Raw genomic sequence first — 129428 nt, 5'->3', positions numbered from 1 at the left:
TCCCAGTTCTTGGATGCTAGTCCTTCAGTCTCCATTCTGAAAAGTGCAATCAGGCTGAGACATTCAGCTAGATCAGCCGATAACTGATACGTTTATTGATTTAGCTGCCAAAGACTTTGACATTCTTTTGTAGCTCCTCTTGTGATTTGCACTTCTTCTCTACATACAGTGTATCCAGAAAGTATTGACAGCGCTTTCTCCACATTTTGTTACGTTACAGCCTTATTCCATAATGGATTATTTTCCTCAAAATTCTACAAATATTCCATAATGACGTGAAATCTTTGCAAATTTATTAAAATTAAAAAACAAAAAAAAATGCCATGTACATAAATAGTCACAGCATTTGCTCAATACTTTGGTGAAGCTCCTTTGGCACCAATTACAGCCTCAAGTCTTTTTGAGTATAATGCTACAAGCTTGGCACACCTACTTTTGGGCAGTTTCTCCAATTCTTCTTTGCAGGACCTCTCAAGCTCCATCAGGTTGGATGGGGAGCGTCGGTGCACAGCCATTTCCATCGGGTGCCTTTTGGCAAACTCCAGGCGGGCTGTCATGTGCTTTTTACTGAGGAGTGGCTTCTGTCTGGCCACTCTACCATACAGGCCTGATTGGTGGAGTGCTGCAGAGATGGTTGTCCTTCTGGAAGGTTCTCCTCTCTCCACAGAGGAACACTGCAGTTCTGTCAGAGTGACCATCGGGTTCTGGGTCACCTCTCTGACTTAAGGCCCTTCTCCCCCAATTGCTCAGTTGGGCCAGGTGGCCTGCTCTGGGAAGAGTCCTGGTGGTTCCAAACCTTTTCCATTTACGGATGATGGAGGTTACTGTCCTCAGTGGGACCTTCAACGCTGCAGAAATTTTTCTGTACCGTACCCTTCCCCAGATCTGTGCCTCCATACAATCCTGTTTCAGAGGTCTACAAACAATTCCTTGGACTTCATGGCTTGGTTTGTACTCTGACATGGACTGTTAACTGTGGGACCTTCTATAGACAGGTGTGTGCCTTTCCAAATCCACTGGTTATCCTTGAGATGTTTCTACAACTTGATTGGAGTCCAGCTGTGGTAAATTCAGTTGATTGGACATGATTTGGAAAGCCACACACCTGTCTATATAAGGTCCTACAGTTAACAGTCCATGTCAGAGCACAAACCAAGCCATGAAGTCCAAGGAATTGTTTGTAGACCTCTGAAACAGGATTGTATGGAGGCACAGATCTGGGGAAGGGTACAGAAACATTTCTGCAGCATTGAAAATTCAAATGAGCACAGTGGCCTCCATCATCCGTCAATGGAAAACGTTTGGAACCACCGGGACTCTTCCCAGAGCGGGCCACCTGGCCCAACTGAGCGATCAGGGGAGAAGGGCCTTAGTCAAGGAGGTGACCAAGAACCCGATGGTCACTCTGACAGAACTGCAGTGTTTCTCTGTGGAGAGAGGAGAACATTCCAGAAGAACAACCCTCTCTGGAGCACTCCACCAATCAGGCCTGTATGATAGAGTGACCAGACAGCGAAATAAATGTTTTTTGTGTTATCATTCATATTCTCTGAAAAATGGCCAATTCAATTTGTTGAATTTTAAGGAAAATAATTAATTTAATCGTTTTTGGAATAAAGCTCTAACATAACAAAATGTGGAAAAAGTTAGCGCTGTGAATACTTTCCGGATGCACTGCAGTGAGGTAGACAGGAGACAAACTCCCCCTATATACCATTGGCTGCCCAGTCTGAAATCTGCAGCTTCCATTAACCTCCCTGGCGGTATGATTCTTTCGGATTTTAGGTGCTGAAAGCGGTACAATTATTTTGCATGGAAATTTGGCGTTTTATATTGTAGGTCTGTAAATCTTAACAATAACACACTTAAATCTGTCCAAACCAGAGTCTAGTAGATATCCCGGGTATGATAAAGTTTGAAACACAAAAACATAAATTATAATATAATAAATAAAAATAAATAATTAAAAAAAATTAAAAAAAATAGTAATAAAATAAATTTCCCCACGATTCACTATCGCTCAATTCTGCAAGTGTTCTAATTTACTATCGCTGTTTTCTAGCTGGTCTAAAGCCACTTTTGACGTAAAGGGACACTTTTTGGTTGCTATGGACAATCTCCAGTTTCCAGGCAGAAAGAACAGTGTATATCATGTAAAACTGCATGCAGGGCATGGGCCAGAGCACTGGGGACAAAAGGGATGTGAAATCATTTCATACAGTACTGTAATCTGTAAGATTACAGTACTGCATGTGTTATGATTTTGACATTTTTTTGAATTTGCCGCCAGGCTCCGCCCCCGTGCGTCGCGCCGCTCGCAGGGAACGGAGCCTGGCACGGAGAGGCTTCCAAGGAGGACGGAGCCCTCGGACACTGCGGGGGACATCGCAGGATCCCGGGGACAAGGTAAGTAAAGCCGCCCCAGGATCCTGCAATGCGATCCCGAGTGTGGCTCGGGGTTACCGCTAATGGTACTGAATTTTAACCCCGAGCCACACTCGGGAATACCGCCAGGGAGGTTAAGACCATCACCAGTCATCCTACCATGAAGGTCGGTGTTCAGGCACTTCCTGTTACAGGGAGACAACACGGTGTCCCAATGAAGAGTACGAGTGGCCATTTCAGCACAAGTTACGCAGGCATGGTCCACTGTCAGTTACTCCGTCCCCTGGGAAATGCCATGCAACTGACTGGAGAGCATCTAGACAGGAAATGGCTGCAAAGAGGGTGCACGAGATCAGCAGAAACAAGATATACCATCTTTATTAGGACAGGTGAGGATTTTTTTTCATGCAGGACTTGTAATGTTGCTAAGAGGTTCAATTAAATTACTTTGACTTTTTTTATTTGGCAATTGTGGACTCCGGTTAATTCAGGACGAAGTGCCAATGTCAGTGTAAAGCTGCCCACCGATACCTCAACACAAAATACCTCCAGGTATGGGGGAGCATGTGTCCACCTCCCATGATATAGTATGAGGGGGAACGACAACTTTGCTTACTCCAGGTGCTCACTCTGGGTAAAGGTCTAGCTGGAATGGTTCATACTGAGCACAGCAGGTGTAAAGCACTGGGAACTCAGCACAGGGATGGTGAGAACCCCTCAAAATGGGCACAGCAGATATACAGACCCCAGAACTCAGCATAGGGATGGTGGGAACCCCTCATGATGGGCACAGCAGATGTACAGACCTGGGAACCCAGCTCAGGGATGGTGAGAACCCCTTATAATGGGCATAACAGTTCTACAGACCCAAGAACTCAGCCCAGGGATGGTGAGAACCCCTCATAATGGGCACAGCAGATATACAGACCCCAGAACTCAGCACAGGGATGGTGGGAACCCCTCATAATGGGCACAACAGGTGGACAGACCCAGGAACTCAGCTCAAGGATGGTGGGAACCGCTCATGATGGGCACAGCAGATGTACAGACCTGGGAACCCAGCTCAGGGATGGTGTGAACCCCTTATAATGGGCACAAATATACAGACCCCAGAACACAGCACAGGGATGGTGGGAACCCCTCATAATGGGCACAACAGGTGGACAGACCCAGGAACTCAGCTCAAGGATGGTGGGAACCGCTCATAATGGGCACAGCAGATGTACAGACCTGGGAACCCAGCTCAGGGATGGTGTGAACCCCTTATAATGGGCACAACAAATATACAGACCCCAGAACTCAGCACAGGGATGGTGGGAACCCCTCATGATGGGCACAGCAGATGTACAGACCCGGGAACTCAGCACAAGGATGGTGGGGATCCCTTATAATGGGGACAGCAGGTGGACAGACCCGGGAACTCAGCACAAGGATGGTGGGAACCCCTCATGATGGGCACAGCAGATGTACAGACCCGGGAACTCAGCACAAGGATGGTGGGGATCCCTTATAATGGGGACAGCAGGTGGACAGACCCGGGAACTCAGCACAAGGATGGTGGGAACCCCTCATGATGGGCACAGCAGATGTACAGACCTGGGAACTCAGCAAAAGGATGGTGGGAATCCCTCATAATGGGCACAGCAGGTGTATAGACCCAGATACTCAGCTCTGGGATGGTGGGAACTCCTCATATTAGGGAGAGCATATGTACAGACCTGGGCACCCAGCTCAGGGATGGTAGGGACCCCCTCACAATGGCCATAGCAAGTCACCAATAGGGGCTCTCTGAGGTGGTGGGGGGGGGGGGGGTAGCAGGCCTTTTTCCACAATGGCAAGCAGTGACAATCACTAATTTTTACTGTTTAACTAAAAGAAAAAAAAACGTAGCTACAAAAACAACACACCGGAAAACAGCAGATGTGGATTGCAACAGAATTAGACAAGGGACACCTCTAAAAATGCTCTTTTCTTTTATTATCAATAATAATAATAATAATAACAAGAGGATTCGGCCTTAAGACAAAGCTAAGCTTTACAGATACAGCAGACGGATTGTCCTCCCTGCTTTATATTGTCCCCACTGACGGTGTACAAAAAAAAAAAAAAAAACAAGTTAATTCCTGCTGAATAAATAAAAATAAAATGGACAGAATCCTGTGTGACAAAGTTTTGTCCTGAACCTCACAAGAATGAATGAATGATGAGCCGGTTGGCGGATGCGATCTAGGTCAGTGATGATGCAGCTCTATGGAGAAGTATCTTCTATTGTAATTGGTCAGGAAACATGCGTACATAGAGGGTTCTCTTATTAAAGGGCACCTTCCATGGCAGGAATGCTGTGTTTTTTTATTTTTTGTTTGTTTCCCATTAGCCCCCTGCATCCCTCCCAACACAAAAGGCTTTAAAAAGCTACCTAAATAAAAATAAATGAAAAAAAAGCAAAAAATAAAAAGCAAAAAAAAAAAATTCCCCCTCTGCCACTAGGTAGGGGTGCATTTAAGCAGAGCTGCAACCACGAAACCCCACAACAATGCACTCTTGCAACGGCTGAAGTGCATTCTTGCAGGATTTGAGCTCCCAGCTCAAAAAAACAAAACAAAAAAAAAAACCCTTCAGTTTGCCATGGAAGGTCCACCCTAAAGTAGAATTCCTGCCTAACAATTACTAGTCTTAAAAGGTCCCATGCTGCCTATGCTGACTAACCTGTGTGGGAAAAAATACAAGTACATACTTACCTATTTCAGCCCACCCCGGTCCCGTCAAGTGATCAAGCTCCCCACCGTGGCAGCTGCAGGGAAGAGGGTGAGCTTCCAGATTTCCCAGCCGATGTTGAATGCTTTCTCCTCTCCCCTGCAGCAGCCACTTACTGACATGGGAACACATGACCAGGCTAAAAAATAGGCAAGTATACACTTTTTTTTTTGGTAGCACAAGTAGCATGGAGGGGACATTTTTAAGCACAGTTAGTGTTAGGCGGGAATTCCACTTTAAAGTGTTGGGATTCACGGTGATGAGGCTCTGTCCCAATTGATGAGCTGAGGATTGTAAATCACCCAACAGCACCCTCTGTAAAGATAGCAATACACAGACCAATTGTTGCCTATTATTTAATATAACACTATTTTATTGACTTCAGCTAAGGGTATTTGCCTAAAGGCGATCAAATCCCAAGATCAAAAATGACATATTGCATTCTTTCGATATGGTGGCTGTATTCATTTTTTTTGCACACTAAGAACATTTTTAGCAAGTACAGAACACACCCACCAATCCTGCCAGAAATGTTACATTCCTGTCATTTCCTGTGCACAATCTTATCTTCCATCTTATAGTGTGTAAACTACAAGACACCCCCCCCAATGTAATAGAGAAGGAGACACGATGATGTGTTTATAATCCAAATTAGAAAAGCAGCCTAGGTGCCAATCACAGATCCCTCCATAAATACATTGTAATCCTATTTGAGGCTCGGTTCACACTGGAACCGGCTGCGGATCGCATAGGAGCGCTGTGGGTCCTTTTTTCCAGTTTCAGGGCAAAATCTTTGCCCTAATTCGGCCCTGAAACAGAGCCAAAGATGCACAGCGTTTCTGTGCAGTGCGCTCCGCAGCCGCAGCGGAGATATGCGAACCGGCTCCATAGAGCAGTGTTTCTCAACTCCAGTCCTCAGGGCGCCCCAACGGGTCATGTTTTCAGACTTACCATTATTTTGCACAGGTGATTTGATCAGTTTCCCTGCCTTAGTAATTATCACAGCTGTTTCATCTGAGGGAAATCCTGAAAACATGACCTGTTGGTGCGCCTTGAGGACTGGAGTTGAGAAACCCTGCCATAGAGAACCAGTCACATTCTCCTGCTATGCGAACTGGATGCGGGGCAACCTGGCCTAAAGGATACCAGGTGAAAAAAAGTGTTGGGAAAAAAAAAAAAAAAACCCACAAACTTAATACAGCCAGCACTAGGGAAGATGTATATTATACAGTTTTTGGTTTTGGGTGTGGATACATTTTAAGACTGGCCTGTATTGGTTGGTAACTTTTTGGGGAACTGATCCAATTTTTATTTAGGTTTAGGATACAGTGGGGAAGGATTAAAACTCCTGCAAGAGTGTGACTGCCCTCTGGGGCTCCATTAAAGGAGCAGTAGGGCCAAAGCTCTTTTGACCATACTTCCCCTGTAGGCCACAGGAGTGCACTTAGTTTTGTATTACTGTGGCCTGTATTCAGCCAACAGCGGGCTAAAGACCGCCGCCGGCCAACGTCACTCAGCCGGTTGAATCTGGAGGGATCCCGACTAAGTATCTCCCCTCACCTCCTGTCCTGCTGAAAACCATTTCACCAAACAGGAAGCGAAAAGGTGTGTGTGTGTCATGGGGGGGGATCTGCGACAAACAGAAGCGGTTCGCAAAGACTAAGACCCCTTTTATACTGCAGCGCAGCTAAAACAGCGCTAAAGTGACGTTTTTTGCTGTGCTTTTTTGGGACTTTTTTTTTTTTTTAAAAGGTCACATAACAACATGACCTTAAGGAAAAAAAAGTCCTGTTTTGCGGCGCTTTCAAACCGATTTTATGGTGCTGCCTATTCATTTCATTGGGCAGAGGTGTTTTGGGAACACTACAGCTCCCAAGCTGACCCAAAGATGCCGCTTGCAGAACTTTTTCTAATGTCCCACAAGCGCATCTCCCCCAGTGTGACAGCACTCATTGCAATGAGTGGGAGGCAGTTTTCAGGTGCTTTTTAGAGGCTATTTCTAGGGCTAAAATGCCTAAAAGGGCCTCAGTGTGAAAGGGGTCTTACAGGAGTTCTAGCTCTCCCTTACTACTGAAAAGATCACATCTTATTGCTGTGCCCCTCGCACAGGTTATCCCTTAATTCCAGTGTGGCAAAGTTATTAACAAGATCGGAAGTGGGGACGAGTCTCTCCATCTGTGCCCTGGATAGCAGCAAAACCTGATACGGGTTATAGTTATTGCCACTCTTCCCAAAACTTAAAAAAAAGGCTTGCTTGGACATACAATAAAGTGTATGGTTATAGTAAACCAGGCTCATACAAGAACCTAAATATCTGGCCTTCAATTATAACCATGCAGGATTATTTATGAAAGATTCATATTTGACAAGATGTTAGCTTGGGTGTCAAGGGTCACCTAAAGTCTGGCAGCTGTGTGTCTCTCCCCCAGCTTCATACAAGGCCTGTCCACATTCCTTTGTTGCTCGATCCAGATATGCGCACTAAGTAGCTGGGAGACAGTGTGCATCCTCCGTTAGCTGCAAAGAAATTCAAAGTAAGGGAAACTAAATAAGGAGGGGGCCAGGAAAAGCTTCCACTCAAAGTCCGCCCGCGGCCGTGGGCACAGGTGCTCGTCCGCCCCTCATTCCACAGAGGTCAGCTACACTTTGATGGCATTGGCAAAACTTTATTGTTCTGGACAATATCACAGAGGGTCTGCCCAAAACCTCCTCACTCTGAAAGCAGAACTAAACCTTTTCAGCCAAGGAAGCTGCCATCTTAGCTTCTGTTTGATCTTCAACTGGTATGATGCTGCACATGTGATCAGTTAGGACTCCAGCCATTGGGTGGTTTGACAGTTTAGTTGAAAGCACAAGTAAATGTGACTGGCAGCATCCCGGGAATGTAACTGTTTTTGAAACCAATAAAGCAGAACTAAACCCTCCTATCGGTTTCCGCCAAGGAAGCCGCCATCTTGGCCTACGCTTGATCTTCAACTACCATGATGCTGCGCATGTGATCAGTTAGGACTGCAGCCATTTGACAGTTTGGTTGATAGCACAAGCAAATGTGATTGGTAGCATCCCAGGAATGAAACTGTTTTTTTTAAACCAATAAGGCAGAACTAAACCCTCCTATAGTTTTCCGCCAAGGAAGCCGCCATCTTGGCCTATGCTTGATCTTCAACTGCCATGATGCTGCACATGTGATCAGTTATGAAACCAGCCATTTGATGGTTTGAGAGTGTGGTTAACAACACAACCAAATATGACAGTGAGCATGCCAGTGTTCTGTCAAAATAGCCAATTCATCGAGATCTCCAATCACGTCACTTCCGGTTACTGTAAACCATCAGTTATTGGAGATTGACGAGTTGCTGTTTTAAACACACCGACAAGCAAGTAAACTTTGGTACACGAAGACTTTGCTGTTTTGACACAACAGCGGCTAACGAGGAAAAAGTTGTTGCCGCCTCGGTGGCGGCCATTTTGTTGGTTAATACCCGAGCGGACTAACAATGGCCGCTCATAATATCGCGTATTGGAGTGTACACGGTTGCCAGTGTTGTGTCAAAACACCAACTTGTTGAAATCTCCAATTGCTGATTATTTACAGTAACAGGAAGTGACGTAAGTGGAGAAGTCAATGAATTGGCCATTTTGACAGAACACCGGACATGCAACTGTTTTTTTTTTTTTTTTTAAACCGATAAGGTGGAGCTAAACCCTGCTATCGTTTTCCGCCAATGAAACTGCCATCTTGACCTGTGTTTGACCTTCAGATACCATGATGCTGCACGAGACCAGTTTTGGACACCAGCCATTTGATGGTTTGACAGTTTGGTCGATAGTACAAGCAAATGTGACCGTTATATTCTCGACACGTGCCGGGAACGTAACTTTTTTAAAAATTTGATGGGTTTGGATCCACTTGAAGTGTTTCAACCAGAAAGGGATTAGTCCATCTCTAAGACGAAACTCTTTTCCAGGTGAACCATGTCCGAGTGAGAAGGGTTGGGGGGGGGGGGGGGACCTTTTGTGTTATTGTACAGAATAGAGCTGCACGATTCTGAATAAAATGAGAATCACGATTTTTTTTTGCTTAGAAGATAGATCACGATTCTCTCACGATTCTCGCTGGGCAAATACAGTGTGACATAGTATTGCAGCAATTGACATTGTATTCCCTAGGGTCCCTGCAAATATATATATATATACACATACACACATACTATATATATATATATATATATATATATATATATATATATATATATATATATATATATATATATATATACACACATACATATACACATACATACACACACACACACACATACTATATATATATAAAAAATCGTTGGGGGTTCCAAGTAATTCTCTAGCAAAAAATATTGATTGTAACTAAACAAATGTCAGAAAAAGTTTTAGACTTTAAGTAGTTAAACTTCCTGCATTTACACGTTGTTAAAAACTTGGCAGACTGTTTGGATTATTTTTTTCACACAGAAGTTTCTCCCTTTGATCTAAGAAGGAAGAGTTAGTGCCGGTTCACACTGGGACGACTTTTCAGGCGACCTAGCCGCCTGACAAGTAGCGTCCCGTTCTGTGCAATGGAACTGTTCTAATCGGAGCGACGCAAGTCGCTCCGACTTAGAAAAAGGTTCCTGTACAACTTTGGGGGGCGACTTGCATTGACTTCTATACAGAAGTTGTTTTGCAAGTCGCCGCTGAGTCGTGTCCAGGTCGCCTGAGGCAGTCGCGCTGTAAGTCATGCTGCCTCAGTGTGAACTGACCCTGAGTTACAATGTTTCATGTTAAAAACTTGGCAGACTGCCCGGATGTTTTCTTTTGACAGCTGAGTGAGCAGATAAGTCTCTCCACTTGTTATATGAAAGAATCAGCAAACTCTGCAATAGAGGTCATCAGGGGGGTTGAATTGATATTGTAATTTTTTTTAACGAATAATTGTGCAGCTCTAGTACAGAACAATAAAGTTTACCAATGCTGTTGTCATCAGAGTGTGGTCAGTATGGTTGCCTGTGAGGCATGCAGGGGGGGCAGGGGGTAATTAAATCTTCCATAAGTAAACCTGTATTATAACTAAAGACAAAATATCCACACAGTCTGTAACAGGCTGCAAGAACTGACTTTGTAACAACATGGCTGAAATAAATGACAGCTTCTCTTATCCTGCAAAGAAGACTATTACACGGACTCACATTTACGTCCCTATAGAATCCATTCTGAAAAGCAGCAGTTCCCGTTAAATTGGATGGAAACAAAACAAAAACAGAAAAAGCAAATCTCCCTGATTCGCAGAGCAGAGGATTGTGGGAGTGGCGGTATTAGCGGAGTAAGGTGGGCTCAGGTAAGCAGGGCCGGCCTATTCTGACAGCGAAGTGCATTTCAGAGTCAACGGCCGTTCTTTATCCACGTGGCTGAGACAAAAACCGTCCATATAACCCCGCGGTAACCAATCGCATTTAAATGTCATCTAGAAAAAGGGGGAGGTGAAGCTTTTTGAATTTGTTTGGTAGGTTTAGGGGTGTTACTGACTGACCAGACATGTGGATAAAACGTGGCTCATTTACTAAGAACTCTTCTAGTCTTATCTACAAAAAAGGGAGAGAGACTCAAGGAATGTGGAGACCCCCAGAATCCTCTGGAGATCTGGTGTGATGAATGTATTGTGTCGGCTGCAATATCAATGGGATGAATAGAGAAAGCTGCAGCCGTAAAAGAATTTAGAACAGAACCTTGTCATAGGCCCGAGGGCCAATCAGAAAGGGGCCTATGCCACGGTCTATGGCAGCTTTGCTAGCGAAATGGCGAAATGTGTGGCTTTACAGAACCCCAAGCCAGGGGGAGGGAAGGGTAAACATTCTTTTTTTTTTTTTCTAATATACCGCTCCTGCATTATCCCTTATAAGCATAACTCGACAGACAGGCCCTCCCCCCCACTGTTCTCTCTTTACTTCGTTTTCTTCTCCGCAGCCAAACTGTCATGAAGTTTGGAGACATCGGGTTCAAACAAGTCCATGACTAATGTGCCGTTGTCATCGAAGAATTTGGCTATCGACTTGGTGAACTCGGCATCGCGCTGCTGCTTGCTCTTGCTACTGATGAAGGTGACTTTCAGGGTGTACTTGTCGTCAAACCTGAAGGGGGGAAAACAAGGATTAAAAGAGATGTGCCAGGGAAGCCTTATGGCTCATTTACACTTGTTTCAAATGTGGCATTGGACATTTGGCTTTTTTTTTTTTTTTTTAAGTGCTCTGAATGCCAATCAAAGTCCCTGTCACTAAATAAAATGGTTACCTTAGAGTCCTGTTCACACATTGTGTTTGCTTTGTTTAGAAGATTATACCCCATGTCGCTTTCTTGGTGGTTCAAAGCATATCCAAAGCCTCCATAGAAGTCTATGACAATGGCGGCTAACAGCAACCAACCAGCGAACCAGAAAGATGTCATAAGCAGTCACTTCCAGTTCATGTATATATTCTGGGAGTGTCTGATGCAGACGTCACATCTGGTGTGCAGCAGGAAGGTGAGTGGGGTCCAGGTTAGAGCGAGGGTCACCAATGAGCCGGGGGGGGGGAATCTGCCGAGCGAGGGTCACCAATGAGCCGGGGAGGGGGGAATCTGCCGAACGAGGGTCACCAATGAGCCGGGGAGGGGGGAATCTGCCGAACGAGGGTCACCAATGAGCTGGGGGAAGGCCAAGTTTTTTGTTTTTTTTTTTTAAATGCACATATACAGTATATTTGCAGAAAAAAAAGTGCATTTTTTTTGCAAGTAATCCAGCAAAGCACTGCAACTGCAAATCAGTGGATGGTGGGTGTAATGCCAGGCTCCTGCAGATTCTTCCTCCAGCTCTGTATGTGTACCAGGGTACAGACTTTCAGCTAGAGAGCTAGAGGAAGTGTCAATAGTCGACAATCTCAGTAGTCAGGACAGGACTTGTGGTCTATTTAGTCAGATTCCTGAGAAGCCTGTGCGATCAGAGCCACGTACAACCGCACCAATTTCAAATCTGATGGCTGCTGCGGATCTGCTTGGCATCATGTTATACTCCAACATAGTGGAAAGGTGAAGTTCGCCTTTAACCACTTCATGTCCATAGGACATGCCCATACGTCCTTTGATGGGAGGGGCGATATCGCTGAGATACCATTTTTTTTAGGGCAAGCGATTCCATTTAATGTAAAAGTAATCCTAGTCTCTATAAAGCCGCAGGATTACTATTACAGGTGGCGGAAAGAGGTAAAGATGCAAAGGGCATCATCCACTTCCCAGGACTTACGTTGTTCCTCCCACTGTGTGAGGTTGGAAGATAAAAGTTTTGATAATACATAAAATGTGGCAACCGCTTACTGAACAGAGCAAAAGACTTCTGTGCAATTAGCGGAGGAGCTTCTGAAGAAACATTATACAGCATGCAAAAACACAGCTCTGTAATGGGATATGGGCAACAGGGTCATTCAGGAACAAGTCAGGCCAAGCAGCTAAAAAAAATCTGGGCACCCTCTATGTTTTCCAATCACTGGTGACCTGGCATGTGTCCAACCCTAATGGAGGAGCTGCATTGCTAATGTTCTCTGTTCCAATGGATATACAGTGCCTTGAAAAAAGTATTCATACCCCTTGAAATTTTCCACATTTTGTCATGTTACAACCAAAAATATTAATTTATTTTATTGGGATTTTATGTGATAGACCAGGGGTCCTCAAACAATGGCCCGCCAAGGTCTTTTACCCGGCCCTCCCTGCCTTTTGGGCACTGGAGCCCCCACAACGGTCCGCCCGGAGATATGCTTTCCCTGCGGACCCCGCTTCATAGGGGGAAACGGTATTAATTTCAGGCACTGTCCAGAGTGGGGGCCGAGACACAGAGCCCGCTCCAGCGCGGGAAAGCTTCACAAAGATTCTCCTCGCGGCTGCCTGTTCATAGCGGTAAGTCCCGCGGCGCTCCTCTCACTAATCCCTGTGCACTGGACAGGCTGGCTGCATTGCTGGGCACAGATCACTCTGCCTTGCTGGGCACTGGAGAGGCTGGCTGCGCTGCTGGCCACTGGTCAGGCTGGCTGCGCTGCTGGCCACTGGTCAGGCTGGCTGCGCTGCTGGCCACTGGTCAGGCTGGCTGCGCTGCTGGCCACTGGTCAGGCTGGCTGCGCTGCTGGCCACTGGTCAGGCTGGCTGCGCTGCTGGCCACTGGTCAGGCTGGCTGCGCTGCTGGCCACTGGTCAGGCTGGCTGCGCTGCTGGCCACTGGTCAGGCTGCATTGTTGGGTACTGGTCAGGCTGCATTGTTGGGTACTGGTCAGGCTGCATTGTTGGGTACTGGTCAGGCTGCATTGATTCGGCCCCCCAACAATCTGAGGGACAGTGGACTGGCCCCCTATTTAAAAAGTTTGAGGACCCCTGTGATAGACCAACACAAAGTGGCACATAATTGTGAAGTGGAAGGAAAATGATAAATGGTTTCCAATATTTTTTTTTACAAATAAATATGTGAAAAGTGTGGGGAAGTCACCTAATTAGTAAATAGAGTCCACCTGTGTGTAATTTATTCTCAGTATAAAAACAGCTGTTCTGTGAAGCCCTCAGAGGTTTGTTGGAGAACCTTAGTGATCAAACAGCATCATGAAGGCCAAGGAACACACCAGACAGGTCAGGGATAAAGTTGGAGAAGTTTAAAGCAGGGTTAGGTTATAAAAAAAAAAAAAAAAATATCCCTAGCTTTGAACATCTCACAGAGCTCTGTTCAATCTATCATCCGAAAATGGAAAGAGTATGGCACAACCGCAAACCTACCAAGACATGGCCGTCCACCTAAACTGACCGGCCGGGCAAGGAGAGCATTAATCAGAGAAGAGCCAAGAGGCCCATGGTAACTCTGGAGGAGCTGCAGAGATCCACAGCTCAGGTGGGAGAATCTGTCTACAGGACAACTATTAGACGTGTTCTCCACAAATCTGACCTTTATGGAAGAGTGACAAGAAGAAAACCATTGGTGAAATAAAGCCATAAGAAGTCCTGTTTGCAGTTTGTGAGAAGCCATGTGGGGGACACAGCAAACATGTGGAAGAAGGTGCTCTGGTCAGATGAGACCAAAATTTAACTTTTTGGCCTAAAAGCAAAATGCTATGTGTGGCAGAAAACTAATACACCATCACCATGAACACACCATCCCCACCGTGAAACATGGTCGTGGCAACATCATGTTGTGGGAATGCTTTTCTTCAGCAGGGACAGGGAAGCTGGTCAGAGTTGATGGGAAGATGGATGGAGCCAAATACAGGGCAATCTTAGAAGAAAACCTGTTAGAGTCTGCAAAAGACTTGAGATCGGGGTGGAGGTTCATCTTCCAGCAGGACAACCACCCTAAACATACAGCCAGAGCTACAATGGAATGGTTTACCTCAAAGCATATCCATGTGTTAGAATGGCCCAGTCACAGTCAAGACCTAAATCCAATTGAAAAATCTGTGGCAAGACTTGAAAATTGCTGTTCACAGACACTCTCCATCCAATCTGACAGAGCTTGAGATATTTTGCACAGAAGAATGGGGAAAAAAAAGTCACTCTCAGGGACAAAACTAATAGAGACATCCCCAAAAAGACTTGCAGCTGTAATTGCATCAAAAGGAGGTTCTACAAAGTATTGATTCAGGGGGGCGCCATACAAATGTACCCCACACTTTTCACATATTTGTAAAAAAAATGTGATTATTATCATCATTTTCCTTCCACTTCACAATTATGTGTCACTTTGTGTTGGCCTATCATATAAAATCCCAAAAAAATACATTTAAGTTTTTGGTTGTAACATGACAAAATGTGGAAAATATCAAGGGGTATGAATACTTTTTCAAGGCACTGTATATGAGCTCCCTGGCTGCTCTTCCATAGTGCACAGATGCCGTATAAATGTGACATGTTACCGTTTGAGACTGGACGAGAGGTGCCAAATGTCATCGGGGTCCATCCCAGTGGGATCCTTTCTGTGGGCCACAAGGAAAATGCTCTTCTCTTTGTATGAGGTATAAACGGTGAGGACCCCCATCATCAGGAAATAAGTGAACATAAGTTAAGGTAAAAACCTAAAAAGGGTAACCCCCGAACATCTGATTGGGTAACTTGTGACCTGTCAAAAGTATATATAAAAAGGCAAAACCTTTTTGAGGCAGAGGTGCGAGTATGTGGGAACTAATGGATGCCGCACACTGCTAAACAGTTGATGTGTGATGTAAACAGCCTTAGCTGCCTCCTATGCCACTTTTAACGCGTTTCGCCTCGCCCCCAATCATAGAGGTTTTCTTTTGCATTTCATGAAAGGGATGCATAAATTCCAGCATCTCGCTCCACTTTTTCGCCTTTACATTTAAGCCCCAGGGGCGGGACGGAGTTAGGAGCCCGAGGCCATTTGAAAAAAAAAAAAACAAAAAAAAAAAAAAACACACATCACCTGTTGAGCTGGCGGTGTGCAGCATTCATTCCCACAAACTCACATCGCTGTCTGGATTAAGCAGACAAGGAAGCTTGCATCCACATTGCTCTGTGAATCATTAGACTTATCGTCAAGCTTCAGTACCTGGAGCAGCACTAAAAGGACCTTTTTTTTTTTTTTTTTTTTTTTAATTCGTTTTGGATGGGTTAGACCCAATGTAAAGTTTTTATTGCTGTCTGTGTCCCCAATATGGGGATTGACCCCTTTTATTTGTTCCGGGGGCACTATAACCAAAACAGAAAGTGGAAATTGTACATTTTAGAGTTATGAGAGGAAGAGGTAAGGGGGGTGGGGGGAATCTTCCAACCATCTAAGATGGAAATCTACCTAATTTTGGGGAGATTTAATCAACTTCCTGTTGAATCTCCAAGACAGGAAGTAAAGGGAAGCCTCCCTGGCAGCCAGGACACAGACAGCAAAATATAACCTCTATAGGGGCTTCAACCTTTCCCTTCTCAATCCAAAACGAATATATTTTGACCATACATAAACTTTATGCATACAATTGAAAGCATTACATCTGTTCAGAAACTGCAAAAAAATAAAGAATACCTGCTGATCCTGCCCAAAAAATACTTCCTGTGCTGCACTACAGGTATACAGTTACCAGTTATCTCTATGGACAACAGAACACCTTCCGCTCTGTTATGAGGATAAGGAGATGGGAGGTGTTCTTTAGTTCTTTCCTAGGGTGACAACCCTGCTCCTCCATAGATACAGTATAGCAGGTGTTGTCACCTTAGACAGGAAGTGGGCTACTGGCAGGATCATCAGATGAAAATAAAGGATAGAAAGCCTGAAAAGAAGAAAAACTGATGCAGCCACCACATTGAAGGCCTGTTAAGTAATGGAATACAGTTTTGTTTAGGTTTAGTTGTACCTTTAGATCGTCATTATTAGGCACATTAGCAAAACTGTCACCGGCGACATCATGTCAGAAACAGAATAGAGGAGTCCACACACTTGGTGATGGAGATTCTACAGCTTTATGACCAACCAGGGAATGACGTCTATTAGGTAAAATGGCGGTTTCACTGTCGGAATTGCAGGCGTGACGTGATCATTACTGCTGTCGGCAGCTAAGGTGGCTATTCACCGGCATTCAGATGTGGTGGGACATACATATACACGATTTTCTATGAACCTGCCCCCCCAACATCTATCCCTGAGGTGGACAAATATTTCCCCCATCCATCGCATATGAAGCTGGGCCCGCCGGCTACTGAAGCTCTGCAGGGGCGGGGCTTAGCTCTAAATTGCTGCCCACTCTATAAACACACCCAGGACTAAGGAAATTCTAAAAAATGCTCAGATTGATCTCTTTGCCCCAATGACTATGCATTCTCAGCACCACATAGAGGCTTCTATATATTATATGCACTGAGACTGCAGGGCCATTAGTGCAGAGATCAATTGGAGCATTATTGGGATTTCCTTGCCCCTGCAGAGCCTCAGTTGCCAGCAGAGACATTTTAACATGGACAGGTAAAAATCGGGCTTATCACCACATAGAGTCTCTGTGTAGTATATGCACCAAGCCCCATTTTACCAGTCCATGAAAAGGTCTCTACTGGCAACTGAAGCTCTGCGGGGGGGGGGCAAGTCTTAGTCCTGGGCACGTGTTATAAAGCTGTCAGCAATTTGGAGCCAACACTTGCCCCTGTAGAGCTTCAGTTGCCAGTAGACAAATTTCACAATGAATTGGGAATAAGGACTTGGTACCGTATAGAGGCTCTGTATAGTTTATGCGCTGAGACTGCAGGGTCATTAGTACAAAGAGATCTGTTGGAAGGCAACATGGTCTAATGTCATATTTCTGGAGTTTCTACATATATGTTGCCTATTCCCAAAGATCAGCCTTGCTGATGCTTGCAGTTCCATGGCTTTAAAGGGTAAAGGTCTGAGTTTCTTTCTGGTTGATACAACCAAGCATTCGCTTTCCTGGGGGCGGTCTGGAATGTCTTTGAACAGCTCTTGGCTCCGGACCGTCTGTTGCTATAACACAAACTTGAAAGGGACCATAGCTGACAAGATGATTGATGAATGTCCTGCTACAGAAGATCAAAGGGCCAGCTAAGATTAAAGATTGACCTAGGATACAGAGACATGGACAATGCTGCCCCTAGAGGCCAATACAGCAGGACGGACAGCAATATAAGATATTAAAAAGGACTACCTCTTGGCAGTAGCTCATTGGACAGGAGGCTAGTGGGGGTGATTACAAATGGGTTTGGATGAATGTGTAAAAAAGGGCACACAGGAGGAAATTCGTCCCTTTTCGCTGGTGGCCCTCTGAGCCTCATGGCTCTCTGTCTCTACTCTTATCACTCCTGGCTTGTGCCTGGGCCGCATGGCTCTCCTCACCATTTTGAGCCTCATGGTGATCTCTCTTTGCCATCTGAGCCCAGCCTGATGATACAAAGCTTTGAGGAAAGCATTGCGATAGGTATCTTTGATATTCTGGTATCATGTGTTCTGTTGATATATGTTTGTAATATCTTTCCTTAGTATTTTATGTTAGCGTTTTCCTATTTTCTTGGGAAATAAATAAGACTTTGTTTTATTAAGCCGTGTGCTTGGTCTCATAGCTAACCTTGTATTATTGTGATATCAACAGTAACATGTGATCAGAGTTTTAATAGACTAGCTAACTAGGGGATTAGACAAGTTAATACATAGGTGCAATAGAATCCGTAACCACCCTCGAATAATATTTATTGTACCCAATTACTTCAAGATCAATCAGAGCATTATTAGGATTTCCTTAGTCCTGGGCCTGTGTTATAAAGGCGGTCAGCAATTTGGAGCAAAGGAAATCCTAATAATGCTCCGATTGATCCCTTTGTACTAATGACCCTTCAGTCTCAGTGCATATACTATACAGAGCCTCTATATGGCACCAAGTCCTTATTACCAGTTCATTGTAAAATGTCTCTACTGGCAAATGAAGCTCTGCAGGGGCGGGGATGAACTTCATATGGATGCCCGCTCTAAAAGCACAAGTCCTATACTGGGGAATCCCTGGGCATAAAAAAAAAAAAAAAAAATCAATTCTAGACCTCTAAAGATTTATGGATACTTCAATGTGGCTGGCAGAAGACCGCCATAGTGTTGGTTGTGGTCAATGAAAAGGATATGATATGACGCAAAAGGCCAGAACAGGTTTTGACTCGGGGAACGGGTGCAAGTAATCCCACACCAAGGCCACAATGGCGAAGAGGCAAGAGATGGTGCAGATGATGAGGCGGCCATCGATGAGGGAGAAGTTTTCAACATACTTGTATTTCTCCAGCAGGACCTGAAAAACAAAACCAACCAACACATCATTAATGACTGTCCACATCTTTAAACGATCCTTTGAGCCTGAAAATTCTACTTTTTTTTAACCGCTTGCCGACCATGTATGGCAAAATGGCTCTGCTGCGCTGGATCATGTACTAGGTACGTGACCCGGCATTGCTGGGTAGGGGGGCACACGTGCTGCTGGCGACCCGGCTGCGATGTGATTAGACACAGCTGCTGGCCAATGGATGACCGCCGGCACACGCAGATCGTCAGGAAGACACAAAGGACAGACCTCTGCACATGTACACCTAAAGCTTACTCGCGTCCACCGTACACAGATCCTATTGGCTGCCGCCACGGCTCAGGGCACAAATGTCCACAGTGCGGATTTAGTTGCTCTTGCGCTGTTGATCACACACTAGTTATGTTTACAGGTCTGCCCCGAATTAGTCTTTTATACAGCGGTGGCACATGTGCGCAATGACCAGCCTTCCGTTATTTGTGAATGACTGCCCACGTCATTCTATGTATGGGCAGCTGCATGAGGACTCATTCCAAACAGATGTATCAACGCCAATACGGTGTAAACAGCAGCACAGGCACATTGCTGACATGTCAGCCCTGATCAGCGGCAGCCAATAGCGTTCAATTAATGCTGTACACACAATGTGGCACAAATGATATCCTACAGCGCAGAGACACTTTTTTAACCACTTGCCAACCAGACGCTGTCATTATACTGCAGCAGGTCGGCGCGATCCATCATAGCTATACAGAGACTCCTTTAAGCGGCGGCGGTGCCGATGCTCGCGGCCGACGGTTGCGACGACCGCCGGCCACGAGCGATCGCAGGCACAAGAGGCAGAACAGGGACGTGTGCGTGTAAACACATAAATCCCTGTTCTGTGAGGAGAGACAGATCGTGAGTTCCTAATAGCCAAGAACCAGGATCTGTCATTTCCTCTAGTCAGTCCCCTCCCCCTACAGTTAGAACACACACAGGGAACACATTTAACCCCTTGATCGGCCCCTAATGTTAACCTCTTCCCTGCCAGTGACATTTACACAGTAATCAGTGCATTTTTATAGCACTGATCGCTGTATAATTGTCAATCGTCCCAAAAATGTGTCATAAAGTGTCTGCCATAATATCGCAGTCACGAGAAAAAAATAAATAAAAATGCCATAAATCTATCCCCTATTTTGTAGACGCTATAACTTTTGCGCAAACCAATCAATATACGTTTATTACGTTTTTTTTCAATCCAAAAATATGTAGAAGAATACATATCGGCCTAAACTGAGAAAAAAATTGGGGATATTTATTATAGAAAAAAGTACAAATTGCGTCTTTTTCAAAATTGTCGCTCTTTTTTTGTTTATAGTGCAAAAAATAAAAACCTGCAGCAGTGATCAAATACCACCAAAAGAAATCTCTATTTGTGGGAAGAAAAAAAAAAAAAAAAAAAAGGGCTTCAATATTATTTGGGTACAGTGTGGCACGACCGCGCAATTGTCAGTTAAAGCGACGCAGTGCCGTATCACAAAAAATGACCTGGTCATTGGGCAGCCAAATCTTCCGGGGCTGAAGTGGCTGGCAGCAGGATCCTGTGCATTTGTCATACGCCTGTCTGAAAGAGCCCTTACTGTAAAGAACCCCTCCCTATAGAGAAAAGGTACAAAAAGCCTTTCATTTGTTGCCTCGTCCTTCGTACAGCCCCCGGGAATAAAATATTCCTTTGCTGAATCTTTCTAAAAGCTGGATTACCTTTTTGGCTGCATCATCCAAGGAGTTTTTAACTGCAGATCCGTCCCATTTGTCAATTTTTACCGGCTTGTCGTCAATTTTCCACTGGAAGGACATAAGAGGTAACAAAAATCAATCAATAAAAAAAATGTACTACTTCTATTACACTACTTAAAATTTTCATCATTCGAATGCACAATTGGGACTTGTAGTTCTAATAAAAAACTAGTGAGCCGCATGTGCTGTGAAATACACCGAGGCAACCCTCAACGCAAGCACAAAACGAAGGCTCCATTCACACTAGTGAGGCTCCAAACTCGCACTATTTCCAGTGCGACTTTACACTCTATAGACCAAAGTCGCATCAAAAGTTGCACCAAAGCAGTGCGATAAAAACCTGCTTACACACACACGTCCCCCTCCATGTATCCCGGGCTCTGCTTGTCCATCTGTGGGCCTGGGACTGACATAGTGGGTGCCCCCCCCCCCGGGTAGAGGGGAAGGAGCAGAGCAGGCTCACATTCTCCCTCCCTCCCCTACTTGTTGCTGACCTGAAAAGCGGTGTGTATGACATCACTTCCAGGTCCGCCCGCCAGTGTCCACGGACAGCGTACCCGGGAAGGAATGTAATCTAATGCGATGTGCATCGCATTACAATCAGTGGAGCACAGGGGGAGACATGCAGGGTCTTTTAGACTCTGTCCCTATTGTGATTGCAAAAAAAAAAAAAATTATTAAAAATATATTTTATAATATATATTTTATTGGCGTACAAAATTTTGTGCTTGGGTGTAAATAATTTTTTAGAATGTAAAATAATTATAATAAAATATATATATTTTAATATTATATTATTATAATAATTTTACATTCTAAAAAAATTATTTACACCCAAGCACAAAATTTTGTACGCCAATAAAAAAAAACAAAACAAAAAAAAAAAAAAAAAAACAAAAAAAAAACAAAACTTTTGAAGCCCCACAGCCACATATACAAAAGGTAAACGCACGCATCTGGGCGAATATGCATGAAAACACCAATAGCGATACACATTACACATCGCCAGGGTGAGAGCAATAATTTTAGCACCAGACCTCCTCCATAAATACTAAACTGATGACCTATAGGGGGCTTTTAAGGCCTCGCCTATAGAAAATATAGGGCACTGAAGTTTATTGTCATTTCACGGGCGCACGCAAATGTAACGTCTGACATGTTGGGTATCTAATGTTTACTCGGTACAACCTCGCCAATTAAATCCTACCAAAAAAAAAATACAGCAGTTTATTGCGATTGTTTGCCTTAAAATTAAGTTGACATAAAAAAAACAAAACAAAACTACCACCATTTTATTCTCTAGAGCAGGGATATGTTTTGCAACAGCTGGGAGGTCCGCTAATTGCATACCCCTGCTCTAGGGTGTCTGATTCCAGAAAATATATAATGTTTTGGGGGTTTATGTAAAATGATTTTTTTTTTTAAGCAGGTGTGCAAAAAATGCAAAAACCGCTCTGACAGCAAAAGGGTTGAATGAGACAAATTATACAGTGAATAATGTATACATATATGTATACATGAATTTAAAAAAATTAAATAAAAAAGCTTCTCAATTTTTTTTCCTTTAGAAAATAAGTTTTGCAATATTATATTGCCGAAAAAAAAAGTCTAGCTTTCACTAAAAAAAAAAAAACAAAAAAAAAAAAAAAAAAAAACATTCATTGGTTATCCGACAAAGTTATCACCAAACAGGCCCACAGAATAGTAATTGCTCCGGCCTATAAGGGGTGTACAGATACCAGAGCAGACGTGGTTAAAAAATCTATACTTCGAGAACGGTATAAATGATATTTTATATAAATATATAAAATGAGATCTCTATCTCCAGCAAGGTGAAACTGCCCTTGATAGAGATGAAAGTGACCCTGGAGCTCGGCAGAGCTTTGTGTCGGTATTATTGACTTCCCATGTAAATGAAATGTGATCTCTATGCCATCATTCCTCCTGGTTTCTATAAATACTGGCACTTATTGGAGAACCGGCTCCCTGCAATCACTTCTCTGTCCTCCGTTGGAAAGCAGAACGTTTAATTGGTGTGTGAATATTTGCAGAACTTGTCTGGAAGAAAATCAGCGAGGTGAAAGGATGGATTCCTGCAATCCTCATCCACATTTAGGAGGAACCCGAAAGGGACTCCGCATTTTGCGCTACAGGAACGGCTCCTCCGGCTAACAGGCAAATTACGACGACATCAAAAGATCTGCAAAGTAGTAGAATCTCAACATTGCCTGATACTTCCTAAATAAAAGGCTGGAGAAGACCCTTCTGTTCTGAGGGTTGAACGGCTTGGTGGACCTTTATCTGAGCAGCGTCTAGATAAAGATTGGAGAACTTCATTTCCAGCAAACTTTGGAAATTACCAATTCTCTTGTGGGAATGAGGAAAATTTTTATTACATCTAAATGTCATAACAGCTTCATGAATCAAGGCAAGGCAAGGCAAAAAGGCAAGGCAAAAAAGGCAAGGCAAGGCAAAAAAGGCAAGGCAAGGCAAGGCAAAAAAGGCAAGGCAAGGCAAGGCAAAAAAGGCAAGGCAAGGCAAGGCAAAAAAGGCAAGGCAAGGCAAAAAAGGCAAGGCAAAAAAGGCAAGGCAAAAAAGGAAAGGCAAGGCAAGGCAAAAAAGGAAAGGCAAGGCAAGGCAAAAAAGGAAAGGAAAGGCAAGGCAAAAAAGGAAAGGAAAGGCAAGGCAAAAAAGGAAAGGCAAGGCAAGGCAAAAAAGGAAAGGCAAGGCAAGGCAAAAAAGGAAAGGCAAGGCAAGGCAAAAAAGGAAAGGAAAGGCAAGGCAAAAAAGGAAAGGAAAGGCAAGGCAAAAAAGGAAAGGAAAGGCAAGGCAAGGCAGGAAAGGAAAGGCAAGGCAAGGCAGGAAAGGAAAGGCAAGGCAAGGCAGGAAAGGAAAGGCAAGGCAAGGCAGGAAAGGAAAGGCAAGGCAAGGCAGGAAAGGAAAGGAAAGGCAAGGCAGGAAAGGAAAGGCAAGGCAAGGCAGGAAAGGAAAGGCAAGGCAAGGCAGGAAAGGAAAGGCAAGGCAAAAAAGGAAAGGAAAGGCAAGGCAAAAAAGGAAAGGAAAGGCAAGGCAAAAAAGGAAAGGAAAGGCAAGGCAAAAAAGGAAAGGCAAGGCAAGGCAAAAAAGGAAAGGAAAGGCAAGGCAAGGCAAAAAAGGAAAGGAAAGGCAAGGCAAAAAAGGAAAGGAAAGGCAAGGCAAAAAAGGAAAGGAAAGGCAAGGCAAAAAAGGAAAGGAAAGGCAAGGCAAGGCAAAAAAGGAAAGGAAAGGCAAGGCAAAAAAGGAAAGGAAAGGCAAGGCAAAAAAGGAAAGGAAAGGCAAGGCAAAAAAGGAAAGGAAAGGCAAGGCAAAAAGGCAAGGCAAGGCAAGGCAAAAAAGGAAAGGAAAGGCAAGGCAAAAAAGGAAAGGAAAAGCAAGGCAAAAAAGGAAAGGAAAGGCAAGGCAAAAAAAGGAAAGGAAAGGCAAGGCAAAAAAAGGAAAGGAAAGGCAAGGCAAAAAAAGGAAAGGAAAGGCAAGGCAAAAAAAGGAAAGGAAAGGCAAGGCAAAAAAAGGAAAGGAAAGGCAAGGCAAAAAAAGGAAAGGCAAGGCAAAAAAAGGAAAGGAAAGGCAAGGCAAAAAAAGGAAAGGAAAGGCAAGGCAAAAAAAGGAAAGGAAAGGCAAGGCAAAAAAAGGAAAGGAAAGGCAAGGCAAAAAAAGGAAAAGGAAAGGCAAGGCAAAAAAAGGAAAGGAAAGGCAAGGCAAAAAAAGGAAAGGAAAGGTAAGGCAAAAAAAGGAAAGGAAAGGTAAGGCAAAAAGGGAAAGGAAAGGCAAGGCAAAAAGGAAAGGAAAGGAAAGGCAAGGCAAAAAGGAAAGGAAAGGAAAGGCAAGGCAAAAAGGAAAGGAAAGGAAAGGAAAGGAAAGGCAAGGCAAAAAGCAAAGGAAAGGAAAGGCAAGGCAAGGGCAAAGGAAAAGGAAGACAAAAAGGAAGGGCAAAAAGGAAAAGGCAAAAAGCAAAAGGAAAAGGCAAAAAGCAAAAGGAAAAGGCAAAAAGCAAAAGGAAAAAGGCAAAAAGCAAAAGGAAAAAGGCAAAAAGCAAAAGGAAAAGGCAAAAAGCAAAAGGAAAAGACAAAAAGCAAAAGGAAAAGGCAAAAAGCAAAAGGAAAAGGCAAAAAGCAAAAGGAAAAGGCAAAAAGCAAAAGGAAAAGGCAAAAAGCAAAAGGAAAAAGGAAAGGAAAAAGTTCTGTGTATGTCATGACTTGAAGCTTACACTGGGCTGAGTATTCACTCTTATCTCTGGCCCCCAAATGACAGCATTGGGTACCCGAGCGGCCAAGTACCACAGCTGTCGCAGGGCTTAAGACCCCCTCCTTATCTCCACATGATAATTCCGGGGTACCTAAACCACCAAGCAACACTGCTGATGAAGGGCCGAGGAATCTCTTTGCTCCCAGGATATAATACGAGGTACCTAAGCAGCAAAGCATCACAGGGCTGAGAACTCTCCCCCTACCCCCATGTGACAATATAGGGTACCTGAATGGCCAATCACCAAGGGTCACTGCTAACACAGGACTCTCTGCCACACATGACAATGCTGGGGACCTTAAGCAGAAAAGCATCTCTCCTACAACCATGTGACAATATGGGGTACCTGAATATACAGGAATGAGGACGCTCTCCCTACCCCCATGTGACAAAACCCACTACTTTTTAGAGCACAAGTGAACCCCCAGGCTAGTTACTAGACATATGGGTGTTACTCTTCACCTTTCACCCCTACTTCTCGTCTCTGTACCATGGTAAACACGCATTTATATTTATTTTTGTAACCAATCTAATTTTCTGAGAAAATTACCATGGTGATCCCTGTGACATCACGCTTCTATTCATATACACGTCCGGGCACCGGGAGGCGGTAGAAGGGAAGCTGCTATAAGACTACAATTGCCATCAAGTAATGGGAATTGTAGAAGCAATGGGTGTGAATGTGAGGGAAATGAGAGGGACAGACCAGGAGTCTCCTGGAAATTACGTGAAAGAATTGCTAAAAAGTAAGAAATGGCCTCTAAATACGGTGAAGACCTTTTTGCTTGGAGTCGAGCTTTAACATTTCTAAAAGCTTCATCTATGACAGTGGTTCTCAACTCCTGTCCTCAGGACCCACTAACAGGCCAGGTTTGCAAGATAACTGAAATACATAACAGGTGATATCATTTGCTGCTCAGTGATTGCAGTATTCTAGTCTGCATCTCCCCAAGGTAATACTTAAAATCTGGCCTGTTAGTGGTAGTGAGTTGAGAACCACTGATCTATGAGGACTTTAACATCCCAGCCACCTCTCAAGTTCTCAAAATACTCTCATCTTTTGGCCTAAGCTAGTGGGACTCCAAACTGCAGCCCTTTGCTTGCCTTTATCCGACACATGGGGCACTACTCTGTCCTCTGATGAATAGCAATAGTCCTCTCTATATCAATAATAGGGAACCCCCCCCAACAACGGTGTCTTTGGGATGAATGGTTCCTCGATGATGGGGAACCATTCCTCCCAAATTTCCATTGCAATATTCCCAACGCACACATTCCTGTAGAAATGGCTGTATTCATAATTGGGTGCTGAAGCAACCACAGGCTGGAACCGTATATAGTCATAGAGAGAAATATCGCCAGCACACCAGGATCTCCAAAAATGGGGCCAAACTTTAATCAGTGATCACATATTTACAGCAGAAGGCGACGTTTCGGAGCCACGCACAACCCCTTCATCAGGCATGTGACCTTCTGCCTGAAGGAGGGGTCCTGCGTAGCTCCGAAATGTCCCCTTCTGCCGTAAATATGTGTTTGCCGATTAAAGTTTGGACCCATTTTTGGAGAACCTGGTGTGCTGGCATTTCTCTCCAATCCTCCCAAGGACACCAACGATGGGTCACCATTCCTCCCAATGACACCAACGATGGGTCACCATTCCTCCCAATGACACCAACGATGGGTCACCATTCCTCCCAATGACACCAACGATGGGTCACCATTCCTCCCAATGACACCAACGATGGGTCACCATTCCTCCCAATGACACCAACGATGGGTCACCATTCCTCCCAATGACACCAGCGATGGGTCACCATTCCTCCCAATGACACCAGCGATGGGTCACCATTCCTCCCAATGACACCAGCGATGGGTCACCATTCCTCCCAATGACACCAGCGATGGGTCACCATTCCTCCCAATGACACCAGCGATGGGTCACCATTCCTCCCAATGACACCAACGATGGGTCATCATTCCTCCCAATGACACCAACGATGGGTCACCATTCCTCCCCCTATTACCAACAATGTGGCACTGTTTACTCCCAATGATGTCAGGGTATTTTCTACCCCAACTGGCCACAATTTGGCCCCCCTAAAAGGCTGAAGGCCAGTAAATTGGCCCCTTGTTATAAGTTTGGAGACCCCTGTCCCACGGTTGGCCACACAGAATACAAATTGTCTTATTCAAATTTCCTTTAGATTTACCCTCAACTATGTAGTGTGGGGCCTGCCTGACTGCATGCAAATGAAAAGTGTTTAGGTTTGACCTCAAATTATATGGTTTTGGTAAATGTACAAAAAAAAAAACTGTATAACGTATGGCCAGCCAGAGTCAATGGACACTTCTACACACCCTGTTGACAATACCCTTCGCCTTGTTGCTTTGCAACACCCCCTTTCCTCACTCTGATCATAACCTTATCAGTTTCTCACTTTCCCCATCGTTAGCCCCCTATCCCTCCAACCGGCAGTTACCCATAGAAACCATCGTCACTTCACTTCTCTATGACAAAACACCAAAAGACAATGGTAGTGGTCTTGAGAATGCAGCACAAGACTAAATTCCTGCAAGACCTCACCATATATAAATCTGCCCTCCAAAAATACAATTCCTGTCTATACTGCAAACCAGACCTACTTCATCACTCTTATTAAAGCGGAGCTCCAGCCCCCCAATCCATTTTTTTTTTCCCTCAAAGCTTCCTTGTAATGGTTACTACTATCACTGCAACAGGATAATGTCAGCCATGTGGTCCTTTTTGACTTTATTAAAAATGATAAACTAACCAGATCTCAGAAGCAGGCAGGGTCCATGGCTGTTGTGGGCATCTGAAGCCCGCTGGTCATTTCTGGGATACGTTGCAGCTTGGCTACCCAGCATGCACAGTAATGCCACTGCGCGGCCATGTTAATGCCGGACAGGTTGCCATTAGCAATGGCACCGAACACCTACCTTTCCGGTCTGTAAAATACGCAAGATTTTGGTTTAAGGCAACTCCAATGGACTCCTGGGATAGAAGATGTTGGTATCTCAGGAGTTTATGGGAATCGCCTTGCGACGTAATGGCCTAGGGGGCCAAAGCTGGAAGTGCTGCACGTAAAAAAAAAAAAAACGTATTTAGAAAAAACAATTGTTTTGCCAATTAGAATAGCAGTGAGGACGGCCATGGGAATGACTGCAAGTAAAGAAAAAATGGGTGGAACTCTGCTTTAACACCCTCTCATCCCGGCTCGCCAAGTCTTTTCTACCTTCAACTCTCTACTTCATCCCCCCGCCTCTCATCTACCCAACAAACTCACTGCCCAGGAGATGGACAGTCAGACAGGACCATTTTGATTTGATGCTTTTACACAATTCCTCACTTTTTTTATTATACAATATATGTAAAGCAATGTGTAAATTGACGGCGCTATATAAACACCTACAATATGTTAACCCTCTCAACACCGTCGCCTCCCGGCCCTTTAAGAGTTTTATGAAGCCGGGAGGCAGAGCGGGGCTTAAGAGCATGGGACCGCCGTGATTGCCTGTCACTCGATCCGAAAAACTCCCGATTGGAAGGATCGACCAGGAGCTTTTCAGTTATGTGCCAGTATCTATGCAATCACATGCCTGATGAAGGGGTCCTGCGTGGCTCCGAAGCGTTGCTTCTATTTATTTTTTTTAATACTAGGCGATTCAAATTTTGGACCCAATTTTGGAGATCCTGGGTGTGCTGGTGACACTTCCTTCTCGTGATTGCAGTCAGTTCCAGCCGTTGGTCATTTCAGCACCCAATTTAAGATACAGCCGTCTGTGCAGGTACGTGTGCGTTGGGAGTATTGCATTGGAGGTAACTGTGCAGGGCGCGCGCTCTCAGCACAGCAATCCACGTAAATACGGGGCTCCTAGGCGCCAAGGACCAGGTGCCAAGAGGCCGCATATTTGCTTCCGGCCGACGTCAAGGGGTTAAATTAATAAAAATTATAAAAAAAATATATAAAAAAAAACTTTGGATAGGGCTGGGAGATTTTCTTTAAAAAAAAAATCTTCGATTTTCTTAAAAAAAACTCGATTCACGATTCGAGTTTTTTTTTTTTTTGGACACCGCGCCGGTCCTGAGGCGCTGCGGGCATGAGTTTTTAGGCAAGGCCGCGGCTTCGGCCTAGTCCGCAGCGTCCAGCCTCGCTGACTAGGCCGAAGCAGCGGCCTCACCTAAAGGCTCCTGCCCGCAGCTCCTCAGGACCGGCGCGGTGTCAGCTGCCGGCAGGAGTTTTTAGGCGAGGCCGAGGCCTAGTCCGCGGCATCCGGCCGAAGCCGGGGACTAGGCCGAAGCCGCGGCCTCGCGTAAAAACTCATGCCCGCAGCGCCTCAGGACCGGTGCGGTGAAAAAAAAAAATCTAAAAAAATCGATTTGCTTAAATTTTGAATCGATTTGACCTCTCAACTCGATTCAAGATTTAAATCGATTTTTTCCCCAGCCCTAACTTTGGATGAGCTCTACGTTAATCCACACTGCAGCTGCAGAGATCACTCAGGGATTGTGTAAAAAAAAAAAAAAAAAAAAAGGAAGAAGACGACCTTGGAAAACCATGTGACCACACTGTCCCTCCTCCAAGCTTTTTGCCCCGCCCCGATTCATTTATTTGAATGTGGCATCTACGCACGCGCCCCCATTACACGGCTGACTCATTGTAGGCTAACATCAGAGTGTACTGAGTGGTGCCGGCCCTGCCGATTACACATTGCTGATTTTGGCCCCGGGCGCCGACAGAGTACAATTTGCACTGTGCGGCGTATGTAAACGTTGCACAAATGTTACTTGTATACACAGTACAGGCAGCTTAAAGGCAGATTTCACCTTTATTGTATAAATGCACCCATACTGCAAAAAGAAAAAGAAAAAAAAAAAACCTATAACATATATTAATTTTTTGCATTGCTGACACTACAAGCTCTCTTCCAGCTCCCAAGTGATCATCACAGTACAAAACACACAGTCTGTACATTCCTTCTAAAGCCCAACCCTAGGCTGCCCCTAGTGGTAGAATAATGACATTGCACTGCAATGATTGCCCTCAGCATCTCTCCCATCCGTGAAGATAATCACATGACAGTTCATTCGAAATAAAGGAGACGCTGGTACGCTGGCAGATAACGCAGAGGAGCTGTGAGCGGGTTCTAGAGCCGACGTGTGACAACTTTTTCCAGATGTGCGGTTTGTGAGGGTAAAGCTGGTTACATCGATTTCCTTCCTGTACACAAGATTGTAAGAAGAACATAACACTGTGGGTGGGATTTACTAAAACTGGAGAGTGCAGAATCTGGTGCAGCTCTACATGGGAGCCAATCAGCTTCTAACTTCAGCTTGTTCAATAAAACCTGGAAGCTGATTGGTTTCTATTTGGGTTGCACCGATAGCACTTTTTTTTGTTAAGACCGAGTACAAAGTACCGATCCTTTTTTTTATTGTCATGTGACAGTTTTCAAAGCACTTTTTGTACAGAAGTCATTTTTCTCCTTCACTGATGTGCGCTGATTGGCTGCACTGTAACAACTAACAAGCCATTGCTGCGGGCGAGTGCTGGGTGTACCAAGATGGCCGGTGTTCTGGCGTCTCCAACTCCTTCCGTCTTCTCCGCCCACAGACTTCGGGGAAAGAGCGCGTGACGCCTCCAACATCCTCGACGCCCCTTGGTGCAGTGCTGCTGGAGTCTGGAGGTATCGGATTAGGCATCCGAGCATTTGCACGAGAAAAAAATCACTCATACTTCACTGCGGCGAGGAGAGGCAGAACGGGGAGATGTAAACGAGGCATTTCCCTGTTCTGCCTAGCAACATGACAGATCACTGCACCCTGTCATCGGAGCAGTGATCTGTCATGTTGTAATGAGCCAACCCCCCCTCCCCACAGTTAGAACACATCCAGGGAACACAGTTAACCCCTTGATCGCCCCCTAGTGTTAACCCCTTCCCTGCCAGTGACATTTATACAGTAATCAGTAGCTATTTGTAGCACTGATCGCTGTATAAAATGTGAATGGTCCCAAAATAGTGTCAAAAGTGTCCGATGTGTCAGCCATAATGTCCCGATAAAAATCGCAGATCACCACCATTACTAGTAAAAAAAAAAAAAAAATAATAATAAAATTGCCATAAATCTATCCCCTATTTTGAAGATGCTATAACTTTTACGCAAACCAATATACGCTTATTGCAATTTTTTTTTATTACCAAAAATATGTAGAAGAATACATATCGGCCTAAACTGTGGAAGAAATTTGTTTTTTTTATATATTTTTGGGGATATTATAGCAAAAAGTAAAAAAAATATTGCTTTTTTTTCAAAATTGTCAGACTTTTGTTTATAGCGCAAAAAATAAAAACCGCAGAGGTGATCAAATACCACCAAGAGAAAGCTCTATTTGTGGGGAAAAAAGGACATCAATTTTGTTTGGGTACAACGTCGCACGACCGCGCAATTGTCAGTTAAAGCGACGCAGTGCCGAATCGCAAAAAGTGCTCTGGTCAGGAAGAGGGTAAAACATTCTGGGGCTGAAGTGGTTAATGCATTCTATGCATGAAGATAAAAAGCCTTCTGTGTGCAGCAGCCCTCCTCAGCCTTTCCTGGGGTCCATCTATATCCAGCGACGTCCATGAATGTCTTAGTCGTCCGAGATTCTCCTTCCTGATTGGCTGAGACACAGCAGCGACGCCATTGGCTCTCGCTGCTGTCAATCAAAGCCAGCTAGGGGTGGGGCTCCGTGTCTGAATGGACACACACAGGGAGCTGTGACTTGGCTGCCCCCATGGCAAGCTGCTTTCTGTGGGGGGCACTGAACAAGAGGGAGGGGCCAGGAGCATCAAAGAGGGACCTGAGAAGAGGAGGATCTGAGCTGCTCTGTGCAAATCCACTGCATGGATCAGGTAAGTAGAACATGTTTGTTATTTTTATAGGAAACAAAACGGAGACTTTACAATCACTTTAAAGAGGAGGTCCGCCCCCCGTCACGAAAAATTAAAAAAGTCAGCAGCTACAAATAGTACAGCTGCTGACTTAATATATGGGCACTTACCTGTCCAGGGAGCCCGCGATGTCCTCACCCCAGCCGATCTTCGGATTGGCTGTCAGGTGCTGCCGTCGCCATTCCTAGTAAGGGAACCCGGCAGTGAAGCTGGTTCCCTACTGCGCATGCGAAGTGCGCTGCGCTTTCTAATTGGCCCGGCAACAGAGGGAATCGAACTTCCGAGAGACGGTGCCGTCTCCAGACGTGGGGAAGGGGACCTGTCAGAAACAGCCCCCTCCCCCCAAAAGGGGCCAAACGTGGCACCAGAGAGGGGGAGGAAATGAATAAGTGGAAATGCCACTTTTGGGTGGAACTCCGCTTTAAGCTTTCGCAATAAAACCTGGAAGCGGATTGGCTACCGTGCAGAGCTGTGCCAGATTTTTCACTCTCCAGGTTTGGTGAATCCACCCCCCACTGTTCTAAGAACACTTAAACCCAAGCACATGGTGTCAGCCCTGCACACTTCATTTCCGATAAAAAAAAAAAAAAAAAAAAAAAAAAAAAAAAGGAGACCTCTCTCCATCTCCTGCCATTTCCATGGTGGATGGGACACAATGAAATCATCATCTGAGAAAGTCAGTGGAGCACAGCATGTGATTGTGCTGAGGATGACGCAACACATAGGAAGGATTTTGTAAAAGGAATAGAGAGAGAGGAGACCCTTTAGCTCAGGGATCTGCAATCAGCGGACCTCCAGCTGTTGTGAAACTACAAGTCCCATCATGCCTCTGCCTCTGGGTGTCATGCTTTTGGCTGTCAGAGTTTTGCTATGCCTCATGGGACTTGTAGTTCTGCAACAGCTGGAGGTCCGCTAATTGCATATCCCCGCTTTAGGGCATGGGGTGCTCAACCTGGGGCCCTCCAGCTGTTGCGGAACTACAAGTCCCAGGAGGCATTGCAAGGCTGACAGGTAAAAGCACGACTCCCACAGGCAGAGGCATGATGGGACTTGTAGTCCTGCAAAAACTGGAGGGCCACAGGTTGAGCACCCATGCCCTAAAACCAAGCATAGTTGCTCAACCTGTGGCCCTCCAGTTGTTGTGGAACTACAAGTCCCATCATGTCCCTGCCTTCGGAAGTCGTGTTTGTAGCAGTCAGTGGCTTGCAATGCTTCATGTGACTTGTAGTTCTGCAACAGTTAGAGGGTCACAGGTTGAGCACCCATGATCTAGGGCCAGGGGGTCTCAAACTGGTGGCCCTCCAGCTGTTGCCAAACTACAAGTCCCAGGAGGCATTGCAAGGCTGACAGTTACAAGCATGACTTCCACAGGCAGAGGCATGATGGGATTTGTAGTTTCACAACAGCTGGAGGGCCACAGATTGAGCACCCATGATAGGGGCTCTTCACATGGGCAGCCAGGGGGCAGTATAAGCAGTTGGTTGAGTGGTAGTTTTACTGCCCCCCCCCCCCACACACACACGCTGCCCACCTAAGCACAGAAAATGCCGTTGCTCGAGGGCTGTACGCATGCAGTGGCAAAAATGACCATTTAAAGTGAATGGGCCACAAATGCCTGCAATGCAAGCAGCAGGTCAACATTTTGAGGGTTAAAACAGGCGGGGACAAATCGCCTCCTCACTGCCTGTCAAACACCCCCCCCCCCCCCCCAAAAAAAAAGCAATTCACCGTAGATCACTTTTCAGAGGGACGGCAATAATATCTGCATGTGCAAAAGTCCCTAAGCCTGCAGGGGGTCTCAAACTGGCGGCCCTCTAGCTGTGGCAAAACTACAAGTCCCAGGAGGCATTGCAAGGCTGACAGTTACAAGCATGACTCCAACAGGCAGAGGCATGATGGGATTTGTAGTTTCGCAACAGCTGGAGGGCTGCCAGTTTGAGACCCCCTGCCCTAAGGGCTCAATCACATGGGAGCCCCATACAGCATGAAGACCCAGAGCTTGTCCTTTATATTTCTGTCTTAACGCTGATCTGCATGCAGGCAGCCCATATTAGTGAATGGGGACCACGGCAGCTGTCCGGACTCCCCCACACAGCCCAATTCGGATGCATTCATGGACCCCCCCCCAATGCAGAGCCTGTGCCATACTAGGCCACATACCCGTCTGCCTGCTTTGGCACTGATCTGCATGCAGGCAGCCCATATAAAAGTGAATAAAACCCATCGACTGTATGGACTGTATGGACTGTATGGACTCACTCAGCTGAGTTTGGGACACATTGCACAGACCCCCCGAGGCACAGCCTGTACCATCCAGGACCACTGGACTGTCCTCATTTACTTTTCTGTCTTAGTCCTGATCTGCATGCAGGCAGCCCATATTAGTGAATGGGGACAGGGCAGCTGTCCGGACTCCCCCACACACCACCCAATCTAGCTGCATTCAAAAACCCCCTGAAGCAGAGCCTGTGCATCCGTGACCGTGTACTTGTTCTTGCTGAAATCGGCTGTGCCGGGACTCCATCCGGGGGAAGCATTTCCATTAATTTATATGGGCTGCCTGCATGCAGCTCGGTGCTAAAATAGAAAAGCAAGAGTGGGTGTGAATGAATCCAGATTGGGTGGTGTGTGGGGGAGTCCGGACAGCTGCCGTGTCCTCATTCACGAATATGGGCTGCCTGCATGCAGATCAGAGCTAGAACAGAAAAGTAAATGAGGACTGATGCATGGTCATAGGTGTACAGGCTCTACGTTGGGGCCCACGCATGCGTGTGTTGAAAATCATCTGTGTGTTGGGGGTCTGTACAGTCGCTATGTTGGGGGTCTGCGCACACGTCCCGGACAAACTCTGTGTGTGTGTGTGTGTGTGTGTGTGTGTGTGTGTGTGGCGGGGTCCGTACAGCTGATGCACTTCCATTCACTACTATAAGCTGCCTGCATGCAGATCAGGCCGAGGACAGAGAAGTACATTGTGTGAGGACTGAGCATCTGAATGAAGGAGCCCTGAAGAAGCCATGTGAGGAAAACGTCCCCCTGAGAAGAGTGGTGACCGATCACTATACAGAGGGAACGTCCCCCTGAGAAGAGTGGTGACCGATCACTATACAGAGGGAACGTCCCCCTGAGAAGAGTGGTGACCGATCACTATACAGAGGGAACGTCCCCCTGAGAAGAGTGGTGACCGATCACTATACAGAGGGAACGTCCCCCTGAGAAGAGTGGTGACCGATCACTATACAGAGGGAACGTCCCCCTGAGAAGAGTGGTGACCGATCACTATACAGAGGGAACGTCCCCCTGAGAAGAGTGGTGACCGATCACTATACAGAGGGAACGTCCCCCTGAGAAGAGTGGTGACCGATCACTATACAGAGGGAACGTCCCCCTGAGAAGAGTGGTGACCGATCACTATACAGAGGGAACGTCCCCCTGAGAAGAGTGGTGACCGATCACTATACAGAGGGAACGTCCCCCTGAGAAGAGTGGTGACCGATCACTATACAGAGGGAACGTCCCCCTGAGAAGAGTGGTGACCGATCACTATACAGAGGGAACGTCCCCCTGAGAAGAGTGGTGACCGATCACTATACAGAGGGAACGTCCCCCTGAGAAGAGTCGTGACCGATCACTATACAGAGGGAACGTCCCCCTGAGAAGAGTGGTGACCGATCACTATACAGAGTTCACCTCTCTAATAATCTCATCACCACTAGTGAGCAACATCCAGATCCGAACCCCTGTGAGCGGCCCGCCACGGTACTAATCACAAGTGGCCCCTTGTATAAGTGTGCCTGTGGGGGGCGGGGAATGCCTTGGCCACAGATGATTGGCCCTTTACCAGTGACTCAGACCACATGGCTCCATATGGTAGAATCGCATGGGATCACACATGATAACGGGGGGGGGGGGGGGGGGCTCCTGAAGAGGGATCACACGGGATAACGGGGGGCTCCTGAAGAGGGATCACACGGGATAACGGGGGGCTCCTGAAGAGGGATCACACGGGATAACGGGGGGCTCCTGAAGAGGGATCACACGGGATAACGGGGGGCTCCTGAAGAGGGATCACACGGGATAACGGGGGGGCTCCTGAAGAGGGATCACACGGGATAACGGGGGGCTCCTGAAGAGGGATCACACGGGATAACGGGGGGTTCCTGAAGAGGGATCACACGAGATAACGGGGGGCTCCTGAAGAGGGATCACACGAGATAACGGGGGGCTCCTGAAGAGGGATCACACGAGATAACGGGGGGTTCCTGAAGAGGGATCACATGGGATAACGGGGGGTTCCTGAAGAGGGATCACACGAGATAACGGGGGGTTCCTGAAGAGGGATCACATGGGATAACGGGGGGCTCCTGAAGAGGGATCACACGGGATAACGGGGGGTTCCTGAAGAGGGATCACACGAGATAACGGGGGGTTCCTGAAGAGGGATCACACGAGATAACGGGGGGCTCCTGAAGAGGGATCACACGGGATAACGGGGGGCTCCTGAAGAGGGATCACACGGGATAACGGGGGGCTCCTGAAGAGGGATCACATGTGATAACGGGGGGCTCCTGAAGAGGGATCACACGGGATAACGGGGGGCTCCTGAAGAGGGATCACACGGGATAACGGGGGGTTCCTGAAGAGGGATCACACGAGATAACGGGGGGCTCCTGAAGAGGGATCACACGAGATAACGGGGGGCTCCTGAAGAGGGATCACACGAGATAACGGGGGGTTCCTGAAGAGGGATCACACGAGATAACGGGGGGCTCCTGAAGAGGGATCACACGAGATAACGGGGGGCTCCTGAAGAGGGATCACACGAGATAACGGGGGGTTCCTGAAGAGGGATCACACGAGATAACGGGGGGCTCCTGAAGAGGGATCACACGGGATAACGGGGGGTTCCTGAAGAGGGATCACACGAGATAACGGGGGGTTCCTGAAGAGGGATCACACGAGATAACGGGGGGCTCCTGAAGAGGGATCACACGGGATAACGGGGGGCTCCTGAAGAGGGATCACACGGGATAACGGGGGGCTCCTGAAGAGGGATCACATGTGATAACGGGGGGCTCCTGAAGAGGGATCACACGGGATAACGGGGGGCTCCTGAAGAGGGATCACACGGGATAACGGGGGGCTCCTGAAGAGGGATCACACGGGATAACGGGGGGCTCCTAATCTCCAGTGATTGGCTCAGCGCAGCCAATCACACGCGGCGTACAGCGATGAGCTGTCCCTTTAAGACCAGTCACCCCCACACAGGTTAGGCTGAAGAGCTGACAATCATTTCCCAGCTGTGGTATCCCCTTCCCCTCCCCCAGTCAGGGCCTCTCTTCTCACAATCCGGGGGTCTCCAGTCACCCATAGCAACCAGCCAACTGTTCCCCCTCCGCCAGGAACACAATGGTTACCACGGGCAACAGTCACCCTTTCCCATCCCCCCTCCTCTCACCCCTTGCACCCTCCCCTCCCCCCACTCCCCGGACCCCCATTACTTTCTCCAGAATCCCGTTCCTGCCGCCTCTCGTCGCCATCTTGTCTCATCCCCGCTGTCTCCTGACCTGGCGCCCGCTGATTGGTGAAAACGCGGCCCCCGGCCCCGCCCACTCCTCTGCTCGCCGCGCGCACGGCCCGAGGAGCACACCGAGTCCGGGCACGCGAGGAAGAGGGGCGGGGGGAGGAGGGGAAGGGCGGGGTTTTGGAGGGGGTGAGAGGAGAGCGTCCGTGGTTGCTAGGAGACGATGGCGCGGCAATGATGATGGCGGGGTAAGCGGTGAGGGGGCCCTAAAGAGGGACACCTCATCACCAACAGGGGCCCCAAAGAGGGACACCTCATCATCAACAGGGGCCCCAAAGAGGGACACCTCATCATCAACAGGGGCCCCAAAGAGGGACACCTCATCACCAACAGGGGCCCCTAAAGAGGAACACCTCATCACCAACAGGGGCCCCAAAGAGGGACACCTCATCACCAACAGGGGCCCCAAAGAGGGACACCTCATCACTAACAGGGGCCCTAATGGGACTGAGATGGCCCCATAGAAGTCCATGGGGTCAAGATGGCCCCATCGAAGTCCATGGGGTCTAGATGTCCCCATAGAAGTCCATGGGGTCGAGCTGGCCCCATAAAAGTTCTCAGGGTCGAGATGGCCCCATAGAAGTCCATTGGGTCGAGAAGGTCCCATAGAAGTCCATGGGGTCGAGATGGCCCCATAGAAGTCCATGGGGTCGAGATGGCCCCATAGAAGTCCATGGGGTCGAGATGGCCCCATAGAAGTCCATGGGGTCGAGATGGCCCCATAGAAGTCCATTGGGTCGAGAAGGTCCCATAGAAGTCCATGGGGTCGATATGGCCCCATAGAAGTCCATGGGGTTGAGATGGCCCCATAGAAGTCCATGGGGTCGAGATGGCACCAAGGAAGTCCATGGGGTCGAGATGGCCCCATAAAAGTTCTTGGGGCCGAGATGGCCCCATAAAAGTTCTCAGGGCCGAGATGGTCCCATAGAAGTTCTCGGGGCCGAGATGGTCTCATAGAAGTTCTCGGGGTCGAGATGGTCCCAAAGAAGTTCTCGGGGCCGAGATGGTCCCATAGAAGTTCTCGGGGCCGAGATGGTCCCATAGAAGTTCTCGGGGCCGAGATGGTGCCATAGAAGTTCTCGGGGCCGAGATGGTGCCATAGAAGTTCTCGGGGCCGAGATGGTGCCATAGAAGTTCTCGGGGCCGAGATGGTGCCATAGAAGTTCTCGGGGCTGAGGTGATCCTCTAGAAGTCTATGGGGCTGAGATGGCCCTTTAAAGGTATATGGAGCTGAGATGGTCCTACAGAAGTTCATGGGGCTGAGATGGTCCTATAGAAGTCCATGGGGCTGTAATGTGCAGGTGCAGCTAGGACTGGATGTAAACCAGAACGGCCCCTGTCAGTTCTATGTATGCATTTATAGAGGGGGGGGGGGTAGGTCAGGTGAAGGGAGCAAATAGGATAATTGTACTTTGTTTTACAGATCACTTACCCTTTAAATACAACAGATGGAAAGTAATCACCTGTAAATGTTTTATTTTACAGCTATGGAGACAACACTGTATAGGATGGACACAGGCGGTGTATACACGAGCAACTGTTTTCCTGCTAGAAACCTTTTCCGGACAAGTCATGGAGGTACGCTGTGATCTCCTCACTTTGTGAAAAGTGCTGACCGGACATATCAGTGTATAGATGGACAGACTGATGTGACTGGCTCAGTGTTCTCTGTACAGCACTGCAGTATATGTCAGGGCTATATAAATGTAGAATAATAATAATAGTGTGTGACTGTGGGGGGACATTAGAGTGTAAGCTTCTTTGGTGCAGATTGTCTGCAGTCTTATTTGTACTTCACTACAGTATATGTCAGAGCTAAATAACTGCAATATATAATTACAGTATATAATAATAAGGGACATTAGAGTGTAAGCTCTTCTGGTACAGAGACTGATGTGACTTGCTCAGTGTTCTCTGTACAGTATTGTGGTATATGTCAGAGCTATAGAAATGTATAATAGTGTGTGACTGTGGGGTAACATTAGAGTGTAAGCTCCTCAGGTGCAGAGTCTGATGTGATTTGTGTGTCCTTAGGGGCTGGACATTGGCTGGTTTCCCAGAAGACCCCGCAGGAGAATAACTTCCGGACAGTTGTCTGTTCTTCCTCCTCAAATCAGAAGAGAAGGTCGGAGATCCCAGACATTCCACACCGGAGCAGGAGCTGCCCCTCGGACAGGACGGGGCGAACACCCAAATATGTATTGGATGCAGCATTTCTGGTATGAGGTGACGACTGTGTGTGACGACTGTGTGTGACGACTGTGTGTGACGACTGTGTGTGACGACTGTGTGTGACGACTGTGTGTGACGACTGTGTGTGACGACTATGTGCTCCTTCACCACTGTGCTGAGAACAGATTCCAACTGGGATCAGAAGACCAAATATAACTAACTTGCTGGCTTTGTATGGTAGTTGATGTTTTGACTTGGCAATCTTTTCCAATGGCGCACCTTCCCCCTCAGATCAGCCCAATTCCTGCACCTTCCCCCTCAGATCAGCCCCAATTCCTGCACCTTCCCCCTCAGATCAGCCCCAATTCCTGCACCTTCCCCCTCAGATCAGCCCAATTCCTGCACCTTCCCCCTCAGATCAGCCCCAATTCCTGCACCTTCCCCCTCATCACCCCAATTCCTGCACCTTCACACCTCAGATCACCCCAATTCCTGCACCTTCACACCTCAGATCACCCCAATTCCTGCACCTTCACACCCCAGATCACCCCAATTCCTGCACCTTCACACCTCAGATCACCCCAATTCCTGCACCTTCACACCTCAGATCACCCCAATTCCTGCACCTTCACACCTCAGATCACCCCAATTCCTGCACCTTCACACCTCAGATCACCCCAATTCCTGCACCTTCACACCTCAGATCACCCCAATTCCTGCACCTTCACACCTCAGATCACCCCAATTCCTGCACCTTCACACCTCAGATCACCCCAATTCCTGCACCTTCACACCTCAGATCACCCCAATTCCTGCACCTTCACACCTCAGATCAGCCCCAATTCCTGCACCTTCACACCTCAGATCACCCCAATTCCTGCACCTTCACACCTCAGATCACCCCAATTCCTGCACCTTCACACCTCAGATCACCCCAATTCCTGCACCTTCACACCTCAGATCACCCCAATTCCTGCACCTTCACACCTCAGATCAGCCCCAATTCCTGCACCTTCACACTACAGATCACCCCAATTCCCGCACCTTCACACCACAGATCACCCCAATTCCTGCACCTTCGCACCTCAGATCACCCCAATTCCTGCACCTTCACACCGCAGATCACCCTGATTCCTGCACCTTCACACCTCAGATCACCCCAATTCCTGCACCTTCACACCTCAGATCACTCCAATTCCTGCACCTTCACACCTTAGATCACCCCAATTCCTGCACCTTCACACCTCAGATCACCCCAATTCCTGCACCTTCACACCTCAGATCACCCCAATTCCTGCACCTTCACACCTCAGATCACTCCAATTCCTGCACCTTCACACCTCAGATCACCCCAATTCCTGCACCTTCACACCTCAGATCACTCCAATTCCTGCACCTTCACACCTCAGATCACTCCAATTCCTGCACCTTCACACCTCAGATCACTCCAATTCCTGCACCTTCACACCTCAGATCAGCCCCAATTCCTGCACCTTCACACCTCAGATCAGCCCCAATTCCTGCACCTTCACACCTCAGATCAGCCCCAATCCCTGCACCTTCACACTACAGATCACTCCAATTCCTGCACCTTCACACCTCAGATCACCCCAATTCCTGCACCTTCACACCTCAGATCACCCCAATTCCTGCACCTTCCCCCTCAGATCAGCCCCAATTCCTGCACCTTCCCCCTCAGATCACCCCAATTCCTGAACCTTCACACCTCAGATCACCCCAATTCCTGCACCTTCACAATACAGATCAGTCCCAATTCCTGCACCTTCCCCCTCAGATCACCCCAATTCCTGCACCTTCACAATACAGATCAGTCCCAATTCCTGCACCTTCCCCCTCAGATCACCCCAATTCCTGCACCTTCACACCTCAGATCACCCCAATTCCTGCACCTTCACACCTCAGATCACCCCAATTCCTGCACCTTCACACCTCAGATCACCCCAATTCCTGCACCTTCACACCTCAGATCACCCCAATTCCTGCACCTTCACACCTCAGATCAGCCCCAATTCCTGCACCTTCACACCTCAGATCGCCCCAATTCCTGCACCTTCACACCTCAGATCAGCCCCAATTCCTGCACCTTCACACCTCAGATCACCCCAATTCCTGCACCTTTACACCTCAGATCACCCCAATTCCTGCACCTTCACACCTCAGATCACCCCAATTCCTGCACCTTCACACCTCAGATCACCCCAATTCCTGCACCTTCACACCTCAGATCACCCCAATTCCTGCACCTTCACACCTCAGATCAGGCCCAATTCCTGCACCTTCACACCTCAGATCACCCGAATTCCTGCACCTTCACACCTCAGATCAGCCCCAATTCCTGCACCTTCACCCCTCAGATCACCCCAATTCCTGCACCTTCACACCTCAGATCAGCCCCAATTCCTGCACCTTCACACCTCAGATCACCCCAATTCCTGCACCTTCACACCTCAGATCAGTCCCAATTCCTGCACCTTCACAATACAGATCAGTCCCAATTCCTGCACCTTCCCCCTCAGATCACCCCAATTCCTGCACCTTCACACCTCAGATCAGTCCCAATTCCTGCACCTTCCCCCTCAGATCACCCCAATTCCTGAACCTTCACACCTCATATCACCCCAATTCCTGCACCTTCACCCCTCAGATCACGCCAATTCCTGCACCTTCACACCTCATATCACCCCAATTCCTGCACCTTCACACCTCAGATCACCCCAATTCCTGCACCTTCACACCTCAGATCACCCCAATTCCTGCACCTTCACACCTCAGATCACCCCAATTCCTGCACCTTCACACCTCAGATCACCCCAATTCCTGCACCTTCACACCTCAGATCACCCCAATTCCTGCACCTTCACACCTCAGATCAGCCCCAATTCCTGCACCTTCACACCTCAGATCACTCCAATTCCTGCACCTTCACACCTCAGATCACCCCAATTCCTGCACCTTTACACCTCAGATCACCCCAATTCCTGCACCTTCACACCTCAGATCACCCCAATTCCTGCACCTTCACACCTCAGATCACCCCAATTCCTGCACCTTCACACCTCAGATCACCCCAATTCCTGCACCTTCACACCTCAGATCAGGCCCAATTCCTGCACCTTCACACCTCAGATCACCCGAATTCCTGCACCTTCACACCTCAGATCAGCCCCAATTCCTGCACCTTCACCCCTCAGATCACCCCAATTCCTGCACCTTCACACCTCAGATCAGCCCCAATTCCTGCACCTTCACACCTCAGATCACCCCAATTCCTGCACCTTCACACCTCAGATCAGTCCCAATTCCTGCACCTTCACAATACAGATCAGTCCCAATTCCTGCACCTTCCCCCTCAGATCACCCCAATTCCTGCACCTTCACACCTCAGATCAGTCCCAATTCCTGCACCTTCCCCCTCAGATCACCCCAATTCCTGAACCTTCACACCTCATATCACCCCAATTCCTGCACCTTCACCCCTCAGATCACGCCAATTCCTGCACCTTCACACCTCATATCACCCCAATTCCTGCACCTTCACACCTCAGATCACCCCAATTCCTGCACCTTCACACCTCAGATCACCCCAACTCCTGCACCTTCACAATACAGATCAGTCCCAATTCCTGCACCTTCACACCTCAGATCACCCCAATTCCTGCACCTTCCCCCTCAGATCACCCCAATTCCTGCACCTTCACACCTCAGATCACCCCAATTCCTGCACCTTCACACCTCAGATCACCCCAATTCCTGCACCTTCACAATACAGATCAGTCCCAATTCCTGCACCTTCCCCCTCAGATCACCCCAATTCCTGCACCTTCACACCTCAGATCACCCCAATTCCTGCACCTTCACACCTCAGATCACCCCAATTCCTGCACCTTCACACCTCAGATCACCCCAATTCCTGCACCTTCACACCTCAGATCACCCCAATTCCTGAACCTTCACACCTCAGATCACCCCAATTCCTGCACCTTCACACCTCAGATCACCCCAATTCCTGCACCTTCACACCTCAGATCACCCCAATTCCTGCACCTTCACACCTCAGATCACCCCAATTCCTGAACCTTCACACCTCAGATCACCCCAATTCCTGCACCTTCACACCTCAGATCACCCCAATTCCTGCACCTTCACACCTCAGATCACCCCAATTCCTGCACCTTCACACCTCAGATCACCCCAATTCCTGCACCTTCACACCTCAGATCACCCCAATTCCTGCACCTTCACACCTCAGATCACCCCAATTCCTGCACCTTCACACCTCAGATCAGCCCCAATTCCTGCACCTTCACACCTCAGATCACCCCAATTCCTGCACCTTCACAATACAGATCAGTCCCAATTCCTGCACCTTCACAATACAGATCAGTCCCAATTCCTGCACCTTCACACCTCAGATCAGCCCCAATTCCTGCACTTTCCCCCTCAGATCACCCCAATTCCTGCACCTTCACACCTCAGATCAGCCCCAATTCCTGCACCTTCCCCCTCAGATCACCCCAATTCCTGCACCTTCACACCTCAGATCAGCCCCAATTCCTGCACCTTCCCCCTCAGATCACCCCAATTCCTGCACCTTCACACCTCAGATCAGCCCCAATTCCTGCACCTTCACACCTCAGATCACCCCAATTCCTGCACCTTCACACCTCAGATCAGTCCCAATTCCTGCACCTTCACAATACAGATCAGTCCCAATTCCTGCACCTTCCCCCTCAGATCACCCCAATTCCTGCACCTTCACACCTCAGATCACCCGAATTCCTGCACCTTCACACTACAGATCACCCCAATTCCTGCACCTTCACACCTCAGATCACCCCAATTCCTGCACCTTCACACCTCAGATCAGTCCCAATTCCTGCACCTTCACAATACAGATCAGTCCCAATTCCTGCACCTTCCCCCTCAGATCACCCCAATTCCTGCACCTTCACACCTCAGATCAGTCCCAATTCCTGCACCTTCCCCCTCAGATCACCCCAATTCCTGAACCTTCACACCTCATATCACCCCAATTCCTGCACCTTCACACCTCAGATCACCCCAATTCCTGAACCTTCACACCTCAGATCACCCCAATTCCTGCACCTTCACACCTCAGATCACCCCAACTCCTGCACCTTCACAATACAGATCAGTCCCAATTCCTGCACCTTCACACCTCAGATCACCCCAATTCCTGCACCTTCCCCCTCAGATCACCCCAATTCCTGCACCTTCACACCTCAGATCACCCCAATTCCTGCACCTTCACACCTCAGATCACCCCAATTCCTGCACCTTCACAATACAGATCAGTCCCAATTCCTGCACCTTCCCCCTCAGATCACCCCAATTCCTGCACCTTCACACCTCAGATCACCCCAATTCCTGCACCTTCACACCTCAGATCACCCCAATTCCTGCACCTTCACACCTCAGATCAGCCCCAATTCCTGCACCTTCACACCTCAGATCAGCCCCAATTCCTGCACCTTCACACCTCAGATCACCCCAATTCCTGCACCTTCACACCTCAGATCACCCCAATTCCTGCACCTTCACACCTCAGATCACCCCAATTCCTGCACCTTCACAATACAGATCAGTCCCAATTCCTGCACCTTCCCCCTCAGATCACCCCAATTCCTGCACCTTCACACCTCAGATCACCCCAATTCCTGCACCTTCACACCTCAGATCAGGCCCAATTCCTGCACCTTCACACCTCAGATCACCCGAATTCCTGCACCTTCACACCTCAGATCAGCCCCAATTCCTGCACCTTCACCCCTCAGATCACCCCAATTCCTGCACCTTCACCCCTCAGATCACCCCAATTCCTGCACCTTCACACCTCAGATCAGCCCCAATTCCTGCACCTTCACACTAGAGCTGCACGATTCTGGCTAAAATGAGAATCACGATTTTTTTGCTTAGAGGATAGATCACGATTCTCTCACGATTCTCGCGGCGTAACATCATCTTTCACATTAAAACAAAAAAAATTGCGCTAACTTTACTGTTTCTTTTTTTTTATTTATTGAAGTGTATTTTTTCCCAAAAAATTGCATTTGAAAGACTGCTGGGCAAATACAGTGTGACATAAAATATTGCAGCAATTGCCATTTTATTCCATATTATAAAATATTATTATATATATATATATATATATATATATATATATATATATATATATATATATATATATATATATATATATATATATATATATATATATATATATTATATATATTATCTCTAATGTTTGGGGGTTCCAAGTAATTTTTTTTAGCAAAAAATATTGATTTTAACTTAAGAAAGAAGTGTCAGAAAAAGATTTAGACTTTAAGTGGTTAAACTTCCTGCATTTACACGTTGTTTAAAGCTTGGCAGATTGCCCAGGTTATTTGTTTACACAGAGAAGTTCTATCCCTTTGATCTAAGAAGGAAGTTAGATACAATGTTTCAAGTTCTAAACTTGGCAGAATGCCTGGATGTTTTCTTTTGACAGCTGAGTGAGCAGATAATCTCTCCACTTCTTTATATGAAAGAATCGTCAAACTCAGCAGGAGAGATCGTCAGGGGAGGTGAATCGAGATCACGATTTTTTAACGATTAATTGTGCAGCTCTACTTCACACCTCAGATCACCCCAATTCCTGCACCTTCACAATACAGATCAGTCCCAATTCCTGCACCTTCCCCCTCAGATCACCCCAATTCCTGCACCTTCACACCTCAGATCAGCCCCAATTCCTGCACCTTCCCCCTCAGATCACCCCAATTCCTGCACCTTCACACCTCAGATCAGCCCCAATTCCTGCACCTTCCCCCTCAGATCACCCCAATTCCTGCACCTTCACACCTCAGATCACCCCAATTCCTGCACCTTCACACCTCAGATCAGGCCCAATTCCTGCACCTTCACACCTCAGATCACCCGAATTCCTGCACCTTCACACCTCAGATCAGCCCCAATTCCTGCACCTTCACCCCTCAGATCACCCCAATTCCTGCACCTTCACACCTCAGATCAGCCCCAATTCCTGCACCTTCACACCTCAGATCACCCCAATTCCTGCACCTTCACACCTCAGATCAGTCCCAATTCCTGCACCTTCACAATACAGATCAGTCCCAATTCCTGCACCTTCCCCCTCAGATCACCCCAATTCCTGCACCTTCACACCTCAGATCAGTCCCAATTCCTGCACCTTCCCCCTCAGATCACCCCAATTCCTGAACCTTCACACCTCATATCACCCCAATTCCTGCACCTTCACCCCTCAGATCACGCCAATTCCTGCACCTTCACACCTCATATCACCCCAATTCCTGCACCTTCACACCTCAGATCACCCCAATTCCTGCACCTTCACACCTCAGATCACCCCAATTCCTGCACCTTCACACCTCAGATCACCCCAATTCCTGCACCTTCACACCTCAGACCACCCCAATTCCTGCACCTTCACACCTCAGGTCACCCCAATTCCTGCACCTTCACACCTCAGATCACCCCAATTCCTGCACCTTCACACCTCAGATCACCCCAATTCCTGAACCTTCACACCTCAGATCACCCCAATTCCTGCACCTTCACACCTCAGATCACCCCAATTCCTGCACCTTCCCCCTCAGATCACCCCAATTCCTGCACCTTCACACCTCAGATCACCCCAATTCCTGCACCTTCACACCTCAGATCACCCCAATTCCTGCACCTTCATACCTCAGATCACCCCAATTCCTGCACCTTCACACCTCAGATCAGGCCCAATTCCTGCACCTTCACACCTCAGATCACCCCAATTCCTGCACCTTCATACCTCAGATCACCCCAATTCCTGCACCTTCACACCTCAGATCACCCCAATTCCTGCACCTTCACACCTCAGATCACCCCAATTCCTGCACCTTCACACCTGAGATCACCCCAATTCCTGCACCTTCATACCTCAGATCACCCCAATTCCTGCACCTTCACACCTCAGATCACCCCAATTCCTGCACCTTCACACCTCAGATCACCCCAATTCCTGCACCTTCACACCTCAGATCACCCCAATTCCTGCACCTTCACACCTCAGATCACCCCAATTCCTGCACCTTCACACCTGAGATCACCCCAATTCCTGCACCTTCATACCTCAGATCACCCCAATTCCTGCACCTTCATACCTCAGATCACCCCAATTCCTGCACCTTCATACCTCAGATCACCCCAATTCCTGCACCTTCACACCTGAGATCAGGCCCAATTCCTGCACACATGTGAGATATCACCACAAACGTCAGAACAAGAGCAATAATTCTATCACTAGACCTCCTCTAACTGGTAACCTGTAAAGGCATTTAAAGCGTCGCCTATGGAGATTTTTAGGTACTGTAGTTTGGCGCCATTCCACGGGTGCATGCAATTTTAAAGCGCAACATGCTGGGTATCTATTCACTTGGCGTATCATCTTTTATATTTTACCAGAAAACTATGTATTATATTGTGTTTTTGCACATTAAAATTTATTAGTCTATTTTTTCCAAAAACATTTTCGGTGGAGAAATCGCTGTGCAAATATCGTGGGACATAAAAAAAAAATAAAAAATCGCAACACCCACCACTTTATTCTTTTGGGCCTCTGCTGCTTAAAAAAATATAATGGTTGGGGGTTTTAAAGCAGTTGTATACCCCACTTTGTTATTTTACCTGTAGGTAAGCCTATAATAAGCTATACCTGTAGGTAAAATAAATATCTCCTAAACGTGCACCATTTAGGAGATATTCACCCTGCATGCAGCCGCTGACGTCAGCAGCGCATGCGCTCTGAAGGTCCGGCATTCCATGCTGGAACCAGATCGGCTTCGGTTGAAGACATCGCAGGCTCCCTGCACAGGTAAAAGTCAGCCGCTGCAGTATTTGTAGCTGCTGACTTTAAAAAAAAAAAATCACCAGCTGAAAATCTCCCCCCCCCCAAAAAAAAAAAGAAGAAATGAATGCAGCCACGGCATCCAATGACTGGTAAGCAGCAATATACCGGATCCGATTTTTGTTTTTGGGTTTAGAAACACTTGAAGCCCCGTTCACATCTAGCGACTTGGAAGCATTTTATATACAGCAAGAATTCTTGCTGTATTTCCAAATCGCTCTGAAGTTGCGGCAAAAAGTGGCATTCATTTTTTTGCGGGGTGAAAGATTGCGCCTGGCTCTGGGCCAAAATTTGGTCCATGAGATTTTTTTGCCATGACAAACGCACATAGGGCCGTCCATTCAAGTGAAGCGCGTAGAAATCATGGCAGAAAGAAACGGAAATGTTAATGTGGATTCCCGCTAGGTGGGATGAGAACGACGGGGCCGGAGGTCCTCTGGGTGATGTAAATCCCAGGCTGATCCCGTGTTGTGTGTAGATTGGATGTTATGTGTCCTGATCCTCATTTTCTGCTTTCTTTGGACTCTCCCTCCAGATGAAAGTTCATCGGATAAAGGATCCCTCCGACCTGTGCTCTGTGGATGTCAGCGACAAACACCTGACTGCGGTACGTAGGAGACCTGCTGCTTTTTTGTACCCAACTAACTTTATATCTGTCAATACAGTATCTCACAAAAGTAAGTACACCCCTCACATTTTTGTAAATATTTTATTCTATCTTTTCATGTGACAACACTGAAGAAATGACACTTTGCTACAATGTAAAGTAGTGAGTGTACAGCTTGTATAACAGTGTAAATTAAAAATACAGCCTGCCTAAGAATGCTCACTTCTCTAGGCCGACATCCACCATCACAACATAACTCCTCCCAAAAGTCAGCAATGCACCTCCACGCCTGCTATGATGCGTGTTTATGATGCGCTGCATCATGCTTTGTGCAAAACTACAGTGCATTTGGGTGATATTCACAATAAATTACACCAAACACACCACACAGAGCAGGTGCATTGCCACGTATGACAAGACACATTACCAGAACACACAAGTGTGAATGAGCCCCAGGATTAATGTACAAGGTTGTAGAAAATGCTGCGTTCAGATCCTTACAGCATATAGTGTTTTTGTAGATCTAAACGCAGAAGCATTGTATATTATGAACCCGTGTATACAGCAGCATTGTATATTATGGGCCCCTGTATACAGCAGCATTGTATATTATCGACCTATGTATACAGCATCATTGTATATTATGGACCCATGTATACAGCAGCATTGTATATTATGGGCCCCTGTATACAGCAGCATTGTATATTATCGACCTATGTATACAGCATCATTGTATATTATCGACCTATGTATACAGCAGCATTGTATATTATGGACCCATGTATACAGCAGCATTGTATATTATGGTCCCCTGTATACAGCAGCATTGTATATTATGGACCCGTGTATACAGCAGCATTGTATATTATGGACCCCTGTATACAGCAGCATTGTATATTATGGGCCCCTGTATACAGAAGCATTGTATATTATGGGCCCCTGTATACAGCAGCATTGTATATTATGGGCCCCTGTATTCAGCAGCATTGTATATTATGGACCCCTGTATACAGCAGCATTGTATATTATGGGCCCCTGTATACAGAAGCATTGTATATTATGGACCCGTGTATACAGCAGCATTGTATATTATGGGCCCCTGTATACAGCAGCATTGTATATTATGGACCCCTGTATACAGCAGCATTGTATATTATGGACCTCTGTATACCACAGCATTGTATATTATCGACCCGTGTATACGGCATCATTGTATATTATGGGCCCCTGTATACAGCAGCATTGTATATTATGGGCCCCTGTATACAGCAGCATTGTATATTATGGGCCCCTGTATACAGCAGCATTGTATATTATGGGCCCCTGTATACAGCAGCATTGTATATTATGGACCCGTGTATACCACAGCATTGTATATTATGGACCCGTGTATACCACAGCATTGTATATTATCGACCCATGTATACAGCAGCATTGTATATTATAGACTCATGTATACAGCAGCATTGTATATTATGGACCCGTGTATACAGCAGCATTGTATATTATAGACTCATGTATACAGCAGCATTGTATATTATGGACCCGTGTATACCACAGCATTGTATATTATGGACCCGTGTATACAGCATCATTGTATATTATGGACCCATGTATACAGCATCATTGTATATTATGGACCCATGTATACAGCAGCATTGTATATTATAGACTCATGTATACAGCAGCATTGTATATTATGGACCCGTGTGTACAGTTTTATTGTGCTTAGTAATTTTCAGTGCATTCAGCTGCAAAAAAAAAAAAAAAAACAAATAGAAAATTCTGCATCTGGTCAGCATTTCTGCATAATGTACACATGCAATCTCTGTTTTATAGATATTGATTGCTTATTATTTTCCTTTGTGCTTTTCTTATGTATTATGTACTTGTTTGTATATTATAACAATGTGGTGCTCCTCCTTTGCAGGCCAGGCCAGAGGAGTTTGTGCTGTTTCATAGCGTCGCCTACATCAACGCAGCCGAGAACGCACTCGCTTTAGGTAAGAATTCCCATTTCTCACCTTCTGATAACTCAGCCACCAAACCTTTCCACACATGTCCAGGGACACTCTGCTGGGAATCTCACCCATTCACTGATTATCGCTGAGACTTTGTTCTACAAATGTACCACATACAGCTGGTTGGATCATTTTGCAGGATGGCCCCACTCACTTGAATGGTGGCAGTACTGGCCACCCAACACAATGGGGCAGTCAGGGGACGATAAAACCACAGCTCAACCACCTGTTTTTGCTGTCTTACTACTGTTCCCCATTGCATAGGTGTGAATAGGCCCAATATTGGTCCCTGTTGCATAGGTGTGAATGGGCCCCTGACTGATTGCCGTTGCATAGGTGTGAATGGGCCCGACTGGTTACATTGGTGTGAATGGGCCCCTGACTGGTTGCATAGGTGTGAATGAGCCCCTGACTCGTTGCATAGATGTGAATGGGCCCCTGACTCGTTGCATAGGTGTGAATGGGCCCCTGACTCGTTGCATAGGTGTGAATGGGCCCCTGACTCGTTGCATAGGTGTAAATGGGCCCCTGACTTATTGCATTGGTGTGAATGGGCCCCCGACTGGTTGCATAGGTGTAAATGGGCCCCTGACTCGTTGCATAGGTGTAAATGGGCCCCTGACTGGTTGCATAGGTATAAATGGGCCCCTGACTCGTTGCATAGGTGTGAATGGGCCCCTGACTGGTTGCTGTTGCATAGGTGTGAATGGGCCCCATATTGGTGCCCATTGCATAAGTGTGAGTGAGCAGAAATGCACATTTGTGCTGCCTTTTTGCCACCCCCCCCCCCCCACACACTTAGGCTGCAGTAGGTAGCGGGTGGGGGTGTTTACATGCCACGGTCACGATGCTTTGCTTCACACCTGTGGCAAAGTTTGCCCGACATGTAACGATTGGTGGGTTACAAGCCCACCGAACGCTACACATTCAAGCAAACAAACTCCCTGCAATTTTGTCACTTTTGTTGGCAAGGATTGGGTTAAAAGAAGTGGTGGAGGCATCACGTCGCTTCCTTACCGCCTGTCAGTAGCCTGCGAAGAGCAAGTCAAACACGGATCAGGCTTCAGAGGAAAAGAAGATTTAGACACACATCTAAATCTACCAATACAATTCATAGCTTGGCAATCTAAATCAGTCTCTCCACAGTCTGCAGGTGTTATCAGGGTTGCTCAGTGACACACAAGTCACTGCTGTCATGAGCCTGCATCGTATGCCAAAGGAGAGAAGCTTCTCCTTCGTAGTCGGCCAGAAATAACCTGATTCTGGACGACAAATCAACATGCCATCAGAGGGTGGAATATTCTCAATATCGGAGTTGGCATGTTCTCAGTCCCTTTTCAAACACAGACTGGGACCCTTCTGCCCCTGGGGCCCCAAACTAGCGGTATGGCCTGCTATGTCTGTTGCACCCTTGCTGAGACACATGCAACCCCAGTAGCTGGTTGTAAACCCTTCAATATATCCAGTGAAGTGACTGGCTTCAGGTGATACGCAGGGATTAAACAAAATGTTGTACCTGTTTATTTGCAGCCATCTCTCCTCTACAGCCTTCTAAAACACACATGTTAAAGGCCTTTTTCAGCTCCAGAAGACAGTGGGTGGGGATATGGCATCACACACTGCTGAGCATAGTGTCAGGACCTGGATCACCTGCTGGTGGCACTGTGGTTCCTTGGATGGTGGGTTGTAATTCCAGTGTCCACCAGCAGATGTCCCCCAGTAGCCAGCAGACCCCAATATTCAGTTTCCATCTGATGCTGGCTGCTGGGAGGGTATATAGGTCCTCCCGTACTAGTCAATAATCTTTAAAATTACTGCGCTGTCCTTAACCTCCCCCGGCCGAATGATTATGTCAGATTTTTGCGTCTCAAAGCGGTACAATTATTTTGCATAGAAATTTGGCGTTTTATATTGTAGGCCTGTAGATCTTAGCAATAACACACTAAAATCTGTCCACCAAGAGTCTAGTAGATATCCCGGGTATGATGAAGTTTGAAACACAAAATCATAAATTATAATATAATAAAAAATATAAATAATTATAAAAAATAATAATATAATAATAAAATAAATTTCCCCACGAGTCACTATCGCTCAATTCTGCAAGTGTTCTAATTTACTATCGCTGTTTCTAAAACCACTTTTGACGTAAAGGGACACTTTTTGGTTGCTTTGGACAATCTCCAGTTTCCAGGCAGAAAGAACAGTATATATAATATAAAACTGCATGCAGGGCATTGGACAAAGCACTGGGGACAAAAGGGAGGTGAAATGATGATTTCATACAGTACTGTAATCTGTAAGATTACAGTGTACTGTATGTATTATGAATTTTCACTTTTTTGAATTTGCCGCCAGGCTCCGCCCCCGTTCATCGCAACGCTCGCAGGGAACGGAGCCCGGCACACAGAGCATGGGAGCAGAGGACAGAGCCCGCAGACACAGCGGGGGGACATCACAGAATCCTAGGGAACAAGGTAAGTATACCGCACCAGGATCCTGAGATGTAATCCCGAGTGTCGGGAAAACCGCCAGGGAGGCTACTGGTATGTGACACAAAATATGTGATTGATAACAAATTAGTGAATATAAACAGCGGCGACTTCTCTGCAAGATACACACATCAATCAACAATTCCCAATATTAAGTTGCGCTATAAAGTGAGTCCGTGCTGAAAATGAAAAATAAAGTGCTTCCACCTTATTTGAATGAGACGATAGAATAAAACTAATCAAATTGTACAAAATTTAGAGTCTATTCAAATTGATAGTTGATCTCCACTGTGCAGATATCACACAATACACCTGATACACCAGTAGCCAGCAGACCCCAATAATCAGTTTCCATCTGATGCTGGCTGCTGGGAGGGTATTTAGGTCCTCCCGTACTAGTGCCTCTTGCTCCAGTGTTTTGTCTAGTGGCTGTCAATCACCTTCTATGTGCTAGGGGGGATTGGGTCCATCTCCCAGCATTGCTTGGTGTCCAGTTAGACTGTCAGAAGTGACTAATGCAGATAGAGGGAGGAGCGATCAGATAGGAACCACGCTAGGTGCTTTGGATTGAGGCTAGTACACACCATTAAGGGATATGCTTTGTTCGTTTCAGAGGTTTACAAACCCTTTAACCATCCTACTGGTGCCCACCATAAAATGAAAGATCAGCTTTGGTTGGAGTTGGCCTTTTAAATAAATTCTCGTGTAGAGGTATTTCTTTTTTTTTTTTTTCTTGCAACGATGGCTGCCTGCCCATTCGTTTTTCAACGTCTGCAGTGACTCGGGGTGACCGATGTTTATAATGCGGATGGGAAGCAAATGTTCCGTGCCTGACATGACCGGTCCAGGGAATTTATATTACAATGGCAGGCTGCCAGACAGCGCCGGAGAGTCCCTCGGTCACCTCACCCTTGACAATGACTCAGTAAAAATAATGCATCTGCACAGCAGTCTTTAGCCTATTCTTCCCCTACTTCTCCCGCGTATATAAATAAACATCATGGTATAATATGAATGGCTGCACTCCATCACTTAAGGTGTCAAAAGCCAAAATTTATTTTTTCACTAGAGACCCCTCTAAAAAAACGTCTGTGCTCTTTTGGCCTCATTCACATGGCGCATAATGCTGTACAGCGTAAATTGTGGGCGTATTTCCCTCAGGAGGGGAGCGTGGTCATATGATCTGTCAAAGTCACATGACCAGCTCTCTTCCTGTCATGTGCTCTGATAAGCGGAGAGAACTTCGGGGGACACCACAGGTTCCGCGCCATTTGACAGATAGCGATGTCCACTCTCCTTTATAAATGGGCCCACCAGTGCAATTTTTTTTTTTTTTTTTGTATTCAAGTGGACCTTCACTTCTCAAAAGGGACTTTAACCAGTTGACCTCCCCCTTCCTGACCAGGCCATTTTTCGTGATACGGCACTGCGTTATTTTAACTGACAATTGCGCGGTCGTGCAACATTGTACCCAAATAAATTTGTATGTCATTTTTATCCCACAAATAGAGCTTTCTTTTGGTGGTATTTGATCACCTCTGCGGTTTTTTGCGCTATAAACAAAAAAAAGAGCGACAATTTTTGAAAACAAAAATATTTTTTTACGTCCTGCTATAAAACATATCCAATAAAAAAAATAATATTTATTATCTATCTATCTATCTATCTATCTATCTATCTATCTATCTATCTATCTATAAGTAAATTTAAAAAAAATCTAATTTCTTCATTAACTTCGGCCAATATGTATTCCGCTACATATTTTTGGTAAAAAAAATCCCAATAAGCGTATATAGATTGGTTGCCACAAAAGTTATAGCGTCTACAAACTATGGGATATTTGTTTTTTTTACTAGTAATAGTGGCAATCAGCGACTTATAGCAGGACTACGATACTGCGATGGACAATTTGGACACTGACACATTGAGGACCAGTGACACTTATATAGTAACAGTTACATAGTCAGGTTGAAAAAAGACACAAGTCCATCTAATTCAACCATAAATATAAATAAAATATCATACGATCCCATATACACAATCCTACACCCACAGTTAATCCAGAGGAAGGCGAAAAACCATGTGAATAAAGCATGATCCAATTTGCTAAAGCAGGGGAAAAATTCCTTCCTGATCCCCCGAGAGGCAATCAGATTTTCCCTGGATCAACTTTACCTATAAATGTTAGTACCCAGTTAAATTATGTACATTTAGGAAAGAATCCAGACCTCTCTTAAAGCAATCTACTGAGCTGGCCAGAACCACCTCTGGAGGGAGCCTATTCCTCATTTTCACAGCTCTTATTGTGAAGAAACCTTTCCATATTTAGAGATTAAATCTCTTCCTCTAGATGCATTGAGTGCCCCCTTGTCCTGGGTGATGACTGTAAAGTAGATAACTGCTAAAAAAAACCAAACTTTTGCGCAAACCAATAAATATACGCTTATTGACATTTTTTTTACCAAAGACATGTGGCCGAATACATTTTGGCCTAAATGTATGACTAAAATTGTGTTTATTGGATTTTTTTTATAACAAAAAGTAGAAAATATCATTTTTTTTCAAAATTTTCGGTCTTTTTCCGTTTATAGCGCAAAAAATAAAAACCGCAGAGGTGATCAAATACTATCAAAAGAAAGCTCTATTTGTGGGAAGAAAAGGACGCAAATTTCGTTTGGGTACATCATTGCATGACCGCGCAATTAGCAGTTAAAGCGACGCAGTGCCAAATTGTAAAAAGTGCTCTGGTCTTTAGGCAGCCAAATGGTCCGGGGCTGAAGTGGTTAAAAAAATTTTTTTTTCTTATTTTACCTTTTATTTTTACACTGTTTTTTTAAAAAAAAAATAAATCTGAGTTTCCATTGATTCCTATGGGGAAACTCGCTTTGATATACGAGTGCTTTGGATTACAAGCATGCTTCTGGAACGAATTATGCTTGTAATCAAAGGTACTACTGTATACATACAGTGGTCAGCAAGTTGTGTAGGGACTGCCTCAGACCCCCCCCCGATAGAAAAAGGTTAAGGGAAATCTCCCCAATGGGACACAGATGGCAAAAATAAACTGACAGGGGTTATAACCCTCCTTTACTCAATCCATAATGAAAAAATGCGTTTTGCATATAGTTCTACTTTTAAGAGGAGGTCCAGCCTGGGTGAAATTTTTTTTTTTAAATCAGCAGCTACAAATACTGTATCTTCTGACTTTTAATATTAGGACACTTTCCTGTCCAGGGAGCCTGCGATGTCGGCACCCCAGCCGATCTTTGGATGGACTCCCGGGAGCTGTCGCCCCCACTTCCTGGTAAGGGAAGCAGGCAGTGAAGCCTTTCAGCTCCACTGCTGGCTCCCTACTGTGCATGCGCAAAGCGCGCTGCGCTTCCTAATTGGCTAGGTAGTGGAGGAGGGGGCCAAACTTCCAGGGGATCGGTCCATCTCCCTGAAGTGGGGAAGGGGACCTGTCAAAAATAGGTCCCAGTTCCCCCCTCCCCCCCCGAAAGGTGCTAAATATGACACCAGAGGGTGGGGGGAGCATATAAGCGGAGGCTCCACTTTTGGGTGGAACTCCGCTTTAAGTGGTAATATGGTGCTAGGCTCATGCTTGCTCCATGCTTCACTTTGGAGCATTCCTGTTGGTGACCATTGACTGATTTGCTGCATATAATGCTCTTTTGCTGAGAATCTTGAGGTCGCTATTTCTATGGTGGATCACTGTTGCCTGGATGTAAGGCTGACATAAAACATTGTCCCATTCATCTCATTGTAGGTGTATATATGGCTCTTTCTGTATTACACTTCAGATAATACACAAGGCCGTTGGGCTCTTTTCTTGTTCGTTATTCAGCAGGAAGACCTTATCCATTCACTTTAAGTGAGATGAACCCATCTGGATTCAAAGACTTTTATAAGAATGTTCTCATTCTGTCTGCTTGAACTTCTGGCATTGTTCGCAGATGCGCCTTTTTTTTCCTTTCTACTGGACTCCATACCTGAACACAGTCCAACAACTAAGACGCACAGATACTTGTTGGTTTGATTTAAAAGTTAATGGTAGTTTTAGTAGCGATATCCTTTATGTCCACCAGCTCCCCCCCACTTCCTCTCCAGATATACTTACCTCTCCTCACCACTCCAAGATCTTCAATGTGTGGCCTACTGGGCTCTGCACAGCCATCTTCTCCCAAAGTCTCCCGGTCATACGAAGTCTGATAGATGCCCCCTCAAAGAGGAACTTCAGTTTGATTTCTTTTTTTTTCTTTTGAAGTAAATACTGTAGCTGCTGACTTTTAAAAAATGAACTACTTACCAGTTCGGCGCTTTCTTCCCGCAGACGGTTTTTCTTACTGTTGCAGGTCACCGGCGCCACCATCTTGGATACGGGAGCCGGCTGTGGTCTCCTGAGGAACCACAACCGGCTCCTCATTGTGCATGCACAAGCTCGTGCAGCACTTTGTGAATGGTCCAGCAGCCTCCTGGGACATGTGGATTGTCCCAGGAGGCTGTGGGAGGGGGTGGAACAAGTTTACTCCAAAGCACCCTCCCCATGTTGAGGGCATGTGGCCTGGTACAGTTCAGGAGGGGGGGCACTCTCTCGTGGGGGGACGAGAGAGTGGCCCCCCCTCCTGGACCGTACCAGGCCACATGCCCTCAACATGGGGAGGGTGCTTTGAAGTAGCCTTGTCCCACCCCCTCCCACAGCCTCCTGGGACAATCCACATGTCCCAGGAGGCTGCAGGACAGAGGGGGGGGGGTCTTCCTGCGGCCTGCCAGGTTGCATGCTCTGATAAGGGTCTGGTATGGATTTTGGGGGGACCCCACACCATTTTTTAAAAAATTTTGGCGCAGGGTTCCCCTTAAAATCCATATTTCAGGTCTGGTATGGATTTGGGGGGACCCGTATGCCATTTTTTTTTTTTTTTTTTTTGGTTCGGGGTTACCCTTAATATTCATACCAGATCCAAAGGGCCTGGTAATGGACTGGGAGACCCCACGCCATTTTTTAAAACATTTTGGCATAGGGTTCCCCTTAATTTCCATACCAGACCTGAAGGGCGCAATTGTTTTTAAAAATTTTGGTTCGGGGTTCCCCCCTTCCCTTCCCATGGGGAACCCATGCTGTTTTTTTTCAATGAGTTTTATCCATATTGCCGAGACCTGCCAATTCATTACAGCCGCGATCAGTTTGCAGTGGTATTGTTCTAAACACGGGAAACACGCGCCACTTTACAGGCATACTATAGACACCCCCCAGGTACGATATTTAAAGGAATATTTCATTTTTATTGTTTTACTTTAAGCATCATTAAAATCACTACTCCTGAAAAAAAAACGGCAGTTTTTAAACTTTTTTTTTCATTGATCCATGTCCCCTGGGGAAGGACCCGGGTACCCAAACACTTTTTATGACAATAACTTGCATATAAGCCTTTAAAATGAGCACTTTTGGTTTTTCATGTTAGTGTCCCATAGACTTTAACGGGGTTCTGCGCCTTTTGAATTTGCCGCTAACACCGCAGAATGTTCGTTGTTCTCCGAACAATCAAAATTCGGCCCGAACTTATGCTCGGGCCGACCTGTTTGCTCTTTCCTACTGACCAGTATATGTATCCCTTCACCTTCTCCTCCCTCTGTGAATGACCTATGATGCTTCTGTATCTAGTGCATCATTACCATCTCTATTTTTAAACCCCCTCATTACCTGCAAAATATTCAATCACCTTGTGGTGTTTACGTTCCAAAAAATTGGTAATTTTGGGGATGTTTGCACTGTGTTGGCATTTTTATTTTAACATAAAGTTAAACAGTTGTTTTTTTTGGCCTTTTTTTCCTCCTATATAGTAAAGAAAAACAACAATAATAATAGTGTTGATTAAATACCACTAACATTAGGTACAGTGTTGCATAACAGTGTAATTGTCAGTCAAACTATCACAGGACCAGAAACTGAGCAATGGCCTGGACAGTAAGGGGTATTGCTGGCAGGTACTCAACTGGTTGAGCTGGAGGGCTTTACTCCCCGCCACTCCATCATCTGGACATGACTTAAGATCCAAAATATTCCGACTGAATTTTTCTTCGTAAACATTTGCAAAGAGGTGTAAAAATCCCAACTGTAGCTTTGTTTAATGGTTCTATGAAGTCATGTGCATAAAATGCTGGAGACTCGGCTCACACAGAGCACAGCGATCCTGAAATAAGGGGTCCAACTCCTCCCCTGAACAGTCATAACTGATGTGCTCAACAATGTTCACTCTTCCTGAGCAGAGTTGTTGATTGGAGCACTGTTCAAGGGGGTGTGTTAGATTGCTGAGATCTGCAGGGGAAGGGCTGCTAAGCAACTGTTTGGAGCACAATTACTGAAGAAGAAAAAAATACATTTATTTATTCATTTTCATTTATCCTCACTTTGTATAGCCTATGAAAAACTAAAGGTACTGTTAGGAAGTACACCGATCAACCATAAGTTTGACCCCTGACAAGTAAAGTGAATAACATTAGTTATCTCGTTACAATGGCATCTAAAAGTCAGTGGGATAAATCGGGCAGCATGTGACCATGTTGTCCCTAAAGTTAATGTGATAAATATAGACAAAATTGAAAAGTACATCACATACCAAAACAACTCAAGTCACTCGTTTAACATAAAATGGTTATCTTGGACCCAGGAGTATAACTTGACCCATTTCTGAAATAGACTTTAAACAATTACCTCTAACTTACTCGGACTACTCAAACTCTTCGACCCCCCCCTAAACGTCTGAAAGCCAGGGGAGGGCCGAGAGCAACAGACCCGTCAACAATTTAACAACTTCAGTTTGTATAAAAGATACCTCCATACCCAATATGCTTGGATAACTACTTGGAATGGAAATGTTTGCCTCACGAAACGGTTGGCTATGACTATAGGACAAAGTTGTATGTTAACCAGTTTTTTGGAACATGCTTTGATGGTAACAGTTTTATATTCCAATACTCAGTTCGATATATAGATAAAGATAGCAAATGCAAGGAAACATCTAATTACCTTACTTTATATTGTGTATATGCAAATATTTGTACTATGCGCAAAATATCAATAAAAACTATTTGAAATAAAAAAAAAATATAGACAAAATTGGCATCGCAGTGCAGTCAATAGGGCTGTGCAGCCACAGACCAGTCAGGGTGCCAATGCTGACTCGTGTTCACAGACAAAAAAGCCTACAATGAGCACATGAGCATCAAAATTGATCAAAACTGGACCTCAGAGCAATGGAAGAAGGTGGCCTGGTCTGAAGACTCAAGTTCTCTTTTAAATCATGTGGATGGCCGGGTGTGTGTTCCTCACTTACCTGGATAAGAGATGGCACCAGGATGGAGTATGGGTAGAAGGCAAGCTGGCAGAGGCAGTGTGATGCTTTGGGCAATGTTCTGTTGGGAAAGCTTGAGTCTTGCTATTCATGTAAATGTTACTTGATATGTACCACCTACCTAAACATTGTTGCTGACCAAGTACACCCCTTCATGGAAACAGTATTCCCTGATGGCAGTGACCTCTTTCAGCAGGCTAATGCTCCCTGCCACACTGCAAAAATGGCTCAAGAATGGTTTGAGGAACACAACGAGTGGGAGGTGTTGACTTGACCTTCAAATTCTCCAGATCTCAATCCAATCGAGCATCTATGGGATGTGCTGGAAAAGTCTGGTCCATGAAGTCCATGAAGGCTCCACCTCGCAACTTTACATCTGCTATTGATCTGTTCCAAAGTATAGTGTTATACCGTGCTAAAAGTGAAAAAACGTAACTATAAAACAGCAGCAATTAATCCCAGTGACATAATCAAGGTAAAACAGTGTATACAAGGAAAAATAATTGCGCTACTAATACACAATAAAGTGCAGTGCATAAATGACATTAAAAACTATAAACAATAAATGTGCAAAATTTCCTTATGATGAATAAATTCATATATCAAGTCTTTGTGAGTAAGAACACTCAAAGGAATCCACTACCAAGTAATCGTGCAGAGCTTCCAACAGAACAGCACTTTACACCCATTGAGCAGGGACGCTTACCAGATGTAGTGGACCACCTATTGCTAGGATGGTCAAACAGGCAGGCAGAATATCCCTCAGCGGGGTGTGTAACAGAAATTCCTCTGAGATATCTCCAGTATGGAACCAGACCCTCTCCATGAGCACACTCAGACTACAGCAGGAACAATGCAGCCAAATAAAGATCATAAAGAGAGAAGGGAATTCCAAGAGTGTGATATTGTTTGAAACAGCTTATTGAAGAGTAACAAAAGGCTACTTACAGAGTCAAAAATGTCAATGTCGCATATAAAAACAGATTTGCTGGCAAATTTTCAAACACGAACACCCGAGTCACATGGGTCAGGATGGCGTCAGCTCGTAGCTCCGCCCAACATGTTTCACCACACGCGCCCCAGGAAGACGTCACGTGTGACAAAACATGTCGGGCGGAGCTACGCCCTGACACCATGCGACCCGGAAGTGCAGGTGTTCATATTTGACGGGGCATTAGAGTTCCCATCTCACCTTATGATCTTTATTTGGCTGCATTGTTCCTTCTGTGGTCTGTCTGAGAGTGCTGACAGAGAGGGTCTGGTTCCATACTGGAGACATCTCAGAGGAATTTCCGTTACACACCTCGCAGAGGGATATTCTGCCTGCTGGTTTGACCATCCTAGCAATAGGTGGTCCACTACATCTGGTAAACGTCCTTGCTCAATGGGTGTCAAGTGCTGTTCTGTTGGAAGCTCTGCACGATCACTTGGTAATGGATTCCTTTAATTGAGTGTTCCTACTCACAAAGACTATGTGGGTGGTCATAAAGTTATGGCTGATCGGTGTAAGCCCTTCAATATATAACTCAGTCTCTTCCAGCCTTGCAAAATCTGTGAGCTACCTTGCTGGCGCCAGCATCTTCTCTGTAGCTTCTACTAGGTTCAGGGTGTTCGGCCATCTTGATCGGCAGGGCCAGGATGACGTAGCTCCTGCGCATGTGCATGGTTGTTTATTTTATACCGGCACCAAGGTGTGCCAAGAATGTGCATTGAGCTGAGCATATATACGTAGTATGTCTGTTTTGTGATAAAAATCCTTCCTGCCAAGAGCCAAGTTCAGCTTAAAAGCCTCATCCAGATGGACATACTAATCTGTACACCCATGCAAATGATCGTCTTCACTCACGCAGGATGCAGAGTTGTTCCATGCAGCCACATACAAGCAGCCTGCTCAGATCAATGACAGGCAGGCAGCTGCATGAACCAGCACGGATTTCCAAGTACATCCTGGAGTGTACATCCATGTAGGATCGATGCATGGATTAGAACACAGGAACTCCTGTGAGGGAGAAAACGGCCCTTCGCACGCGTGTATGGATCAGTAAGGCCATGTGAATGAGGCCCAACTGGTAGGTCATTTAAATCAGAAAGGTAAACAGAAGCCCAAGAGGAGATCACTACGTACCATATGCAGTGGGTCATCTTGAGTGCCCGTGTGCAATACAGTATCAAATAACTGCACCTTGTAATTGTTTACATTCCTCTGTTATTTGACACGGTTATACACACTCAGGAGTTAGGACACAGCATATCAGGCCTGCATGTCCAACCAGCAAAGGCAACACAAGGTGGGCCTACATCATTTATCCTTTGTCACTGCAAGTCTTCCTATCTGTACTGCTTCTTTTTCAGAGAATTTTCGGACATTTCTACAACTCAGAGAGCTTGAGCTGCCTTTAAACAAGATCTGGTGTATAAAAATCGAACTGGGGGATTTCCCACATCTTGAGGTGAGGAACCTTTTCTGAATGCTATTCTATCCCTGTACTGGGCCCTAATCTTGAGGAAGCAAAACTCATGATGTGCAGTGATCAGGTACGGTTAGAATATTTATGGACCTGTGTTGGGCCAGATATACTATTGGGTACTGTGGGCCTGTTTCCATAGGGCAGCAGGGACAAAGAGGTGGCTTTCCTCATATTATTACTAGTCACATATTATTTTTTTTAACCATCATTAGCAAACATGCAGTCATCATAAATTTACACATTGTCACAAATGTTCTAAACCCTTGATCTCCAAACTGTGGCCCGGGGGCTGGATGTGGCTCTTTGCTTGCCTTTATCTGGCCCTAGGGGCACTATTCCACCAACTTACACTAATGATGGAGCACCATTCTCCCTACTGACACCATCAATGGGGCACTATTCTTCTCATTGGTATCAACAATGGGGCACTATTCCTCCCATTCAAATCAATGTTGGGGCACTGATGCTGGGACATTTACTACTACCACTGGCCACAGTCCGGCCCCCCTAAAGCCTGAAGGTGAGCAAACTGGCCCTTTGCTTAGAAAGTTGGGAGACCCCTGTTCTAAACCATATTACGACTAGTAAATGTTTTGTGCAGAAAAAGTTGTCCTCGCCGAGGGGTTTGCCTTTGGGTGCCAAAAGTTGTGTGCCTAAAGACCCCAGTGATAGAATCTAACCCCAAATGTGGTATTATTATCATGTGTGCCCATTCAATGATGAAATACCAAATTGTTGTGAATGTACATGTTGTACAGTACAGAGTTTAGCAGTCTGGGGAATTTAATGTGTTACACATTGTATTTGTGGTACATGGTGTGCTGTTACAGTAGCAGTCAATTATATTGGTGGTCTTTGGGGAACTGCACAGTACAGGGGTAGTCTGTAAAGAATTGCATCATTGGTGGTCAGTGGAGAACACTATGGTACATTAGCTGTTAATGGAGAAGTAAATGGTATAGTGGCGATCAGTGGAGAAGTGCCCCCATACGGTGGCATTGTTTAATGGAGACATGCAGGGTACAGTGGCTATCAGCGCAGTGGTGGCCATTGGAGACGTGCATCAGTACAGTGGCAGTCAGAGGAGATGAGTATCAGTACAGTGGTGGTCCATGGAGAAGTGCAGTGGCAGTCAGTGGTGAACAACGATGGTTCAGAGGTAGTCAGTGGAGAACAGCATTGGTTCAGTGGCAGTCATGGAGAACCACGTTGGTTTAGTGGCAGTCAGTGATCAACCGTGTTGGTTCGATTCTGGTCAGTGAAGAACCTTGTTGGTTCAATGGCTGTTAGTGAAGACCCGTGTTGGGTCAATGGTAGTCAGTGGAGAACTGTGTTGGTTCAGTGGCGGTTAGTGAAGAATATTGTTGTTTCAGGGGCTGTCAGTGGAGAACAGCGTTGGTTCAGTGGGTGTCACTGGAGAACTATGTTGGCTAGGTGGTTGTCACTGGAGAACTATGTTGGTTCAGTGATTGTCACTGGAGAACTATGTTGGTCCAGTGGCTGTCGGTAAAGAATCATGCTGAGTTAATGGTGGTCAGTGGAGAACTATGTTGTTTCAGTGGTTGTCACTGGAGAACTATGTTGGTTCAGTGGTTGTCACTGGAGAACTATGCAGGTTCAGTGGTTGTCAGTAAAGAACCATGCTGAGTCAATGGCTGTCACTGGAGAACAGCGTTGGTTCAGTGGATGTCACTGGAGAACTATGTTGGCTAGGTGGTTGTTGCTGGAGAACTATGTTGGTTCAGTTGTTGTCAGTAAAGAACCATGCTGAGTGAATGGTGGTCAGTGGAGAACTGTGTTGGTTCAGTGGCTGTCAATGGAGAACAGTGTTGGTTTAGTGGCTGTCAGTGGAGAATAGCATTGATTCAGTGTCTGTCAGTGGAGAACTGTGTTGGTCAATGGTGGCCAGTAGAGAACTGTGTTGGTTCAGTGGAGGTCAGGGAAGAACTGTGTTGGTTCAGTGGCTTTCTAGTGAATAACTGTGTTGGTTCAGTGGCTTGCTAGTGAATAACCATGTTGGTTCAGTGGATGTTAGTAAAGAACTGTGTTGATTCAGTAGTGGTCAGTGGAGAACAGTGTAAAGAACAGTTATTGTTTACAAGTTTAAATCAGTATTTGTTGCTAGAAAGTTACTTATAACTTCCAAACATATATTTTTTAACAGAGACCTTAGGGAATAAAATGGTGATTATTGCAAATTTTTATGTCACATGGTATTTGCGCAGTGCTTTTTGAAGCGCAGTTTTTTGGAAAAAAATACACTTTAACGAATTAAAAAAAACCCCACAATGAATGCCCCAATTTTTTTGTAAATTATAAAAGATGATGTTACGTACTAGATACCTAGTACTAGACTAGATACCTAGTACTTGTCATGCTTTAAAATTGCGCACACTTGTGGAATGGCGACAAACTACGATACTTAAAAATCTCCATAGGCGACGCTTTAAGATTTTTCACAGGTTACCTGATTAAAGTTACAGAGGAGATCTAGTGCTAGAATTATTGCTCTCGCTCGAACATTCGCAGTGATACCTGTAGTGTGAACACCGTTTACATATGTGTGTGCGACTTATGTGTGCGTTTGCGCGCAAGCACAGAGAGATGGGGGTGCTTTAAAAAAAGTTTTCTCTTATTTTATTTTTTTATTTTTAAATTGTCCCTTTATTTTTTATTATGTTTTTTTTCTAATCACTTTTATTCCTATTACAAGGAATGTAAACATCCCTTGTAGTAGAAATAAGGTTGATAGATCCTTCTTATGGAGAGATCTGGAGTCAAAAAGACCCCAAATGTCCCCTTTACCTTTAAAAGCAAAAAGGTAAAAAAAAAAAAAATACTTTTTGCTTTAAAAAAAGAAAATGTGTTTATACCCGCCCTAGACTGGAAGTGACGTCATGGTGTTGCTCCGGTCTTCCAAGGCCATAGAGGTGGTTAGAGACAATCTGGTCTCTGTTCGCCTCTGTGACCAGCCAGCCACACTGTTGCATCATTTCTCGGGTGAGCCAGTAAAAACGGTAAGCCCGAGAAACACTGGCGAGTAAGGGGGGTAGTCCCCTCCCACTGCTTCTCAGGCTGGGTTCACACCTATGCGAATTGGATGCAGGTTTCCCTGCATCCAATTCGCATGACAGGAGATTGTGACCGGCTCTCTATGGAGCCGGTTCGCACATCTCTGTTGTTGCTGCAGAGCAGCTTGCACAGGAGTGCTGTGCATCTTTGGCTCCGTTTCAAGGCCAAATTCAGCCAAAAGTTCGGCCCTGATTCGTCCCTGAAACGGAGAACAGGGACGCACCAGACCCCTGCTGCAAGCCACATCTTTTAGAGGTGTGAACCCTGCCTGAAAGCAATCAAGCAGCTAATGAGCCGCTCTGAACGCTTTCATGAGAAATCAGCCGCCGGCTGAAAAATAACCACTGGGGTTATGGCTGATAAACCACTTGCAAACCGCAATGTATATATACGTATTGCGGTCGGAAAATGGTTACTGTATGGTAAAATACCTGTAAAGATAAAATTTAGGCATTAAAGGGGCAAAGGGGCACTTAGGCAATGAAGTCAGTAAGTGTGTATATGTATGTCTGTCTGTCTGTCTATCTATCTATCTATCTATCTAATCTCTATCTATATCTCTACCATAGGGTATAGTAAGCACGCATGTCCAAACAGTAGCAACATGCACTGAACAACCCCCTCTCCCGCACCACGCTCCATATACAGTGCATGGTAAGTCCCTCTTCCCGGGGTCCAATATAAGAGCATACAAACACCATTGCAGGCATTCACATTCTCTCCGATATTGCTTTATTGGAGATCCTTCCACACAGTACAACAACCAACATGTTTCTGCCTATATGGCCTTAGTGTATCTATGAATAAGGCCATATAGGCAGAAACCTGTCGGCTGTTGTACTGTGTGGAAGGATCTCCAATAAAGCAATATGGGAAAGAATGTGAGTGCTGGCAATGGTGTTCCTATGTTCTAGTAAGCACTCATAGGTCTTTCAATAGAGTCTAGAAGTAAGCAGAAGGTTGGTTTATTACTCCAACATTGCAGTAGACCAATGCATGCTATGTCTTGTATCACAGGTACTGGATCTATCATACAACAGCCTGTCCCCAGGTGACATTACACAGCTAGGGGTACTCCCACGACTCAGAGTACTCTACCTAACAGGAAATGAGCTGACTCAGCTGCCCCCAGATCTGACTGCTCCACCACGGTGAGTACCACTCATAGTTGCACATTAAAAAATGGTTCCTCATACTTATGGTGTATATGGGCAATCTCAACGGCCTCTGACAGATTTGGTGGGGCTCTGCTTACTAACAAGCGAGGTACCAGGAAAATCTTTGATTCACAATGGAAAATGTGAACTGACCAATTGAAAAAGAGTTAATGTGATGGAATGTCTTTGCACATTTCTGCTATCTATGTATCTATCAGCCATTGGACCTAAACGTTTGTGTTTACTTTGTACATGTTGTACTTTTTTTTGTACTGTTTGTACCGTCTTTGTAATCTTTTTTCACTTTAAAATTAATTTTAAAAAAATGGAAAAAAAAAATGGTTCCTGTTTTTGATTTTCTGCATGTGGCCTACTAACATTTGGATTTAAAGGGAAACATTTTTCTTGTAAGGTAAAAACGACGTATGAGTGTGAAAGGGCCTTTATGCTTTGATTTTAGTTCCTTTTTAGTTAAAATATCTGCGATTGTAACGTATAAATACAATGGGCAAGTGTCAGAAACCATGAAATCAGACCGAGACAGAAGTACAGTTAAATTATTTGTTTAATAATAAAAGTAACAAGAACAAACGTAGTCAAAACATAGCCAGAGTTCAGTAACCGGAACGGATAGTCAGCCAAGCCAGAAGTCAGGGATCAATGTAGTGGAACAGGAAGCAGGATCTGGAGCCAGAAGGGATGTCAGCAAAGCAAGTCTTGATCAGGCGATAGGCTCTGTGATGTTGACCAAGGCAAAGGCAAAGATCCTTTGGGCTGGACGGCTTTAGTAGGCAAGACTGACGAGCAGGATATCATCAACAGCTGAGTAACTGTGGAGGCAATGAATAGAAAAATAGCTGTGCTGAAGGTTATACAGGTTATAGTGATAAACCAATGTGAACCAAATAAGTGAAATTCTAAAATTGAAATAATAATGGTATGATGACCCAAAACAAAAGAATATTGTAAATAACAATAAATAAAAATAAAGGAAATACAATTACAAAACACAATATATAAATGTTGTGACAATACAATATAATCTTCCACCACCATTGAGTGCTGATCACCGTAAGGAATATGCGCTTACCAAAGGCAAGCAAAAGAACAGCTTGCGGCTATAACCCAGCCAAGGCCTTTAATGTGGGGATCATGGATAGATCACTCAAAACATCAACCAGGACTCTGTGTAGTCGCCACCCGCTAGGATGTATGGAAGTGGGTAACAAGTATTGGCCGGAAAAACAAAAACAAAGCTCCCATAGTGTATTACCGTAGTAGAATACAGACAAAAGTAGATAAAAAGCATGTAAAGCCGGCCAGCTTGCGAGCGCCCTTCCATTCGGAAGGTCTACCGCGATGACGTCAGCGCGTTCTGTCCGCCCGACGTATGTTTCGTCATAAATTGACGTCGTCTGGGGCACCTGTATAACCTTCAGCGCAGCTATTTTTCTTTTCATTTTCTATAGGTGTATGTATTCCACTTATTAGTTGCTGCTATGTTTGTTTTTTAGGCTTAGCGCGGTATTAACCCTTTTCTTACAACTGTGGAGAGAGATGGGAGCTGGCAATTAGCCGACAGGTGAGCGGCCAGCTCAGAGAAGGAAGGGCTGAGCCCAGCCCTGACAGCAAGAAAGGACTGGGAGAATGATGACATAAACATGAAACCGTCCCTTATATTAGCAGTTATGGTTTTTATTGGGGTGTCATGAAATGAACAGCTAAAATGATCTAAAATTCCCTCCCTATGCAGGAATGATGACAATATGACAATGTTTCCATGTCTGGAAATTCTGATGTTGGATAACAATAGACTATCACACCCATCCGTATTCGTGAGCCTGGCTGGACTTATAAGGTAAACTCTATGCAGTGATAAGACTGAAAGCAATCCCTAATTCAGGTCTTCAGGGTCCCATATTAGAGCTATCATGGGGGGAGAGATTTACGTACACACAGTTCATTGTTGATACATTTGCAACTGTCAGGCTATAACATACAAAGCCTGCACTGCTGGAATTGTAAGACCATGTAAACACGTTTCCTGGATGCAGACCAGTGTGAAGGGCTTGAGGGTCCAGCTCACTGACTTAAGCCTCGTACACACGATTGGATTTTCAGTAGGGAATTGTGTGATGACAGACTGTTTGCCTGGTACGCTCCATCAGACCACTGTTGGCCAACTTTCCGCCAACAAATGTTGGATGGCAGGCTAGTAAATTTTTGGTGGACAACGATCTGTTGTCAGATTTTCATATCGTGTGTACACAAGTCCGTCACACAAAAGTCCAAAGTACAAACACGCATTGCTCGGAATCAATGCTCACCAAACACGACATTAGCAGAAGGTGCCCAAAGGGTGGCGCTCAAGAGCTGAAATTCCACATAGTACGTCACTACGTTCGTGTTTGTTGGCTGACAATTGTGTACCGTTTGTATGCAAGACAAGTTCCTGGCACACGCCCTTCGGACAAAAGTCTGACGCTTTGTCTGCCGAATATCCGATTGTGAGTATACGAGGCTTTAGCCGCATGTCAGACATACGCATGGTTTGGGGAATCGTCCGGGAGAGCAATCTGAATGAATGAGTCTATGTTCATTTTATTACAACACTTATAGCTATACAAAGGTGACGATTTATTGCACCACATCCCTAATAATAATAATAATAATCCCTAAAAATCACATAGGTAAAACACAAACCAGCCATAACAAAGCTGTTTTTTGGTGCTACAACAACATCCACCTAATAAAAAAACAACTAAAGCTGGCCATAGATGGGTAGAATTTCAACCAAAAATTCATAGGAAAAGAAGGTTCAGAGAAAGTTTGTGTTCCTAATCATTAGTGGGTCAAATCAATGTTCATTTTTTACTTCAGTGACGGGAATATTCGAAGGAACTTGATGGAAACTTTTTGTAGAACCAAGGAATTTCCAATAGTGTACGTGGTTTTCGTTCTGTAAAGTCTATTTATTCCAAATCCAAAAGTTCCGAACAACAAACCAATGCTCTGAGAATTTCCGTTTGAATTTTCCTAAGACTTTTCTTTTAAGAATTTACGTTTGACGTTCTATCCATCTATGGCTAGCTTTAGGCTTGGTTCCCATCTATGAAGTTTGTAATAGATGCGTTCTTCAGTGCATTTAGCATTTTGCAGTTTTGTACATGTGTTTTTCTCGCATTTTTTTATGCGCTTTGCATTTTTTTATGCTTGTTGTTTTTTTGGCCAATTTGTTGTTGCGCAGCAACATTGCGGCAAAAAATTGAACTACATGCTTTTCTGCAGCTTCTCCATCGAAGTAAATTGAACCAAAAACACACAATTTTGCGTTTAAAAAAGTCCCACCAGCTGAAAAAAAAAGCATAGATGTGAACGTGTCCCATGGGAAACCATGTTAAATGGACTGTAGTGCGTTTCTGCAAAAAGTGCTAAAAAAAAAAGCATAGCTGTGAACCAGGCCTGGGTTTCCCTTCACAATTGTCTTAATGAACCACACACCTAACCACTTGCCGACCTGCTCACGCAGATATACTACGGCTCTTCTGCGCAAATCGCTGTACCTGTACGGCGGCTTGCGCAGTTGCCGCGCTCCCGCTGCACGCTGCGGGAGCATGCCCATGGGTCGGGCAGACTCGATGTCTGCCGGTGACCCGCGATCGCCTATTACAGAGGCAGAACGGGGGACTGCCTTTGTAAACAAGGCAATTTCCCATTCTGACAGGGGACATGTCGGAAATTTACTGTTCCCAGTGATCGGGAACAGTGATCTCTGTCATGTCCCTGGCAGCCCATCCCCCCTACAGTTAGAACACACTGAGGGAACACAGTTAACCCCTTGAGCGCCCCCTAGGGTTAACCCCTTCACTGCCAGTGTAATTTTTCCATTGATCAGTCCATTTTTATAACACTGATCAATGTAATAATGATCAATGTAATAATGTCACTGGTCCCCAAAAAGTGTCATTTGGGATCAGATTTGTCCGCCTCAATGTCACAGTCCTGCTAAAAATCACAGATCGCTGCCAATACTAGTAAAAAAAATAAAAGTGCCTAAATCTATCCCAAAGTTTGTAGATGCGATAACTTTTGCGCAAACCAATCAATATATCGTATATACTTGAGTATAAGCCGTCCCGAGTATAAGCCGAGGCACCTAATTTACCACAAAAAACTGGGAAAACTTATTGACCCGAGTATAAGCCGAGGGTGAGAAATGCAGCAGCTACTGTAAGTGGAAAAGAGGGTCAACAATGCCCATCTGCAGCTGTATACCTCACTGTGTCCATTGCATGCCTCCCTGTGTCCATTGCATGCCTCCCTGTGTCCATTGCATGCCTCCCTGTGTCCATTGCATGCCTCCCTGTGTCCATTGCATACGTCCCTGTACAGATCTGCCTACCTCACTGTGTCCATTGCATGCCTCCCTGTGTCCATTGCATGCCTCCCTGTGTCCATTGCATGCCTCCCTGTGTCCATTGCATGCCTCCCTGTGTCCATTGCATACGTCCCTGTACAGATCTGCCTACCTCACTGTGTCCATTGCATGCCTCCCTGTGTCCATTGCATGCCTCCCTGTGCAGATCTGCCTACCTCACTTTGTCCATTGCATGCCTCCCTGTGCAGATCTGCCTACCTCACTGTGTCCATTGCATGCCTCCCTGTGTCCATTGCATGCCTCCCTGTGCAGATCTGCCTACCTCACTTTGTCCATTGCATGCCTCCCTGAGTCCATTGCATGCCTCCCTGTGTCCATTGCATGCCTCCCTGTGGCCATTGCATACCTCCCTGTGCAGATCTGCCTACCTCACTGTGTCCATTGCATACCTCCCTGTGGCCATTGCATACCTCCCTGTGCAGATCTGCCTACCTCACTTTGTCCATTGCATGCCTCCCTGTGCAGATCTGCCTACCTCACTGTGTCCATTGCATGCCTCCCTGTGTCCATTGTATGCCTCCCTGTGTCCATTGCATGCCTCCCTGTGTCCATTGCATGCCTCCCTGTGTCCATTGCATGCCTCCCTGTGTCCATTGCATACCTCCCTGTGTCCATTGCATACCTCCCTGTGTCCATTGCATGCCTCCCTGTGTCCATTGCATGTCTCCCTGTGTCCATTGCATGCCTCCCTGTGTCCATTGCATACCTCCCTGTGTCCATTGCATGTCTCCCTGTGTCCATTGCATGCCTCCCTATGCAGATCTGCCTACCTCACTGTGTCCATTGCATGCCTCCCTATGCAGATCTGCCTACCTCACTGTGTCCATTGCATGCCTCCCTATGCAGATCTGCCTACCTCACTGTGTCCATTGCAGCCTTCCTGTGCAGATCTGCAACCTCTCTGTGTCCATCCATTGCAGCCTTGCTGTGCCGATCTGCATACCTGATCAGCGTGTCATGCAGTCAGACGGCGGCCATTCCAGTGTACAAAAGCCGCGCCTCCTCCTCGTACTCGTCTGTGATAGGCAGAACACTCAGTTTCCCAGCAGTCAGTGTTCAGCCTATCATGGACATCCTCTCGTCCTCGTCTGTGGGATGAGAGGACGTCCGTGATAGGCTGAACAATGACTCACTGCAGGGAAACTGAGTGTTCCCCTATCACAGACAAGGACGAGGAGGAGGCGCGGCTTTTGTACACTGGAATGGCCGCCGTCTGACTGCATGACACGTTGATCAGGTGGGCAGACGGCAGTGACTCGAGTATAAGCCGAGGGGGGCACATTCAGCACAAAAAAATGTGCTGAAAAACTCGGCTTATACTCCAGTAAATACAGTACACCTATTGCGATTTTTTTTTTTTATTTTTTACTAAAAATATGTAGAAGAATATATATTGGCCTAAACTGATGAATAAATTATTTTTTTTAATATATTTTTTTTGGATATGTATTATAGCAAAAAGTTTAAAAAATGTTTTTATTTTTTTTTCAAAATTGTCGCTCTTTGTGGGGGAAAAAAGAACGTCAATATTGTTTGGGAGCCACGTCGCACGACTGCGCAATTGTCAGTTAAAGCGACGTAGTGCCGTATCGCAAAAAATGGCCTGGTCATTAAGGGGTAAAATCTTCCGGGGCTGAAGTGGTTAAACCATACATAGATCTCTTTAACCAGACCATTTCGTTTCTGAAAAAATCAGTACTGGCTTGTACAGAGTTTATCGCAATTGCGTTGCGCTCCCATAAATAAAAAGTGCATGTGCTATAACCATAAATAAATACAAAGTGATAATGCATAAATGGATCAAATACTGTACATATAAGTCATGTTCCACCAAAGTCATATAAATTAGATACAAGTCCCAAGAAAATTCATATTGAGAACAGCCCAAATGGTCCCATAAACAAGCAGACTCTTCACCGCTTGTGAACACCAACATATAAGAGCTGCTTACCAGATTCTCAGACCTCCAACTGAAGGAGATATGACCACGCTTTTAGGGAATAATCCCAAAAATGGATGGATGATGGCTTCCCAGGACATCAAATGCTTGTTGAAGGGATGAATGAACAAATGGACAATAACCCTCTGGTTCATTGGATAAGTAATAAATGTATTCTCACTGCTTCCACCAGTACACTCCATTCATCTCGCCAGCAACATCGATCCACCGCAAAGCAATCCGCCAGTAATTAAATCAATATGTGACATGCAAAAGGAAGAGTTCTCATGGTGCAGGATTATAAAAACAGCCAAAAAATATGGCAAATACTCACAATATAAAAGAATTAAAACAGCATCACTGGTATAACACAATCAACACCTCAGCAGGTTCCTCTGTAGCTTTGCCCAATGCGTTTTGTCCTATGGGAGGTCGTCTCTGGAGTAAAGTGGTCCTATAGTGTGGTCCTTGCGAGTACACAATGTGTTTCGGAGATTCCTAGACCCATTTCATCAGTTGTCTGTGAGGGTTAATATATTGGTCAAGCTGAGCAATGGACCAGGCACTGGAGACCTCTACCTCACCAAGCCCTTCCCCTTGGAGGAGACCAATTAGATGGCAACCACAATATTGATAGAACTAAGGGGTTCTTGATATTGAAACATCTATGGTGGGATAGCATGGAATAAATGCTAGGTCTTTTAGCCTTCTGGTCAGACTACACTGCGTTCAGAAGGCTTATCTGGCTTCAGGGTAATATTACAGGCCCCAAAACAGCATATTATTGTTTAAAAGACTAAAATACTGGGACTTTGAATAAAACATTCTCCACCAAGTTTGCTGCCCTGCCACAGACGATCTTTCTGAGTACAATGTCCAGGAAGGGATACCCCCTCCGTAAATACCACGAGAGGAAGGGTGGAAGTCTCCAAAGCCTGGTTCATCACACAGCTCTACCAATATATTTTCCCTCACAGTCACCTGATGTGGATCTAGGAAACCACAAAATGTGTTGTGTACGCACCAGGATCACATCATAAGACCACTGTACAGGAGAGTACTGATACCATCCGAAACAAAATTGTCTGGTTAAACACTTCAGCCCCGGAAGGTTTTACCCCCTTAATGACCAGATCATTTTTTGCGTCTACAAAATAGGGCATAGATTTATGGCATTTTTATTATTATTATTTTTTTTTAACTAGTAATAGCGGCGATCAACGATTTTTATCGGGACTGCGACATTGCGGCGGACAGATCGGATACTTTTGACACTTTTTTGGGACCACTGACATTTATACAGCGATCAGAGCTAAAAATAGCCACTGATTACTAAATAAATGTCACTGGCAGGAAATGGGGTTAACACTAGGGGCCGATCAAGGGGTTAAGTGTGTTTCCTGAGTGTGTGTTCTAACTGTGGGGGGGATGGGAGTGACTAGAGGAGGAAACATATCGCTGTTCCTAACTAATAGGAACACACAATCTGTCTCTCCTCTCTTGACAGAACCGGGATTTGTGTGTTTACACACACAGATCCCAGTTCTGTATCTTGTACCCATGATAGCCCGTCATCGCGGCTACAAGAGGACTCCAGTGGCAACCTGTCAAGCTCTGGTGAACTCCATGGCCAAGAGGGTTAAGGCAGTGCTGGAAAATAATGGTGGCCACACAAAATATTGACACTTTGGGCCCAATTTGGACATTTTCACTTAGGGGTGTACTCACTTTTGTTGCCAGCGGTTTAGACATTAATGGCTGTGTGTTGAGTTATTTTGAGGGGACAGCAAATTTACACTGTTATACAAGCTGTACACTCACTACTTTACATTGTAGCAAAGTGTCATTTCTTCAGTGTTGTCACATGAAAAGATAGAAGAAAATAATTACAAAAATGTGAGGGGTGTACTTCTGTGAGATACTGTAATTTGCCTGATCTATAGAACACATTTGTGCCATTATTTATGGTCTCATTTACAATGTTGGGATTTGATCTCCATTCATGGTAAATGCTGATTTATGTACCATTGGAATCTCCATTCTAAGCTGGCAATTCCAATCATTTCCAATAGAAAACAATCACTGCTCTTCTGTCTAAGTCATTTGTCAAAGGTTTTCTTCTCATTCACCTGTTACCATATACATTTTGTATATTCAAAGTTTTGTACAGTGACTTAAAAGGTAGCACTTCGGGTTCTTGGTTCAAATCCAGACCCGGACATTACCTGCATGGAGTTTGCATGCTCTCCTTGTGCTTGCATGGGATTCCTCCCACGCTCCAAAGACATGATGGTAGGTTAGTTGGCTCCTGTCTAAACTGACCCTGGTATGTGTATGTATGAATGTGACTTTAGATTGTAAGCTCCTTGTAGGCAGGGACTGAGGTGAACGTACACTATGTAAAGATCAGCGTACATTGTTGACGCTATATAAATTCCTATAATAAATAAATAGACGTTACACACTGACCACACAGCCTGGCTTGGCACTGAGAGTGGCTTTACCAACCGGGCGTTCATTCTGAATTCCTGTGCTGGGACACCATTTCCACACTTCCACATGAGTCTCCTGTATGAAGAAAGAAGCTATCGATTTCTTATTTTATTATATATTCTAGTAATTAATTTATTCTTATTGTCTGTAGTCTACGTCTGCTGAACCTGGACAATAATGGGATCACTGCAGTTCCATACCTACATCAGTCTGAGAGCAGCCTGCAGGGCGGAGAGGCAGAGAATATGGACACCACTGTGAGGGGTAGTCACAAGACCCCAGAGATGAGGGACAGAGAGGATTCTCTGTGTGAGGAGATGGAGGAGAAGCTGCACTACATGGTCCTACCCAGCACCAAGGATCCAGATAGGACAGGTAAGGGATTTGCAGTCCTTTAATATCTATGGAGAGTGACCTTCTGTCCCCTCACCTCTGTAGCCTGTGATCCTCTGTCCCCTCACCTCTATGACCAGTGACCCTCTGTCCCCTCACCTCTATGACCAGTGACCCTCTGTCCCCTCACCTCTATGACCAGTGACCCTCTGTAACCTCACCTCTATGACCAGTGATCCTCTGTCACCTCACCTCTATGACCATTGACCCTCTGTCCCCTCACCTCTATGACCAGTGACCCTCTGTAACCTCACCTCTATGACCAGTGACCCTCTGTCCCCTCACCTCTATGACCAGTGACCCTCTGTCCCCTCACCTCTATGACCAGTGACCCTCTGTAACCTCACCTCTATGACCAGTGATCCTCTGTCACCTCACCTCTATGACCAGTGACCCTCTGTCACCTCACCTCTATGACCAGCGACCCTCTGTCACCTCACCTCTATGACCAGTGACCCTCTGTCCCCTCACCTCTATGACCAGTGACCCTCTGTCCCCTCACCTCTATGACCAGTGACCCTCTGTCCCCTCACCTCTATGACCAGTGACCCTCTGTAACCTCACCTCTATGACCAGTGATCCTCTGTCACCTCACCTCTATGACCAGTGATCCTCTGTCACCTCACCTCTATGACCAGTGACCCTCTGTCCTCCCACCTCTATGACCAGTGACCCTCTGTCCCCTTATCTCTATGACCAGTGATCCTCTGTCCCCTCACCTCTATGACCAGTGACCCTCTGTCCTCCCACCTCTATGACCAGTGACCCTCTGTCCCCTCATCTCTATGACCAGTGACCCTCTGTCCCCTCATCTCTATGACCAGTGACCTTCTGTCCCCTCATCTCTATGACCAGTGACCCTCTGTAACCTCACCTCTATGACCAGTGACCCTCTGTCCCCTCACCTCTATGACCAGTGACCCTCTGTCCTCCCACCGCTATGACCAGTGACCCTCTGTCACCTCACCTCTGTGGCCTGTGATCCTCTGTCCCCTCACCTCTATGACCAGTGACCCTCTGTCCCCTCACCTCTGTGGCCTGTGATCCTCTGTCCCCTCACCTCTATAACCAGTGACCCTCTGTCCCCTCACTTCTATGACCAGTGACCCTCTGTCCCCTCATCGCTATGACCAGTGACCCTCTGTCCCCCTATCGCTATGACCAATGACCCTCTTTCCCCCCCACCGCTATGACCAGTGACTCTCTGTCCTCCCACCTGTATGACCAGTGACCCTCTGTCCCCTCACCTCTATGGTAACTGACCCTCTGCCCCCTCACCTCTATGACCAGTGACCCTCTGTCCCCTCATCGCTATGACCAGTGACCCTCTGTCCTCCCAACTCTATGACCAGTGACCCTCTGTCCCCTCACCTCTGTGGCCTGTGATCCTCTGTCCCCTCACCTCTGTAACCAGTGACCCTCTGTCCCCTCACTTCTATGACCAGTGACCCTCTGTCCCCTCACTTCTATGACCAGTGACCCTCTGTCCCCTCACCTCTGTGGTAACTGACCCTCTGCCCCCTCACCTCTATGACCAGTGACCCTCTGTCCCCTCATCGCTATGACCAGTGACCCTCTGTCCTCCCAACTCTATGACCAGTGACCCTCTGTCCCCTCACCTCTGTGGCCTGTGATCCTCTGTCCCCTCACCTCTATAACCAGTGACCCTCTGTCCCCTCACCTCTGTGGCCTGTGATCCTCTGTCCCCTCACCTCTATAACCAGTGACCCTCTGTCCCCTCACTTCTATGACCAGTGACCCTCTGTCCCCTCACTTCTATGACCAGTGACCCTCTGTCCCCTCATCGCTATGACCAGTGACCCTCTGTCTTCCCAACTCTATGACCAGTGACCCTCTGTCCTCCCAACTCTATGACCAGTGACCCTCTGTCCTCCTACCTCTATGACCAGTGACCCTCTGTCCCCTCACCTCTATGGTAACTGACCCACTGCCCCCTCACCTCTATGACCAGTGACCCTCTAACCTTTCAACTCTATGACAAGTGACCTTCTGTCCCACTCACCTCTATGGTAAGTGACCCTCTATGCCTCCTCTCTATGACAAGTGACCCTCTGTCCCCTTAACTCTATGGTGAGTTGGGCTTTAACTAAAAATGTCCAAAAGACACTATATTCACTAAATACCCAAGAAAAAAATCGAATCTTTTCTATTACAGACTCCCTTTAAACTTTGCGTTTACTTTTTGTGTTGATTTTCAGAGGTGATATTACCATCCATCCAGAGCGCCAAATCTTCTAATCCCTTCCCAGTAAGTATTATACAGCAACATGGACAGTGATACAGATCTGCCCGGGATTCCACCTTCCCTGACTCTACTAAAGACTTTTAATTCCTGTCTGACATATCACCAAATAAAGCTTTGTTATATACACTGATCAGCAATAACTTTATGATCACTGACAGGTTAAGTGAATAACATTGATTATCTCATTACAATGGAAAGTCAGTGGTATATATTAGGCAGCAAGTAAACATGTTGTCCCTGAAGTTGATGTGTTCAAAGCAGAAAAAATGTTCATCACAGTTTGTTGTTTATGGGGCGGTGTAGATGCAGGGTGCCTGTGCTGACCCGTGTTCACAGCCAAAAGTGCCTGCAATGGTCACGTGAGCATCAGAACTGAACCATGGGGCAATGGAAGAAGGTGACCTGGTCTGATGAATCATGTTTTCTTTTACATCATGTGGATTGTCAGGTGTGTGCGTCACTTACCTGGGGAAAAGATGGCACCAGGATGCAGTATGGGAAAAGGGCAAACTGGTGGAGGCAGTGTGATGCTTTGTGCAATGTTCTGCTGGGAAACCTTGGCTCCTGCTATTCATGTGGATGTTACTTTGACACGTACCACCTACCTAAACATTGTTGCTGACCAAGCACACCCCTTCATGGAAACGAAGCCCGATGAGCTATTGTATTCTGACAGCAGGGAGGCTTAAGAATACATTGATCAGCACTGCAGGCTATAGCCTGTGGCGCTGATCGAGTGGGGAAAATCTGAACAACTTCTGTACAACCACAGTGGCCATACATGGATCGAATTTCACCCGTTCCCTGCTGAACTGGACAAATTTCAATCCATGTATGGCCGGCTTTAACCACTTCAATACAGGGCACTTTTACCCCCTTTCCTGCCCAAGCCATTTTTCGGTTTTCAGCGCTGTCGCACTTTGAATGACAATTGCGCGGTCATGCAACACTGCACGCTAATGAATAAAATAAAATTTTTATCATTTTTTCCCCACAAATAGAGCTTTCTTTTGGTGCTATTTGATCACCTCTGCGGTTTTTATTTATTGCGCTATAAACAAAAGAAGAGGGACAAGTTTGAAAAAACACAATATTTTTTACTTTTTGCTATAATAAATATCCAATTTTTTTTTTCTTTTTTAAACAAATTTTTTCCTCAGTTTAGGCCGATATGTATTCTTCTACATATTTTTGGTAAAAAAAAATCGCAATAAGCGTATATTGATTGGCTTGTGCAAAAGTTATAGCGTCTACAAAATAGGGGATAGATTTATGGCATTTTTATTGTTTTATTTTTTTTTACTAGTCATGGCGGCGATCTGCAATTTTTTTTGTGACTGCGATATTGCGGCGGACACACTTTTGACACATTTATACAGCGACCCGTGCTATAAAATGCATTGATTACTGTATAAATGTGACTGGCAGGGAAGGGGTTAACACTTAGGGGGTGATCGAGGGGTTAAATGTGTGTCCTAGGGAGGTGATTCTAACTGTGGGGGAGGGGACTAACTAGGGGAGGTGACCAATCAGTGTCCCTATGTACAAGGGACACACCATTGGTCTCCTCTCCTCTGACAGGACGTGGATCTGTGTGTTTACATACACACAGATCCACAGTCCTGCTCTGTTACCCGGCAATCGCGGGTGCCCGGCGGACATAGCGGCCACCGGGCACACGCATCAGGTCCCGAGCGACGCGCCCCCTAGTGGCTCGGGAGGGCGATCACGTCATATGATGTCCGCCCAGAACAAGAGCTGCCTCGTGCCGCAGTCATATGACAGTGGGAGGACAGCTAGTGGTTAACCACTTCAGCCCCGGAAGGATTTGCCCCCTTCCTGACCAGAGCACTTTTTGCGATACGGCATTGCGTCGCTTTAACTGACAATTTCGCGGTCGTGCGACGCTGTACCAAAACAAAATTGACGTCCTTAATTTCCCACAAATAGAGTTTTCTTTTGGTGGTATTTGATCATCTTTGCGCTATAAACAAAAAAAGAGCGACAATTTTGAAAAAAAGCAATATTTTTTACTGTTTGCTATAATAAATATCGAAAAAAATATATAAAAAAACACATTTCTTTCTCAGTTTAGGCCGATATGTATTCTTCTACATATTTTTGGTAAAAAAAAATCACAATAAGCATATATTGATTGGTTTGCGCAAAAGTTATAGTGTCTACAAAATAGGGGATAGATTTATTGCATTTTTATTATTATTATTTTTTTTTTATTAGTAATGGCGGCGATCTGCGAATTTTATTGTGGCTGCGACATTATGGCAGACATATCGGACACTTTTGACACTATTTTGGGACCATTGTCATTTATACAGAGATCAGTGCTATAAAAATGCACTGATTACTGTGTAAATGACACTGGCAGGGAAGGGGTTAAACACTAGGGGGCAATCAAGGGGTTAAGTGTGTCCTAGGGATTCATTCTAACTGTGGGGGGGTGGCCTACCTAGGACATGACAGAGATGACAGGGAGCAGTAGATCTCTGTCATGTCACTAGGCAGAACAGGGAAATGCCTTGGTTCCGTGACACGATCACGGGTCCCCGGTGGACATCGAGTCCATGGGACCCCCGGGCACTGTAACGGAGTACGCAGCACACGCCCGCGATTTAAAGGGGACGTACCTGTATGCCCATTTGCCCAGTCGTGCCGACATACATCGTTGTGCGCTGGTCGGCATGTGGTTAAGGGATCTGCTACTGATGGCATGGTGCCAGATACCACATCATACCTTCAGAGGTCTAGTGGAGTCCATGCCTCGATGGGTTTGGTGGCAAAGGGGACCTACTCAGTATTAGGTGGGTGATCATAAAGTTATGGCTGATCGGTGTATATGTATCACTTTGTTATCCTAAGTAGTGACAAAGTTATTGTTGCATAACCAGATTCATAACAGAAATGTAAGAATAGGACTATAGGGGTGAGAACTGGACTAGTTTATTACAACAAGAGGAATGGCCCACACAAGCCTCTTAGTGTCCCCTGTGTGTAATGACAATGGACAGGCTGGCAATGGTCTTCGTTCTGATGTATACCGGAGTCTCATTATCTTCTCCTTCTCTATGACAGAAGCCCCCAGAGACCACCATCAGCTCCTCTATCCTGCCAAGCTTCCTGCTGTCCTCAACAGAAGAGCTAATCCAGTCCTTCACCCCTCCACTGCCAAGCCTGACAACCCTCAGCCTGGCTGACAACAAGGTATGTGTGGACTTGGGGCTACATGGAGAACCCCAACCAAGGCAGATTGTATTTTTGGCTGTTGTGGCGGGATGTTGTATCGTACATCCTAATAGTGGAAAAAAGGAGGTGTCTCTGCAGAGGTGTAACTAAAGCCTTTAGGGCCCCGGTGCCAGAAACCATTAAGGGTCCCCCCACCCCGACCCCTAGCTGGGGCGCCTCCCTCCGGACTCAGGGCCCTTCCCTCCGAGTCTTGGTGGAACCCCAGGGCCCAGTCGCAGGTGTAACCTTTGTGACCCTGGTAATTCCGCCACTGGTGTCAGTAGTTTTTTATTTTAAACAAGAAAGGAATGTGGGACTTTGAATTAGGCAATTGACTTGTGGAGGTAGAGTGGTTAGTAAACATTATTTAGTCGTGACAATAGTATGAAACAAGTAAAATAATTTCATATATGTACATACACATGCACACATGGCATGAACCTAATGGATACATCGATACATATATGTCAGCTTGGCAGCCCGTGAAAAGTAACAAATAATTATTGATAAAATGGTATAAATACATATATGTACACATGTCATAGAAACGGCATGGCAATAAGGTGAATGATCTAAATATTGAACATGATTAATTGTAGATATAGTACAAGATATTTCCTATTGACAGGCATTGGTACACCATATGCAACAGAGCTGGTGTAAAAACAAAGGAAGATACACATACACATTAATAATTACATAGTAATCAATACATTTTGAATGTATAAAGATATATATGGGCCAGTGAATAGGTAGTGAGCCAGACTTGACTGAGCACCCCATGGAAACCTGACGCGTTTCATGGCTATATGCCATTCATCAGGAGTTGGGTACAGAGATAAAAGGTCAGCTAAAGCATTGTTCTTGGCTAGCATCGAGGAAGATGGAACCCCAAAACTGATTGTCTGTTCTGGAACTGAGGCAAGGAACCCCGCCCCGGACAAAAAAAACAACTACATGGCATGCCTGATCGCCACAACACATTCCACATGTGTGGGGATGATTACAAATGTAGTGTTGTGTGTGTATCCAGTGATTGGGCTGTGCGTGCTACCTCCCTGTTGTAAATACATAGCGAAAATATAGTTCTTTATTTTATTTTCTTATTATTTTTTTACCATTTTATTTATTTATTTTTTACAATGTTAATTCTCATAATTTTTTTTCAGTTTTTTTAGGAGCCCTGTTGGGGGGGGGGGGGGGGCTTTGGTGGAATATCAGGGGTATAAATAGACCTCTGATGTTCCACCTTTTTACTATGCTTTAGTTATGAATGGGCAGAGTCAGTGATCGGTACCGGGCAAAGAAGGGGTCGGTATATGACATGTTTACCGGCCCCATCCCTGCTCTCCATCCTGACAGCATCCAGAAGGAGGGGGAAACCTGGCAGAGCTGGGGGGGGGGCTAGGAGAGAGCAGAGGGTCCGGGGACAAGGGGAGGGGGGCTAGGAGAGAGCAGAGGGGCCAGGGACAAGGGTAGGCCAGGAGAGAGCAGAGGGGCCGGGGACAAGGTGGGGCTAGGTGAGAGCAGAGGGAGGGGCTGGGGACAGGGGGGTAGGAGAGAGCAGAGGGTCCGGGGACAAGGGGAGGGGGGCTAGGAGAGAGCAGAGGGGCGGGGGACAAGGGTAGGCCAGGAGAGAGCAGAGGGGCCGGGGACAAGGTGGGGCTAGGCGAGAGCAGAGGGAGGGGCTGGGGACAGGGGGGGCTAGGAGAGAGCAGATGGGCTGGGGACAGGAGTGGGGCTAGGATAGAGCAGAGGGGCTGGGGACGGGGGGGGGCTAGGAGAGAGCACACGGGGCCAGGAGAGAGCAGAAGGGCCGGGGACAAGGGGGGACTAGGCGAGAGCAGAGGGGCCGGGGACAGGGGGGGCGCTAGGAGAGAGCACGGGGGCAGGGGGGGCTAGGAGAGAGCAGAGGGGCCGGGGACAGGGGGGCTAGGAGAGAGCAGAGGGGCCGGGGACAGGGGGGGCTAGGAGAGAGCAGAGGGGCTGGGGACAAGGGGGGGCTAGGCGAGAGCAGAAGGAGGGGCCGGGGACAGGGGGGTAGGAGAGAGCAGAGGGGCTGGGGACAGGGGGGGCTAGGAGAGAGCAGAGGGGCTGGGGACAGGAGGGGGGCTAGGAGAGAGCAGAGGGGCCGGGGACAGGGGGGTGGGGGTTAGGAGAGAGCACACGGGGCCAGGAGATAGCAGAGGGGCCAGGGACAGCAGAAATAAGCTGGAAAGAGGGGGCGGCTGCATATAGAGGAACCAATCACCTCCATGTCCCTCTTGCAGCCGTTGACTGCCTGTGGGAGGAAGAGGAGGAGAAGTGGGCAATTAGTGGCTGCAGGAGGAACATGGAGGGGATTGGTTCCTCTATAAGCCGCCGCCCCTGCCGCCTCTCCTATGCAGGAGTACTCATGCCCCTGCGTCTCTGTATTTCCAAATGTAACCAATGAAAAATCAGCTTTGGAGATGCATGTGTAGCCTGCATCTAGTTAGCTGGTTGGGGTAGATGTGATGCTACCAGTATTAATACATGAAATATATCATACATGAACTCTGGCCACTGGGCTATTCAGGAATAAATTAGCAGCCATACCTACCTGTTAATGCCTCATCACATATCTGTACTCCTGTTTGAAGGGCCATCATTGCCCGCATGGGATGCACGTGTGTTATGTGCATATGTGTGCAGGCAGTCCCATTCATGTGTATTGGGATGCAGCAGCTGCACAGACCTACCTGCTGCCACTTTAACAGCTGCACAGATGTGTGTCCCTGGATGCCCACTGCCCATGCTCGAGGACACAGTCTGGCACACCTATGCATCCGGTGCGGGCAAAGATGCCCCTTCACACGGGAGTATGGATATGAACTTCTCTTATTTGCTCCTTTTTTGGTCTGTTAACCCTTGTTTACAGAAAAAGAAAAAAAAAAAAAGAGGTGAAAAGTTTTGATTCACATATTAAAAGATGGTCCAGTTATCTGTTATCACTTTGTATATACTGTAGATGGATCATCTGTTTGGAGGTCATTTTGGTTGTAATTTCTTCATTTTTCTTTTAGATAGAACATGAAGAGGACCTGTTAGCTGTGGCTCTGTTCCCCTCACTGGAGGAGCTAGTGATCCATGGGAACCCAGTGACTACCCGCTGGAAAGGTAAAGGAATCCCAAAGCCGGGGAACCTCTAACCAGACCCATCTCTAATCATTCTAGTGACTGATCTGTGAGCTGTAGAATGTTTATGGCATAGCCTGACCCTGCCCTTTATGTGTTAGAGGACCCCCCCCCCATCTGATAAATAAATATTAGTACGTTACAATGACCCCCTCAATACCAGCAAGTTACACCCCCTTCCTGTCCAGGCCCTTTTTTTTGTTTTCAGTGCTTCGATAGTTTGACTGGCAATGAGTGGGTCATGCAACGCTGTACACAGATGAATTTTGTAACATTGTTTTAGGACAGACAGAGCTTTATTTGGTGGTATTTAAAAGAGAAGTATTTTTTTTTTTAAAGATTCATACTTACCTAGGTGGATGCAGCATCTGCCCCTGAGGTCCCTCTACACTGAGAACCGAGCGATTGAACACCACCGATCGCTCGGTTCTCACAGCTCCCCAAGCAGAGATCTGGTGACTGTCAGCCACAGCTCTCTGCTCTACCCCCTCCTCGCTCACTGGAGGGCTGGGCTGTAGAGGGGTGGGAGCGGCCGGCTCAGGCTCTCAGCGGCTCGCTGAGAGCCTGAGCCGGGTGTTAGTCATGAGATATGGCGGATCCAGACTCCGTGGTCATGATGACGCGGTGCCTGGACCGACTTCTGGTGAAAACAGGTCACAGAAGTGCAAAACGAACTGCCCTCCTGTAATCCAACAATTTTGAAAAAAAAAACTATTTTTTTACTTTTTGCTATAATAAATATCCAAAAATTAAAAAAAAATTTCATCAGTTTAGGCCAATATGTATTCTACATATTTTTGGTAAAAAATTGCAACAAGTGTATATTGATTGATTTGTGCAAAAGTTATCGCACTACAAACTACGGGATAGATCTAGGCACTTTTATTTATTTTTTTTATTTTTTTTTACTAGTAATGGCGGCGATCTGCGATTTTTAGCGGGACTGCGACATTGAGGCGGACAAATCTGACCCCAAATGACACTTTCTGAGGACCAGTGACATTATTACTATAAAAAAGCACTGAACAATGTAAAAAATAAACTGGCAGGGAAGGGGTTAACACTAGGGGGGGCGATCAAGGGGTTAACTGTGTTCCCTCAGTGTGTACAAAATAGGGGATCGATTTATGGCATTTTTATTATTTATTTTTTACTAGTATTGGCGGCCATCTGCGATTTTTAGCGGGACTGCGACATTGCGGCAGACAGATCGGACACTTTTGACACTTTTTTGGGACCAGTGGCATTTATACAACGATCAGTGCTATAAAAAATGCACTGATTACTGTATAAATGACACTGGCAGGGAAGGGGTTAACACTAGGGGGTAATCAAGGGGTTAGGGGTTCCCTAGGGAGGTGTTTTTAAATGTGGGGGGGAGGAGACTGACTAGAGGAGGAGAGAGATCGCTGTTCCTGATCACTAGGAACAGACAATCTCTCTCTTCTTCACTGACAGAACGGGGATTTGTCTGTTTACATTGACAGATCTCCATTCTAGCTCTCTGAGGAGCGAACCCCGGTTGCCCATGGACATTGCGGCCGTCGGTCACATGCATCGGCTCCGGCGCCGTGCCCCCTATCGCTCTTAAAGCTGCCGACGTACACGTAGGGCGATTCGCGCAGCCGTGCCATCCTGCTGCTGTATAATGACAGCGGCTGGTTGGCAAGCAGTTAATACCCACCAGGTGTTTATTTTTTTATTATATAAAAGAAAAAAGATAGAACCCAGAGAAAGACTCACCCAAGCTCAGCCGCTATATAGTATAGTTGGTGTGTAGAGTAGTCGGTGCTCTGGGTAATTAAGCTCACCAAAGATCCATAGAAAGTACAGGCCGGCAACTCGACAGCTTCTCCATAGAAAATATTTAAGCATTACAACAATGACACCATCCAAAAATCTGACGCGTTTCGGCCTTAGGCCGTCATCAAAAGCATGGAACCCAAACTGGCCCCTAACTTGTTGTTTTAAAACATTAAATAAAACTTCTAGGACAAAACACCCCCCCACCGAAATGACCACATTGGGGAGAGTGGACACCCCAGGGTGATCTCAGATTTTGCCACGGGCTTTTGGAAATGAAGTACCGTGCCAGTATTGAGGTAGCCAAGGTGAGTTTTGTCTTTTAAAAGTCCTCTAAAACCAAGTGCAAGTCTCAAGTTATTCGTGGAAGAAAGTTCCCCGGAGGATGAAATGATATGACACTGAAATAAATTGCATTGTGTGCAACGGCTAGGTGTCAGAGAAACATCACAAAACACTTTAAATCCCCCTAAACAATCCCACAATCATTGGTGGTCGGTAACATTTTAAAATTCTTCACCCTGTCTCCATTATCAATAGTTGCTGACACACCCCCTCCCCCCTCCAACTTTGAGAACAGCTTTATATCTGCTGCGGTCTCTCTCCTCTCCCTGTTGTGAGAGGAAGGGGTGGGCTTTCAAATGTAAACAGTAATACGGTTTACATTTCTGATCCCTGTGATAGGCCATCATGATTAGGCGAACTGGATTCGTGAAACGCGTCGATCTCTGCTCTTGTCCGTATCGGTGTTACAGTGATGTGTTTATATTCAAAATAAAGCAACATTGTTACCATCTACAGCTTGCAGTGCAGTCAACGTTTACTTGTTCGTCTGGCTATCCAGACTGCGGACTGGACTCACCTGGAGGGACACAACCCCTTTTTCTCTACAAAGCACTGACTGGTGTATAATGGCACCAGGATCATAGACATTAAATCATAGACATTAAATAGTAGACATTAAATCATAGACATTAAATCATAGACATTAACCACTTAAGCCCCGGACCATTTGGCTGGCCAAAGACCAGAGCACTTTTTGCGATTCGGCGCTGTGTCGCTTTAACTGACAATTGTGCGTTCGTGTGACATTACACCCAAACAAAATTGACGTCCTTTTTTTCCCCACAAATAGAGCTTTCTTTTGGTGGTATTTGATCCCCTCTGTGGTTTTTATTTTTTGTGCTATAAACAAAAAGAGTGTAAATTTTGAAAAAAAAAAAGCAATATTTTTTACTTTTTGCTATAATAAATATCCCCAAAAAATATATAAAAAAAAATTATTTCTCGGTTTAGGCCGATATGTTTTCTTCTACATATTTTTGGTACAAAAAAAAATCGCAATAAGCGTATATTGATTAGTTTGCACAAACGTTATAGCGTCTACAAAGTAAGGGATAGTTTTATGGCATTTTTATTATTAATTTTTTTTTATTAGTAATGGCGACGATCTGTGATTTTTATTGTGACTGCAACATTATGGCGGACACATCGGACACTTTTGACACTTTTTTTGGGACCACTGTCATTTATACAGTGATCGGTGCTATAAAAATGCATTGATTACTGTGTAAATGACACTGGCAGGGAAGGAGTTAAACACTAGGGGGTGATCAAGGGGTTAAGTGTGTCCTAGGGAGTGATTCTAACTGTAGGGGGATGGGCTAACACTGACATGACAGCGATCACTCCTCTCGATGACAGGGAGGGGTGATCTCTGTCACGTCACAAGGCAGAACAGGGAAATGCCTTGTTTACAAAGGCATGCCGCACCGTGACACGATTGTGGGCCCCTGAAGGACATCGAGTCCGCGGGACCCGCGGGCTCAGTCACGAAGTACACAGCGCCCACAATGCCGTGATTTAAAGGGGACGTACCTGTATTCCCATTTGCCCAGCCGTGCCATTGTGCCCGACGTATATCGTCGTGCGCTGGTCGGCATGTGGTTAAGAGCCGCCAGAGGGCACGCGCGATTGCATGCATGAGAGCCAGCGCAGGGATTTGTGTGTGTAAACACACAAATCCCTGTTTTGTCAGGGGAGAGGAGACATATCGTTTGTTCCTACTAAGTAGGAACAACAATATGTCTCCTCCCCCAGTCAGTCCTATCCCCATACAGTTAGAACAGATCTAGGGAGCACACATTTAACCCCTTGATCACCCCCTAGTGTTAACCGCTTCCCTACCAGGGACATTTACACAGTGATCAGTGCATATTTATAGCACCGATCGCTGTATAAATGTCAGTGGTCCCAAAAATGTGTCAAAATGTCGCAGTACTGCTAAAAATCGCAGATCACCACCATTACTAGTAAAAAAAAATAAATAAATAATAAAAATGCCATAAATCTTTCTAAAAATTTGTAAACGTTATAACTTTTGCGCAAACCAATACATTTTTGCTTATTGGGATTTTTTTTTTACCAGAAATATGTAAAAGAATATATATCGGCCTAAACTGTTGAAGAAATTAGTTTTTTAAAAACATTTTTGGGGATATTTATTATAGCAAAATGTAAAAAATATTATTTTTTTCCAAATGTGTCGCTCTTTTTTTATTTATAAAAAATCAAAACCGCAGAGGTGATCAAATACCACCAGAAGAAAGCTCTATTTTTGGGGAAAAAAGGACGCAAATTTAGTTTGGGTGCAGAATTGCATGACCGACGCAGTGCCAAACTGTAAAAAGTGCTCTGGTCAGGAAGGGGGTAAAATCATTCGGGGCTGAGGTGGTTAAGCACACCCCAACATTAAAGAAAAAAAAAAAAATGTGGACATTTTAAAACATCCTCTTAGAGCGGGGGTGCTCAACCTGTGGTCCACATGTAGCTCTCAGAGCCCTCTAATGTGGCCCTCAACTCCAAACCAGGGAAGCGCATGCCCATGCTCTGGGATGGCGGGTCAGCAAGCCCAAATCACAATCAACGGGTTTCTGGACCTGCTATCCTAGAGCATCAGAGTGCATGGAGCCGGCAGCGGACGGAGCGGGTGGAGTGATACCAACTGCACTTCTCCTGGGACCTTTCTAGCAGCCTGGAGAACAATAAAAAAAAAAACTCATACATAGGGTGCAAACGCCTAGACCAGTGATGGTGAACCTTGGCACCCCAGATGTTTTGGGAACTACATTTCCCATGATGCTCCTGCACTCTGCAGTGTAGTTGAGCATCATGGGAAATGTAGTTCCAAAACATCTGGGGTGCCAAGGTTCACCATCACTGGCCTAGTGCATTACCTGAGGTTTTTTTAATAGAAGAAATCAAAAAGACAAATGAATACTCACAAAGGACAGAGCTCAGAAGAAGGGGATGTGTCCTCAAAACGCGTCAGGAGGCCGACATTGCTGCAGTTAGGTCACTCGTTCCACAGTGGTTGAACACCGGATTTGTTGTCAAGCTTGTTACTTCTGTCCTTGGTGAGTATTCATTTGGCTGATTTTCTCAGAAGTCTGCACCAAGATACAAATCAGATCTTGAGCATCCCCTGCAACAAAAATGTCAATTTTAGTGACATACCCCTCCAAAGGGAAATCATGTCTAAAAGGGATGCAGACCTTGCCACTTTCCTCATTAGAACCCTGATGGACTGTTGGAGAAATGGATAGACTTGGTTGTTAATTTTTCCCCTCCTTCTTTTTTTTTTTCTTGTTGTTTTGTTCTGTTTGTTTCTAATGTCTGGTTTGTTGTGCTTTGGGGTAGATTTCTGCCCAAGAGAAGTAATGGTCACCTAAGTATAAATGTTCTGTCTGAATAGGTGGCAAAATATAACTATAATGATCTACAAAACATTGGAAAGGAATGTTTCTCTCAACCTCTCTTAATGTTTTCGTATAGGGGGATCTACTGTAGGTGATCCAGATTTTGTGCTTTTATATGTAAATTTACATTTAACTCAATAAAAATGTTATATTTTAACCACTTGCCGACCACCGCACACACATATATGTCGGCAGAATGGCACAGGCAGGCAAATGGGTGTACCTGTACATCTCTTTGAATTTGCCGCCTATCGGGCGTGCGCCCACCACGGGATCGTGCCCGCGGGAGCTCGGAGGAGAGGACAGGGAGCTGCCTATGTAACTAAGGTATTTCCCTGTTCTGCCTAGCAACATGACAGGGATCTACTGTTCCCTGTCATTGGGAGCAGTGATCGCTGTCATCTTCTAGTGAGCCCACCCCCTACAGTTAGATTCACTCCCTAGGACACACTTAACCCCTTGATCGCCCCCTAGTGTTTAACCCCTTCCCTGCCAGTGTCATTTACACAGTAATCAGTAGCTATTTGTAGCTCTGATCGCTGTATAAATGACAATGGTCCCAAAATAGTGTCAAAAGTGTCCGATGTGTCCGCCATTATGTCGCAGTCCCGATAAAAATCGCATTACTAATTTAAAAAAAAATTAATAATAAAAGTGCCATAAATCTATCCCCTATTTTGTAGACGCTATAACTTTTGTGCAAACCAATCAATATACGCTTATTGTGGGTTTTTTTTTTTTTTTTTTACCAAAAATATGTAGAAGAATACATATCGGCCTAAACTGAGAAAGAAATTAGTTTTTTTATATATTTTTTGGGGATATTTATTATAGCAAAAAGTAAAAAATATTGCTTTTTTTTTCAAAATTGTCACTATTTTTGTGTAAAAAGCAAAAAATAAAAACTGCAGAGGTGATCAAATACCACCAAAAGAAAGCTCTATTTGTGGGGAAAAAAGGACATCAATTTTGTTTGAGTACAGCGTCACACAACCGCGCAATTGTCAGTTAAAGCGACACAGTACAGAATCGCAAAAAATGCTCTGGTCAGGAAGGGGGTAAATCCTTCCTGGGGCTGAAGTGGTTAAAAAAAAAAGAAAGGGAAAATGAGAACCCTGCAGGTGCAGCAGCTGATTGATAATTCAAAAAACACTCCCATTCACATTCACATCGACACAAACAAACAGACAGCTATTCCTTCAGCATGCCCCAAGGTAGGGATCTATAACAAGGTTTATTATAAAAGTTTGTTATAATCCCTGCAACTTACATAGATCACCCAGAGGGGAATTTTTTTTTTTATCTCAACAAAAGCGGAGTTACTCTTTAACGCGGGCTTCCGGCAAGCTAATTTTTTTTTTTAAAGTCAGCAGCTACAAACACTGTAGCTGCTGACTTTAAATAAGTACTTACCTGTCTTGGGCCGCCCAAAGCCGACCCGTCCCTCGGCTCTCGGGTCCCGGCACCGCCATCCTAAGTAAGGGAAACAGGCAGTGGAGCCTTGCGGCTTCACTGCCAGTTTCCTACTGCGCACGTGCGAGCGGCACGGCGCTTTGTGAATGGGACGCGATGTGTTGTGGGGCACACACAGTTCACATAACACACCGCGCCCCATTCCCCTGAAAACAACACGGGGAGCAGAAGACTGAACATAACCGCGGTGTAGGAAGAGGCAGATTAGGAAGACTGCCTAGCAACAGCCATTTCACGTAAGTAAAAATTTAAAAAAATTTTTTTTTCCCTCCATTTTTTTAGGGTTTTTTTTCTGCAATTTTTTTTTTCAGGGTGGACCTCCACTTTAAGTGGCCCACACTCTTCAAAAGGTTGAGCACCCCTGTCTTAGAGTACCTGCTCCCCTAGTGTCTGTTTTAGTATACAACAACTATTTACAGTATGTCTATGTACTCCTCTGATAGCTTGCTTGCAGCTTTTTGAGATGTTGATAACTTTGGAGGCTGTGGGTGGCCCATTCTCACCTAGGCAATAACAATACTACACAATTCGATATTTTATTAGGAGTTAATAACTCTACACCAATGGTGGTTAACCTTCTTGATATAGGGGGGCCCTGACATGACCAAAGGGCCACACATAATATTCAGTGAATGCAATGCTACAGGAAGCTGCCAAAGACTGCAGACATAGTATAGGAGATGGTCAGAGACTGCCAGAGACAGATTCCCAATTGGATTTAAGTCTGGACTGTGACTGGGCCATTCTAACACATGAATATGCTTTGATCTAAACCATTCCATTGTAGCTCTGGCTGTATGTTTAGGGTCGTTGACCTGCTGGAAGGTGAACCTCCGCCCCAGTTTCAAGTCTTTTGCAGACTCTAACAGGTTTTCTTCTAAGATTGCCCTGTATTTGGCTCCATCCATCTTCCCATCAACTCTGACCAGCTTCCTTGTCCCTGCTGAAGAAAAGCATCCCCACCACATGATGCTGCCACCACCATGTTTCACAGTGGGGATGGTGCATTCAGGGTGATGTGCAGTGTTAGTTTTCCACCACACATAGCATTTTGCTTTTAGGCCAAAAAGTTAAATTTTGGTCTCATCTGACCAGAGCACCTTCTTCCACATGTTTGCTGTGTCCCCCACATGGCTTCTCACAAACTGCAAACAGGACTTCTTATGGCTTTCTTTCAACAATGTCTTTCTTCTTGCCACTCTTCCATAAAGGCCAGATTTGTGGAGAACACGACTAATAGTTGTCCTGTGGACAGATTCTCCCACATGAGCTGTGGATCTCTGCAGCTCCACCAGAGTTACCATGGACCTCTTGGCTGCTTCTCTGATGAATGCTCTCCTTGTCCGGCCTGTCAGTTTAGGTGGACGGCCATGTCTTAGTAGGTTTGCAGTTGTGCCATACTCTTTCCATTTTCGGATGATGGATTCAGCAGTGCTTCGTGAGATGTTCAAAGCTTGGGAGATTTTTATTATAACCTAACCCTGCTTGAAACTACTCCACAACTTTATTCCTGACCTGTCTTGTGTGTTCCTTGGCCTTCATGATGCTGTTTGTTCACTAAGGTTCTCTAACAAACCCCTGAGGGCTTCACAGAACAGCTGTATTTATACTGAGAATAAATTACACACAGGTGGACTCTATTTACTAATTAGGTGACTTCTGAAGACAATTGGTTCCACTAGATTTTAGTTAGGGGTATCAGAGTAAAGGGGGCTGAATACAAATACACGCCACACTTTTTACATATTTATTTGTAAACAAAATTGAAAACCATTTATCATTTTCCTTCCACTTCACAATTATGTGCCACTTTATGTTGGTCTATCGCATAAAATCCCAATAAAATACATTTACGTTTTTGGTTGTAACATGACAAAATGTGCAAAAATTTCAAGGGGTATTAATACCTTTTCAAGGCACTGTACTACAGGAGATGATCAGAGACTGCAGACATACTACAGGAGATGATCAGAGACTGCAGACATACTACAGGAGATGATCAGAGACTGCAGACATAGTACAGGAGACGGTCAGAGACTGCAGACATACTACAGGAGATGATCACAGACTGCAGACATGATACAGGAGATGATCAGAGACTGCAGACATAATACAGGAGATGATCAGAGACTGCAGACATACTACAAGAGATGGTCAGAGACTGCAGACATAGTAAAGGAAATGGTCAGAGACTGCAGTCTCTGATCATCTCCTGTAGTATGTCTGCAGTCTCTGATCATCTCCTGTATTATGTCTGCAGTCTCTGATCATCTCCTGTAGTATGTCTCCAGACATAGTACAGGAGATGCTCAGAGACTGCAGACATACTACAAGAGATGGTCAGAGACTGCAGACATGCTACAGGAGATGGTCAGAGATGGTGAACATGTTATAGTGGGTTGTTGGGGACATGATTCAAAAGACAGTCTTATGCCCCGTACACACGGTCGGATTTTCCGACGGAAAATGTGTGATAGGACCTTGTTGTCGGAAATTCCAACCGTGTGTGGGCTCCATCGGACATTTTCCATCGGATTTTCCGACACACAAAGTTGGAGAGCAGGATATCAAATTTTCCAACAACAAAATCCGTTGTCGGAAATTCCGATCGTGTGTACACAAATCCGATGGACAAAGTGCCACGCATGCTCAGAATAAATAAAGAGATGAAAGCTGTTGGCCACTGCCCCGTTTATAGTCCCGACGTACGTGTTTTACGCCACCGCGTTTAGAACGATCGGATTTTCTGACAACTTTGTATGACCGTGTGTATGCAAGACAAGTTTGCGCCAACATCCGTCGGAAAAAATCCTTGGATTTTGTTGTCGGAATGTCCGAACAATGTCCGACCGTGTGTACGGGGCAGTAGACTGGAGACATATAACATAAGATGCTAAACATCACAGCTATCACTGCCCCTTCACAAATGAATTCCCCTATATTTGTGCTCCCTACAAGCCCCTTATACATACTTGTGCCACATTTGATATTGCTCTCAGTAAGCTCCATTATAAAGGATCAGATAAGCAGGAAAAAAGCATACAAAAAAAGAAAAGCAATAGACAGCAAAAAAAGATGTAAAGTGTCTTCCACAAGTTTAGGTGGGAAGTGCCAGTTTAGGGTAAAGTAACAGAGTCTGAAGTAATGAAATCCCACTTTCTTCCCGGACAGGAGATCCACGCCTGCTAAAGAGCTTCCTCCAAGAACGCCTTGGGATGAAAATCACTCGGAAAAAAATGGCGGCGGTTAATAAACCTCACCTGGTGATTCCCATCAGAGAAAAGAGAAAGGTGAGCAATAACCTCCTTCCACCCCTCCTAGGCTGTGCTCAGAGGTGTTGATGGGATCGGGGATTATTACTTGATCTTCTTTAAGGAAAACTCCATTAGAAGACATGTAGGGACTGTCCTTATGAAATTGCTGGTTGCCTGGTTGTCATGTTTATCCTCTCACTTCATTTATTTCTGAGTCACTGAACTGGAACATGTATGCATATCAAAAAGTACAGACGTATGAGAGAGCCAGGCAAGTAGCATTTCCTGAAAGAGGTCAGAGATAGTAACTTATATATTTCCTTCCTTAGCTTACTGCTAATGATGAGATAATCATAATCCTGCTGCGGTATATGTCAGAGCTATATAAATGTATAATAATAGTGTGTGACTGTGGTGAAGATATTAGAGTATAAGTTCTTCCTGATGTTACTGGCTCAGTGTTCTTTATACAGCACTGCAGTATATGTCAGAGCTATATACTGTAAATGTATAATAATAATAGTGTCAGAAACCATGAAATCAGACAGAGACAGAAGTACAGTTAATTCACACTTGTTTAATAATAAAAGTATATAGAACAAACGTAGTCAAAACATAGCCAGAGTTCGGGAACGGACAAGTCAAACATCAGGGAGCCGGAAATGAGCGTAGCAGAAAAGCAAGCAGGATCTGGAGCCAGAAGGGATGTCAGCCAAGCAAGTCTTTAACAGAAATGCAGGAGAGCGTCTCTAGAGAGTGTAAGCTCCTCTGGTGCAGAGGCTGATGTAAATAGTCTGTAAGGAAAGAGGAGACACTGACTGATCCCTGTCTTGGGGTCTTGGACTAGCAGTCTGGTAGTTGTTGGATCCGGCCCTTAGTTTGTGGTGCCGCCCTTGTGAAAAGTTACAATCATTTTTTTATTTTTTTTTCTCTATTGGAAGGTCAGCACGCACGTCCCCAAAATCCCCAAGCAACCTCTGATGATTGAGCCTCCACTACATCCCTTCCTGAGACAATTTGGTCATGACAGTGACATCACAGAACATGTGATGTCATCCAGTCCTCTCCCTCCAATCAGAACTTCTTCAGAGAGAGATGGAGACACCACCATGGGGCAGGATCGGGAATCCAGCAGAATACATGAATTATCAGAGGAGGAGATTCATTTTGGCTGTGAAGCAGACGTTGAGTCCGTCTTCATGACGCAGGTCAGTGCGGAATGTCTGAACTCTCATGTGCCTACTAACACAAGGTCAAATTTACACATTTTAACTCCCTTGGTGTGCCAACATTACAGAATTATATTTAATATATGGGGCTATAGGAGCTTTATTTAGTTGTCTTCTGTACGCCAGACTGCAACTAGCATTTTTGCTGGACGCCAATCAAATAATACAGAATACAGGAAAAGTAGATTGTGGAGTGTATTGTGTACAAATGCCTGACCCTGCAAACCTCCTATCTTCTGGCAAAGGATTGGGAGATGGGGGTCATGATAGCTGTCCAAGCAGTGGCAGAACTACCAAGGTCGCAAAGGTTGTGACCGGGCCCTGGCGGGGTTGCTGGCCGCAGGGCTCTGAGCTCAAAGCATCTTTTTCATGCAGCACAAAGCCCTCACTGACAGTTCACACTCCCTCCTCCCTCACACAGATGGGCAAAGAGAGAGCGATCTGCTCCTTCTCCTCCTCGCCCCTCTCCTCCTAATGTGCAATGCAGGAAGTGTGAAGCCCAGCAGCTGAATGATCAAGTTAGTGTGAGGGAGGAGGGAGGGGAAACTGTCAGTGCAGGCTCTGGGCTGTATGAAAGAGATTCTCTCAGCTTAGAGTCCTGCTGAGGAGGCACTGACAGGCAGCACTGATAGGCGGCATTGATGAGCACTGATAGGTGGCACTGAAGGGCACAGGCTGCACTGATGGGCACTGATGGGTCGGCATTGATGGGTCTGCACTGATGAGGCAGCACTGATGAGGCAGTGCCCTGATTATCAGTGTAAACAATGTACTGACAGTCTTGCCAGTTAACGGCTCTTCTTTCCTCACACAGACACAGCGTGGGAGGAAAGGACTGCCAATAAATGGCATGTCTGTTTACATGTGATCAGCTGATCACATGGTAAAGGGCCGCTGTGATTGTCCCTTTACTGTGATCAGCTGTGTCCGCAGGACACAGCAGTCACACAGCACTCTGTGTGTGCCCCAGGAGGCATGTGGTAGGGCAGGGTTCTAGGAGGATGTCCTTGGATTCCCTCCCAGACCTGGAAGTCTGAAGGGGGGTGGTTTGGGGGGGCCCTTCGTGGTTTCTTGCTCCGGGGGCCCTGAAGGTTCTAGTTACGCCTCTCTGTCAAAGGTGTATTTTATAAAAAGAAAAAACACTACTGCAAATAAGACCTATTATAGGGGAAAATGGAATAAAAGAAGGAATCCAAGAGAATAAAATGTCAAAATGAAACCAGTTCTATTAGTAAACCATAGTGTGTTTGCACTGAATTTTTAATTGACAACTTACTCAGGGGCGGAGTAATACATTATACAGGTGGACGATCAGGTGGATCAGCTGCACTGCACCAGCTTAGGCACCACCCACAAAGAACAAGATGTGGATTTCAACCAGAACCTAGAACATACGGATATTCCAGAGAAGTTCCGGGGCTATGAGGAGTTCTACGACGTGAAGACTGACCCTGATTTTATAGAACCAATCGGTGAGTTCATACCTGGAGTATATGACTGTGATCTGGTTCAATCCTTTCCTCTACCATGGAGCATCGGCTGCTCTCACCATCACTGGGGGTCATGGTATCTCTCTGCTCACCTTCTTTTTCCTTTGAAAAACGTTTTCCTGAACCTTTTTCAAGTTTACAGATTCAAGTTCACATTTCTTGTTTTGAAGACAAAGAAGCAGGTAAAAATATTCAGCGCTGACTAAACAAACGGACAATACAAAATTAAATGCTAGCAGACACAAAGGTAAATTCAACAACACCTAAATTCCATAAATAAAAAACAAACAGTGCTGCGCAAATAAAAGGTCCTTCAAAAAATGCATCAGATGGAACAAACGGAGCAGATGGAGTGAAAAGGCAGGGTCACCAGTGCACACTCAAGACAATATGGGGTTAAGTCACAACGTGATTGTGATCCCTTCACCACATAAAGATGGCCCCTCACCTGAAGCATTCGACCTGAGACAGGTCATAAAGCATAAATACCATCAAATAGGTAAGCCGATCCAAATGGGGACAGCACAGTGTTCAGTGTTCCGCACTCATCAGATAATGGGCAGTAGTATATGCAAGAAATAATAACACATATAGTGCTCTCTGCTTGTATGTTTATTTAAAAAACAAGATAAAATATATTGCACTTACAATAACCGGCACTCAGATCCGAGTGCCGGCTCAGCAGCGTACAATCGTGTCGATTAGGCTGATGGCCGCGGGTGACGTCATGCGCTCCTAGCCCCCGTACGCGTCACGTCCGTGGGCGGGACTTCTTCAGCGTGGGGCGGGATACGCATAGACGGCCCGCTTTGTTTATATATAGTGTCATGGTAACACTAAACCACCAATCACAGGACAAACTCAGCAATCCCGGGACAGAATGAAAATAGCACGTCACACAGGATGCAGGGCATAATCGGCTCACATACAAGATAAAGAGCCGATTAGTACATTGTACTTAATTGCGAATATACATATCAGGAGTATTTTATATAGGCTAAAGAGATATATACCTAAAAATAATCCCGGAACATGCATGTCCTCGTATATAATAAAATGAAAGGTGGCTAATAAATTACCTAATAAAGCCTGCAGTAGCAGGCCAAAGTAGCATGCAAAATCGCATATGCAAAAAAATATTAGGAAAATACTAAAAAATAATGACATCAGACCGCAGCCATCACCTTGACAAATTTGCATACACATAATCAATTAAATCAATTAAAATAAAATTAAAAAAATAAAAACAACAACATTAGAAAAAGAACCAAAGAGATTAAAGGCAAATTATCTGTTAGAAATAAAACAATTTAAATCAAAATCCACGTTCATTCCCGCTGGGGATAGGACCTCGTAGATCCAGAAAGATTCTCTACGGCTCAGTTTTCTGATATAATGGCCACCTCTCCAATTACGAGGAACTTTTTCAATTCCCCAAAATTTGAGGCATTTTTGGGTCCCTATGGTGACAAAGGCGGAAATGCCTAGACACACTGTGGGTTTTTACCCCCCGTTTGATGTTGCTAAAGTGTTCGCCTATTCTGACATGTAATGCTCTGGAAGTGCGGCCCACATACTGGAGGCCACAGTCACACTCCAGCATGTAGACCACACCCACAGAAGTACATGTAATTAAGCCCTCAATTTGATAGCTTTTATGCGTGACATTAGAAACGAATTCTTTCCGCCTTTTGATATTATTATTATTATTATTATTATACAGGATTTATATAGCGCCAACAGTTTACGCAGCGCTTTACAACATTAGGGAGGACAGTACAAGTACAATACAAATCAATACAGGAGAAATCAGAGGGCCCTGCTCGTTAGAGCCTACAATCTAGGAGGGAGGGTCAAGTTATACAAAAGGGTAATAGCAATGGGGGATGAGCTAATGGAGAAAATAGTGCAGTTATTAGATGGAGGCAGGATAGATTTCTCTGAAGAGGAAAGTTTTTACTGGCCTTTTTGCAGGTGGCACATTTGCCACATGCGTAAAAACCAGACAAGAAACCAAACAGCCTATTGGTCCCTATCTTAGGTGGATCAATAACCCCTGGTGCTAACCGGTCTCTTAAAGAGGGGTCTTTACGGTATATAAACCGTGGGTACTGAGGAAGGACAGATCCTAAAGTACGATCACTTTTTAAAATAGGCCAGTGTCTAGCTATAATCTGCTCCAATTTCTTATACTGAATATTATAGTCTAGTATAATGCGAAAACTGGTCTCATTATTATCTACTTCCGTGGATTTAACTCTATCACTAGGGTCTTCTGTTCAAATCCAACCTGGACACTATCAACATGAAGTCTGGAACAGGTTTAAAAAGTGAAGTGGTATACAGTATATCCTGTGGGGGGACAATGGATATGAGTGGCTGGAGGGTGTAGTGTGAGGAGTCTGAGATCAAAAGGAGGTAGCACAGTAAAGCCTTATCCCCTGAACCCCCTGGGGCGCAAGGCTCCTGACAGGGATGGGGTACTCTAGGTCACCAACCTTTCGGACCTCACAGACCACTAAACTCACAATTTTTCAATCCTGCGGACCACTAACATTAATCTTACACACAATGCTCCAGCTCTCTGCCCCCCCCCCCCACACACACACACTGCATCACACTGCTGCCTTATACAGAGTCATCATTTGATCTCATCTCCTTGTGCAGCCATGTGCTCGAGCTCCGTGCTTCCTCCCACAGTCTGTGGTCAGCGCTGACATTGGAGGTCCCTTCCTTCTTCACCTCCCGCTCTCTGCACTCCTGGTGCCCCCCTCTGAGTTCACAAGAGCCCTAACTACAGAGGAGGCATCGGGTATCAATGTGCAGTATTGACTGTCAGCACACATTGAGAAAAACACTGGAAACAACAATGGGTGGTGCACATTTACCGCCTTGTTGATTTGCAACAGAACTCCTGGGGACCACCAGGCTGAAACTGAGCAGTCTCCACTCCTTAGAAACCTACCAAAGCCAGTCCTTGAAGAGCTGTCCTGAAGAGAGACCCCGATGGAAAGAGAATAAAGACCCGAAAGCCACAGATCCTCATATTCCTCATGTGTGATGGAATGAGACATATGAAAATCTTCTGTTTTAGCGGAAGTCTTTATTGGGTTGTGCACTGCTTAGGCCAGCCTTTCTAAACCTTTTCAACACAGAGAAACCCATGAAATAACTTTACAATCTCATGGAACCCCTGCTTATAATTCCTTTATCTACAACTCATGATACATTAGTGTGATGGTCAGTGGGAAGAATCCCCCCCTTAACAGATCTCTAAAAATATCAATGGTGTCAGTGGGAACTTATGTGAGAGGTAGAAATTGCTCATTGCTCAATGGACCACTAGCTACCTTTGGAGGAACTCTGGGGTTCCATGGAACCTTGGTTTAGAAACCCTGGCTTAGAGTGAGAGCTGTATTGCTTTGGAGCTCTTTCACAAGGAGGGTAAAAACAGGCAGATGATTTGTGCTTTTACTGCTCACCTAAATCCTAACAAGGCAGCTGGATGGTGTAGTACACACGCCATGGCCACAATGCTTCGCGGCTCCTGCAAATTTAGGTCAGCTTGCAAAGTTTGACAGGCGGCACCATATGTCAAACTTGTCCATTAAGGTCCAATATGACTGTGCCTCAATCACAAGCCAAATGCTTGGCTCATAATTTTGGCTCATGATGAAAAACACGCATTCAGGAGGTGGCAGGACTGCCTCCTGAATGTCTGAAAGTGGCTGCTCTGTTGCCCTCTGAAGAGCCATCTGCAGTGCATTGTTCTTGAGAAGGTGGTAGAAACTGCCTCCAATATAAAAGAGCCCTTAGTCCCTTCTACCCATAAGCCTATCACACCTCCAACTCAAGCGTAGTACACACTAGTAGATTTTTTTCATTCAACCATCCCCGCCAGAACACTCCAGTCAGCGCTCTCAGCCATTGGCAGAGAGCGCTGATCGGGAACCAATCGACAGACCTTTTTTCGGTGATGCCCCCCAGCTTCTCTCGGACCGGCTGCAGTACACATGGGCCAAATGTTAGCCGGTTTATATTGAAGCAGCCGATGCCGCCCATCATTCGGCCCGTCTGTATTAGGCTTAACTGAACTTTTATCTCTTTCATCAGCTCATCCCCCACAGTTATAACCTTTTGTATCACTTGCCCCACCCTATTAGATTGTAAGCTCTTATGATCCTCCTAACCCTCTTAATTGTAACTGTATTGTCTCCATTTATATTGTAAAGCACTGCACAAACTTTTGGCGCTATGTAAATCCTGTATAATAATAAAAATAACCTGTGGGGTTATTCTTTGTCATGAGATAAAAAAAAATAAATTAAAAGGGGAGGGGGGCAGGTTGGGGGGGAAACCAACAGAAAAAGAGGAAAGCAGTCAAAGCGGGGGGGGGGTCCATAGGTGGGGACATAGCAGTCAAAGCTGGTGGGTCTATAGGTAGGAGCAGAGCAGCCAATGCTGAGGAATCCATAGGTGGGGGCATAGCAGTTATAGCTGGGGTGGTCCATTGGGTTGCCACTTCTTCTTTAAAGCAAACCCAAACACTTTAAATGTTTGCCCCCCTTAGAGTACCCCCCCCCATTAGATCAGGGTTAGCTTATATAGGCACCCCTACTTAGAGACCCCCCATTAGATCAGGGTTAGCTTATATAGGCACCCCTACTTAGAGACCCCCCATTAGATCAGGGTCCTCTTATATAGGCACCCCCACTTAGAGACCCCCCATTAGATCAGGGTCCTCTTATATAGGCACCCCCACTTAGAGACCCCCCATTAGATCAGAGTCTCCTTATATCAGCACCCCCAAGGCTACATTCACATTGGAGAGTAGGGCAAGTGGGAATAGTAGGTAGGTGTGGCCGTCAGCCCCGTTCATTATAATAACAGGTCACCGGCGGTCTCTGCTATTCGCTGCTGTCTGCACAGCCAGTGATTACCTGCGATTATCTTCACAGTGAACAGGGCCAGCGGCAGCATCTAGCTGCTAAGAGCCACAGCAGGAATTTCTGACTCCTGCAGCTAGCTGCTATTTGCAATGGCCCTAATTGCCAGTGTGAATGTAGTCTTAGAGACCCCCCATTATATTAGTCACCTTAAATAAGCACCTCCTTACATACCCCCATTAGATTAGAGGCCAACTATTAGATCCACACTCTTTAGATCAGAGTCCTCTTAGTGACTCCCTTAGAGACCGCCATTAGATCAGGTACCCCCCTATATCAGTGCCCCTGCCCCCTAAACACCCCAATTAGGGGGCCTGTGGGTAGATATGGTGTATTAGTGAGGTGCAATTAAAGGAGGGAGGTATAAAGTCGTCTGTCCATGACATCCAGACGCATTGGAATTTTCCTAGCTTATCCTCCTGTAACCCTGTTAGCTTTCCGATTGCTCCTCATTCCTATGGTGGCCATATGCATAGTGATCACTCGTACCTATATTAATCACCAATCCCTAACAAGTATTTTATCACTGTAAACCCCACTTCAAGGGGTAATTATTTTAGTTGCCTGGAGTTGGGCTTTAATGATACAATGCTTGTTCTCTGGTAGCTGGTATGGTAATGGGGCCCCTTTCCGCCCCCAGGCCCCATAGCCATTATATGAGCTGCTATGGCTATTGTAACTCTACTGGGCAGATAATAGTTCAGAGCATTTGAGACGTTTGGCTGTGAAGAGTGGTGAGATCTGCTGTAGAATGGGATCTGCCGTAAGAATGGGATCCTGACTGAAGCTGCTCTGTGTATTACAGGTATACAGAACAATGTCCGCGCTTTGGAGCACGCACTGAGACGCCTGCATGTGTACCATGACTGTAAACCCATACTGGGCAGCAATCAGAAGCCGTACATCCCTCGGGAAAGCCAGGTAATCTCTGCCAATCCACCGTATGTGTTTAATGAGCCCCAACCTGTGACCAACGCTTCATATCTTATTCTAGATAAAAGTGAGGCCAGTCAGCTAACAGCACAGAGGAGTGCAGGAGGTGAATGTGGAGGATCTGTGTGGGTGACGTATTGTACCACTGATACAAGGGAGGGGGCAGAGAGAGAGGAAGGAACAGAGTCCTCCAGCAGTGCAGAGTATTTCAGAAAATATAGAGGGGTTATGTCAGAAACAATGAAGTCAGACCGAGACAGAAGTACAGTTAAATCACACTTGTTTAATAATAAAAGTAAATAGAACAAACATAGTCAAAACATAGCCAGAGTTCAGGAACCAGAACAGATAGTCAGACAAGCCAAACGTCACAAAGCCGAAGATGAGCACAGTAAAATAGCAAGCAGGATCTGGAGCCAGAATGGATGTCAGCCAAGCAAGTCTTTTAACAGGAATGCAGGAGACATCTCTGTGATGTTGACCATGGTGAAGGCAGAGATCCTCTGGGCTGGGCGGCTTAAAGGGGTTGTAAAGTTATTTTTTTTTTTTTTTAAAATAACAAACATGTTATACTTACCTTCACTGTGCAGCTCGTTCTGCACAGAGTGGCCCCGAACCTGGTCTTCTGGGGTCCCTCGGCGGCTGTTTCAGCTCCTCCCCGCAAGCATTAACCACCCTAATGTGAGCTCCCTCGCATGGTGGTGAGTGCTTGCGGGCGCGCTCCCGTGATACAGCCGGCGGCTATAGCCGCTCGCTGTATCACTCGGCCCCGCCCCCGGCGCGCCGCGTCATCGGATGTGATTGACAGCAGCGCGAGCCAATGGCTGCGCTGCTTTCAATCCATCCACTGCAGCCAATCAGCGACCAGGCTGAGCTGCAATGAAGCTGACGAGGACGAGGAGCGAAGATTCGAGGCGTCAGGTAAGTAAAACGGGGGGTCTGGGGGCGGCGGTACTGTCAAAAGTTTTTTCACCTTAATGCATAGAATGCATTAAGGTGAAAAAATTTTTACCTTTACAACCCCTTTAAGTAGGCAGGACTGACGAGCAGGATATTATCAACAGCTGAGTACCTGTGGAGAGATAGGAGCTGGCAATTAGCTGACAGCTGAGCGGCCAGCTCAGAGAAGGAAGGGCTGAGCCCAGCCCTGACAGGTTATTTGCAAAGGGACAAATGTAGAACTGGGTCAAACCAGAGGCAGGGGAGGCACATGCCTTGGGAACTCCTATAGATGGGTGCACATTTTGATGCATTTACCTCGGGTGGCAGAGATCTTTTTACCAGCACTAGTGAGGATTTTACATAAAAATCCGGTTAAAGTGAAATAAGTGGACTTTCTGACTGCAGTTCAGGGACAGGGTGTGCTGTGTAATGTTAATTAGAGGCAAACAATCAGGATAATCAATGCTGTCAGAGGGGATTTATAGCCCTGTAGAAGCAACTTCCTGCTAGTTATGTAGGGATCATTGGAAGGAACCACATTGGCCAGTAGGGGGACCCAATCTTTAACATACCCGGAAGTGTGGAATAGGGCCGGCACAGGAGCTATGCTACAGAGTGAGGTTGTAGAAAATCGGCTGACTGACAGGTATGTATTGTCAATAATCCTATCGTGCACGTTCCTGGAAAGTATGGCTCTTAAAATGGTGGGTGCTGTAGCGATTACCATTTGGATCCTGGAAACGTCAAGCAAGTGAACATATTTGCCAGCACACCATGTATCAACACTTCCGTCCAAAGGTTTCTTTTATTCAGAGAGATCACATCACAGAAATAAGTGCTACTAGCACAACATGTGCTGGCGAATATGTTAACTTGACAGGTATGTATAATACTGCTTCCTTCACTGGTTAGTACATTTTTTATTTTGTTGGCCCCTGACAGGGTCACTTTAATTAAAGTCCTTGTATTTCCCCTGCAACTCCCTCCTGGAAATCACTCTGTACTTTAGGGGGGGAGCTGAAAAGTGTATGGGGTGAACCCCTGTAACCTTCTTACGGCCACCGCCATAGTAGCCTGTTTTTTTTGTAGAAGTGATCTATGTGTACCAAAGTGGTACAGAGCGCCCTCCTCTGGTCCTCACACTCACCTGTTTCCTTTGTAAATCCTAGGCCGCTATAGAAGATTTCAGGATGCTGAGAGGCAGAGGAAAATTTAGAATATACCCAGAAGTGCTTGGCTCTCTTTTTTAAAAAAAAATAACTGCTCCACAATACACTCTGTATACCCCTGACAAAGCCACAGTGTATACCCCTGACGAAGCCAAAATGTATACCCCTGACAAAGCCACAGTGTATACCCCTAACGAAGCCAATATGTATACCCCTGACGAAGCCAAAATGTATACCCCTGACAAAGCCACAGTGTATACCCCTGACGAAGCCAAAATGTATACCCCTGACAAAGCCACAGTGTATATCCCTGACAAAGCCACAGTGTATACCCCTGACAAGGCCACAGTGTATACCCCTGACGAAGCCACAGTGTATACCCCTGACGAAGCCAAAAATGTATACCCCTGATGAAGCCACAGTGTATAACCCTGACAAAGCCACAGTGTATACCCCTGACGTAGCCACAGTGTATACCCCTGACGTAGCCACAGTGTATACCCCTGACAAAGCCAAAAATGTATACCCCTGACGAAGCCACAGTGTATACCCCTGACGAAGCCACAGTGTATACCCCTGACAAAGCCACAGTGTATACCCCTGACGAAGCCACAGTGTATACCCCTGACAAAGCCACAGTATATACCTCGATGGGGGCACAGACCGCGGCATAACATGTAGGGTTTATTGTGGGAGAACCTTATCATTTTTATTGATGACGGGGGCAATGATGTCATGGCTTCCACCTCATCCAATCAGAGAACACTTTGCTTTCATTGAGATAATGCAAAGTGTTCTCAATCTGTGCCAAGCAGGTGACCTCCTATGTTCACTAAGGAGCAGGTTGTCTGCTCCACATGGGACCTGGTAGCCAGTAGAGATCAGTATGGTAGCAGTGTCTACTACTGTGACTTCCAGCTATCAGGGGAATCCCACAACTATGGTATATACATAATTACACTGCTCCAAGTTGGTCAAATGTAACTTTGTCATACCTGGAATTCAGCTTTATACTGGAACTAATCCTACATTTAAAAAATAATTGTGATCAGGCAGCTTTTTAATGCGGAAGAGATATGCTATTAGTGCATAAATTCCCATTATGGGTGACACAGTTTGTGTGCAGAAATACCCAGAGACCAATAACTGCTATACAGAGAATATGTATAAAGCTGCAAACGGTTACAGTGGGTAAAGTACTGAATACATTTATTGATATTAAATGGTTCTATGTTCATCGCCCACCAAGGTAGCATTGCGAGAGAAATAGAGGATCATGGATGTACAGTGCCTTGAAGAAGTATTCATACCCCTTGAGATTTTCTACATTTTGTCATGTTAAAACCAAAAACATAAATGTATTTTATTGGGATTTTATGTGATAGACCAACACAAAGTGGCACATAATTGTGAAGTGGAAGGAAAATGATAAATGTTTTTCAAAACTTTTTACAAATAAATATGTGAAAAGTGTGGTGTGCATTGGTATTCAGTCCCCCGGAGTCAATACTTTGTAGAACCTCCTTTCACTGCAATTACAGCTGCAAGTCTTTTTGGGGATGTCTCTACCAGCTTTGGACATCTAGAGAGGACATTTTTTGCCATGCTTTGATCTAAACCATTCCATTTTAGCTCTGGCTGTATGTTTAGGGTCGTTGTCCTGCTGGAAGGTGAACCTCCACCCCAGCCTCAAGTCTTGCAGACTCTAACAGGTTTTCTTCTAAGATTGCCCTGTATTTGGCTCCATCCATCTTCCCATCAACTCCGACCAGCTTCCCTGTCCCTACTGAAGAAAAGCATCCCCACAACATGATGCTGCCACCACCATGCTTCACAGTGAGGATGGTGTGTTCAGGGTGATGTGCAGTATTAGTTTTCCGCCACACATAGCGTTTTGCTTTTAGGCCAAAAGATTAAATTTTGGTCTCATCTGACCAGAGCACCTTATTCCACATGTTTGCTGTGTCCCCCACATGGCTTCTCACAAACTGCTAACAGGACTTCTTATGGCTTTATTTCACCAATGTCTTTCTTCTTGCCACTCTTCCGTAAAGGCCAGATTTGTGGAGAGCACGACTAATAGTTGTCCTGTGGACAGATTTTCCCACCTGAGCTGTGGATCTCTGCAGCTCCTCCAGAGTTACCATGGACCTCTTGGCTGCTTCTCTGATTAATGCTCTCCTTGTCCGGCCTGTCAGTTTAGGTGGACGGCCATGTCTTGGTAGGTTTGCAGTTGCGCCATACTCTTTCCATTCTCAGGTGATGGATTGAACAGTGCTCCGTGAGATGTTAAAAGCTGGGAATATTATTTTATAACCTACCCCTGCTTTAAACTTCTCCACAACTTTATCCCTGACCTGTCTGGTGTGTTCCTTGGCCTTCATGATGCTGTTTGTTCACTAAGGTTGTCTAACAAACCTCTGAGGGCTTCACAGAACAGCTGTATTTTATACTGAGATTAAATTACACACAGGTGGACTCTATTTACTGATTAGGTGACTTCTGAAGGCAATTGGTTCCACTAGATTTAAGTTAGGGGTATCAGAGTAAAGGGGGCTGAATACAAATGTATGCCACACTTTTCACATATTAATTTGTAAACAATGTTGAAAACCATTTATCATTTTCCTTCCACTTCACAATTATGTGCCACTTTGTGTTGGTTTATTACATAAATTCCCAATAAAATACATTCACGTTTTTGGTTGTAACATGACAAAATGTGGAAAATGTCAAGGGGTATGAATACTTTTTTAAGGCACTGTATCTGTTCTATCAGCTTAAATAATAAGAGATTGCAGCTGCAGTACTCCCCTTCTTTCTGGTGCTGTCCTCTGCAGTAATTCTGTTTCACCACAAGATGTCCTCAGTCTTCTGGGTTGAATCAATGTCCTGGTTAGGAGCAGTAAAATGGGAATCATTTTGGGCAACAAAGTTGATCCTAACAAAGGGGGGAGTCTGCCTGATCTTCATGGCAATAAATCTGAATGGTACTCGGGGTAACCGTTTTCACAGTTTCATACAATTTTCAGGGTCGAAGTGTTTCGACAGCCTTGTATTTTAGATTTTGCAAAAAAATATATATATATGATTTATATTGTGTTTGTGTGCTTGTGAGCTTCTTAAATTGTGCATTAGAAGCTGCAGCACGTCTGATAGAACCCGCCTCATTTCCTGAATGGAGGACGTCCAGCATCATTTAGATCTTTCTTCCCCAGCCAGACTGTCCCTAGCACACCCATCTCATTCATTGGATTTTAGTTCTTTCCGCCTGTCTAGGAACGCTCACTCACCAACACTGACACCCACCCATGAAGGCATTTTTATATCTGCATAACCCTTCCCCAGTGCCAATCCATTGCTTGCATCCGGACTGAGGGTCAGTTCACACTTCAGGAACACACCACTCTGCGGGCCACTCCCACCAGCCATGATCTGCCTGCATTGCATAGAGAAACATAGAGACACGATGAAACTGTAATGCATGTTTCATGTGGTGGGCAGCACAGTGGCTATGTGGTTAGCATGCTGCCTGGCAGCACTAAGGTCATTGGTTCGAATCCCAACCACGGCACCACCTGCCTGGAGTTTGCATGTTCTCCCTGTGCCTGCGTGTGTTTCCTCCGGGTACTCCAGTTTCCTCCCACACTCCAAACACATGCTGGTAGGTTGATTGGCTCCTATCTAAATTGCCCTTGTTTGTGTATGAACGGTATGAATGTGAGTTAGGGACCTCGGATTGTAAGCTCCTTGAGGGCAGGGACTGATGTGAATGTACAATGTATATGGAAAGTGCTGCATAAATTGACCACGCTATATAAGTACTTGTAATAAAGCAGAGTGTTTTGAACCTATGTACTAAAACCTCACAAAATGTTGTCTCTATTCTTTTCTTACCAGCTTGAGAAAGAGATTCATCCGGTATCCTGGAAAAGTAAGAAAGAGCTCTTTGCAGATGTCCTAACGAGTATGAGAGAACGGCGCCATCTAGTGGAGGTTCCTCTGGGTAGGTAGTCATCTACACTTGGGCACATCTTCTGGTGATCGAGTATCAGTCCATTCTTCCAACAATTGTCATAAATACAGTTGTTTTTTTTATTTTAAAGAGTCAGTTGTTACAAAAACTAAGGTTTTAGTTCTTTATAGATGTGAGAAAGTTAAAGTATGTGTAATATACAGTAAATATATATATAAAATAGTTGAAGTATATCTTAAGCTAAAACGTTATTCTATTTATTTATTTTAGTTTTGGATAAATTACAGAACACTTAGAACCCCCGTTGTTGTTTTTTCCCCGCCATCTGTGTCCCATTATTGACAAAACAGGAAGAGAGAGGAAATCCCTCCAAAGTGACTGAAATCCCCTCCCAGAGAGTTGTCGCTAGAAAAAGTGTCCACATCGGGGTTTTCTGGTTTGTTGACAACTCAAAAATGTGGAATTTTCCCATCACAGTCTGGTTGGGTGACCATTAGGACACATAGAGAGTGTGAATCTTCCCAGCGGGGACAGCTTATAAAGTCCTGACAGGGGTTCTTTTCCTTCCTCACGCCATCCATAACTAAAAAAATAATACATAGGTTAGAAGTACATTTTAAATGATCTATTGTTTTCTTCTGTTTCTTGGGACTCTTCTGGTGAGATCCCTGGTGTGATCTCTTAGGCTGATGTCCTACTGTGGCCATGATGAGGGACTTTCACCATCCCTGTGCTGGATTCCTGGTTCTGCACACCTGCTGTGCCCATTATGAGGTGTTCCCACCATCCCTGTGCTGAGTTCTAGGGTCTGTACACCTGCTGTCCCCATTACGAGGGGTTCCCACCATTCCTGTGCTGAGTTCCAGGGTCAGTACATATGTTGTGCCCATTATGAGGGACTTTTACCAACCCATTTCTGGATTCCTGGTTCTGCACACCTGCTGTGCCAATTTTGAGGGACTCCCACCATCCCTGTGCTGAGTTCCCGAGTCTGTACACCTGCTGTGCCCATTATGAGGGGTTAATTTTGTTTATTGAAAAATCTTACAAACAACAACTTATATACAGTAAAACCATAACAAATAAATAAAACATATTTACAAAATAATTGAATACGACTATACAAAACAAAAAAACAAGAACATAATAAATGGTGCAAACCAAATTGCGCACAACATAATCCCTATGAGAGAGCCAGACTAAGGAACATCGCCGTCAGCATGGATGTAGCCACCTGTCTTTCTCAAGACCCTGAATCTTCCCAACCTCACCCAGAATGTCCTGCATCACCACTTCGACAGGGAGGATTTTACTCTATAAGGATACCTGACACTGTGCACTCCACGTGAAATAACGGACTACTAGACTAATAAAAAAAAAGTGTTTCCAAATCATAATCCCGACGAGTCTGGAATGCCCCATACACCCAGTCTGCATAACTCATATGGGGGAGGAAGGGTATACTCAGAGCCCTCCCCACCCTCTTGTACACCTCTATATTAAAAGGACGCTGAAGTAGAAAATGATCCGTGGACTCCACCACTCCTCCACACTCCACTCTCGGCAGCCCCGATCACTCATGGAAAGAAACTTCAAGTTGCCCTTCACATATAGTTTTCCATGAAAGACAAGCCAAGCCTGATCCCTAAACTTCATTGGGATTCTCTCCAAATTAATCAATCGCAAACCCACCCCCAAAACCAGGCTTCGGCAATTCCTTAAGGCCAGTGGCTCACAAAAAGCAGAGCTCATGATCCGCTTCTCAAGAAGTTTACTTGGAAGAGATCTGACTTCTCCTGCTGTTACTTGCCACTGCCGAAGCATTTTCAAACACGGGGCAACATAAGCCGGGAGCTGTTCATGCTTGACCCTCAGGCTTCTCACTGGCCCACCATTTTCCCAGTCTCGCAGAAAGGGCTTAAACCAGGACTGGAAAATACCAACTCACCCAGGCGGTCTCTCTGCCAACATGTTACCAAGATTGTACTTCACAAACATCAGAGAGAAAAAGACTACAGGGTTGATCATTCCTAGACCACCCTCCCGCCTAGGAAGGTAAGTCACATTCCTTTTGATCAGGTTTATTTTGTTCTCTCATAACAGCTGGAAGAAACAACTATAGATCCGGTATAGAGAGAAACTGCAAAACGCAAACAAAACTGACATACAGAAAAATCTGAATCGGGTAAGTCTTGATCAGATCAACCTTTTCCCTCAAGGAAAGCTGCCAACCTTTCCAGCTTGGCATCGGCATTCTCCAGCCTGTTCACCCAGTTTGCATGACCATAGTCACCTGGGCCAAATTCAATGCCTAGAACTCTATTTTTTTTGTGGGGCTCCAGGAAGTAATCTGGGAGAACAAAGCTCTCACCTTCCACGCCCATCCAGAAAGCTTCACACTTGTCCTGGTTGACCTTTGAACCTGATGCCTCTGTATCACTGAGACTACCTCCTGCGTCTCCCCAGTCCCAGAGACAAAAACAGAAACATCATCAACATAGGCCCCAACCTTCAAAGGAGGCTCACCAGCAATGCCCAAAGGTACCCCACACAATGGTCCACTCTCTAGCCTTCTAATGAAGAGGTCGATTGCAAACACATATAGCAGAGGACTCAATGGACACCCCTGACGCACACCCGAGCCGACCACAAAGGGCTGCCCTACCCAACCATTAACCAGAGAAAAGCTTTCAGGCCCTTTGTACAAAATCTGGAGGCAATCAATGAAACCCCCCTCCAAGCCATATTTGCCAAGAAGGAGCCATAAGTACTCATGATTAACCTGATCAAAGGCCTTAGCCTGATCCAATGTCAGCAAAAGGTACCCCAAGCCCTACCACGCTCCAAGGCCTCCTGAATAGCTAACACTGCTGAAAAAGTGCTTCTACCTTGGACCGAGAAGTGCTGGTAGTAGGATAACAAGCTGCCTGCCACTGGTGATAATCACCAGAAAAAAATCTTTGCCAGTATCTATCCAAGACTAATGGGGTGCCAATTCCCAATCATCGAAGGATCTTTACCCTTTGACAGAAAGATCACTGCAGATTGCCTCATGGAGGGAGGGAGAGAACCCCCATACAAACAGCCATTAAAAACCTCTGTAAGGTAGGGAGCCAGGATCGTCTTAAAACATTTATAAAATTCAGCTGTCAAACCATCTGGCCCTGGCGTTTTCTTGATGGCTAGTTTACCAATAGCCTGGATTACCTCATCTGCAGTGATTTCATCTGTCAAATTCATCAAAGGAACATTGCTCTCCAGACCTGATGTAGAGTCCAAAAAACCCAATATCCTTATCCGATCAAGGTTCCTTCCTCCCAGGAGATCGGCATAGTATGACCTGACATCCTCCAGGATCCCTGACCTAGACTTCGTCAGAGAGCCCGTACTGTCCCTCAGGCCATTGACCGTCTTAACTGCTACACTCTGTTTACAGTTCTGGTAAGGGTCAGGCGAATGGTATTTCCCATAATCCCTCTCCTGAACCAAAGACCATGCCGGTCATATTGATGTCTCCTAAGGAGGAGCTTCACCTCAGAGATCTCCCCAGAATCTCCTCCATTCGAAATAAATGGCAAATCTGAATCAAACTGATTTGCCAAAGGCAAAACCTTAGGACTTGAGGTAACTGAACCCCTTTTTTTCCTTCTTTTGTCCCTCCTCCTTCTATCCTCCAACCACTCCATATCATCCTTAGACAAACCGGAATCAACAGCTTCCCCACTCCTACCCTCCCCTTCACCCCCCTCCCCCCACTCTCCCTTCCCTTACCTACCACTAGGCCAGCCTCTTCACCATCCTCCCCACTCCTCTGCACCTCACGATCCTCAATAGAAACCTTGCAGTTTTGAGGGAGGGGGAATGGCACTGTACTTGATGCACCTGCCTCTATACCTCTTGGTGCCTCTGCAATTTTGGAAGACATAGAAGGATTGGACACATTCTTGGTAACTGATACCTTACCTACAGACTGGGAAGACACGGGCACAGACTGGGGCACCACAGATTGGGAAGACACAGGCACACTAGGTAAACGCACAGACTGGGAAGACACAGACATACTGGGTATTGGCACAGACTCAGATGGAATCGCAGGCACCCCAGCTGCTGAGCTCTGAGCATCCTCCATGTCCTGGCGGAAGAACTCTCTCATAAGCTCAGGCTTGTTATGCATTGCCTCAGGACACTGACTGTAAGGATGTCCCACCACATTGCCCAGATTGCACCTTATAATGTTACAATCCTTTGCCAAATGTCCTGCACCCTGACACAGAGAGCACTTTATCACGGGACAGGAGGATGCAAGATGCCCTTTATCTCCACACTTGTTGCAGAGCTTTGGCTGGCCCAGGTAGAAAATGTTCAGCCTGTCTCTCCCCAGGAAAGCTGAGGATGGCAGATGCTGGACGACATTGTCACTGACTTTTAATTTTAACTGCACAGACCATCCCCCCATCCATATTCCCCGGTCATCCAAAATCTTCTTTAGGGTGCTCAGGATGTCTCCATACCTCCTCAACCATACAGATAAATCCCCTTGTGGTATGGACTCATTGTGGACAAGAACTGTCACCATTTTAATGAGTGGCTGGCGTGATACAAGCTTGGGGATGAGCCCTCTCCAGTCAGGCAGGCCCCTATACACATGCTCATATTTCTCCCAAAATATGTCCAAAGACTCCAGACGGATAAAGCACAAATCATACTCGTAGGAACCGGACAGACTGATCAGGGCAAAGATATCTGTGGGCCTAAACCCTATCCGCAGAATTTTATCCTCCACTGCCCTCCTATGCAGAGGAAGTCCACCCCCCTCCCATCTAAGCTGCACAATATTCCTCCTTTTGAACAGGAAGGAAAATAAAACATTTCCATGCTCCTTCCCTGTTTGCTCCCCCTTCCCAGATCCTGTAGCAGCAACACCAGCATAAGTTTTCCTTACAGACACACCAATTGCAGTCTTGTCCTTAGACACAATCAAACTGGCTGACAGAGAGTCTGATTCAGCAGGGATAGCAGTCTTTGGATCAACAGAGGTGAGACCTGCTCTCTCCCTCTGCTCTGAACACTCAGCTTCTTTCCTGGGTTCAAGCACAGTCTTGGCTACTGCAGACTCCTGGAGAGTTGTAGCACTACTGCTCCCAGCATCTCCTCCACCATTCTCAGGAACAGCCGCTGTGTCGGGTTCAGGCAAAGTCACTGTATTGTCCATGGAGCTCAACTCTGCAGACTCTTCCCCTAGAAGCTGACAGTTACTCTCACCAATTTCATCCGAAGCTTTGTTTTCAGCAGGTAATTCAGACTGCATTGCATGCTGTACATTGTCTATGGGTCTGGGCTGACTGCCCGTAGCACTACAACCCTCAGCAAGCCCACTGTCATTAATCAAGTCCACATTACCACCCTGCACACACACTGTACCCATACCTCCCAACTTTTTGAGATGGGAACGTGGGACACCTATCAGCAAAAGTATGTAGGCATAGGACACACCCCTTGTCGGTTGACACGCCCCCTTAAAGAAGAATTATACAAAAAAATGATTAAACACACAGTCCTTTTTTTTACCATTACTATTTCTTTATACTGGGTTTTGACATTTACAAATGCAGCAATTTATAAATTGGATGAAAGATTTAGCATTGGAAAACACTTTTTGGAAGATAAAAAGTGCATTTTATTTACAACTATATAGATCAGACCAAAATGAGGGACAAATGAGGACAAAAGAGGGACAGAGGGACTTTGTTCCAAATCAGGGACAGTCCCTCAAAATCAGAGACAGTTGGGAGCTATGCTGTACCTGCTTGCTGTGCTGTTACCTTTGCGATGTCATGGCTGACGGTGGGATCAGACTTACCCCCAGCTGCTGCAGACTTCATGGTGAATCTTGCGCTCTCCCCAGGTCTCTCTTCCACAGGGCGAGGAACGGTGTCCATGTCCTCATCATCTGAGGAATCCGCATCCGGAGGGGATTCCAGCTTAGTGATGAACAGGGCTGGTGCAAGGATTTTTGACACCCTAGGCGAAACCTCATTTTTGCGCCCCCCCGGCCCCCCCGGCTCCTAACACAGCTCATAAATCAATCATTCAAAGAAGGGACTGTGCCAACCTCCCTCAAGCAAGGCATCGTCAAACCTCTCCTAAAGAAAGCCAATCTCGACCCTAAGGACCCTAACTGCCGCAGACCAATAACAAGCCTCAACACCATCTCCAAGATTATGGAGAAAGCAGTAGTACAACAGCTACAACGCCACCTGGACACACACCAACTCCTGGACCCTCTGCAATCAGGCTTCCGCCCAGGCCATGGCACAGAAACAGCACTTCTGAAGATATGGGATGATGCCCTTGAAGCAGCAGACGACGGAGAACAGAGTCTCCTGGTACTGTTAGACCTCAGCGCAGCATTCGATACAGTAGACCACAATACTTTACTCGTCCGCCTCGCTGAAGTAGTAGGAGCTACAGGTTCTGCTCTAAAATGGTTTACATCCTTCCTAGAGAATCGCTCCCAGACAGTGAAACTAGGTACATTCACCTCGGAACCCCGGGCAGTCTCCTGCGGAGTCCCTCAAGGATCACCCTTGTCACCAGTACTATTCAATATATACATCCGCCCACTTCTCAATATCATCAGGAAAACCGATCTTTGTTTCCATTCATACGCTGACGACACCCAACTCTACCTTCGTATCAACGGACAAAAAGACCTTCATCAGCAATTACAGAAATGCCTCTCCTTAATAGACGACTGGATGACCACTAGCTCCCTCAAACTCAACGGATCAAAAACAGAACTACTTCTCCTACAAGCTAACAAAAATTCCAAAATAAAGACTACATGGACACCTCCCACCATCCTTGGACAGACCATCTCCCCAAGCACCAAAGTCAAGAGTCTTGGAGTCATTTTTGACTCAGGAATGACAATGGATGCACAAATAGGATCAGTGGTGAGCGGATCCCACCATCTCCTCCGCCAACTACGCAGACTAATCCCCTTCATCCCAGAAGAGGACAAAGCGGCAGTTGTGGGAACAATCATCAATTCCCGACTCGACTACGCAAATTCGCTCTACGTAGGACTACCCCAATATCAGCTTGCGCGCTTACAACTCATCCAAAACACGGCGGCAAGACTGTTAACAGGAAAAAAACCCTGGGAATCCATCTCCCCCTCCCTAAAGAGCCTACACTGGCTAACCGTGAAGAAACGGATCACATTCAAGACCCTCTGCATCACCCACAAATGCGTACAAGGAAACGCCCCACCATATCTCCGCGAGAAAATAAAACACTACACACCGAATCGCAGTCTTCGATCAGCTAACCAAAACCTCCTTACCATTCCCAAATACCGCTACAAAGCAAAGGGAGAACGAAGATTCGCAGTCCAAGGACCTCAACTATGGAACGCTCTTCCTACCAACATCCGCATGGAAGAAAACCACCAGGCCTTCAGAAAAAAACTAAAGACCTTCCTTTTCTGAGAAGCTGACATCAGAAAATGCATCCAGCGCCTTGAGGCGATTCAGTTCGCATTTGCAGCGCTTTATAAATCATTCATTCATTCATTCATTCATTCATTCACCCCTTCTCCACTCCCTTCGCCCTGCCCATGTATATCCCATCTTTTTAATGAAGTGCCCATCAAATGCAGCCCACCAGCGCCCATCAAATACAGCCCACCAGTGCCCATTAATAAATGTTTGCTTGCTTCCATTTATTTGGAAGTCTGGACACAGATACAGTCCTCCGCTGCCGCTTCGCCTCTGACACTATGTGCGAACGGAGTGGCGGCTGCCTGCTGATGCTGACACTTGCTTGCTGCAGAGAGAAGAGAGTAGGAACACCAGTGGTCCGGCGCCCTAGGGAGCAGTGCACCCTAGGCGGCTGCCTAGTTTGCCTAATGGTAGCACCGGCTCTGGTGATGAACTCCAGCATGCCAGTACTTCCCTCAACCTCCTGCTCAGATGTTCCATATTGCTGCTGCGTAGGGAGGGGGACAGAGGCCTCCGCCACTGTAGGCTCGGCAGATGCCTGAAGTGTTGAACAGCTGGACTCATCCTCCAGGCCACTTTCTCACTCTCTGCTGACTCTGTCTGTACCTGCATCTGCTCACTGATTGGGTCACTTTTCATGCAGGAAACAGTTCTCATTCGGCTAAACAGTTCCTTGTTTCTATATTTTTCTTTCAATATTCCGCTATTCTCCTTCAGAGAGCTGACCAGTTCCTTCTGCTTCCTCACAGCTTGCTCCAAGTCCTTCAACTCAGGCCTCAGAGCCGGTCTCTACTTACTGTATACTTTGGCACACAAATCTGTTTTTTCTTCCTAAATTCAGCCATCAAAACTAACAATTTCTCCTCTTCTTTCTCAATTTGTTTCAAGCCTACAGATAATCCCCTGTCTTAAGGCAGACAGGGACTCATCTCTCCTTGGGCCAGGCCTAGTATCTTCCACAGGCTGAGGCCTAGTCCCAGGCCTATCCAGGGGGCCCCCGCCAGGGCCCTCCCCAGGATCCAGCATTCCTCCTGGGGCAGAGAAGCAACTCTAGCCCCTGGTCTCTGGAAGCACAGGAGCTAAGGAACCAGCAACCTCACTGTCAAGGAGCAGAATGGCCGTTTCCCACCATCCCTGTGCTAAATTCCAGGGTCTGTACACCCGCTGTGCCCGTTACGAGGGGTTCCCACCATCACTATGCTGAGTTACCGGGTCTGTACACCTGCTGTGCCCGTTACGAGGGGTTCGCACCATCACTATGCTGAGTTACCGGGTCTGTACACCTGCTGTGCCCGTTATGAGGGGTTAATTTTGTTTATTGAAAAATCTTACAAACAACTTATATACAATAAAACCATAATAAATAAATAAAACATATTTACAAAATAATTGAATATGATTATACAAAACAAGAGCATAATAAATGGTGCAAAGCAAATTGCCCACAACACAATCCCTACTGGAGAGCCAGACTAAGGAACATCACCGTCACCATGCATGTAGCCTTTTATCAAAAATATATTTGATCTTGAAAATCTAGGGGAGTGAATCAAGAATACAAAGAAACACCCCGAAATCAACAGGCAGCAGCTACAGAGTCCTGATATTCCTCCACGCCCTTATCCAGGCCTCCTGCTGCCACCTGCCTTTCTCAAGACCCCGAATCTTCCCAACCTCACCCAGAATGTGCTGCACCACCACTTCGACAGGGAGGATTTTACTCCATAAGGATACCTGACACTGTGCACTCCACGTGAAATAACGGACTACTAGACTAACTAAAAAAAGTGTTTCCAAATCATAATCCCGACGAGTCTGGAATGCCCCATACACCCACTCTGCATAACTCATATGTGGGAGGAAGGGTATACTCAGAGCCCTCCCCACCCTCTTGTACACCTCTATATTAAAAGGGCATTGAAGTAGAAAGTGATCCGTGGACTCCACCACTCCTCCACACTCCACTCTCGGGCAGCTCCGATCACTCATGGAAAGAAACTTCAAGTTGCCCTTCACATATAGTTTACCATGAAAGGCAAGCCAAGCCTGATCCCTAAACTTCAATGGGATTCTCTTCAAATTAATCAATCGCAAACCCACCCCCAAAACCAGGCTTGGGCAATCCCTTAAGGCCAGTGGCTCGCAAAAAGCAGAGCTCATGATCCGCTTCTCAAGAAGTTTCCTTGGAAGAGATCTGACTTCTCCTGTTGTTACTTGCCACTGCCGAAGCATTTTCAAACACGGGGCAACATAAGCCGGGAGCTGTTAATGCTTGACCCTCAGGCTTTTCACTGGCCCACCATTTTCCCAGTCTTGCAGAAAGGGCCTAAACCAGGACTGGAAAATACCAACCCACCCAGGCGGTCTCTCTGCCAACATGTTACCAAGATTATACTTCACAAACATCAGAGAGAAAAAGACTACAGGGTTGACCATCGCTAGACCACCCTCCCGCCTAGGAAGGTAAGTCACATTCCTTATGACAAGGTTTATTCTGTTCCCCCATAACAGCTGGAAGAAACAACTATAGACCCTGGTATAGAGAGAAACTGGCAAAATGCAAACAAAACTGACATACAGAAAAATCTGAATCAGGTAAGTCTTGATCAGATCAACCTTTTCCCTCAAGGAAAGCTGCCAACCTTTCCAGCTTGCCACCTTGGCATCGGCATTCTCCAGCCTGTTCACCCAATTTGCATGACCATAGTCACCTGGGCCAAATTCAATGCCTAGAACTCTTTGTTGGGGCTCCGGAAAGTCATCAGGGAGAACAAAGCTCTCACCTTCCATGCCCATCCAGAAAACTTCACACTTATCCTGGTTGACCTTTGAACCTGATGCCTCTGCATACTGCCCTATCACTGAGACCACCTCCTGTGCCTCCGCAGTCCCAGAGATAAAAACAGATACATCATCAGCATAGGCCACAACCTTCAAAGGAGGCTCACCAGCGATGCCCAAAGGTACCCCACACAAAAGTCCACTCTCTAGCCTTCTAATGAAGGGGTCGATTGCATCCACTCTCTAGCCTTCTAATGAAGGGGTCGATTGCAAACACATATAGCAGAGGACTCAATGGGCACACCTGAGCCAACCACAAAGGGCTGCCCGACCCAACCATTAACCAGAGGAAAGCTTTCAGCCCCTTTGTACAAAATCTTGAGCCAATCAATAAAACCCCCCTCCAGGCCATATTTGTCAAGAAGGAGCCACAAGTACTCATGATTAACCTGATCAAAGGCCTTAGCCTGATCCAATGCAGCAAAAATGTACCCCAACCAGCAGCCCTACAACGCTCCAAGGCCTCCCGGACAGCTAACACCGCTGAGAAAGTGCTTCTACCTTGGACCGAACAGTGCTGGTGGCGGGATAACAAACTGCCTGCCACTGGTGATAATCGCCAGAAGAAAATCTTTGCCAGTATCTTTCTATCGACATTAAGAAGACTAATGGGGCGCCAATTCCCAAACATCGAAGGATCTTTACCCTTTGACAGAAGTATCACTGCAGTTTGCCTCATGGAGGGAGGGAGAGAACCCTCATTCAAACAGCCATTAAAAACCTCCGCAAGGTAGGGAGTCAGGATCGTCTTAAAACATTTATAGAACTCGGCTGTCAAACCATCTGGCCCTGGCGTTTTCTTGATGGCTAGTTTATCAATAGCCTGGATTACCTCATCTGCAGTGATTTCATGTGTCAAATTCATCAAAGGAACATTACTTTCCAGTCCTGGTGTAGAGTCCAAAAAACCCAACATCTTTGTCCGATCAAGGTTCCTTCCTCCCAGGAGATCGGCATAGTATGACCTGACAACCTCCAGGATCCCTGACCTAGACTTTGTCAGAGAGCCCGTACTGTCCCTCAGGCCATTGACCGTCTTAACTGCTACGCTCTGTTTACAGTTCTGGTAAGGGTCAGGCGAATGGTATTTCCCGTAATCCCTCTCCTGAACCAAAGAGGTGTGCCGGTCATATTAATGTCTCCTAAGGAGGAGCTTCACCTCAGAGATTGCCCCAGAATCTCCTCCATTTGAAACAAGGCGGTCAAGTTTCCTCCACAAACGCTGGTAGGTGATATACTTATCTTGCTGCTTCTTTCTTCCTATGGCCTTGAAAAGCCCAACAGTCCACTGTTTAACAAGCTCCCACCATTCTGACTTGCTGTTGCAAAAGTCTGGGATCGTTACCTGTGCTTGAAAAAAATCCTCAAAGGATTGTCTTACTCTCTTGTCTTCCAGGAGGTCCGAATTCAATCTCCAGATACCCCTCCCCCTAGGTGGCATGTCTGGGGCATTCAGAGTCACAGATAGAATACAGTGATCAGAAAACTCCACTGCCCGACACACAGGTGCCGAAAAAGCGGAGTCTCCCTTTAAAAAAAACCTATCTATCCTACTCTATTACCTCGCTGAAAAGTGAACCCCGTGCTGTCTGGGCAGCGCTTAATGTGCGCATCTACCAGACCTGCTTCCCTAACTATCGCATTAAGAAAAAGGGTGTCATAGCCCAGCTTATCTCTGAAACCTCTCCTGTCTTTAGACATAGTAATGGTGTTGAAATCACCTCCAAAGATAACCTGCTGGGCCGTGAAAAGAAAAGGCTTAATCTTTGTAAAGAGGCATTTCCTGTCCCACTTCGTCTGGGGACCATAGATGTTAATCAGGCACAAGTCCTGCCCCTTCACAGAGACGTCTAAGACCACGCATCTCCCTATCTCTACCTCAATTACCCGCCGGCACATTACCATACCAGAAAAAAGGACTGCAACTCCGCTGTAAGGCTCGGCCGCAAGAGACCAAAACGAGGAACCACGTCTCCACTCCTTCTTTGCCAGATGTATATCGGCCAGACTACTCAGATGGGTTTCTTGCAAAAACGAAATGTCAGCATCAAACTCGCTGAGCAAAAATAAGGCCATATGACGAGCACTTACTGATCTTAAGCTGGCAACATTAATGGTTGCCACTTTTAACGGAGTGGGAACTGCCATTAGGGTAGTTGAGGCAGCCGTTTCTTAGCCTGACTACTCCCTCTCCCTGGAGAACCAGCGCGCTTCGTTAGACCCTGGCACTCATCCTCCATAGAGGATGCAGAACTCAATGAGTTAAGGTAACTGAACCCCTTTTTTTCCTTCTTTTGCCCCTCCTCCTCCTATCCTCCAACCACTCCATATCATCCTTAGACAAACCAGATTCAACAGCCTCCCCACACCTATCCTCCCCTTCACCCCCCACCATCCCTGTGCTTAATCCCGGGTCTGTACACCTGCTGTGCCCATTATGAGGGGATTCCATCATGGCTATAAGTTATCCCGAATAGTCTGATGGGTTACTAATCCACCTTACCAACTGCTCAGTTCTCCACCCCTCTCTGCCAAACCCTCCGCTGACTTCCATTCACCTAATAAATATTGTTTAAAATACTAATAACCTCCTACAAAACCATCCGCAACTCCGCCCCCAGCAACATCACCATCTCAAAATATCACCCAAACCTCCTCTCCACTTATCCCAAGATCTTCTGCTCTAGCTCCCTCATCAACTCATCCCATGCTCGTCTCCAGAGCTTCACCCATCCTCTGGAACTCTTTACCCCAATCTGTGCAACTATCTCCTACTCTGTTCACCTGAAATCCCTAGTGATCCCTGAAAGCTCATCTCTTCAGGAAAGCCTATCCTTCCTCCGCCTAAAAACTGAACTTCTACTTTCTGCATCAACTCATTCCGTAGTTAATAACTTTATCACTTGCCCTTCCCCTGAGGATTGTACATTTTCATGTCCAGGGCCCTATTAACCACTTCAGCCCCAGAAGGATTTACCCTCTTCCTGACCAGAGCACTTTTTGCGATTCGGCACTGCGCCGCTTTAACTGACAATTGCGCGGTCATGCGACGTAGCTCCCAAACAAAATTGACGTTTTTTTCCCCACAAATAGAGCGCTTTTTTTTGGTGGTATTTGATCACCTCTGCAGTTTTTATTTTTTGCGCTATAAACAAAAAAAGAGACAATTTTGAAAAAAAAAAAAATTTAATATAATAAATATCCCCAAAAAATATATAAAAAAACAAATTTTTTCCTCAGTTTAGGCCGGTATGTTTTCTTCTACATATTTTTTATTAAAAAAATCACAATAAGCGTCTATTGATTGGTTTGCGCAAAAGTTTTAGAGTCTACAAATTAGGGGATAGATTTATGGCATTTTTATTATTATTTTTTTTTTTATTAGTAATGGTGGCGATCTGCGATTTTTATCGTGACTGCGACATTATGGCGGACACATCGGACACTTTTGACACTATTTTGGGACCATTGTTATTTACACAGCGATCTATAAAATGCACTGATTACTGTGTAAATGTCACTGGCAGGGAAGGGGTTAAACACTAGGGGGCAATTAAGGGGTTAAGTGTGTCCTAGGGAGTGATTCTAACTGTGGGGGGGATGGGCTTCCATTGACATGACAGCAATCACTGCACCCGATCACAGGGAGCAGTGGATCTCTGTCATGTCACTAGGCAGAACAGGGAAATGCCTTGTTTACATAGGCATCTCCCTGTTCTTCCGCCCCATGACACGATCGCGGGACACCGGCAGACATCGAGTCTGCAGGATCCGCTGGCATGGTCACGGAGTTTGCGGCGCCCCCACAATGCCGCGATTTAAAGGGGACGTACCTGTACACCTATTTGCCCGGCCGTGCCATTGTGCCGACGTACATCGTCGTGCACTGGTAGGCATGTGGTTAAAGGGGTTGTATCCTATGCATTAAGGTGAAAAAACACCTGGCAGTCACCGACCCCCCCAGCCCCCCCATTTTACTTACCTGAGCCCCTTCATCTCCTCCCTGGGGACGCGCGCCCCACTTACCACGGGGTCCCGGCTCTTGATTGGATAGCTTGATAGCAGCGCAGCTATTGGCTCCCGCTGCTGTCAATCAAATCCAATGATGCAGACGCCGGGGGGCGGGGCCGAGTCTGGCATTCGTGTCTGTGGACGCAAATGCTGGACTCGGGAGTGCGCCCGCAAGGTAACCCCCCGAGAGAGCGTTTCTCCTAGGGGGTTATCTGATGTGTTGAGGAGCCGCAGGACCCCAGAAGAGGATGTTCGGGGCCACTCTGTGCAAAACGAGCTGCATAGTGGAGGTAAGTATATGTTTGTTATTTAAAAAAAAAACGGTCCTTTACAATCACTTTAACCATGTTGTATTGTAACGGTACCATCTTCCTGTGAGTCCTGTATAATAAAAATATTGTTCCTTCTCAGAATCTGCCTTGGAGAAGGATAAAACCAGCCGAGAACACAAAGAGGCGAGGCGTTTGATGAAAGATCTTCATCGGAAATACGACTTCTTCCAATCTGAAGCCGTGAAGTTTGCCGCTGAGCTGGAAGGCAAACTTAGAGACACGGCCAAGGAACTGTTAGAGGCTCAGAGCAAACTAGGACACTGGAACATCCAACATGGACTGAGACATGAACCAAAAACACCTCCCAAATGACCACTCAGCATGTTTTCATGTGTACACCATGGGGTGACCCTCATGCAGTCATTCTATTGGCTAGGACTTGATATCATCATTATGGTAGGAGACCAGTTCATGGGCTGGATAGTGGCTTTATCACTATTACACCTCCATGCTGTTTGGAAAACTGCGCACAGCATACCCAAGAACAAAAATGGTACTATATTGCAGCTTACCAGTCTTTAGATGTTGTGGTTGCCCTTTTTTTTTAAATCCTTTCTTTCCTTTATACCTAGTGATCCTGCTATTAACACACCTACCTGTCTCAGGGTGAGGTGACAATGCTCACTCGCTGTACTGTATCTGTGGAGTAGTAGGGTTGTCACCCTAGGAGAAGTTCTTTAATTTATTGAAGTAGCCTGTGCAGGTCTAATAAGACATGTTGTTGGCTTACTACAGGACTTAGGCACTTACTAGATTTCTGGCAGGATCAGCAGATATATTATGCACCTGTTCAACAGATATAACAAATCTATTTCAATATTTAATAGACCAAAAGGGAGCAAATAGGAGAAACCTATTGTTAGGATTTACATACAGCGATCGGCTATAACATTATGACCACCCACCATAACCCATTGAGACATGGCTTCCACTAGACCTCTGAAGGTATGCTGTGATATCTGGCACCAAGCTGTCAGTAGCAGATCCTTTAAGTTGAGACGTGCGTCCTCCAAGGATCGGAATTGTTCTTGCAGTACATCCCACAGATGCTTGATTATATTGAGATCTGTAGGCCAAGTCACCACCTCAAACATGTGTTCCCCAAAGTATCCTTGCGTTCATTAGAACAGGCCACCTTCTTTCATTGCTCCATGGTCCAGTTCTGATGCTCGCGTGCCCATTGTAGCCACTTTTGGCTGTGGACACGGGTCAGCACGGGCACCTTGACCAGTCTGCGGCTACACACTCCATACACAACAAACTGATGCGCGGTGTGTTCTGACACCTTTCGTTTAGAACCACCATTAACCTTTCCCACAAATTGAGCTCCAGTAGCTCTTCTATTGGATCATACTGCTCAGGTCAACCTTCACTCCCAACTTCCATCAATGAGCCTTGGCCAACCATGACCCTGTCACCAGTTCACTGTCTTTGAACCCTTTTTTTTTTGGTCCTGACCACTGCAGACCGGGAACATCCCACAAGAGCTGTAGGTTTGAAGTTGCTCTGACTCAGTCATCTAGGTCAGTGGTTCTCAACCCTGTCCTTAAGTACACCAACAGGCCATGTTTTGGGAATTTCTGTTAGATAAAATAGCTGTCCAAAATGCCAACCCATTGATTTAAAGCACCTGTCCAAGATAAAGGAAAACCTGCAAACATGGCCTGTTGGGGGTACATCAGGACAGGGTTGAGAACCACTGATCTAGAGCAAGGGTCTCCGAACTTTCTAAGCCAATGGCCAGCTTACGGTCCTTCAGACTTTAGGGGGGCCAGACTGTGGTCAGTGGGAGTGGAAATTGTCCTGGTGTCAGTGGGCGTAAACATTGCATCTGTGGTATTAGGGGGAAGAATAGTGCCCTGTCATTGGTGTCAGAGTAATAGTGTCCAAACTTTGGTGTCAGTTTGAGGAATAGTGTCCCAACTTTGGTGTCAGTGGGAGGAATGGTGTCAGTTTGAGGAATAGTGCCCTATTGTTAGTGTCAATGTGAGAGGTAGCGTCTTGTATCAGTGGGAGGAAAAGTACCCCAAGAGCCGGAAAAAGGTGACAAAAGGGCTGCGGCCAAGGGTCATAGATGGAGGGGGGAAGTGAAGGCTGGCCCGTGTAGTCCGATCCAATAGAAGAGCTACTGTAGAACAAATCGCTTAAAAAGTGAACGCCCGTTCTGACAGAAAGGTGTCAGAACACACAGAGCATCGCAGTTTGTTGTGTATGGGGCTGCATAGCCGCAGACCGGTCAGGATGCCCATGCTGACCCGTGTCCACATCCCAAAGCACCTACAATGGGCATGTGAGCATCAGAACTGGACCTCAGAGCAATGGAAGAAGGAGGTCTGGTCTGTTGAACTCAAGAATGGTTTGAGGAACACGACGACGTGTTTGATGGGTTGATTCCGGCCCTCGGGCCGCAGTTTGGAGAGCACTGGTCTAGACATTACAATTTGGCCCTTGTCAAAGTCATTCAAATCCTTAAACTTTCCCATTTTTTTCTGCTTTCAAAACATCAACTACAGGGACATGTTCACTTGCTGCCTAGTATATCCCATCCATTTTTTGATGCCATTGTAACCATATAAGAAATGTTCTTTACTTTACCTGGCTGTCAGTGATCTGTGTATAAGGCGGAATTCCAGCTAAAATAGTTGTTTTGTGTTTTTTTGTTTTTTTTTCTATTTTAGTCAACAATATTTATTACTCACTGTTCTTTTCTTTGAGTTCCTTGAAGCAAAGTTCCCCGTCGGCCTGGTACCAAGGATTTTTTTTTTTTGTCTTTGTAGAGCTGGCTACTAGTGATGAGCTCAGGTTCAGCTGGGTCAGCTGTCAGTGGTGGACCAATGAGCTGCAGGAGAAAGGCTCCCCCACCCTGTAAACAAAGGGGGGTGGGATCGTTGTGATACCATGGACTGAACCTGGAGTCCAATCTCATCTCTACTTACTACCAAGTTTCAGTTGTAAGGGAGCTTTGTCAACCAAGTAGAGCTGTAGCCACCTTCACTACTTTATTTTCTTTGCACTCAGCATTCTCCTCCAGCAGATGGCAAGATAACCCATTGTTTGTTTTTTAAATTTATGGATTGTAAGCTCTAACGAGCAGGGCCCTCTGATCCCTCCTGTATTGATTTGTATTGTAAGTGTGCTGTCTGCCCCATGTTGTAAAGCGCTGCACAAACTGTTGGCGCTATATAAATCCTGTATAATAATAATAATTTATGTGTGGAGAAATTAGGCAAAAAAAAAATAAACCTGACAGAGGCTCCTAACTCCATTCAAGTTGTTGGGCTTTATATCTGTCCCATGGATCATTATTAGTTTACATACATAAAATGCAAAATATTGTTTGTGTTAAGGCAGGATGTGTTGGAATCATTTCATCATCATTTAAGTGGTCTGATACAGCCCTGAACACACACACATTTGTTAGTAAATCCCGCATTGTAAAGGATCTCATCCAGCAACCCTTTGGAAAGCATGTTACAAGTTTCAGACCCCCCTTTTTTTAAAAAATAAAGGCTCATGCACACGGGTATAATTAAAATCTGTCTATGAATGCTGGACCTATTTTGTATGCGTGTAATCACTTACACCAGTGCTGGCCAACTTTCTTCATATGAAGCAACTCAAGTGCAGCCCCCCAACACAGCCATCACACATAAAATGAAGTGTATATTCAGCCTCAGAGACCAACAGTGCCACCTGCCCCAGGACGACATCAGGTGTGACGAAACGCGTAGGAGGGAGCGACTTTCTGACGTCACAGCGATACACAGACGTCCCGGATCACTGGCTGTTACCGAGAGCCGGCCGGCTTGGTTTTTACTCTGCATATGATGCTTTTATTTAAATGTAAGTGCAATACCTCCTATTATTCTTTGTGAAATAAATTGTTTATGGTTTTACGCTATGGAAACTCTTTATTACTGTTTTCTGGGAAACATCTTTCATATCCTTCCTGTATGAGCCATGAACCCCTGTGAAGCCGCTGGGATCTCGGCGGTTTGTAACCAAAGGCCCGGGCTGGGTATTA

The 129428-nt window shown here is 45.8% G+C and overlaps 2 protein-coding genes across 2 annotated transcripts; one reads left to right on the top strand and one right to left on the bottom strand.

The window, feature by feature from the left end:
- Window positions 1-9148: 9148 nt before the first annotated feature.
- SPCS2 (signal peptidase complex subunit 2) lies at window positions 9149-37599 on the bottom strand. The gene is made up of 5 exons (XM_073612760.1): window positions 37453-37599; window positions 20687-20770; window positions 18772-18931; window positions 15068-15203; window positions 9149-11282 (listed from the first exon to the last, which is right to left on the bottom strand). The coding sequence occupies exons 1-5, from the start codon at window positions 37489-37491 to the stop codon at window positions 11096-11098; spliced, it is 606 nt and encodes a 201-aa protein (XP_073468861.1). The 5' UTR covers window positions 37492-37599; the 3' UTR covers window positions 9149-11095.
- A 12-nt stretch (window positions 37600-37611) lies between these two features.
- Window positions 37612-128213, top strand: XRRA1 (X-ray radiation resistance associated 1). The gene is made up of 18 exons (XM_073612759.1): window positions 37612-37723; window positions 39021-39113; window positions 39570-39754; window positions 49187-49258; window positions 51189-51261; window positions 63473-63570; window positions 67678-67811; window positions 69571-69675; window positions 76839-77062; window positions 79300-79349; window positions 82437-82565; window positions 85631-85724; window positions 95948-96066; window positions 96972-97238; window positions 98563-98731; window positions 104501-104616; window positions 110640-110745; window positions 125484-128213. Exons 2-18 carry the CDS (start codon window positions 39023-39025, stop codon window positions 125714-125716), a joined length of 2265 nt encoding a protein of 754 aa, XP_073468860.1. The 5' UTR covers window positions 37612-37723; window positions 39021-39022; the 3' UTR covers window positions 125717-128213.
- Window positions 128214-129428: the final 1215 nt, after the last annotated feature.

Source organism: Aquarana catesbeiana, linkage group LG02 (genome assembly GCF_042186555.1).
Source record: "Aquarana catesbeiana isolate 2022-GZ linkage group LG02, ASM4218655v1, whole genome shotgun sequence".
NCBI classification, from domain to species: Eukaryota; Metazoa; Chordata; class Amphibia; order Anura; family Ranidae; genus Aquarana; species Aquarana catesbeiana.
This window is presented reverse-complemented; position numbering and strand designations above follow the sequence as displayed.

What these genes read in the sequence shown, in the direction of transcription:
- SPCS2 (XM_073612760.1), bottom strand. Translation starts at nt 37,491, where the DNA reads ATGGCGACGAGAGGCGGCAGGAACGGGATTCTGGAGAAA. An exon ending in GGAACGGGATTCTGGAGAAA is followed by an intron (nt 20,771 to 37,452) that starts GTAATGGGGGTC and finishes ATGTCCTTCCAG; the next exon opens with TGGAAAATTGACGACAAGCC. An exon ending in TGGATGATGCAGCCAAAAAG is followed by an intron (nt 18,932 to 20,686) that starts GTAATCCAGCTT and finishes TTTGTTTTTCAG; the next exon opens with GTCCTGCTGGAGAAATACAA.
- XRRA1 (XM_073612759.1), top strand. Translation starts at nt 39,023, where the DNA reads ATGGAGACAACACTGTATAGGATGGACACAGGCGGTGTATACACGAGC. An exon ending in GCGACAAACACCTGACTGCG is followed by an intron (nt 49,259 to 51,188) that starts GTACGTAGGAGA and finishes CCTCCTTTGCAG; the next exon opens with GCCAGGCCAGAGGAGTTTGT. An exon ending in AATCTTCTAATCCCTTCCCA is followed by an intron (nt 79,350 to 82,436) that starts GTAAGTATTATA and finishes TCTCTATGACAG; the next exon opens with AAGCCCCCAGAGACCACCAT.